This window comes from Ursus americanus, chromosome 14, assembly GCF_024610735.1.
Source record: "Ursus americanus isolate L20-20 chromosome 14, mUrsAme1.1.p, whole genome shotgun sequence".
In the NCBI taxonomy this organism is placed as follows: Eukaryota; Metazoa; Chordata; class Mammalia; order Carnivora; family Ursidae; genus Ursus; species Ursus americanus.
The window spans coordinates 59,954,842-60,087,821 of NC_142140.1; the positions used below are offsets into that span (position 1 = coordinate 59,954,842).

The following is a 132,980-nucleotide window of genomic DNA, read 5'->3' on the forward strand; positions in this document are numbered from 1 at the left end:
GCCCCCCGCGCGGCGCCCGGGGTCCCCCGCCGCGCGCCCGCCGGACGCCCGCGTCGTGCATCCCGCGTCCCCGAGCAGCCGCCGCTCAGGGCCTGTGGAGGCGAGGTCCCCCCCCTGCCCAGCTCGCGGTGCGGAGGGAGCGCCGAGGGTGACACACAGCCTGAGCGAAGGACGGCTGGGACCCGGGGAGGGGGTGGCCAAGAGGCTGCTCTGAGGACCTGACGTGTCTACTGCAAGCTGAGACTCGCGGAGAAACCCTTTATGGGGCCATCTCGAAGAAGAGCGTCCAGGTGGAGGGCGCTGGCCCGTGCAGAGATCTGGTGGTGGGACTGAGCCAGACCCGTTGGAGGAGCAGTAATAATAGCAGCGCGTTTGCCAAGCGCTGGGCCCGGTCCTGTGGTTGGAGGAGGGCCGGTAAATTTAATCCGCCCCACAGCTCCCGTGGCCACAGTGAGTGAAGGGGCAGCGGAGAGAGCCCGCGGGACGCAGGCTCTGTCCCGAGGGCACTGGGGAGTCATAGCGCAGTTTGGAGCAGGAGAGGGATCAGCCTGTTTATTTTTGTGAAGGCCCTTCTCGCTGCCAGGTGGGGAGTAGATTAAGGACAGCAAAGAGGGGAGGCTTGGAGGCTGAGAAGAGGACCCCCAGGGACAGGGTGGAGACTGCACCAGGCTAAGAGGCAGGTGGATTCTGGACAGATCTTGAAAGGGGAACCAACAGGACTGCCACCACCAGATGGGGTGTGGGATGACAGGTATTAGAGTCCCCCTGTCTCCTGGGGAGCCCCCGGAAGGACATGCTGACACAGACAGGGTTGGAGGGATGACAAGGGTGACACTGGGTGGACATGTGGATACCCACGTTGGGGTTCAGTGTGAGGCCCAGCCTGGGCTAGCAGTGGCGCTCCCCAGCCTGGGGAGACTTGGGCAAGATGATGTGGGCAGCAGGCACAGTCAGCTCAAAGAGGCAACCAAATGCTCTGCTACCGCCCTGGTTCCTTGTAGTCTATCCTGAGTCCTTCATGCTGCAAGTGTCACCAGGTGGACCCCACAGGCTGGGAGTGAGGCAGGACCTGTCCCCACCAACATGCAGACCATGGCCCTGACCTCCCGGGTTCTTACGAGAGCACTAGCCCCTGGCCCTGAACACATATGGGGTCTGAAGTGGGGGGAAGTAGATTCTTCCCTCCACTCAGCAGGTGCTCGATAAAGGGGTGTGTGTGTAGAGGGAAGTAATCTCGAATGAGCCCTGAATGGGGAGGGTCTTCGCCTCTCCCTCTTTGCAGTGGACGTAGACATCTTCACCACTAGCACAGCTTGTGAAGTCACAAGCCGCAAACAAACAGAAGAGCCTCGAAAAGTGTCAGGGGCCCTGGGTTGAGTCCCAGCTCCACACAGCCTGTGTGCCACAGGGTCTGTTTCTTAACCTCTCTGGGCTTACTTCCCCTACCTCCTAGGGCTGCTGGAGGGTTAATGGAGGGAATATACACAAAAGCTTGGAAGAGTGCCCAGCACGCAGGCTCAGGGTTTGGCACTTTTTCCGTAGAGGGCCAGATAGTAAATATTTTCAGCATTGCGGGTCAGACTATCCCTGTCGCAAGGGATCAGCTCTGCCATTGCAGTTTCAAAGCGGCCAGAGGCAGTACCCAAATGCATCCCTGCATCTGTGTGCCAATAAAACTTTGCTTACGAAACGGGTGCCGGGCCAGATTGGGCCCTGCACTAGGTGCCCAGCAAAATCGGGCTGGGGGCGGTTTCATTACTGCCCCTCCACCTCCAAGTCCATGAAGCCGGAATAGATTTCTCCAGCGCCTAGGGTGCTCCAGGCCTGTTGGGTGCCAGAGACGCAGAAGCCTCGTCCCGGGAGATGGGTGTTTTTGCTCTACGAAAGAAATGACGTGAGGTTTGAGGGATTGGTGGTTGCATCTTGTGCAAGAACCAGAGAGAGAGAGGAGCAGAGTGTACTGATGGGGAGGGGCTGATGGCAGCCATGGTCCCCATCCCCATATTCCCGTCCCTTCCCAGCCCTAAACTTCCCAGGGCGCCCGCCTCCCTCAGATCAGAAGCAAAGTCCTCTCAGGGTCCTGAACACGGACTCCAACACCCACAGTCTCAGGAGCACAGGCAGCCACTTCCAGGGGACCAGCCTGGAGGTGGCGCCACAGGAGACGGGGACAAGGGGCAGGGCAGAGATGCTGGGTGGGCATCCCAGGTGGCAGAGGGGGGCAGGCAAGGGCCAGGAGGTGGGCCAGGACTGGGCGTACGGGGGGGGCGGGGGTGGCTAGAGCTGAACTTTCTTCCATCTCCCCTCCTCTCCGCTCAATGCCCTGACGCCCCCAGCCCAGTCTGGGGAGGGGGTCACTGTACCCTCGGCCCACCCCTCCCTGGGCCACGTGCACCCACGGTTTCCATGACGACATTCCTCCCCCCCCTTCCTTGGCCACCTCTGCTCATTCTGGGCGTGGCCACCCCTGGGGCTCCGCCCAGTACCCCCTGCCTTGCCCAGAGCTCCTGTCGCCCCCGGACATCCTCTGGGGTCCCCGGGACTTCAGGGGGCTCTCACCCCCCAAAGTCTCCTCCTCCTTTGTGCCTGAGTCAGAGGCGCGCTCACTTCCCCCAGCTCTGACCCCAGCTCAGGCCTTGTGTCTGCGCCGCCCCGCCCCAAGCCCCGCTGCTTCCTGGGTCTCCCTGCTTCCTGTGCACACGGGGCTTTCAGTAGAGAGCTCTGCTCTAATCTGTCCGCGTCAGACACCTGCTGCGGCTCCCTAGGGCCCTGAAGCCTAGCTCCCAGGTCCAGCTGAGCCCTGCCAAGCCTGGCCCTTCCTTCACCTCCCCCACCCCACATCCAGACACCCTGTGTCAGCACCCGCTGTGCCCGCCTCCAGGAGCACCTCCCCGCTTGTCCATTGTTACTGGGTCTCCCGAGTTCCCTATTTTAAAGCCCTATCCCTTTCCCTGTCCTTCGCTGACCACCCTTTTCCCATTAACACTTCTGGCAGACGATGTCATCCATCTGGTCCACCCAGGCACAGACTTGTCTGTCTTCACAGCACACACAGCAGGTGCTCAATAAACACCCCCAGGATGAGTGGATTCCCAAGGTCCACTTTGAATTTACTGTGGGAAGGAGGGCACCAGTGCCATTTGCAGATGGGCACATGGGGACTCTGCAAGGGGCGCCCCGGGCATTCTGCCCCTTGCTGACCCTTTTCTGACACTCTCAGAGATGCCCCAGAGTCACCCGTTCCCCAGATGTGGGGGTGGCTCTGGGGACCCCAATAGTGTCCAAGCTGCTTCCCCCAATGCCCTCCCCAGGAGGAAACCTGGAGCCGTGAGGGCAGACAAGATGGGCAGAGGTGGTGGGGCTCTGGCCCCCCCCAGCCTCAGTTTACCCACTGGTTCCCTGTGTGTGAGGTGCTCACTCCTGCACACTCCTTCCTCAGCTCTCTGCCAGGCTTCTGGGTGTGGGGCCAGGGGAGAGTCTATGAGAGGCGACAGGCAGGCGCACGGCAGCCACACACTCGCCAGGGCTCGGAGTCCGGAGAGGCGCTGGTGGGATACAGAACGTCTGGGGGGGGGGGGCTGTACTCCTGAGGTGCCCATCGTCCGCTTCAAGAAATGAGAAGTTATTTCCTTGGAACACTTGTTAAATTAAGTGAGAGAAATAAAGTGCATGGGTTAAACAGAACGGCCACCGAGGGAGGCCTGCCGAGGCCGGGCCCTGTTCCGAGCGTCTCCAGATCCCAAGCCTCAGTGCTGCTGTGGGCCCTTCTACCCCTGGCGGCTGCTGAGACGGCCCAGAGCCTCGGTCCACCCCCTTCCGGCTCCCACCGGGACCCCTGCACCCCCACCTGGGCCAGCCCCTCACGAACCCATGGCGCGGTAACTTCAAATGTCACAAGCCCCCTAAAGGGGCTGGGAAGGGGTGAGCCAGAAGCAAGAGGCTCCCCAGCTTCATGGCCCTGAACCACAGGCCCAGCTCAGGTTAGGCCCTGCATGGAGCCGTGTGCCAGGAGCCATGACCTCTACCGTCCTCCCGGCCTGTGCCATGGCCCTTGGAGCCCAAGCCTTCGCAGGTAAGGGACACGGGACCATTCGCAGTCTCACGAAGCCAGCAGCTCTGGCTGAGTCAGCTTTGGGTCCCGTCTGCCCATCATCGGAATCCCAGTGCGCTCCTGGGGAGGTCGCATCCTCTGCACCTGATAGTTGCTTGGAAAAACAAAGTCATCTGACCCTGAGTTGAACTCCTCGACATGTAAAGAGCTCCAACAAGTCAATAAGAAAAGTAAGCGTTCAGTAAAGGGAGCTATCATTGTCACTGCCGCCGTCACCACCATTACTGTGGCTGAGTCGGCTCCGACCGGGAAAGCCTCCCAAATCCTTCATGGAAAGACTCTTCAAGGACCCGAGTCCAGAGTTCCGGGTTGCAGACTCTCTGCTGTGCATCCCAGACAAGTCGGGCTCCCCTCTCTGGGCCTCAGATCTGGGAAATGGAAACGCCGACCCCCAGCCCGCTCTTCAGGGCTTTGGGGAGCTTGGTTGTTCGAGACCAGGAAGGACGGTTATCTGTTTCACAAGCGTTAACCCGATGGGCAGGAAATGGGCCTGGCTGTGGGCAGAACCAGCCTTTCGCAGACACAACAGGGCAGTCTTGAGGCTGCAAGCCCAGCCTCATCATTCCTTTGATGTGTAACCGCGGCCAAGCCACTGACCCTCTCAGTGTATCAATTTCTCCATCGGTCACAGGGATAGAAACAACACTGACATCCCCGGGTGGCTCTGGGACCCCTGCATCTTGGGGAGTGTGGCCTGGGACAGCCCCAGTGGCCCAGAGCAGACAGAGCCCCCAAATGGTCCCCCAAAGAAACATCCCCCGCCAGCAGCAGCTGGGCTCTGGGTGGCCCCACGCAGTCTGACCCGAGCAGAGACAGCTGTCACATGGACCTTGTGGTCTCTTCCTTGCAGGTTCTCCGGGTCGTGGTGGCTCCTCCCACTGCTCTGACCTGTCCCCACGGACCAGCGGCTTAGAATGACATCCACTTATTACCCGGGCCTCACCGTGCTAGAATCGGGAGGTCGGCATGCTGGCTGGGCCGGCTGCCTCCGAGACCGCCTGTTCCACCCGGCTCTGCTGCCGTCAAGGCTCTGGGCCTCCTCTGTAAAATGGGGTTGATAACGCACAGCGATCTAATGAGATATGGAACTAGCGTGGGCTATAGCCCCAAAGACGTCCCCGTCCTGGTCCCGGGACCTGGGACGTGTCTCCTCATGCAGCAGAGGGGACGCTGTCAAGGCCCCGAGGTGGGGGCGACCCTGGGTTCCTGGGGGGCCCGGTGTCCTCACGAGGTCCTCACAAGAGGGAGGCAGAGGGTGGGAGTCCCAGAGACGGCAGACCCCGCGCTGCTGGCGGTGAGGATGGAGGAGGGGCCGCGGACCAGGAAAAGGCAGGAGCCGGGTCTCCCTGGGGCGCCGGGGGTCCAGCCCTGCCTGCCCCTGAGTTTTAGGACTTCCGAGCCCAGAACTGTCAGAGAATCTGTGGTGACGTGTCACACTGGACATGCGCCGGGGGTCCAGCCCTGCCTGCCCCTGAGTTTTAGGACTTCCGAGCCCAGAACTGTCAGAGAATCTGTGGTGACGCGTCACACTGGACATGCCAGGCAAGTGGGAGGCTGGGCAGCATTTGGGGGTGTGGTCACAGGCTCCTCACGCACATGGCCTTGCCCCACAGGGACCCTGGGAGGTGGGATGGTAGGGGGCTGTGAATTGATGCCCCTCTGAGGCCCTTTGTGGCGTCCCTGCAGCTGGTGAGGACATCTTCCTGGCCCTGCTGTCGTGGTCGTGCACCGTGAGGTGGCCAGGTGAGGGGCTGGGGCCAAAGAGGGGCTGGGGTCGGGCTGCAGGTCTGGAGTGCTCCAGCCTTAGTGCCCCAACCCCGCACGCTCCAAAACAGGAACGTCAGTGCCCTCGGTGTGGTGGGGGGTGTTCACACACATACCGGAACCCACTTGGCAGGCTCCCAACACCGCTTTGTGCTGCCCAGCAGGACGGCCACCACCTCCGGCGCCTCAGGGAGGCCAGGCAGGCGGACATGGGAAGGTACCCTGGAGGGAGGGTGCACGAGCCCACTCCTGGAGAGGGGCTCAGGACAAAGTCTGGAGAGCGCGGTGGCGGCCACGTGCTGCGTCCTCAGTGCCGCCATTCCTGCTATTTCCCAGTCTCCCTCCCCCTCGGCCCCCAGGGGTCTCTCCCCACCTCCAGCCCCCCTCAGCTCACCTCTCCATCTGGCCCACACCCTTGCCAGGCTGGACACCCTGCCCCCCGGGTCACAATGTCAGGTGACCGGCTGGCACAGCACCACAGGCCGCCACGATCCCCCAGCAGCGCTGGTGGAGGCCACTGCGCGCATCCATGCTCATCCGGGCCTGGACGCCTGCTGCGCACCTGGCGAGGGGCCATCGCGGGAGACGTGCTCTGCACCTCCGCTGGCCCCAGGGACTGCGAGGCGTGTACAGGGTGAGTCTGGCACCCTGCAGCCCCACCCTCTGGGTGGAAACACCGGTCCCCATGCCTCAGTTCCTCCACCCCAACACCCAGCCACCCCCTTCTGTCCGGTCCTGCACACTGTGCGGACGCCCACACCCACGTCTCCACCTCTGGGTCCCGGGTCATGCTGAGCGGTCCCGATGGGTGAGGCAAAGCCAGAGCTCTGGTCTCAGCAGAGCCTCTGCAAGGCGACGTGTGTCCTGGAGGCTTCCCAAGGCCCTGCCACTCGCATGCTGCCCCTGAGGCCTCAGAAGCCTCTGTCTCGTGGGCCTGAGTGACCCCTGTCCATCTCTGTGTTCTCTGGTCACCAGAACCGAGCTTTAGCCACGGCCCCAGATCTCCAGATCTACACCCCCGACCCTGCAGAATGTGAGCCCCTTGGGGGGGGGGGCTGTGTCACTGTCACCCTCTCACCTCCGGCTCCTGCCCGAGGCTGGTATACAGTAGGCACTCGATAAATGCACCAGAGGCAGCAACAATCACAGGCCCATCTTGTCCTGACAGCCCTGAGGTCTGTGCTGGGGCTGCAGATGGGGGATAGGCAGCGCTGGGCCAGACCCGTCCAGCTAGAGAGCCAGCACCTACACCCCCAGGAGGCAGCCGTGGGCCCTGTGCATGTCAGCTCTGGACTGAGTGCCGCAGGAAGCTCCCTGCACATGGGCAGTGGGCAGATGCTGGGTAAACTGAGGCACAGAGAGGGTACCTGACCATGGGGGTCACAGGGCCGGCAGAGCCAGGCTTTGCCCCGGGCAGGCAGCCCCTGAGCCGCCCGCTCCTCCCCTCACTGCCCTGTTTCCTGGCCTCTTGTGGCAGTGGAGTCATCAGACTTCTCGGAATCAACAGTGCAGAAGTGGGCGTTGCTGGCAGGGCCTGCCTGACCTCCGACCACAGGCCGCAGCCAGGTTCCCCCTTCCCGGGCCGTTGGGTGGAGGGGGGTTCTATGTCCTGCAGAGCTCTGGAGGGAGCTGCCAGCTTGCAACAGCCATGGCTCCTGGGGGGTGGGCACTGGGTCGCCTGCTGCTGACCGTAGCTGTGGTCGTCACGTTGCCGACGAGGCCCGCAGGTGAGAGCCCCCGACCTGTGTGCGGCTCAGCCCTCTGGGTCGCTGCCCCGCTTGTTACTGGGCCTGGAGGCCCGGGTGGAGGCCCAGGCCCAGGTTTTCTGGGGTCCAGACCCCTCCCAGCTCACTCAGGGACCTCCCCTGGGTTCCTCGCCTCCAGCCCACATTGACCTGCTGGCCCGCGCCTGACCTGGCCCCAGCAGGTGCCTGAGCCGTTGTTCCCACCAGCCTCCCTCCTGCCCCATCCTGACGCAGTCCCGCCCTGCCCGCAGGCTCCTGGGGCACCCGGATCATCGGGGGCCACGAGGTGACGCCCCACTCCCGGCCTTACGTGGCGTCTGTGAAGTTCGAGGGCCAGCACCACTGTGGGGGCTTCCTGCTCCGCGCCCGCTGGGTGGTCTCCGCGGCCCACTGCTTCAGCCACAGGTGAGCCCACGCCGGGGGCCGTCCCTGCCGCTGCCACTCAGGCCCCAGCCCCCACCTCCCGGAGGGGGGCGGTTTACCGACAGCAGGTGGGGGTCGGTGTGTGAGGAGCGCGGCCCTGCGTCCATCCCGAGGACCTTGTTGAAGAGCCACGGACATTAATGTTGAAAGTGTCGCAGGTCCCACCACAGCATAGGTGGGAGTTACAGATACAGTGTTCCGTCCGTTCCGAACGCCTTGTTACAATACCGAGTAACGTTCCTGTTCCGACCATCTGGGTGAATATCGTAATCGAAGCGGGAACGGAGATAAACGTGAGCATGGTCGTGGGGCTCTCGTCAGGATCAGATGCGCTGCTGCACCCCCATTTTGCAGACGGGGGAGACCGAGGCCCCCGTCCCGCTCTCAAGCCCCCCTCCGCCCGCAGGGACCCCCGAACGGGCCTGGTGGTGCTGGGGGCTCACGTCCTGCGTGCTCCAGAGCCTACCCAGCAGGTGTTCGGCATCTCAGCTGTCATCAGGCACCCGGACTACCAGCCCGCCACCCACGCCAATGACATCTGTCTGCTGCAGGTGAGCTGGGGGTGGGCACTGGACGCAGGTCTGGCCTGTCCACGGCCACCTCCATGATGGCCTGACTGACATGTTTGAAAAACAGCTGGAAGGATCCCGTGAGCACCCAAGTCAGGTCACGTCCCTTCTCTGCCCTCCATGCCTCCCACACTCTCCCCTCAGCCCCCACTCAGGGCAGACTGAGTCGTCAGCATTCCCAGCATGCTCGAACCCCCGGGCCTTTGCACTGGCTGTGGCTCTCTCCAGGGAATCACGCCCACAGACACTGCATGACTTTCTCCCTCCCTCAACTCTTTCAAGTCTTCTCTCAAATGTCCCCTTTTCAGGAGGCCCCTCTGCCAGCTGCCCCTGCCCCCGCCCCTGCCGTCTCCCCATCCCTTCCCTCTGTCCCACCTTTCTTGGGTCCAGCACCCCTGAAAACATTTACTTCTTCACCATTGTTCACTGCCTCCTCCTTCAGACTGGGAGGACAGGGATTTTTATCTCCTGTGGCCATTTATGGCCCAGAGCAGGCCTCGATGTTCAGAACAGATGAGACCCCAGGGCATCAGATACTCCAATCCCTGCCCCCCAGGCCCTTTGTGGGGTTTCTGGGCAGGAAGCAGCCCCTCCCATAAACGTGAGCTTCCCTCCCTGTCCACACAGGGTACATCCATTTGCACCTCCCATGGCCCCCTCCTGCTTGGGGGCCGCCCCCCACATCTCCCACTCAGGTGCCCCAAATTCAATTCCAGGCACCCCAGGACCTCCGTCTTAAAGGGAAAACACCTCAAACCTGCTCTCTAAATGTGGAGAAAAGTCAAAACAGAGGGACACTCAACATGACAGAAACAGGTCCCTGGGAACAGGAGAGCTTTGCAGTGTTCTCTGGGCAAAATGAGAAGGGGGCAGCGAGTGTCAGCAGCCAAAGCTCGCATGTGGATTTTCCTCATCTGTGAAACCCCAAAACCTGGAACCCTCAGGTCATGCATCCCATTATGCAGCTGGGGAAACCGAGGCTGGGGTATGGCCAGGGGCATGGCCAAGGCTAGGGAGTGAGTACCAAAACCGGGGGCCTGAGTCATTCATTCCATAAACATTGACTGAGCGTCAGCTGTGCGCTGAGCACATGAACAAACAGCCCCAGGGCTGGTCCCCTTAGAGCCTCCAGTCCAACAGGATGGCAGCTGAGTAAAATGGCCCTGACAAGGGCACGTGGGAGCCCAGAGGAGGCTCCATCCTATCCTGGGAGTCTAGGAAGGCTCCCCAGAGGAGGTGACATCTAAGCTGAGACCTGAAGTCTGGAAAGGAAAGGTGTTCCAGCCTGAAGGGGTGGGGGAGTGGGATGGGGGGACCAGGGAATGACAGTAAATGCATTCCGCCTGGTGGGGAGGGCTGAATGGCGAGCCAAGAGATATTGTCCCAAGAACAATGGGGAGCCATGGGAGGACTTACAAGCAGGGGAGATGCTGGTTAGAAGGACACTTCTTTCCAGCAGCTGGGGAGGCCAGAGTCCTGGTCTGAGGGGGTGAGGCCTGATGGGCAGGGCCCTGTGATGGCAAAAGCAGCAGGTCTTCCTGACAGCTGCTACTGATTTCTTTCCATGAGGCCAAGAAGAGACCAGTGTCATGATGGGTAAACTGAGGCAGGAACACTGATGTGTGGTTGGGGGTAAACCTTAACTCAGGGTCTCTCTGCAGCTGAACCGCTCTGCTATCCTGGGTCCAGCAGTGGGGCTGCTGAAGCTGCCACGGACAGGCGCCAGGCCACTCAAGCCTGGGGCACGGTGCCAGGTGGCTGGCTGGGGCTCCGTATCTGACTTTGAAGACCAGCCCCCCGGGCTGATGGAGGCTGAGGTCCGTGTGCTGGGCCTGGACATCTGCAACAGCTCTTGGAGGGGCCAGCTGAGCCCTGCCATGCTCTGCACCCAAAGTGGGGACCATCGGCGGCGTGGCTTCTGCTCCGTAAGATACTGTCTCCACCCCGCCTGCCTACCATATGGGGAAGCTGAGGCCCACAGAGAGGGCTAGAGATGGGCAGAGGCTTGGGAACTAAGTCCCAGCTCAACTTTGAGCATATGAGACCTCACCTGAGACCCTGGAAGGACAAAGAATTTTCCAAGGTCACAGGGCTGTCATGTACAACTGTGCAGGTTGTGCACTGCACAAAGGGCTACAGAGTTGTGTATCTACAATCAGTCTTCGGGAGGGGGGCAGTACACACTTCGATCAAGGAGTTCCTGCTCCTAAGACCGTGTATGCACTAATGCCAGTCCTGGCCCTGGTGCTGAGGGAGAAACAACCTGGAGGATTTTTTGTTCCAGGCAAAAGGTGTAGTGATTCAAAACACAGATTCTGGAGTCCAGCTGCCTGGGTCCAAATCCAGACTGTGCCACTTCCCAGGTGTGTGGCCTTGGAAAAGTCACTTCACTTCTCTGGACCTTTCTCCATCTGTAGAACTGCCACACTAACAGTACCTACTTCATGGGGTCAGAGCTGACTCCAGATTATAGTTGGGGTGACAGGACTGGGGAGGGGAGAAAGCAGGAACTTTAGGGTGAGTATTCAGGGAGGCATCTCTGAGGAGAGCACCGTTTGAGCTGAGATTTGAAGGAGTCTTGAGGAGATCTGAGGGAAGGCATGCCAGGCAGAGAGACCCATCTCAGGGCTGCCATGTACAGCTATGCAGGTCGCCTACTGTACAAAGTACTGGAGCCTTGTATATTTATACCAGCAGTGTTGAATGGGGGCAGCAACAGGTCTCAAGCATATGGAAAAGCCCAGAGACTACAGCAAGCTTGGTTTACTTCCGGAACAGCCCGGAAGGCTGGTGGAGCCAAAACCAAGGCAAGGAGGGCAGACAGGTGGATGAGAGCTAGATGCTCACGGCCCCTGAAGGCTGTAAGTATTGTTTTTGCTGGAAGAGCACTAGGAAGCCATGGAAGGGTTTCGAGGCAGGGAGAGTCCTGGTCAGATTTGCACATAGAAGCTCCTTTGGGGAAAGAGGCCCAGAGATGGACCTCTGACCTTGCCTTTCCCTCCACCCCCAGGCTGACTCTGGGGGGCCCCTGGTGTGCAGGAACCGGGCCCACGGCCTTGTCTCCTTCTCCGGACTCTGGTGCGGCGACCCCAAGACCCCCGATGTGTACACGCAGGTGTCTGCCTTCGTAAGCTGGATATGGGATGTGGTTCGAGGGCCCCGGCCCAGCCCCCTGCCCAGGACCACGGAGTCCCCGCAGGACTCGCGTGAGCCACAACAGCACTGGGTATATAAATGAGATGGCAAACGATTCAAATGGCTCCTCCCCAGGAAATCTCATGGCCGGGGCAGGTCATCCACGGGCCCCCAAAGCCCCGGGGAAGCCTGGCATGTACGGGGAGGGGTGTGGAGTAGGAGAGGGCATCAGTTCCAAACACAAAGGGCCAAAATGACAAATAAAATGTTAACTGAATAAGCAGACAGGATGGTTCATCTCCAGGGTCTATCCACGTTCCTTCGGGATTCTCTTGTGCCTCAGTGTGGCCGAGGGTCTGGCTTTGCCACTGCCTCCCCGAGTGACCATGAGCCACTTACTTCAGGACCCAGGCCCCTCACCAACCTCCCCACACTGACCCACCCCCAACCCACAGCCCACAGTCGGGGCAGTATTCTGGCCTTTGCCCACACAGTGTGCCCCACGGGGCACGCCACTCCTTCAGCCGCCAGCTAACCACACCCACGTATAGGTGGGGAAGCCAAGGCCGGGAGAAGGTGGGGTCTCAGGCTGGCCTGGCTCCACGTGAAGTCTGTTCTCGCCCTCTGAAAAGTGCTTTGAGCAAACGGTGCCCAGCAGGTCACACAGTTTGGGTAAGTCCCAGCTGGTGTTATTGTTGCTGTATTATCATTAACTGTATTATTCCTATTATCACACTCCCAACCCTTCCAGGCCAGGCCTCCGTTTCAGGGGGATTCTTGGGGTGCCCTAAGCCATCTTGATCCCCTCTTCCATCTCTTGCCCTAGAAAGGCTTCCTTTCTCCCCCACCCCACCAGGCTTTGGATATGACCTTCCTCAGCTGTCTCCCTGGCTGCTGCCCACTGCCCAGAGGTGAACACTGAGGCTCAGAGATAGAAGGGGTCTCCCCCCACTCACCATCCTAACAGCACCCCAGGTCCCTGGCTGGTAACCCACTACCAAAGGGGGGCAGCACAGAAGCTCAGAGAGAGACAGAGAGAGAGAGGCAAACCAAGGCTTGGACACTCCAAAGTGGAGTCTTTATTTCTTTGGTGAGACAGAACCCCAGGCTGGGGGAGGTGGCCTTGTCGGGGGGGGGGGGGAGGCTCAGGTGAACCCATTACTCAAGGGCACTTCTCGGGGTCACAATTAAGGCACTTCTGAGGGGCTAGAAGATAAGCACAACTGCCCCTGTGCTCCTCTCCCCAAACTTGGGGAGCTGGGCTCTTGCCCACGTGTGGCCTCAGCCTCTGGTCCACATGCAGACACAGGGCGGGGACACCAAGCAACAGCCCAGACAGAAAGCAGGGACTCCGCCCAAGGCCAGCATTGGCTGGTGTCAAGACTCCTGAGCCGGTCGGTGAGGGGAGTCCAGTTGGGAACTGGGCTTGGAGGCTTGGCCAGGACCAGTCTCATGGGACTGAGGGGTTCTGGTCTGGACCTCACCTGAGGATGGGGCAGCAGGCACTAGGGGCGCTGCTCAGACACGTGGCTCCGGGAGGCAGGGTATGCAGTGGGTCCTGGCACATACACCCCACTGCGGGCCAGTGGGTAAGCAGGAGCTCCTGCGCCCCACCGGGTCCCACCCCAAGTGCACTGGGCACCACTGGACATAATGCCCCGTTCTGGGCTGATGCTGGCCTGAGGCCCGTGTCAGGAGACACAGGTAGTACCCCATCCCCTCAGCCCACTCCAGGAGACAAGCTGGGCTTTTACAGGGGCCACCACAGGACGTACTAGGGAAATGGGGAGAGGGAAGGTAAACCCTGGAGTTCTTGAGCAGGCTGGGGACAGTGGCTGCTTCCTTGGCCTATCGGAGGCCTGGGGAGATTCTGAGGTTCATTCATACACACCCAGGCTGTGGACCCCTTCCTTACTCCCGGTCTGTCGTCTAGAAGGCTGGGGTGCTTCTTCATTAATTGCCGGCAGGGGTGAGTCCCCAGCCCTCTCCGTGGTAGCGATAATTAAGTTAGCCCCTAGAGCAGAAGCAGCATGGGGTCCTCTTGGGCAGCAGGGCGCCTGGGGAGGTGGCCCCACCCACCAGCCACACTCCCAGGCCTCCTTCCCCCAATCCTTCCAAGATATTGTCAGAGGGCTCCCGGGGGGGGGGGGCCCAGGTGGTCCCGGTCCAGGCTCTGGGGAGCGTCCATGGGACATAAATTAGACTCGGCTGTGACAATAAATAAAACGGGGAGGCCTTGAACGCCAGGCCCAAGCCGGCCCCACAGGCTCACACGAAGTTCTCCTCCTCCTCCTCCGACTCCGCGTCTGACGGCTCAGGGGTGCCTGCAGAGTGGGAGGGACGAAGAGAGAAATGGGGGCGCGGAGAGGGGCGGGACGCTTGCGCCCGCCGCTGCTCCCCGCTCCGCGCCGCACCTGCACAGCTGCCGGGATGGCGCACGCCGATAGAGCGGCCCAGGAAGCAGGTGGCCTGGCGCAGGTGGCACGAGGACATGTAGGTGACGTTGTTGTTGCCGCAGAGCTCCTGGCCGGGGCTGGAGGGCGCGGGGCAGGGCGCCGCGCGACACACCACGCAGTGAGCGCTGCCCGTCTGGTCCACCACGCACGACTGCGGCCGCGGGCACAGGACGTGCGCGCACGACTCTGCGGGCGGGGCGCCGGGGCGGGTCAGGGGCGCGGTCCGGCCGTAGGCGAGCCCCTCCCTCAGGCCCCGCCCCGGCCGCGCCGGAAACCACACCCAGGCCCCGCCCCCTGGCTGCACCCGCAAGCCCCGCCCTGAGTCACGCACCCCTATCTCTCACCCCACGTGAGCCCCAGCCCTCCCTTTCCAAAACCCCACCCCGCTTTTCCTCCTTCCGACCCCGCAGATGACCCAATCCAGGGGCGCTCTCTCGGGAGGCTAGCTACGAGGCCCCGCCCCCGCCCGCGGGCCCCGCCCCCACGTACTGCGGCAGCGTCCCGGGTACATGACGCGCAGGTCCGGGTGGCCCCGGCAGCGCGCGGCGCGCAGCTCGCACTCGTCGCGGTAGGTGGCGCCGTCCGAGCCGCAGACCTGCAGGCGCGCCGGGAGTCCCGCGCAGTCGGGCGCGCACTCGCAGCGCGGGCGGCCCCCCTGCATGCGGCACGCCTTGCCGGGGCCGCACTCCACGCCCTCGCACGAATCTGCGGACACAGGGCACGCGCGTGGGGGGGCGTGGCCGAGGCCGGAGGTCCGCGGAGCCCACGGCGCCCCCGCCCCCTGTTCGGAGGCTAGAGGCCGCGCTGAGTAGGGGGCGGTCCGGAGTCGGGGAGCACGGGCGAGGACGACTGCTTCGGAGTCTGGGTGCGGGATCTGTTCGGGACGAGATCAGCCCCAGGCCGGGTGGGCCGGGAGTCGAGGCTGGGGCTCTGTCTGGGGGCGGGGCTCAGGGTGGGCGGGAAGGGGGGTGTCTGCCCGAAATCTGGGGGTTCAGGAACGAGCTTCCAGGGCCCGGGCCCGCGCTCGCTCCCCAGCTGGGCCACTCGCTTGGGCTGGCGTCTGCTCCCTGATCTACGCGCCGTTAAGGGAAGGCCGGCGGGGGGCCCGGCTGCGTCAGCGGAGGGGGCCCCACCCCGTCCATGCGTGGGTATGGGGAGGACGGGCAGCGTCTGTTCCCCGTGCCTGCCAGGACCAACCCGGAGGAGGCGTCGGGGAGGGCGGGGCGTTGGCACAAGGCCCTGAGGCTCATTTCCTGGGGAGGGGGCTTTCCACATCCTGAACCTGCCGAACTAGAGTTGCCCTCCCCTGCCCCCCCAGCCCTATTTCTCAGGCAGGGAAACAGGTCTGGCCAGGGCAATTCTCTCTTTGGGGTCTCCGCCCCCACCCGGCACCCCCCTCCCCCGACCTTCGGAAACGCAGACCAGACCCAGACTCAGACCCAGACCACTAATGGGCTGCTCATCTTACAGGCCCTCCCAGGCTCATTGCAATCTCCCAAACACCGCCCCCCACAAGGTGATGCTGTTTTGTCAGCATTTTACAAAAGGGGGAAACTGAGGCCCCGTTACAGCTGTGAGCGGAGGAGAGCCAGGGCCTCCTCAGCATGAAAACTCCGGGGCAGACCCCAGATGGATCCCCCAGTTCTGTTGCTTGTGGACCTGGAGGGCAGACGCGAGCTCTTGAGTTCAGCCTCAGTTTCCCTGTGTGTAAAGTGAGGCTGACTGGGGGAGCATGAGCATACATGAGCGGGTCACCCCTGCCAGGACATGTGGGCCGCACCTGGGCACCTCCCACACTGCCTGCCCACACACACATCTGGAAACACTCCCCCTGGGTGGCTTCACAAGCAGGAACGGAAGCGGGAGAACTGAGTTGCCTTCCCCAAGGCCAGATGAGATTGGGGGGGGGGGTAACCTGGACCTTATGCCCAGGCCAGGCAATTTTTGAAGTCTGTCCTCCTCCCAGAACCCAGAGGAGGTTCTGGAGGGAGCCAGGGCACATGGCAGTGAGTCCAAGACCACCCAGCCAGACTGATCAGGGATTAATCACATCCTAGTAGCCAGCTGGGCCCTCAGCTTGGCCCTCAGCTCCAGCCTCCTCCCTGCCCTGGCCTCACCCACTAGAGCCTGATACTTTCTCCAGCTGGCAAACTCGTAATGACGCCCCAACACCCTGGTACTAATGCCCACCTCCTTCAAGCCATGCCCCCACACCACCTCTGGGCCCCTGCAGGTTCAGCCCAGACCAGAGAGGCCTGGGAGGGTCCCCAGCCCCCTCTCCAAGGCAGAGAATATGTCTTGGCTCATTCATTCATTCTGCCCTCAAAGAGTTCCTAGTCTGATGAAGGAGGCAGCTGAGAACATTTCTCAGAACACGGTCAGAAGGCACATGCTTGTTAAACATGCATCTGTGGTCCCACCACGGATCCCTAGAATCTGTGCGGTTATGGACAGATTACGTATTTGGAACACTGACTGGGGGGGGGGGGTCACAAACCCAAATGGCTAGCTGGGGAAATCCACCTTCCCTGGAGTTAGGTGTGAGTCTAGTGTACTTCTCCGGGGTGGGGTGCATGTGGGAAAGATGACCCAGGCAGAGCACTCAGCATGAGCAAGGGCCTACAGGCTAGAAACCAAGCTGCGGAGTCCTCAGAGCTTCTTCCCGAATCCTCAACCGATGGAGGCTGAGGCCTGGGATCCTCAGGTCCCCAGCCTCTCTCCGAACCCTGGATTCCCTCCACAAACACTCAACCTCCTGCATACCCCTGAAATGGGGAGCACATTCTCAGTTGTCCCCCAGTGGCCCTGGCCCTGGCTGACGCCCACGGTCTCACCTTTGCAGGGGAGGCAGTGGACAAGGCCCAGGAAACCCAGAAGGCTGATCTTGTTCCCCGGGTGAGTGAAGTTGGACCAAGCGGTGTCAATGTTGCTGGAAGCACAACACTCCGCCTGGCTCACGTCGGTCTTCAGCACCAGGCTGCAGGTGGCCTCTCGGCCCTGCTGGAGCCAGCAGACACCACCTGTGGACAAGGAGGGCAGTTAGTACCACACCAGAGCTGCCCTCCGGTGCCACTCCCAACACCCAGTGCCCGGCCCTGGGGGATGTATACAGTTGGTGCTCAGTAATTACAGAGGATGACTTGCTCCCAACCTGGGAAGGAGGGGCAGAGAGCTGCACAGGTGCTCCCGTCCCAGCTCAGCTCTGGATCCTTTTGCCGTCCTCCTGGGATTCCTGGTCCTCTTGGATCCCCACCCCCCACACAACCCATACTCATGGTGGGAAGCTCTCCCCACCTTCCCTCGCTGCAGGCCCCCAGGCCCAGGCCTGGCATCCTGCCCAACCAGTCAAACACCCAGAGCTGGACGTGTCAGGGTCAGCGGACCCTGGAGACGCCTCTCCGCCTCTGCCCTCTGTCTAGACAGCGCCTGAGGGCACGCAGAGCCCCCCTCGCCTGGCAGCCCCCCCTTGCCTGGCCCGCCTCTTACTCACTCCAACTTGGGAACATTCCCCTTGCATGAGCTCACCATCTCCCTGGGGACACGGCCTTCGGGGAGGGGGCTCAGCTCTCCCCTTCGAGCGGGGTTGAGGTGGGGCTGCCGGGTGGGATAGGCAGGCAGATAGCCCTCAGTTTCTTCACCCTTAGATGGGGGCAGGAGTGGGCACAGCCCCCATTCCAGAGAGCTCACTGGTTCCCAGGCACTGTGCTGAGTGCCTTACAGGGACCAGCTCTGGGAACTGAGCACCTTGGCACCCATCTTACAAAACGAGAAACTGAGGCCAGGAGTGGGGATATTCCCTTGCCTGGCATCCCCCAACAAGTGGCAGGTATGGGATTCCAACAACCCATCTGCCTAAGCCAAACGTGGGGAAGATCTGAGACCTCAGGTGGAGATCCTGGGTCCAGCCACCCAGCCCTGCCTCTATGGGGCTTCAGGACTCACGTGGTTCAGGTTCGAATCCTGAGTTTGCCACCTTACAAGCTGTGTGACCCTGCACCTCAGTTTCCCCATCTGGAAAATGGGCATGACGAGAGTGCAGCATTATTGCGCTATTCTATGGATTCACGGAGGGTTAGACACTAAGCATTCATAAATGTCAGCAGTCATTGTGACTACTACTCTTGACAATTGTGAAAGAGAGCCACATCTGCTCCACTGACCTCCTGGTGACCCTCCTTCAAGCCCTTTGGGGCTGGGGGAGGGGAGCCCAAGCCCTCCCAGATTGAACCTGAGGAAGCCTCCGATCACCAGCTGCCACCGCCGCCGCGCCCCCCAACATCTCCCCCAAGGCCCGCATTCCGGGCAGGCCCACGTGGGTGGCCCACCCCGCCCGCCCCTTCCGGCCGCCCCACTCACCGGGCGCGGGGTCCCCCGAGCCCACGGAGCCCACGAAGCCCACGGCCCAAGCCAAGGCCCCCCAGGGCAGTGGCCACAGTGGCCCCGGCGTCCCGGGACGCATGGCGGACGCAGAGACGGCGGCGGCCCCCGCGTCGGACGCGCGGGCGGGCGGGCGGCTGGGAGGGCGGCGGCACCGACTTCCCAGCGCGCCGCGGCCGGGCGCTCCCTATAAAGGTCCCGCTGGCTGCGGGCGGGGCGGGGCCGGGCCGGGGCGGGGCGCGAGGCAGTGTCGCGCACGGTGTGTGCAGGGGCTGGGCCTGGCCACCCCGAGGGCAGCTGGTGGGGGGCGGGGGTCCGCCCTGGGAGCCCGAGAATTTGGGAAGGTGTCCCTGTGGCCCGCGCGAGAGGGCCAAAGTGGCCGTGGGTGTGAGTTCCAGGGCTCCCCGTGCGTTTGGGGGGGGGGGTCTTCAGCCGGAGGGCTGTGGCTGAGCTAACTGGAGACCCACGGGGTCTCTGCGGATCCGTGTATCACGTCGTGGCTTGCAAGTGGTCGCTCGTGCGGCCCAACTGTGATCTGGGCCCCTAACCTCTTCCCGCCCTACACGCCCACACACTCCCCAGACGCCAGCCTTAGCAACACCCACCCACTCACATCCCCGGCCCCCTTCCCCTGGCCGCTGGAGCCAGTGGGCTCAGCTGGGTGTGAGCAAGTGGGGGTGGGCGGGGGCTGCGTGGCCGCAGAGGCCGAGGGGTGCAGGGTGGGGCAGCAGGAGACCCAGAGCCACAAATGACCCCAGCGTCAGGGACAGCGGTGATCCTTCCTCAAGACTTCCAAAGTGTGGCCCCTGGGTCTGGACTTCGGGAGACGACACCGGCCACACGCGCACCCCCACCCCACCGCCCCCAGACCTTTGCAAACGGTCCTCGCAGGCCACGTGGAAAAGCACTTATGGCTTAGGGTTTTTTCCTCTCTTCAGGTTCTGTGCTCTTTGCCCTTGGCCACCCAGAATCCCAGGCTTCCCACAATTTATGACAGTGGTATCAGACATCAGCATGGCCCTGGAAAGAATTGAACCCCCTGGAGCCTTGGGGCAGCCAGATGCACCTCTTATTTTGGAGTTCATCCCTCCTATCCTTGGGGGTTCCCCCAAACGGTCAGGGCACTCTCCCAATGCTCATGGGTCCTGTACAGCCCCTCTCTGTTTGAGTTTCTTTCTTTCTTTTTTTTTTTTTTAAGATTTTATTTATTTATTTGACAGAGATAGAGACAGCCAGCGAGAGAGGGAACACAAGCAGGGGGAGTGGGAGAGGAAGAAGCAGGCTCATAGCGGAAGAGCCCGATGTGGGGCTCGATCCCATAACGCCGGGATCACGCCCTGAGCCAAAGGCAGACGCTTAACCGCTGTGCCACCCAGGCGCCCCTCTGTTTGAGTTTCTAAGAAATAATGACTGTCTTCTTATGGCAAGGACTGTTGAGGGGTGCTGGGGTACCAGGGCGACCAAGGCTGACCCAGTCTTGTCATCGCCACGCCCACAGTTTGTAGGGGCTGTAGAAACAAAATACATAGATGAACAAATTAATATATAACTTCAAAGAGTGGTAAATGCTTTCAGGAAAATAAAAAAGATTGAGAGCAATGGGGTATCTCATGGGGGGTGATGACGCTATCACATCACCTCCCATTCATCCATCTTCCCCCCGACCCAGGTGTGGAAGCCAAAGACCCCTGCAGCCACACAACACAGACCTTCCATATGCACAAGACCTGTCACCAGAATACGCCGTGCCTAGACCCCTTCCTCCATCATAGCTGCTCCGCCTGGCCCTTGTGCCCCCACCAGTGGCCAAGGGCCACGTTCCTGCCTAGTGGCACTGAGGGAGGACACCCAGCTGTCTTGGCCTGTCCTTGACCTCTGACCATGTGAGGGGATTCTCCCCTGCTTGAGGAATGGGGCAGGGATGGGACCATACAGTCTCATCAAGGGTGTGCAAGAGCTGGACATTGTGACCTTGGCCGAGACCTGACCCTGCTGTGGCTCAGCCGCCCCGGCCTGGGTTGTGCAAACCAAAGGGTTATTGTCAGCCTGGTGTGGGTTCGAAACTGAGGGTGGTTGCCAGCAGCCTCCTGCCACCCCCCCCCCAACCTGTCCTGTCTCCCAGCCCAGAGGCCATGTGCTGGGTGACCTAAAGCAAGTCATTGGCCCTCTCTGGGGAGCCCCTTTTCATGCCCTCCTCTCCACCCTGAACTGGCCTCAGCTTCATCCCCTGCAGCCTTCTTCCTACCTCGGCTGTCTACCATAAGGCTCCTCCCCAGTTCAGACATCCACCATGACTCCCCACGGCCCCAGGCTTCATTCCTCCAGACCCCACAGAAAACAGACCCTGACCATCCAGAGCGATCAGGGTTCTGATGGAGGGTGCTATACCCAATGCAGCCTGGGGAGGTCAAGGCCAACTTCTCGGAGGAGGAGGACATTTAAATTGCATTGGACTGAACAATGATGAGGAAAGGGGTGCAGGAACAGAAGTGGTCGGATGTTTGTGCTAACGGGTAAGGGAAAGCCCACCTCAAACGTTTGGATGGGGAGTTGGTCCTGGATTACACAGGTGGGCCCGGTGGAATCAGAGGGTCATCAAAAGCAGAGACCATTTCCCTCTGTGATAACAGAGGAGCACATGACCTGCCGTCACCCGTGGTGGAGGTGGAGGAAGGCGCCTTGAACGGAGGAAGGTGAGTAGCTTCTAGAAGCTGGAAAACCATAAGCCAGTCAGAGAAAGACAAACAACATATGATCTCACGCATATGTGGAATTTAGGATACAAAACAGATGAACACAGGGGAAGGGAAGAAAAGGGAGAGAGGACACAATCCGTAAAAGACTTTTTTTTTAAAGTAGACTCGGTGCCCATCATGAGGCTTGAACTCACAACCCCAAGACCAAGAGTCACATGCTCTACTGATTGAGCCAGCTCGGCGCCCCTAAGAGACTCTTAACTATAGAGAATAAACTGAGGTTGATGGAGGGAGGTGGTGGGCGATGGGCATTAAGGAGGACACTTGTTGGGACGCCTGGGTGGCTCAGTCGGTTAAGCGGCTGACTTCAGCTCAGGTCATGATCTCGGGGTCCTGGGATCGAACCCCGCGTTGGGCTCCGCACTCAGTGGGGAGTCTGCTTGGGGTTCTTTTTCTCCCTCTCCCTCTGCTCTCCTCCTACTCGTGCCCTCTCATTGTCTCCTTCAAATAAAGAAATAAAATCTTCAAAAAATGTTTAAAAAATAGAAGCTGGAAAAGCAAGAAACAGATTCTCCCCCGCCCCCTGGAGACTCTAGAAGGAATGAGACTGTACCAATACCTCGATTTTAGTTCAGTGAGACCCACGTTGCACTTCTGCCCTCCAGAACTAGAAGAGACAGAGCTGGGTTGTTTTGCGTTGCCAAGTTTGTAGCGATTTGTTACTGCAGCAGTAGGCAGGCCCTGCAGGTTGGGCTTGGTGCCACAGCGATAGGGTCCCTGTCGGCTGGAAACAAACAAAGGAGTGAACACAAGGATGAAGACAGGCGGCAGGACAGAGGCCCTGGGAACAGGAAAGTTGTGGGGTCTCCAAGGAGGTGACCCTGAGGCCTGGAGGGAGGAGACTTCTGGTGGGAGCCCAGTGCAGGATGTGCCACCTCGGCCAGGCCACGTGTGTGACCTTTCTGTGCCCCCTTTTCTCATCTGTAAAATGGGCACAGATCCCAGAACTGTAGATACCAGCCAGGATGCCAGGGACAGTGCCTGGTGCACAGCAGGGGCATGGCATTAATTAGCAGATAGGTGTTTGTCCAGGGAAGATGCATGAGTCTTCTTTGCCACTCACCATGATGCTGTGAGACAGGCACCTGTTTTAGAGAGGGTGGAGGAAGGAAAGTGACTTTCTGGCAGTCACAAAGCCCCACAGTGTTGGGACTGGCATCAGTACCAGATAAGCAAGATTCCAGGACCCATGTGCTGAGCTGTGGGGCAAGGCCCTCCTATTCTGGATTGAACAATGACGGCCAGGCCCCAGATTGTAGCTGGCATCCCCCTGTTCTGGTCCCAGCACCAAATTTTCACCTCCTGTGCTCCCAGCCCAAAGGATCCCAGGAGTGGCACCAACCCAGGCTCAACCAATTAGGATCATCTGGCACTCAACAAACCAGGAGGAGTCACCTCTGAGATTTTTTTCTGGGAAAGAGACACCCACTTCTGGCCTGAGCTGGAGGAGTATGAGCCTGGAGCTGCAGGTGGCTTCTACCAATGGCCAGGGAGAAGCCAGGGCAGTGGGACACTGAGCCAGGAGGGGCAGCAGAAACTCCCTATACTGTTGTTGGAAGTCCTGGATCCAGCTGTGCCTGAATTCCTCCACCCAATAAAATGAAGTCCATTAAGCTGAGTTTCTGTCACTTGCAGTGGACAGACCCAGCTTTCACGAAGCCCGTTTATGTTTTATTCAAGAGGAGCCTTTAGGACCCAGAGCAGCAGGTCTGCAGGGGCTATAGGAATCACAACCCCTGCCTCCAGGATATAACCCCAGAACTCTCAGGGTCACCTCCTCCCGCCTTCCTCAATCGGAACAAGGCTTGTGATGGACTCCACATCAACTTAGGTCTACTGCCCCTGCACTAGGGTCTGAAACCTGCAGGACTGTGGCAAGCGAAGCCCCGTGAGTCCTCTGATAGGGCATGTGATGCTCCCAGACTGCAGACTCGGGCGTGGTGGGTGCTTTGGGAAAACCCTGATCAGAGCCGGGCCTTATAATGCCTTCATGGGATCGCCCTCCCCCTCACACGCCCCCCGTGGCTCCCCATGGCCCCTAGACAAAGTCCTGGCTTTTCAGCCTGGCTTCCAGGCCCTTCCTGCTCAATGCGCGCCCATTCCCGCCGCAACTCCTCCACGCCACTCCCAAGGGCCCCCACCCCAACCCCTTCCCCGCAGAGAGAACGGATTTCGGGCAGTAAGGAGGCCGTATTATTTGCAACTGAGGGGCGGGCCACCCCCCCGAGGCGAATGCTGATAGGTCGAACAGGATTGACGTAATGTCAGCCCCTCCTCTTGCTAGCCATTGGCTTAGGTGCGGCCATGTGACCCAGCTCTGGCCAATGGTCGGAGAGGCAGTCTGCTGGGGTGCGGCAGGGGCGACGCGGCCGGGCTGGCGAGCGTGCATGTGACCCGGCCGAGCTGGAGGTATCAGTTTCCAGTTTGCTGCTCTAACAAGTTAGGGCCGGTGCCACCGCGCAGGCGTGCTCGCTCACGGTGTGGAGATCTGGAGCCCCAGGCGGTCGCGGCGGCCGACAGCAGGTGTGTCGGGGGTCGCAGTGCTCCGCGCCGGCGTGGATGGCCGTCCGTCCGCACGCGCGCTGCTCCGCGCCGCCGTGTCCCCGCTGCGGGCATTCGGGCGACACGCCGCCGCGCGTGGCGTGGACCGGGGGACGGCGGGACCCCCTTCCCGGCCCGGAAGCTGCCACCCTGGGCCTCTGGCGACATGGGGACAGTCGAGGCGTTCCCGCCAAGGTGGCCGGGCACAGTTCGCGGGTGTCGCGTGAGCACAGGTCGTGGCCGCTGCCCATCTCTGGTCATTTACCGGCTGGCCAGCACGGCGAGGTCCCACGGGGTTTGGTCTCCCCGGGGACGTGGCAACGCACCGCCGTCCGCCACGCTGTTCCCCACCGGTGCTTTCTTTCCCCGTTACCGCCAACTCACGGGGCGGGGGACCTGGTCCCTTCCTCCTCTCATTCATGCATCCAGTCATCCTCCTCGCCCACCCTGTGTTTGCTCCGGGGACGGGACTGTGAGTGGGAAGAGGAAGCAGGAGAACTCCGTTGGCCTGATCCGAGCCCGTGCCAGTGTGTCAAGGTCACGGCCAAGGAGTGTCCCAGGGGAAGAACTGACGGTACAGCGGGTGCGGGACCAAGACAAAACCACAGAGCAGCCGGCGCGGCTCAGGCTGCCAGACGGGCCTCGGCTTGGTGTCTCCGGTGCTGATTACCCCATTTGGTGAAGTGCTGTTGGTTCAGGTAAACGAGTAGCCTGTTTCTGGAGATACACCTGGGTGTGTATGAATAAAATGAAAAAATAGAAACAGAAAATACAAACCGACAAATATAAATAAAAACGGAAAAAGACGTAACTCAAAATACACAAATAAAAGATAAAAAACCAAACACGCTTAAGTAGACTGTTCGCCTATAGAAATAATTCCCAGTGGGGTTACCCTCAGTGCCTCAGTCTCTTGCCTGCAACACGGGCAATCGCTGTCTCTGGCCCCAAAGCCCCCCAAGGCCCCTCCCTGAGGCTTGATTTGAACCTGAGTCGGTGAACACATGAGGGCCCACCTGGCCACCTGGGTCAGGAAAGCACACTTAATGCTACCCGCTCACTAAGTTGAATGCACCTTCTATCATAGTTTCCATGGAATTCTCCCACCCGAGAGAAGGTCCTACCACTCAGCTGGAAAAATAAATGAGCTAGAAAAGAACTTTGAACATGGCCACTCTCCCAAAATTGAGACCAAAACACAGTACAAAGCCAGAACAATAGGCTGAACCTGGCAGAGTGTTAGAAGAGGCTTCACCTCCTGAATCTCCCCACCCCCACAGAAGAGAAAGCTATTGTGTCCCCGGGTGACAGGCGAGGAAACCTAGCAAAGCAGGAGTCACCTGCCCAGGGGGGAAGCTCAGATGGGTGTAGACTGTCAGGGCAACTTCCCCTCTGCCCACGAGGCTCCTGACTCAGCATGGTGGCAGCGGAAGGAAAGGATGCTGTAGGCAGAGGGGAAGGCACATGCAAAGGTCTAGTGACTGGACAGCTGCCATTTACAGAGGCAGGCGCCCTGGGAAGCAGGAGGGAGACCCGTTCTACGGATGGAAGACTGTCTCCGAGGGGCTGTCGGTCCTTGTCCTGTAGTGCCTAAGAGGGAAGCACAACCGTGTTGTGGAAGGTCTGAGGGGGGAGGCATGGCCCTGTTCTAGGGGGAATCTGTAGGGGCCAGGTGCCACCCTACCTCCATAATCCACTATCAAAGCCTTTTCAAGGAAATGCTGGGAAACCTACCAGGAGTCACCTGTGCTTCATTGTGCCAGGCAATCAGAGTGCCCTCCCATCTATCCCATCAGTGGCAGCAGCAAGGCAGCCACCGTGCCACGAATGGGTGCCTGAGGGCCCCAGAACCCCAGAGCCACTGGGTTATATGCAGACACCGCCCGAGCACTGGCGAGCCGATGCCACAGTCCCAGGGTGGCCAGCAGGCAAGGGCCCACGCAGAGGACACAGAGGCCCAATGGCCAGGGTTCGAGTCCTGGCCTTGCTGCATGACCTGGTGTGCTCCCTCAGTCTCCCCAACTGTAAAATGGGGGTCTCAATTGTCCTCATATCAGGGTGCTTGTATGAAGACTGAACTTCAGGTCTGGCACATACTGAGCTCTTGGTTTTATAAGATACAAAACCCTGTCTTCTGGTTCCCACTGCATTCCCAGAGCCCTGCCTGGGGCAGGCGCCCAGCAGGGACTCACTAATTACGCATGTATTCAAGAATCTGGGACACTGACTATAGTACTGGCCTCATGTTTTGGGCAATGCCATTGATAACTCCTGGATTTGGGGATGGCTGTAGGAGAAGGAAAGAGGGTGCTGGGCATCAGGGTGCAGGATGGGAGGGGACTCCCTCAGGAAGGGATTGGGGCAGCCTCCAGGGAAGCAGGGAAAGAGAAGAGACAGTGGGAAGGGCACTCCCAGCAGAGGGCATGACCAGACAAGGGTCCTGAGGTCGGCTGTGGCTTGGCTCACCCAAGAGAGCCAGTGAGACTGGGCTGGGGAAGGGTGGGCAAAGGGCAGGCAGCAGGACCCGGTGAGGACCCACGAGGTGCCATGGGTACCCATGTATGCTCCAAGCCTCATCCAGTCCCATAAGACTGGGAGGCAGGTTGTGCCATCTGTACGGAGAATTAGGTGACACACCCGGGGTCACACAGCCCCCAAGACTTGGTGGGACTTGAACACAGGCCTGCTGGTTCTGAGACCTCTCCGGCAATACCTCATAAACTTCTGCAGAATGAATGCATGAAAATGTTTGTGGTGTGAAATGAGCTCAGGGCTGGGCATGAGAGGCCTGGGGCAAACTGCCCCTCCCTGGACCTGGGGTTTCCTGGATTCCCAGTGATGGGACCAGCATGCTCTCCAGTGGTCAGAGCAGGAATGGCTTGGAATCACCCCTGAACCTTGAGGGGGACAAGACTGGCTGTCAGACAAGTCCTTGTCCCTCCTTCTCGACATTCAAGATCCTTTATACATAGGCTCCATTTTTTAATTCCTTGACACTCTGGTTCCAATGTCCCCTTTTGTGGGAAGCCCAGCTCCAACCTACTCCTATTCATTCCTCAAAGCCCTGGCTCAAATGCCCCCTTCCCTAGGAAACCCTGTCTGTCTCTCCAGGCAGAGACAGCACCACTCCAGGGACCCATCCCCTGGCTCAATCTCGTGGGGCTGGGATGTCTCCCTGAGCCACGGAGGCATTTTCACTGCCTGTTGAGTTGTTTTCCACGTTGTGTTCTTGCACCCATCACAAGGTCTGGCATGCAGCAGGTGCTCAATGAACGTTTTGTTGAGTGCATAAATAAATATATGCACAATTGGGTTGGAATTAACCTCAGAATTGATCCTGGCCTGTGCTGGGTGATAATGAATTTTTTGCTGATTAATTTTGTGGGGTGGGGGAGGTTAGGCTTCCTTCGTTCTCAGAAACAAGGCCACACCCAGCGGGGCCTCAAACCCTTTTATCCCATGGGTCACACTGTGGCACGGAGGGCAGTCCTCTGCATTCACTGAACGAGGGTTTATGGAATACCTATGTACCAGGCGCTGTCATGAGCCCAGCTGGGACCGAGATACAAACAGCCCATCTCCTGTGGAGCCGACCCTACAGTTTATTAGGTGGAAATGAGTGCTATTGAGAAGGGCATCGCAGTAGGGGACATATTTGAGCAAAGTCTGGAGAAAAGTGAGGAGGAAAGCCACGCAGGTGTCTGGGGTGCACCCGGCAGGGGCACAGCCAGTGCAAAGGCCCGGAGGTGAGAGTGCGCCCGGCTCCCCGAACCACCGAAAATAGTAAGGGGAGAGAGCGGTGGCACTTGAGGTGGGAGACACAATGAGGGAAGTGGAAGCTTTTGCCTGTTTTGGAGAAGAGGAGGGTCTCGACCCCACCCCAGGCAGGCCCCGCCCCTCGGCCTCCTTGCCGCCTCCGAGCCAGGCCTCGCCCCCAGCCACACCCCCGCTCCCCTATCCGGGTTGCCAAGGAGGCTTGACCCCGCCCCCTAGGCCCCGCCCATCGAGCGCCCAGGCCTGGCTCCGCCCCCTTGCCCGGAGCCCTGCGCGAGAGGCGCCCGCACCCAGTTTGTCCCTCGGCGACCACCGTCGCCCGGGCCGGCGCCTGCCGCGCGCGCCGCCTGCCTCGCTCCCGCGCGCTCTCCACCCCACGCCGTGCGTGCCTTGCGTGCTTTGCGTGAGCGTGCGCGGGCGCGTCGGCCGGCAAGGGAGCAGCAAACGGCCGGCGGCGGGCGCCGCGCGGGGGGCGGGCGGCGCGGAGGAGGCGGCAGTGGCCATGGCCGAGGCGTCGCCGCAGCCCGGACGGTACTTCTGCCACTGCTGCTCGGTCGAGATCGTGCCGCGCCTGCCGGTGAGGCCCGCGCCGGGGCGGCGGGTGGGAGCTCTCTCCCTCGGCCTGAGGCGAGCTGGCTCCGACGGGGAAACTGAGGCCCGGGCGGCGTCGGCCCGGTTGTCTGCGGAGGGCCCCGAGGCGGGGGCCGCCCCCGGGGGCGCAGCGGGGCCGATGACCCCAGATGCGCGCCCCCCCCCCCCCACCGGGAGGCCGCTCGGCCCCCGACGGGGAAACTGAGGCCCGCAGAGGCCGCGTGACCTGCGCTCGGCACGCCGCCCAGCAGCAGAGAGGTGGGGGGACCCGGGGGCCGTTCCCGGAGCGCGTGGTCGGCGCTGCGGGCGCCTGGCTGCGCGCCGCCCGGTGGAGCCCTCCCGCCGCTTTCCCGTGGTCGGGACGAGAAGGCGGTGGACCTGGGCCGGGCCTGACAGCTGCCCCGGGCAGATCTTCGTGACCCGGGCCTGCATTTTTGTGCTCCCCTGGAGTTGGGGGAGGGAGGCGCGGTGAGGCCAGCCTGCGTCCAGGTGTTGCTTTCTGCTCATTTAGGCCCGCGTTTCCCAAACCTCCTGGTGCGGGAGGGGGCTGCTTGTGAAAGGTACAACCTTCCAGGCTCCTCATCCCGGAGGTCCAGGGTGGGACCCGTGTTCCCCTGCTCCAGGCCGGCAGGGAAAGCGGTGGTCTAGTCCGACCCTCTCCTACTTTACAGGTGCAAAATCTGAAGGCTCGGGAAGCTCAGGCCAGCCGTGGCCTTGACATTGCTCACGCGGAGCAGGAAGAGGGAGGGGTGGGATTGGGAACCCTCCCCCCTCGGTGAAGGGGCTGCAGGTGGTGAGGGTTTACTGAGCACCTTGTACGTGCTCCCCTTGTACTTCACCTCCGGCTGGTGTGCTCCTCACTGTCGCCTGGCTGGTGGGTGGTGGTTGGAGGCTGTTCCAATATCAGAGCCAGACTCAGATCTGCCTTTCCAGCTGTGGGGACCCCTGAGAAGAGGGGGCTGGGAGAGGGCCAGGGGAAGGAGACTGTTGGCATCATCCCATCCACAGAGAAGGAAAGTGGGCTAAAGTCAGGGTTTGGAGCAGAGAGCAGTGTCTGGGCCCAGGAGGCCAGGAGAGAGGGAGGTGTGGCTTCCAGAGGCAAGGGGTTCCCTCCTCCTCAGGAGAAGGGAAGAATAAAAGGAAACCTCAGATGTGTGAGCACCTGCTGGGGGAGCTGAGACTTGCCCCACTCCTGCCTCCCGGAAGTCCTGCTTCTGCCTCTTCCGGCTTTCTGCAGCCCCATCTCAGAGTGTTTCTCGACCATGGCAGGAAGGGGCTGGTCCCCTGACAGCTCACCAGCCTAGATTAATTGCATACAGCCCCTTGCAGCTGGTATGAGCCCCACGACAGGCCCTGGGTCTCAGGCTTCCCCCAGAGTGGTCTGCTTTGTGGTAGGGCCAGTTAGTCTGCACAGCTGTCTGCTCTGGGCCTGTCTTCCTGGGGTCAGCATAGGGCCTGGGTCCTGGCCAGGTGTGGCCACTTCCTGGCTGTGTGGCCTTGGACCTGGAGGACACTGACCTCTTGCAGTTGTCACCAGCCTGGTGAGGACCTTCCTAAGCACAGAATCCAGTGGTGTCAAGGTATCCTTGACCTTTGTCCTCATAATTTATAGGCTGGTCAGGGAGCCAATATTGAATAAGTGATTGGCAAATATTTAGTTAGGAATGCTGGTAAGTTCTGTAAAAGCAAATAACGGTAATGACTGTGCCTGCTTGTGGGTTTGGAGTAGGGTTCCACGAGGCGCAGTAGACAGGGTGACTGTTTATCAGTAAGGGGCACACCTGGTGTTCCGGGGCAGGAAATGCACGCTCACTTAACCTGGTAGCGGTGGAAGGTCCCAGCCCACACGATTTTTGTCATCGCTTTGGTCCCTCCGGAGGCCCTGAGACAGTGCTGGCTTTCGGGGGCTGCTCTGCAGGATCGGGCTGAGGCCGCACGCAGCTGTGCCACGTCTCCGCCATGTGGCTCTGGGTGAGGCGCTCAACGTCCCCGGACCGCAGTTTGCTAGCCTGTGAGATAGGTGTGAGGAGCTAACCCGTGCCCCCTCGGTAGGGTCCAGTGGGAGCGTGTGTGTGTGTGTGGGGGGAGCCCAGCACCTGACCCGCAGGATGCACAGGGGGGACAGGCTGGCGGCCTAGCTGGGGCAGGGCATGTGGGAGCAGGAACCAGACAGGCTGGCTGGCTTGAAGGCCTCCAAGGCTGGCGCACAAGCCCAGACTCGATCCTTCCCAGAAAACGGCAGCGCTTGGGGTGCGGTGGGTGTGCTGGTTTGGGTGGCGTGACTGCAGGACTGTGGAAGCAGAGTATCCATGGGCAGAGCCTGGCTGTGCTCGGTGTCCTCAGGGTTTACCAGGAGGTGCAGCGTCCCACCAGGTGGACGGAGCAGGCTGCAGCCCAGGGTCCTCACGCCCTGAGCTCCTTGTTGCAGGTGGCGGCTTAGGTGTCTCGTTGATGGTGACCGCTTTCCTTCTCGGCAATGTCCTGAGTGTGTGGTTGGACTGAGACTGGGCCTGGACGGGTGCTGGGGTGAGGTGGGGAGAGACAGCCTGCTCTCGCTCTCTTCACGCATCCGCTGTCCTTGCCCCTGGAGGGGCCTGGAGTAGTCCCGGCCCTCAGTTTTTAGCAGAATGGGTGGAGTCCTCCCCATGGAGCATCTGGAGTTGGGCCTGCCTCTCGGGCACCATGTGGCCTCCTTCTGGGCCCTCTGGCCACCTGACAGCCCTGTGTGCCATGTGCTGTGCTGGGCCCTGCTTGTGGCAGGGAGCCCCTGCCCCGTGGTGAGCCGTCCATTTGCAGCTACAGAAATCGAGGCCCGGGGGAGGATAACTGTGGAACTGATTTCGGTGGCTCACTGGAAGTGCAGAGCATGGAGTTGAGATCAGGCACTGGGGATGCCTAGGGAGCCCCGATGTGTGGGCTGCCTCCCACCCCACGGAACTTGGACCCCACTCTGCAGCCCGACGCAGTGGGTCTCCTAAGAGGGCTGGTGTTTGCTCAGGGTCTGAAGTCAGCAAGGGCTGAGCCCCAAAGAGGTGGCTGGATGCTGGGCTGAGCCACGCCCTAGGGCACCCCAGGCCTCTGAGCCACGTGGCCGGCTGAAGTGGAGGCTGGAGCGAGGCGGAACCCCCAGCATAGTGGGCTCACGTGTCCTGTCATATGGGGTTCTGGCTGGCAGTGGTGTCAGAAGCACCCAGGGAAGATCGGGAAGGTGGGATCGGGTACCCTGGGTGGAAACGACTGCTGGGCTGTGTGTGTGCACATCGCTGGCTCACAGCGGGCCCCGCACCCTGCCGGGTCGTGGTGTGGTTCTGCACCCCGGTGTGCAGTGGCGTGCGTGATGCTCACGGATGCTCGGGGGACAGATGGGGCGTGAACGTGGGATGTGGTGGCTGCTGCTAAGACCACGAGAAGAAAATGCAGGGGGGCTGGGGAGTGTGGGGGCAGGTCAGCTTTCCCAAGGGGTCTGGGCAGGTCCCTCTGCCCCGTGACAGCTAAGAGCGGCTGTGTGGGGCAGCGGGTGCACTCTGGGGGTCCATGGGCTGGTGGGGCACAGCCTGGGAGCACGGGAGTCCCATGATGTCTGTGTTTGGGCCTGAGTCCGTGTCCCTCCGATGCGTCTGCACTGCACTTGGAGCTCTGCCTCCTCTGGGGGGGCCTGAGGGGCCTAGGCCTACAGAGGCCAGTGTCACCGTGAGCAGACCATCCTGGGGGGCCAGCCACCTCTCTGACTCCCGCCAGAGTTTCCCCAGTTTAACCGTACTTGCCTGGCCGTGGTGTGAAGGAGTGTGTGAATGAGGGCTGGCACCTGTTCCCGAGGGCCGTCCCGGCTGACCTGGCTGACCTGGGCAGGTCACTCCCTTGTCTGCACCCGCGTGTCCTCCCTGTCACTGAGGAGGGGCTGAACGGCACCTCCTAGGCGCATCATGGGGGCTGAGCACGAGGAGCCCGCACTCAGTGAATTTAGTGTTTGTCCGTCCTGTCCTCAGTGCCCTGGCCACCGCTGTTGGTGACGATGCTGGGGTAGCCCCCTCCTCCTAGGGGGAGAGGTAACTAATTCACCGTGAGGAGCCATCGGTTAGAGACAGGCGCTCACAAGTGAGGGCTGGGGGCATGGGGCTGCCACCACCTGGCCCCGGGCTCGGGAGGCAGGCTCTGTCCCGTGGCCGGCAAACACTCCATCCAGGCTCTACTTCCTTGGCTGCAGGTTTCTATTATTGGCTACTCAGGTTTAACAAAAACTTCTGGGGCATGCCCATGGAGGAGGAGAGCACTGGGACACCCCCAGATCTGGGCCCTTCCCCACTGCCTACAAGCAGAGGCTGGAGCCCTGCCTGAAGTCCTAGGTGTCGGGGGATTTGCGGCTCAGACAGGCCAATCTAGATTCAGCCCGTGGAGCTTGCATGGGGATAGAGAGCACGGAGGCAGGGCGCTGACCACGGCCAGCAGTTGAGCCATAGCCCTCTGGTCCTCAGTGGCTGCTGGATTTCAGAGCCCTAGGGTTGAGGCCACCCTCCATTTACAGGTGGGGAGACTGAGGCTTGCAGCCAGGAGGCGACGTTTGAGCAGAGACCCGACTTCCGAGAGGGGGCAAGCCAGGTAGCTATCTGGGAGAGAACACTCCAGCAAAGGGAATGGTGTGCAGGCCCTGAAAAGAGAGGGCAAGTGGAGGTGGCCTGGATGGGGCAGGGAAGCGGGAGTGTCAGGGGTGTTCTGAGCTGACCACAGGGGAGAGTGGAGAGCAGAGAGTGGGACGAGGAGCTTGTGCACCGTGTGAGGTGGGGCTCCCAGGTGGCTCTGAGGAGTGGCCGCAGGCCTCAGGAATGGCCAGAGAGGCTGCCCGTTTCCCAGCAGGTCAGGCTGCAGTTCAGGCTGAGGCCACCTGACACACCAGCCCTGCTCTGGCACCTCCAGGCTGGCCAGGGGGCCGTGGAGGCTGGGGACAGGTGCCATGCTCGGATGAGAGGGAGGGGCAGCTTCTCACATAGGCCCTCCCCAGCCCCGCCACCTTCCGCCTTGGAGAGGGCAGGCGCACGTCTGGTTTCTGTCTCCCCTGTAGAGCAGGTGTGTGTGTGGGGGGTGGGCTCCACCAGGATACAGGGAGAGCCTGGACCTTCCTGCCGACCCTGAGCCAAGGGCAGCCCTGGACAGACTCCCGGTGTTGTCTGTGACACGGCCATGCCAAGGGGTGGTTTGATTCCCAGTGTGCTAATCGAGGCCACCGCAAACGCGTGCAGCCACACGAGCCTGTGTCCTAACCCTCCCTCCCCAGAGGCCCTTCCAGGCAGTGAGAACCCTCGTCCCAGGCACTTCGGGCTGGTCACTCGCTGCACCGCAGAGCTGCCCGTTGCCCCCACGTCCCTACTCGGAGGGGCAAGGAGTGCTGTCCTCGCTGCTCCTTCTGACGGCTTTGTTGAGATACAACCCACCTGTTCACAGCGTGCACTTCAGTGTTTCCTGTACACTCAAGAGTCCTGTACCCGCCACCTCTATCCAGTTCCAGAACATTCTGTCACCTTCAAAGGAAACCCTGGCCCCATCAGCAGTCCCCTCCCCAGCCCCCGGCCCCCACGAGCCCCCTTCCCATCAGTGGAGGAGCCTGTTCAGGACGTGTCACACATGTGGACTCACACGCCGTGGGGCCTTCTGTGTCTGGTTCCCTCCGTGAGCAACGTGGGCTCTGGGTCCGTCCCTGGGGCAGCACGGGTGGGCGCCGCGCTCCTGTTTCTTGCTGAGGGACGCTCTGGTGCGTGGATGGGCCACATTCACCTGTGACGGACGCTGGGGTTGTCGCCACCTTTTGGCTGCTGTGAGTGGTGCCGCTGTGGACGTCCACTTGCGGTTTTGGTGTGACGTGTGTTTTCGTGTCTGTCGGCCGCGTACCCAGCCGTGGAATTGCAGGGTCGTCCGGCGACTCCGTGTGCACCTTTTCGAGGACCTGCGTGACTGTTTCCGAAGAGACTGTCCCGTGTCACGTCCCCACCAGTGTGGTGGACGGTTCTGACGTCTCCACGTCCTCGCCAGCACTTGTCATTGCGTGTTGGAGTCCGGCTGTCCTGGCGGCCGTGAGGTGGTGTCTCATGGGTTCTGGTTTGCATTTCCCTGCCGCCCGACGGTGCTGAGTGTCCTGCCGGCTTACTGCCGTCCGCGTGTCTTTGGAGAACTGTCTGTTTTGGCTCTTTGGCCCTTTTTCACTGGGTTATTTGTGTTTTATTGTTGAATTGTTAGTTGTTTAGATGTCCTGGATGCCAGTTCCTATGACCGTGCAGCTCCCTCCCCTCCTCCCCACTTGGCTCAGACGGTGTCCTTTGGGGCCCGCTTTGCCTTGGCGTGTGGAAAGGTGAGGGGACACAGCCTGTGCTGTGGTGGCGCTCCCACCTGAGCCCGTGGCTCCCCTGGGACTTTCAGCAGCGCCCCCCACCTTCTCTCCCACTCACCAGGCGGGGACCCTTCTTCTGAAAGCCTTGCCTAGAAGCAGACCCTGCGCTGGCGGCCGATCGTGTGGCTCTGGGACCCACGGCTGTGGGCTTTTGCCTGTGGCTCCTCTGTCCCAACTGAAGAGTGGGGGCCGGGGGGGGTGTGGCCACTGGGGATGGGATCACAGGCCCTGTGTGGGGGGCTGCTGGAATGTCCCAGAAATCCCACCGTGGGACACCCACAAGCTGGTCCCTGTGCCTGGGTGGCGCTTCCCACCCTCAGTGGCCCCCTTTCTGGGATTTGAGCTCCTGAGGCTCCATAGTCCTGGGGCTCCACGGTCACTCGTGCAACCCTCCCGGAGCTTGGGGCACGTGGCGGGGGGCAGTGCTCACAGACTGTTCTCTGTCTGCGTAAGTCAGGAACTGCTCGGTGGACCCACGTCAGCTGGCCCATTTGGTACAGGCCTTGTCAGAGCCTTCCACAGCTAATGTGGCTGAGTGGAGACCTCGAAATGACTTCTGTCATCCTGAGGAGCATAGGTTAATGGACTATGGGACTGTGGGATGGTGGGGAGATCACCTGGGAGTTCGGGCCTCACCTGCAGCAGGGGCAGCAGGTCCAGGGGGCTGGTCATTGAGACACAGAGGTTGTAGCTATGGCTGATGGTGTCTGTGTGCGAGCCCCGCCCAGGGCTGCCCTGCGGGGCCTCTGCCAAATCGGACTCTGGGCTTGAGCAGTTTCACGGTGTGCCTGGAGCTGGTCCCCTCTGCTGCCTGCTGCGGCCAGAGGTGGGGGCGTCCCGCTAGCACAGCCCCGGGGCAGGGACCCCAGGATCGCACTCAGCTGCCCTCTCCTCTGCAGGATTACATCTGCCCCAGATGCGAGTCTGGTTTCATTGAGGAGCTTCCAGAGGAGACCAGGTAACGCGGCCCAGGTGCACGCTGGCCGGACCGGCCCCCTTGGGACACGGGGTGCCGCACCAGATGCTGGCTCAGTTCTGTAGGTGGGCAGAGCCTGGATGGGCCACAGGGGTGGGGGTGGAGGGGAGATGGCTCCCCTTCCTGACCCAGGGCACGGGCAGGGCTTCAGAGGGCGACAGCGGCTCTGAGTCCCGGCAGGACCCCCCCACTGCTGACTTGGGCCCATCCTCCCAGGAGTACAGAGAATGGGTCCGCCCCCTCCACAGCCCCCACGGATCAGAGCAGGCCGCCATTCGAGGTGAGTCCGGCCCCAGATGGTGCCTCTTTCCTGCAGGCAGCTGCCCCCACCCCCCCCACCCCCACCTCGCGGGACTGTTCCTCCCGCATGACCCTTGACCGCTGGGCCTCTCTTTCCTCCTTTATCTCACACATGCCAGGGTCCCCCTGGTGTGTTCCCAACCCTCAGAGCCCTGAGCCTAGGACAGCACCCCATGGCGCATGGAGGAAATGTGGGGTGTGGGCAAGGGGCTGGGCTGGGCGGGACCCAGCTGGCAGCTCAGGGCTCCTGCCCCTGCCCCTGCCCGTGTTCACGGCCCTCCTCCCACAGAACGTGGACCAGCACCTGTTCGCACTGCCGCAGGGCTACGGGCAGTTTGCTTTCGGCATCTTTGACGACAGCTTCGAGATCCCCACGTTCCCCCCTGGGGTGCAGGCCGATGAGGGCAGGGACCCCGAGAGCCGGCGGGAGAGAGAGCAACACTCCCGGCACCGGTATGGCGCCCGGCAGCCCCGCGCCCGCCTCACTGCACGGCGGGCCACTGGCCGGCACGAAGGCGTCCCCACGCTGGAAGGGTGAGACAACTGTGGATAGCCGGCGGGTGGGACGCTCGTGGGAGTCTAGCAGCCTGCCCTTCCCGACTCAGGCAGACTGACCATTTGCCTTTCCAGAAGGTTCTGTGGGCACAGAGGGGCGGCCTCTGGGGTGGTTCCCCAGTGCATCCAGGCAGATTTCGCCTGAGCCCATCATGCTTATGGGGTTCTGGGGTGGGGGGGGCCCTAAAATGTGGCTCAAGGGCCTGAGGATGCAGCGGGACCTAGACAGGGCCAGGGGGCCTCTTTGTCCACTCATTGCCCCCTGTCTTTCTGAGAGGGGTCTCTGCCTTTCCCTCGCACCCCCTGCCTGCACGGCCATCTGCTCAGACACAGCTGGTTCACTTGTGGGTCCTTGTCTCCCAAGGCAGCAGGCAGGTGGGGGGGGGTTCTGGCATCCCAGCTCCTCAGCAGAGCCCCGGCTCCCATGGTGGGGTTGGCGCCAGGACAGCACCCTTGTAAGCGGAGGCTTGTTCAGGAGGACTGGGGTAAAAAGGAAACGTTCCTCAGAGGGCCCACCCCCAGAGGAGACAGGGCCAGGCTTGTCTAGCGTCTTCGTAGCTGGAACTTGGCTGTACGCAGAGCAGCGCCTGTGTCACTTGGGATGGGTTTAGACACATGGGGAGCCCCAGTGTGCATGGCTCTGTTCGATTCCAGCCCAGGACACAGCCTGGGTTGCGCTGATGCCCCTGGTGTCCCGTGTCTGTGGGCTGCCCTACAGCGGCTCCCCCAGGCTCAGGCGCTGGCTTCACTATGACCTCAGCTGGCTCAGTTCAGGGCCGCTGCGAACAGCAGGGCTGGGGGCCTCCGGGATGCGCCTCTGGGTTGTAACACAGGGAGCGGGTGTGTTTTGTGTTCACGGGTGCTGTCCAGGCCTCCGGGAGAGCTGGCGCAAAGATCAGCGAGGGACACACACTTTTCTGGGTCTGTCTCATGTCTGATTCTTTGCAAATCTTCTTGGTTAAAAACACAGCCTTTAAATGCTGTGAATTTCAAAGCTGGACACACGTCTTCTCTGCTGCTTTCTCTGGGGGTGCCCAGCCTTGGAGGGCGCTGACCACAGGCCGGGCCTCCCACTCTGTTCCAGGATCATCCAGCAGCTGGTCAATGGCATCATCACTCCTGCCAGCATCCCCAGCCTGGGCCTGGGCCCCTGGTGAGTAGGTGGGCGGGTCCCCTTGCACCCTACCCGGCCCCTCCGCCACTTGAACCCCAGACCTCTCTGCCCAGGGGTGTCCTGCACTCAAACCCGATGGACTACGCCTGGGGGGCCAACGGCCTGGATGCCATCATCACACAGGTACAGAGTGGCCTCCCCGAGGTGGGCACTGGGGTGTTGCCATCTTTCCTTCTGTTGAGGACGAGGAATTTGACGGGCCATGCTCCCAGAGGATGAGAGGGTCCCTGGTGTGGATGCCTTGCTCCCCAGCTCTCCATAACTCCTATCCTGAGGCTGGGGTGCCCCATGTGGACCTCCACATTCTCTTGAGCTGTCCCGGGGACGGGGTGGTCACCATGACCTTGGCAGCCCTTGTGAGGCCTTTCGCTGGTGAGCCTGTGGCATGCTTTGCCATTGCAGGACCCAGCCCTCTGGCTGTAGCTGATAGGAGGCCTCGGGGACAAGCCCCTGGGTGGGACTCTCGGTGTTGGGAGGGGTCGTGCTGTCCCCAGGGCTGCAGCTGCCCTGGGTGCAAGGTGACCCTGACTGGACGTGCAGATGGGTGGGTAGAGCATGGGGCTCAGCCTTGTGGGGAGGTCTGGGGACCAGGAAAAACACAGCCTTGGTGCTTTTGCAGGTAACCCCGCCTTGCATTTCAGAGCCCTCTGGGGCGAGGGGCCGCGCCTGCCTACCGAGCTCCCGGCACTCTGGCCTCTTCTCTTTCAGCTCCTCAATCAGTTTGAAAACACAGGCCCCCCGCCTGCGGACAAAGAGAAAATCCAGGCCCTCCCCACCGTCCCTGTCACCGAGGAACACGTAGGTGTGTGGCTCTCAGCCGCCGGGCTGCTTTCCCTTTCCCGACACTGCCCCCCCCCGCCCCGTGCAGCGTGGGGACTTGGTCCCTGCTTGCCCCAGGGGGTCCCAGGCGGTCACAGACTCCCCGTCCTGCAGGCTCTGGGCTGGAGTGCCCCGTGTGCAAGGACGACTACGGGCTGGGGGAGCGCGTGCGGCAGCTGCCCTGCAGTCACCTCTTCCACGACGGCTGCATCGTACCCTGGTTGCAGCAGGTGAGCCAGCGGGCCGTGGTCCTGGGCGCCCCCGCCCCGCGCTCGGCCTCTGAACCGCCCCACCCTCTGTCCCCACACAGCACGACAGCTGCCCCGTGTGCCGGAAAAGCCTCACGGGACAGAACACAGCCACCAACCCCCCGGGCCTGACCGGCGTGAGCTTCTCGTCCTCCTCGTCGTCGTCCTCCTCCAGCTCGCCGAGCAACGAGAACCCAGCCGGCAATTCCTGAGCCCCCCGCCCCCCTCTGGCTGGCCCCCAGAGTGAGCACAGGAGCTCGCCCGCACCAGGCCCCGCGGGGCGGTGGGGGGGGGCGGTGGGGGGTGCCGCGGAGCTGGAGCCTGGAGGTGCCCCCACCCGCCTCGGCTCCCTCACCACCCCCCGCCACGGGCAGAGACTCGGAGGACCACCACCTCCAGGCTGGAGAAAGCTCCGCCCTCCCCACGGGGCGTCTGGCGCAGGGGCCTGGGCCCACGGCACCCCGGGGCGTCCCCAGCTCCCCCCCCCCCCCGTTTGTCTCTAACCTCACCCTCCACACAGTCAGCGGCGGAAAGGTTTTTATAATTTTAAATTATTACTGCTTTGAAATAAATGGACGTTTTAGCTCACACGCGGCCCTGCATGATCTGTGGAAAGACCGGGTGGAGCTGCTAGGCCGGGGTCTCCGTGACACCTGGACAGGCCACCAGTCCCCAACCCAAGTGCCGGGGGCTCGGGACCACAGGATGACCAGCAAAACAAGAACAAAACTGCTCCGACAGACGTTTTTTAAAGGAAAAAATATGTGTATCTTGAAAGCTATTTAAAAATACACCTACTTAGAAAGAGAAGCAGGTGGTTGGCGTTTTCCTTCTGCGCGGGTGCGGGGGGTGGGCTGAGCGGTGCGACCCGCGAGGTCCTGCTTCTCAGGCCTCAGCCAGCTCTGCGGCCGCAGACCCGACCCGGGAGCACGCCGGCGACTCCCTGCCAGATGTCAGAGCTTCCCTGAGTGGGAAGGCTGCTGCCGGAAAGCCCGTCTGCCGAGCCCCTGCCCACGGGGCCCCTGACCACGTGTGTTTGCATGGCTGCCCGGGACCAGCAACCTCTGGTCTACACACCCGCTCCAGCACCTGTTCTCCAACTTCATTCTCTGTATTTTAAGTGGACGGTGGTTGCCGGGAGGGGTGGGAGCCTACGGCCCGCCCCAGGGCCTGTCACCCTCCCCACCAGAATGTCCCTCCTCGCCCCAGGTTGGACACCTGAGTGGAACCGCCTCGCCCAAGGCTGTAGAACAGGGGTTTGAGCCTAGGCTCCCTCTACCCCTTTTCCTTCTGCGGGGGCTCAGCCCGGCGGTGAGGGCTCAGGGGTGCTGGGAGGGCAGCAGGCATGGCCGCCCCAGGGCCCCCGAGCCCCTGGAGGATGCTGGCACGGAGCCCCCGTGGCCTGCACGTGGCAGCCACTCCCACTCCCAGCCCTGCCCGACCCACGGGAGCGGAGGAGCTCTGACCACGGTTGCCATTCAAGCAGTTTCAGACCCCGTGTGCGTGTGTGTGCGCTCCACGGCCGCTATGACCACTACTCCCTGATTTTCTGACAGTTCTGGGCTCAGAAATATAGACTGGAGGGCTGGTGTCCCCTCCACGTCCAGGACCCCAGGGAGACCCGGCTCCTGCCTCTTCCTGGCCCGCGGCCCCTCCTCCATCCTCACCGCCAGCAGCGCGGGGTCTGCCGTCTCTGGGCCTCCCGCCCTCTGCCTCTCTCTTGTGAGGACGCCGGGCCCCCCGGGAGCCCAGGTTCACCCCCACCTCAGGGCCTTGACAAGATCCCCTCTGCCGCATGAGGGGACACGTCCAAGCTCCGGGGACAAAAATGGGGACCTGTCACCCTGTGGTATGTACATGTCGCCCTCCCCTGGCCCTCAAACCTCGCTCTGCCCCAGCCTCTCCCACCTCCTCCCTGCGTCAACACCCCAGTGGGCTCCCGCCTCAGAGCCCTTGCCTAGGCTGCGTCCCAGCCCTTCTGGTGACCACACAGCCATGTCCTTCAGGCTCCAGCCTGGGTGGGGCCTTTCTGGGGCTTCTGTGCTGCCCCAGCTTGTGACTGGACACCTGTGGCCTCTGTTCAGCTCAGTGTCCACCTCCCCTCCGACTCAGGAGCTCCCTGGGGGTCAGGCCGCGTCTGTGGGGGGTCCTGCAGTGCCCCCAGCCCGGCACACAGCAGACGCTCCATGAATGCTTGGGAAGAGGAGGAGTGACCAGACGAGCTCGGCCACGGCCTGGGCCTCGCCGGCCCCCATCCCGTGGCCATGCAGCTCAGGCATCCTGCGGACGTAGGGACCTCAGGAGACCAGGACAGGCAGGAAGTGGGTGGACAGGTGGTGCCGCTGTGTCCGGCCACCACGCCGCGGGGCCCCCTGCCCATCCAGCGCCAGGAACATGGGCCGACCATGGTGACGCCAGCGGAGCGAGGCGTAGGTGTTGTAGCCGTTCTCCTCGATGCGCTCCTGGAACCTGCAGTGGGCAGTATAGACCCGCTTCGGGGGGTCGGGTGTGTGAGGCAGGCCACCGGACACCCTGCCCCCCCCCAGACACTCACCCGCCCACCGGACAGCCCACACGCCGCACTCACCGACCCGTAGAGGTGGCCCCTGCGGTTCATGGCCACGTAGAAGCCGGTGTGCACAGCCTTGAGGGCCACGACGCCCACGCGGATGGAGCGGATCTCAATGATGCCTGGGGGGGGACGTTGGGGGGCTCAGTTCGGACCTGCAGCCCACCGTCCACTCACCCGTGTGTTCTTGCTGGCTCGTTCATTCAGGTAACATTCACCAAGCACCTACTGTGTGCTTGGCCCTGTGCTGGGTGTGCTGACACAAGGGAGCACCCCAAGAATGGGGGGGTGATGGAGGGGCAGGAAGGACACTCAAGCCAGTGTGAAGGCCTGAGGCAGGACGGGCCCTGCCAGGTGGGAGGACGTCAGCGGGGAGGGGCCGGCCTTCTGGGAGCCACAGCCAAGTTGGAAGCTCGGAGCAGGGAGGGCTCTGGGGAGGTCAAGTTGGAGAAAACCAAGCCAGAGCAGGCAGGGGACTGCCTGGGCACCAGCGAGGCGTGTGACAGCCGTAGACCCCATAACAGAGGCAATGCAGGCCGTGCTTGGCCTCCTGCCCTGGCCGTCCTCGGTGACAGGAGACGGAGCTCCAGGTGGGAGCCATGGCCCAGGCAGCAGGGAGAGGCTGGACACGGGGGGAGGCGGGATGCGGGGGGAGGTGGGACAGGGGGCGTGGACAGCACAGAGCCCTTAGCTCCACAATAGTCACCAGCGCTGCTGGAGCCCCAACGGTATGCCAAGCACTGTACCCCACAACCCCAGGTGGGAGGTGCTGACTGTGCCTACTTCCCAGAGAGGGACACTGAGGCCCGGGAAGTGGCAGATGGGTGACCTCAGAGGGCCGGGCCCCACTCTGAGCGGTCCAGGGAGGCAGACCTGGGGCATGAGCAGCCACCCACACCCTCGATCCACCCATGTACCAGGGCCTATTCTGGAGTCGAGGCCTTGCCCTCTGATCTTCGGTCTGGACTTGGATGCCTGAGGTGATGGGGAGCTCACCCCATGTCGCATGGGACCTCTGTAGCTGCTATCTCCCCTATCAGGCACCCAGCTCCTTCTCTCTACATGAGAGTCAACTCAAGCCCACCTCCTTGGAGAGGCCCCAGACCTCTCCGGTAAAGCTGCCCCCCAGTCATCTGTACATCACCCTGTTTTCACTTTCTTTGCACCCTACATGGCCTTCTGTGAAATTACCATATTAGCTGTTCACTTGTTTAACTGCTTTACATTCTGCTGTGAGAGCCCCATGAAGGTGGACTGTCCTGATCACTGCTACGCCCCTTGTGCCCACTACAGCATACAGTAGGTACCCAATTAATAACCACAGAATTAACGAGGGAGAGAAGCGCTCCAAGCCCCTCCCCCCACACATAGCCATCAACCATGTCACCACCATTGCTGCCCAGATGGGGAAACTGAGGCTCAGAGAGAAGCAGTGACTGTCCCAAGCCTTCCAGAAGATCCAGGGCCCACACCCAGCCTGAAGCCACCCTGCCTGCCTGTGCCCACCATCGATGGACTGGCCCAGCCAGTCCCCTTGTCATCGTCCTTGTCCGGTGAGCCTAATGAGAGCCTTGGGAGCCCGATGAAAGCAGCTGGAAGGGCAAGGGGTGATTATCTGCCCTAATGGTGGTGATTCAGGCAGTGGCCAGTGATTAGCCATTCCCCCAGCCTGGGCCTCAGAGCTCTGGGCAGACCAAGACGGGCCCGCAGGGTCACTGAGGCTCTAGGGTCCCCCGTGAGCCCCTGGGCTCCTCCTCCTCTTTTGCCCAAATGCCTCCTCTTGCCTCATACATTCCACACTTATTGAGCGCCTACTGTTTGCTGGGCAGGGAGGGCATCAGGGACAGTGAGTCCAACCTGACAAGGTTCTGGGCATTAAGGGACCCCTGCAACACCCCACCCCCACCTCAGCAGTGTGACCCCGGACAGGTCATTTCCCCTCTCTGTCTCTCATCTACTAAAAGGATGTGTTGGAAGAAATAGTGGGACCTTCGCTCGGGCAGGTTCTGAGTTTGGATTTGCGGGGAGGGGGGGGTCCAGGGTTCAGACCCTGGCTCTGCTTCCACTCTCTTACATAGCCGGGTCCTGCAGTGGGGCAGCTTCCAGGAGCCGGCCCTCTGTGAATGGACTCAGTGACCCCAGCCTCAACTATTCTGCAAAGACCTTTCTCCGGTGCGAGCTAGGCCCAGAGCTGGGAGCTTCCTCTGGGACCCTAACCTCAACTGCCCAACCCTCCCAGCGCGTGCGCTGGCCCACTTCACAGATGAGGAAACTGAGGCCCCAGCCAGGGAGTAACAGAGGACCCGGCTCGTCCCTACTGCCGCTGCCTTCCTGCCGGCCTGCCTGCCCCGCACCCCTTCCCCGGACTCACTGTCGGCGCCGTGGCGCCAGCGGGTGCCCTGCACGCGGCCGCTGGGGTCCACGCGCAGGAAGAAGTGGGTGGAGGAGAAGAGGCGCCGCCAGCGCACGTCGCCCTCCAGGTGTGGGTAGCTGCGCGGTCTCCGCGGACTGCCCGGGGTCCCCGCGGCGCCGGGCGGCCGTGCCAGCAGCAGCCACGCCAGGCCCAGCCACAGGCGGCCGCCCATGGCCGCGCGCCCGGCTCGCCGGCAGCTCTTGCCTCCCCTCGCGCGTCAGCGGCTCGGCCATCGCCGGGGAGGGGGCGGGGCGCCCGTGCAGGGCCGCCCCGCGCGGGCCAATAGGGAGCCTCGGGGGCGGGGCCTGGGCCGCAGGGGGAGGGTCAGGGCCGACGGGGCGGGGCCATGGTCCAGGAGCTGACCGGTGGAGAGGCTGCGGCCCGCCAGTGGGGGCGCTCCGGGGGCGGGGCCAGGGCCTCGGGGGCGGGGCAAAGGGACCACTGGGGCGGGACCAGGATGCGGGGCGGGGCCCGTTCGGGAAAACTCTCCTGCCTCCGCGCGTGTTTGTCTTGCGGGGTGGGGAGGGCAGTGCGTGTCCGTGAGTCACCGGCTTAGCCTTCAGGGGCTGCGGGGGTGTGGATGTGAGAGAGGCGAGCCCGCAGAGACACGGAGGGAGACAGAGACACAGACAGCTACAGGGAGAGACCTATCTGTGAGAGACAGTAAGTTGGACAGAGAGACAGGGAGCAACGGAGCAGCTCAGGGGTCAGAGACTGGGGGGGTAGCTTCTGGTCTGCATGTCTGTGGCAGCCAGGCCTCTGCACGGGGCATGTCCCGGGTGGACTTGTCTGCCCTCCAAACTGGCGCTCCCTAAGAGCCAGGCCCCCGCGGCAGGGTCTTCACTGAGGGGTGGGCATGGGGGGACACGTGGGCAGAGGGAACATCGTCCATACCGGTACTGGGCAGGGGAAGGGATGGGGTGCTGTGGGCAGGAAGGGGGCTGATGGCGGATGGACATGTGCGCATGTCTGTGGCCAGCTGACAGGGGCATGGATGATGACTGGGGCCAGCACCCTGTCCCCAGCGTCGGCCAGAGCTGCATGTCCGGGGAGGGTGGCTCCATTTACACCCATCCCTGCTCATCATTTACAGACACACCCAAGCCCCACTGGGAGCCACCCTGTGCCCTGGATCCTGAGAGGAGCCCAGTGAACCTTACAGACTCAGAGCCGAGAGCAGTCATTGACAGGTGGGGAAACTGAGGCCTGAGTGGGTCAGCACCTTCCCCAAGGCCCCACATAGGACACATCCCAGGGCTCCAGTCCCTGCCCCTCTGCTCCCATAGGCCCAGTCCTACAGCCAGGGCTCCAGGTGGCACCTTTAAATAGCACCCAGGTGAAGACAAGGTGACAGGCCTGGCCCAGTGGAGTGCTGGAGGGGTAACCGGTCTGGCCAGAAGCCGGGATGCCTTCCTGGTGGCTCTGAGGATTCCCTGATCCTTCTTCCTGGTCCCAGGAGGGTCACGTATGGGGTGTGCCTGAGCCACAGGACCCCAGGACTGAGATGGGAGAGGGTGTCCCCACACTTGGAGCCTTGAGGCCAGCACCTGAGGGATCCTGCATGTTTGTGTCACCTCCCCAGGTCTTAGTGCTGCCTCTGGAAAACGGGCGAGGGAGAGAAGCCTGGAAGGCTGGGATGAGGTAATCCACGACCTCGCTGGGCAGAGGGCGCAGTGCACAAACTTGGAATAGCACCCTGATTCCCACCAGCCAGAAGCTTCGTCCTCCCTGGAGTGTCCCCACCCTGCCCCCCAGGAAGACAATCTTCGGGGCTCTGTGTGATGGGGGTGGGACCCACGCCCAGGAAGCTGTCCTGCCTCGGGTGTTGTTGGAGTTTAATAACAGCTTCATTGAAATATAATTCACATACCACACAGTTCACCCATGAAGTGTTCAGCTCAGTGTTTCCAGTACAGAGTTGTCAGCCATCACCTCTGTCTAGTTCCAGAACAGTCCGTCAGCTTAAAAGGAAACCCCATCCCATCAGCCGTCACTCCCCCCTCCCCAGCCCCCGGCCCCTGCGAGCCCCCTTCCCGTCCGTGGAGGAGCCTGTTCTGGATGTGTCACACACGTGGACTCACACGCCGTGGGGCCTTGTGTGTCTGGTTCCCTCCCTGAGCGTCGTGGTCTCAGGGTCCGTCCTCAGGGCAGCGCGTGTGCGCGCCTCGCTCCTGCTCGCGGCCGAGGGAATGCTCCTGTCTGTGGTGGACGCATGGTCTGTATCATTTATGTATCGACAGACACTTGGTCGTTTCTACCTTTTTTTTTTTTAAGATTTTATTTATTTATTTGACACAGAGAGAGGCAGTGAGAAAGGGAGCACAAGCAGGGGGAAGTGGGAGAGGGAGAAGCTGGTTTCCCGCTGAGCAGGGAGCCCAACGCAGGGCTCGATCCCGGAACGCTGGGATCTTGACCTGAGCCAAAGGCAGACGCCCAATGACTGAGCACCCAGGTGCCCCTCATTTCTACCTTTTGGCTGCTGTGGACTGTGTTGCCCTGGACTTGGGTGTGCAGGTCTTCACGTGGACGTGTGTTTTCATTTCTCTCGTATATTTGTATGGGAGTAGAACTGCTGGGTCATGTGATAATTCCATGTTTCACTTTTCCAGGAACTGCCAGACTGTCTTCCACGGCGGCTGCCCTGTCCACCTCCCGCCAGCAGTGCGCACGCGTTCCGATTTCTGCACATTCTTGAGACGCTGTGATTGCCCATAGTTTTGGCTACAGCCATCTTTTTTTTTTTCTTTAAAGATTTTATTTATTTATTTGACAGAGATAGAGACAGCCAGCGAGAGAGGGAACACAAGCAGGGGGAGTGGGAGAGGAAGAAGCAGGCTCCTAGCGGAGGAGCCTGATGTGGGGCTCGATCCCAGAACGCCGGGATCACGCCCTGAGCCGAAGGCAGACGCTTAACCGCTGTGCCACCCAGGCGCCCCTGGCTACAGCCATCTTAACGGGGGCAAAGTGGTGTCTCGTTGTGGGTTTTTGAGACCTCAAGCTTACAGAAACGTTGTAAGAACAGCCCTGTGTGCACACTATTCCTGCGTTCCCGGACTCTATGGAATATTCTTTTTGCTCTCCATCAGCAGGAGGATGGGTAAATACACCGTGGCAAACTTGAACCAGGGAATTCTGTGCCCAGGAAACAACCGTGTGGATGAATCCCAGGCAGGATGTCGAGTAGAAGCAGCCTGACACAGAGGAGGTCCATTTATGTCACAGTCTACAATGGGCAAAACCAACTATGGAGTGAGGCATCAGGATGGGGTATCGCCCTGAGGGCCAGCGATGGGGGGGTGGGAGGGGGTTCCGGGGGCTGGGCGCTTTTTGGGACACCTGTGTGTCAGGTTTGTGAGAACTGAGCTGTATTCTTCACGTGTGCACTGTTGACATCATACCTCAAAAAACGCACACATGTCATCTTTATATGTAAGTGGATGTTGGAGAACAAGCCACAGAGATGGTGCCACTTGGCCTCTAAACCGGTGGACGTATTTCCTGTAGGCAAGGTCTTCGATCATAACCAAGCTGTAATCTGACCCACCGTCCATGCTCGGATGGCCCCTTTGTCCCCACAGCGCCCTAGAATAGCTTTTTCCCCTTGTCACAGACCCAGGGTAGTCTCCGACCAGCTGAATAACGGCCCCCGAAGCTGTGTCCACATTCTCATCCCAGGAACCTGTGAATTCTGCCTCATTTGGAGTCTGGGCAGATACAACTAAATTAAGATCTTCAGATGAGGAACCCATCCTAGCAGGCCCCGAATACTGCCACAAGTGTCCTTACAAGACAGAAACACAGGGAGATCTGACATAGACACAGAGGAGGCCACGTGACCCCGGAGGCAGAGACTGGAGGGGCGCAGCCACACGCGGAGGGATGCCTGGAGGACCCCCCGCCTTGAGCTTCCAGTGGGAGTTCAGCCCTGCAACCCCTTGATTTCAGCCCACAGATACTGATGTTGGCCTCCAGAAATGAGAACACATTTCTGTTGCTGAAAGCACTAGGTGTGTGGCAATTCATTTATTTTTTTTAAAGATTTATTTATTTATTTATTTTTGGAGAGAGCATGAGCAGGGGGAGGAGAGAGAGAGTCTCAAGCAGACTCCCCGCTAAGCACGGAGTCCCGACTCGGGGCTCGAGCCCTCAACCCTGAGATCACGACCTGAGCCGAAACCACTGGTACCACCCAGGCGCCCCAATTTGTGGTAATTTACTACAGAGAGTCCCAGGGATCCGATACCCTCTCCTTCCATCTGGAGCCCCTTGCCTTTCTCGATACGGCAAGGTTCATCTGAACGTCTCATGAAACGAATCAGACAAAACATTCTGGGTGAGAACCCGACATAGGCAAACAGTTTCTGAAACATGGCGTCGCCCAAACTCCAACCTCTGACGCTGTGTTTCCCATTTAGTCAGACCTCCATCCACCAGTCTTATGTGTTATTCCCATTTTTCTTGCTTACGTTTTACAAGGAAAGTTGATCTCACCATCAGGAGTGGAAAACCAGAGCCACATACTGACGTGATGACAATAAGCTGTAACAGGAAACGTTGTGGGGAGAGAACCGTGTGACATCACAGCCAGAGAGCTGAGGTAGGCGCCGGAAACAGGCAGGCATCGGGTGAGACCTCCCATGTTCCAGTGGGAGCAGGAAGAATAACTTTCTCACTGCTGAGTTCCTGGAGCCTGGCTCTTGGGGAAACACTGGTTGAGGGCACCTGATATCCCAAGGAACAGAGCAGGGAATGGAGGCATAAAGAATTCCCAAGTGTTGCCTAGGTTTCTGGCTCTGCCAGACTATGGGGGGCCGAGGGGGTGTCTCTAGGTCTTGCGAGACCAGGTCCAACTGATTCAGCCCCCCAGGGCCAGGAAGGCACTCCCAGGTGTGAGTCAGATCTGAGGCCCCCAGGGCATCTGGGAGTGGGCTGGGGCAGGTTTGAGAGGACGCTGCAGTCTGTTGAAAACATTCCCAGCCGGTGGAATCATAATGCACAGGCCCGCGTGGGCAGCTGCGTCTGGAATGTGCTGTCAAGAGGCCGCCAGGCCCAGGAGGATGGCCCTTCCAGAGCACAGGTCCAGCTTCCACTCTGGGCTAATGGGGTAACCAAGTTTAAGTATCTGCAGGAGGTGGCATCTTGAGCCCAGGCCCCTAAGGCCCGCTGTGGTCGGGCCCAAGAGCCCCTCTAGTCTGTCTGGGCTTCCTCTAACTCTGGCTCGGCCCCAGTTCCTCCAGCTGGCCACACTTGACTCTGCCTCAGGGCCTTTGCACTTGCTGCGAGCACCGCCTGGAACACACTTACCCCACATATTCTTCTCCTCCTTCCCATGCCCCCTGATGCGCCCCTCCCCCGGCGTCAGTTTCCCCAGCGCCTTCCGGGTCTGATTCTAAAGCCGGAGGGGGGTCACCCTGAAGGCCAGGCTGGGTATCCCCAGGCTCCGGGGGTTATCTCACTCCATTCGTCATCAGATCAGCTCCGTAGGCTCGTGTGCTCTAGGCGCCCGCTCTGCTCCTGTCCTTGGGAGCTTGAGAGCTGACTAGTGGGGAAACTGAGACTGGAGGGAGTGGCCAAGGGAGATGTTCCGGAAACGCGACGGCCCAGCTGCCCCTGGTTTTGGGGCACGGCGATCTGCCTACTTTTGGGGATCGACATCTCCCAACCTCGGCTTCCTCCGCGATACCATAGCCCCCGCCCCAAAGTCGACGTCGGAGCAGTGAAAAGCTCAGAGAGGAATCGCTAAATTTCAGAACGCCGTCCTAACTATTTGGCGACCATTCCTTTAAAAGAAAAAAAAAAAAAAAAAAAACCAAAAAAACCCGGCTTCCTGGTCCTCCCAAAGACGGCTTAGAGTCACGCGGTTACCCAAGCAACGGCTCTGTCCCGCCCCTCCTTGACAGCGGGAAGAGCCAATTAGAGGGCTCCTTTGGCGCATGCCTCCGAGCTTCCGGGGCCCCGCTGCTCCCTGGGAATTGTGGTTCCGGTGCCCTCCTCCCTCCGCGCGGTCCCTTCGCAGCTGCCGTAGCCTGTGAGACTACAACTCCCGGCAGGGGCGGGCGGCGCAGGCGCAGTGCGGGCGGCGCGGGCGACGCTGCGGGCAGTGTGCGGCATGTTGGCGCTGCGCTGGGGCCACGGCGTGTCCGGTCTCCGGAGGGCCCTGTGGCCGGCGGGCCGCCCCGGCCCCTTGGCCGAGGAAGGTAACGTAGGGGAGGCCCGGGGGTGACGCCGCGGCCCCTGCCGCCGCTCGCCTCCCCCTGCGGCCGTAGGCCGTCGGGATCCAGCCACTCCCTACCTTTGCCTCTTGTCCCTGTGGGGTTCTGGTTTTGGGGAACCCACTGACTGGACCCCGCTTTCACTCGCCCTTGAGCCACTCTCCGGACGGGAATCGGCAGAGCACTTTGACGTTGAGTCCTGGTTTCTTTTAGAGTCCCCTGATCCCTTATTTGAGATTTAGGGCCCTTGACCTTTGAACTCACTGCACCTTTAGTTCGAGGAACCCGTTATCTTCGGCCCCACAGCCAAATTTTCCTTGCTCTGAGGTCCCCTTCACCTTTGACCTATTGGTTTTTTCCAATGTGAGGCCCGTGACCACCGACGTTTTCCACTGAGCTTAGAGCTCTTTTGCCCCCGGATCCTGCTGTTTCCGCCCATTTGAGGACCTCCCAGCCCCCCCAGGCGCCGGGCCTCCTTCTGCCTCCCGCAGCCTCTCTTCGTCACCCACAGGGGCACTCAGTGGTGTCTGGGGCCACAGAAGGCGCTCCTCTGCCAGCCCTTGTGAGCAAGACCACCGGAAGGACTGGGGCCACGCGGAGCTGCCGGAGGGTGAGCCCAGACCCCCAAGGCTTGGCGCCTGAAGCCCCTCCCCACTGCCCCCTGTGTGGGCCACTCTGCTGGGGTTATGTTCCTGAGAGTGATCCTGTGAGAAGGGATGTCATGCTGTAGAATGGGGTAACTGACATGGTCCCATGAGGATGATGACAGAAGGCCCACTTAGTGTTTCCCCCTTCCCCAAACCCAGCAGGTGCTCCTGCTTTCCAGGTGAGAGAGTTGAGGCCCAAAATTGTGGCTGGGGAGGCTGGGCCAAGGCTACACGCAGCTGCCCATGCAGAGCCAGGATTCGAACCCTGAATTGTCCCATGGGGCCGGGCTTGGCTTCCTGGGCTTGGGCACCTGAAGGGGCCCAGTAAGTGTCCTCCCATCTTCATAACAGCTCAGTCCTGGCACCCCCCAGACCATGTCCAGCACATCCTGCTTCCCTTTCAGCAGCCAGTGGTGGGATGGGAGAGCCTCTGAAAAGGAAAACTTTATTTCAGGAAATTCCGAACATGCAGAAGTGAAGTACCACCATCCTCAACTGCAGCCTTTCCTTTCTTACCCACCACCTAATTATTTTAAAACAAAGCCCAGATACCATTATTCAACTGTAGGAAGGTTCTAGAAGTCTGAATCACATTATGTCACCCTCCAATCTTAAAACTCTCCAACTGTTTCCTCTCGCACAGAATAGACACCCACCCCCACCCCACCCCCACTGAGGGCACAGATTCCTGTGGCCTTTGCTTGCCTTCTCAGCGAGAAGGAGCTGTGGCTGCCAGGTCAGCTCTGATGTTGCCGCCCTGCTCCAGTGTGTGGGCCTCCACGTGTGTATCCAAAGCATGTGTCCTGGGTGTTGGCGCGCTCTAAGGGCCAAGGTCACCCTGTCTTTCCACTTTATTTCAGCAAACCTCTGCTGAGCCCCTGCTGTGTGGGGCCAGCTCTTCTGTCAGCTGAGTCCAGTGGGAGGGGCACAGGCACGGGGCAGATACAGTTGGTCCGCAGTAGTATTTGCAAAGTTGACGCGTAACTCTGAAATCAGTACTCACTCGCTCTCCTAGTTACTTGTAGACATGCACAGCGGCAAACACGAGTGGTGGAACATAGCCGCCCCCAGCTGGTACTGAACCAGGCGACACACTGTCTTCCTGCTTCGGGCATACTGTAAACAGGTGCCGTTTCCGAGGTGCATTTAGTGTCACGTTGTTTTTAGTTTAAATCTGAATTTGTTGGAGAGGCAGGGAGGGGCAGAGAGAGAGAGGATCTCAAGCAGACTTCCTGCTGGGTGCAGAGCCCTGTGACGCAGGACTCAATCTCGCGACCCTGAGATCGTGACCTGAGCCCCGTTGGACTCAGTCGAGTCACCCAGGCACGCTGTTTTTGCATTTTTGTACTTTTGTTGGTGATTTTGCTGTTCAAAGTGGCCCCCAAGCGTAGTGGTGCTTTCTAGTGTTCTAAGCTCACAGCACAAGGCTGTGAGGTGCCTTTTGGGGAAAATATGTTTGTGCAGGTGTGGTTACAGTGTTGTTGGCTGTGGGTTCAGTGTTAGTGAAATAAGGTGTTTCAAGCAGAAGGACATAGAACAAGGTTGTGTGTTGATCTGCTGGGGACCCCCGTGATGTGTAAAGTCATTGTGGCTCAGGGCTAGCAGCTGAACCACCGCTCTGCAGGAAACTCAGCCACTCCTACCCATCAGGAACAGCATGTGCAAAGGCCCTGAGGCCATTGCGGCTGCAGTGGAGTGGGGGGAAGTGAGGGCAGGGGGCATCCAGGCACCTGGGTAGATTTTGAAGACAGAGGCACACCCCTGAGGGTATGCTGACAGACTGGATGTGGATGGAGGAAGAGAGGCCTAGACGACCCTGGGGTTTCCGGCTGAGCACCTGCAAGGACAGCACTGCCAGTGACAGACGTGGAGGAGTAGGTTTTGGGGGGACACCAGGAGCTTGTTGGGGAAGTTGAGTTCGAGAGAGGCTCAGACAGACAGGTGCTGAGCAGGTGGGGTCTGAGCAGGTGGGTAGGGCGTATGTGCCTGAAAATCGGGGGACACGAGGGAGTTGTCGTCAAATACATAAAGCCGAAGCCTCAGGAGCAGGTGAGACCAGAGGGTCTAGGGAGATTGGGGCCTGCGTGGGGGTCCCCCCGACATCCTTGCCCTTTGCCCCCACAGTGCTTGAGGCACGGGTGCGGCAGCTGCAGGCCGAGTGTGTGTCAAAGGCCACGGTGAAGAGGGTCGGCGTGGCTCAACAACTCCAAGCATCTGCCAGTCTCCAGCGCCCCGGGAAGGCCCAGGCAGGGCCTGAGGGCACCGCCGAGGAACTCGGTGGCCGCTGGGCCCAGAAACTGGACCAGGAGAAGTTTGCGATGCAGAAGCGCAAGCAGCGGTTGGAGCTGAAGCTGCAGGTGCGAGCCCAGCAGCTGGCTTGTGAGCACAAGCTGCGGGTGGCGCCCCGCCTGCTGGACGCCCAGCTGGCCAGCCGCCTGCAACACTGGGAGCAGGAGGTCCCCGAGGGCCTCTGGGAGGAGCAGCTGGTGTGGCTGCTGCAGGAGGCCCCACGGAAGCTGAGCCCTGAGGTGGAGCAGGCCCCCAAGGCTGGGAGCGCCTCCATGCAGCGGGAGATCTGGCAGCAGAGGCTCCTGGCCTTCCTCGAGTGCTGCCTGCTCACGGGCCACCTGCCTCTCGCCCACCACGTGCTGGTCACCTACCATGGCCGGTCCCGGCAGCAGCAGCAGCTCACGCTGGCCATGTACAACACCGTCATGCTTGGCTGGGCTCGCAAGGTGAGCCGTGGCTCTGGGACTTGGGGCGGGGGGGGGCGCATCTCGGCGGGAGTCCCTCCCCTGCCTGCTGGTGGCGGGAGTCGAGGCCCAAATGGCGCTTAGATGTGAGCCCTGCTCTTTCTGCTTGTTACCGTCTTAATGATTTTCTCAGGCTCGTCAAGCTTAAATCACCCATGTTTCTCGGCAGAAATTTTGCAAACAACCAAGAAAGGAAGAAATCCAGCTAAAGTTTTAGGGTTTCTTTGGACTACTAGGCTGGGGCTTCTGTACGGTCTGGCGTCCCCCTTCCTCGACACCGTGACTTGGGTGCTTTAGGTCTAGTTCCTGTGGTGGAGGGGTTAGGTTCTGCTGTCACGACCCTTCTTTCTTGAACACGGGCGTTTGTGGCTCTGAACTTCCCTCAGGGCTCTGCTTTAGCTGTTTCCCATGTCTTTCCAAGTATTCTTAATGTCCCCAGCAGTGTCGTCTTTTCTGGTTGTTCAGGAGAGTGTTATGTACGGGGCCTTGCAAGGGGCCAGCTGCCCTGCCTCCTCCCTCCCCTGCGCCTGCAGTCCAGTTTAAGGGCCAGCGGGAACCGCACAGGCCCGCGAAGGAGACGGTCGTGTGAAGACAAAGGTGTGAGCACAGGAGGGTGGGCTCGCGGTGGAGACTGGGCCGCGCCTCCTGCACGGACTGGGCGGCAGGCCCAGGAGCCACTGTCTCGTCCATCTGCGCTGGACTGTGACGTGACGCGAAGATGCCCGGTGTCCGCAGGCGGTTTCTTGCCCGCACTCATCCCTGGGAGGTGCGCTAGATTTAGGGAGTTAGTGAGCACAGAAGGACCGGGTTCTCCCATCCGAGGTCACAAGCCCTCCAGGTCCCCCAGTGGAACATGCCTGCCAGGAGCCTGTGTGTGAGCTTCCTGCGGTCCCTGGGACAAATGACCGAAATCGGGGCGGCTGTAAGTGCTGGGGATTTACTTTCCTTCAGTCCCAGATCCAAGTGTGGCAGGGTCGCGCACACTCCGGGGGCTCTGGGGAGGGCCTTTCCTGCCTCTCCCGGCTCTCGGTGGTGCCTGCGGTCCTTCGCCTGTGGCCCCGTCCCTCCAGGGTCTGCCTCCCTGGTCACACAGACACCTCATAACTAGTTCCATCAGCAAAGATCCTGTTTCCCAGTAGAGACCCTAGTCTGAGGTCTGGGTGGATGTGAATGTGGGGGTGCACCAGCCAGCCTGCTCCAGGCCCCGTTCTGCATCGTACACAGACTTCACAGCCAGCACTGGCTTCGCCAGTCATTGCTTCTGGGCAGTCCACGTATGTGATGGGGCTTGGCTTTTATCCAGACCCATGTTGGAGTCCCGTTTCTGCCACGTGCCCACTGTGTGGCCCGCACTGCTCACGCCTCTCTGAGCCTCAGTTTCCCCATCTGTAAAGCAAGGAACCCTGCTGGATTGTCCAGAAAACGGAGGGACCTTATTCACGGCTTTGACTACCATCTGTGTTTAGGACAAGGGCAAAAGAACACGCGAACTTCAGAAGCGCATGTTGTCATGTTGATGACCTTACTGAGGTTCTGTCCATGTGGGACGGACACACTTATTCTAGGCCAGCGCAGTTGGGTAGAACTTTCCGCGTTGGAAACGTTCCTCGTCTGCACCAGCCATGGCCCCTAAGCCCTTGAAGAACTAAAGATCCGCAGAGCGACTGTGCATGGCTGCTGACTGTGAGGAGGGCAGCCCCTCAGAGCCTGGGTGCCGGGCCCGTGGTCCCCAATGGGACAGCACCGGTCAGATTTGGGCAGCAGGGCCGCGGGTGGGAGAGTGCTGGAGCGCTGCTTTCCTGAAAGGCTCTGCAGCAGCGCTCCTAACCCCTGCACATACAAGGGGAATTAGCCACTTCCTGGACACGGGTGGGGACAGGAAGGTGGCACACCACGTGTCGGGTGCCGGGGAATGAGAGCCACGGCGCCTGCGTGAGAGAGGATCTCAGGACGTGGGAAGTGCCGAGCTCCAAGCAGGTGGACGAAGAGAGAACGGAAAACCGCCAGACGCAGGGCAGGGTCTCCGCAGATCACACCTGGGAGCCTTGTCGTGAGGCTGAAGCTGTGCATGTTCATGAAATAGAAGTGATAACGCGGCTCTCCTCAGGGCGCCAGCCCCCCTCCCCCTGCCCCCGCCCCAGTGTCCTCGCTGGCTGGCGCCGCACTCGGGGGCGCACGGAAATGGCCTGGCCAGTGAGCCTTTTCCTGCCTGATTTGTTGCCTGTAGAGAGGGGTCTCGGCCACCTCCAGACCCTCACCCCCACTTGGTCTCCCCAGGGCTCCTTCAAAGAGCTGGTTTACGTGTTCTTCATGGTGAAAGACGCTGGCCTCACCCCAGACCTGTTGTCCTATGCAGCCGCCCTGCAGTGCATGGGACGGCTGGACCAGGACACCAGCACCATCCAGAGGTGGGTGGGCAGCCCGGCCCTTTCTGGGGGCTGGTCCCCCCCCTCCACAGGCCCCTGCGGCCACCTGGCGCCGAGACCCATCCCTTGGGTGAGTCTGCGCCCGCCGTGTGCCCCCTGCAGGTGTCTGGACCAGATGGCCCGGGACGGGCTGAAGCTGCAGGGGCTCTTCACCAGCGTGCCACTGCGCCCGGAGGAGCAGGCCGTGGTCCTGAGGGCTGTGCGCAAGGCCCAGCCCACCTTTAGCCCGCCGCCCCCGCCACAGCCCCCACCCCAGGTCAACACCTCACCACTGCTCAGGGAGATCTATGCCAAGGTGAGCAGGCCCTGACACCCATAGGTGGGGCCGTGTCGTGTGGGGGACTAGCAGGGACCGCCCTGTCCTTGCTGCAGGGGCCTCGGCCCCTCCTTTTCTCTCTCTCAGAGCCACCTGCCTCAGGAACGCCTTCCTGCTCCTCAGAGGCTGGACAAGCCAGACCTGGCAAGTCCTGGCCCCCAGTGGGGCCCTGACCCTAAAGGCAGGGGCCACAGCCATGCTGGGGTTGGTTTCCCACCTGGAGGCGCAGCTCCAGGCAGAGCCGGCGGTCGGTGTCCTGAGCCCAGGCGGGCAGAGGGGGCTCCGTGCGCTCAGGACTGAGTCACGCTGCTCTCTGCAGACCTGTTCGTGATTCTCCGTGTGTCGGGTGGTGCTGTTTCTAATTGATCTATTTTTGGGCAGGTCACACATTCACACGGTCCCCGGTTTAAAGACAAAACGTGCATCCAGGGCCTCGAACCGTGTCCCCCCAGGCTGTCCTGGCTCCTGCCGAGCAAGGCCAGCCCGTGCTGGGCGCGTGAGCCAGGGCGGCTGTCACATGTTCGGCGCCTTGCTTCCTCCCAGCCTCGTGGACGGGCGGTTTCCGATGCAGCCCTGCGGGGCTGCTGGGTGGGGGTGTGGCAGGGCAGGGTGGCCAGTGGCCCCGGGCCTCACCTCCGGCCCGTCCGCACTGGCAGAGCGGGCCCGTGTCGTACCCAAAGCTGCACCTGCCGCTGCGGACGCTGCAGAAGCTCTTCCAGGAGCAGCTGCGCGTGGAGCTGGCCACCACCGTCGCCGTGGAGTCCGTGGAGAAGGCCCGGGTGCTGACCAAGGAGGTGCTGCAGGCGGTGAGGACCTTGGCTGGGTCACACCCCTGGTCTGGGCGGGCGGGGCGGGCCCCTGCCCACGAGGGGAAGCTCGTGGGGTTGCTGCTGCGTCGCGGCCCCCTCTCCCCGCCTCCGTAGAGCCAGGGTAGGCCGTGTGCCCACCTCCTACCTAGCAGCGTAGGAAGGGCGCGAGGCGGCTACGCGGCTCCGGACGCCCCTTCCAAGGCGCCTGTGAGCTCGGGGTCCCTGCCCCCGAGGGCCTAGAGGGTACGGTGGCGATGCCTGTGTCGGTCCCCCGCAGCGGAACACCCTGAAGCAGCTGCGGGCCGAGTGGGCGGAGGCACTGTGCCTCGGGCTGCAGGAGCTGAAGGCCAGCGAGGCCCGGGCTGCCCACTCCTGCCACTCCACCATCTTCCCGTACCTGTGCGTGCTGAGCGAGAGGGAGCTCGCCGAGCTGCTGCTGCAGGTGGGGCCTGGGGGCGGGGGGCAGGCAGGGCACGCTGGGGGGCTGGGGGTTGAGGGGCCGGGCCTGGGGCTCACGGTGCCGCCCCCAGACCCTGCAGGTGCTGCCCCCGCAGGGAGAATCGCTCCTCTCCCTGGCACAGCAGCTGGGCCTGCGCGTCTTCAACCGGCACACGGTGCAGAGGAAGCTGAGCAGCCAGGTGCAGGCGCTGCGGCAGCGCTACTACCGCTACCTGCAGCTGCTGGCCTCCGACACCCAGGTGAGGCCTGGGACCGTGGGGGGCTGTCCCCGGGTGGGTCGGCGCGGCTGCATTTCCAGGTGGAGAAACCGAGGTCTGGGGCGCTGGTCCCCTGCCCACTGCCCTCCCCAGTGGGGCAGCCGGCTTTGCCCCCAGGCCTTGCCGCCTCCGCTGCCTCTGTCGTCCCGCCCTGGGGGTGGTTGGGGGTGGTCAGCTCTGGGCCTGAGCCCCGGTCCCTGACCCACTCTCCCTCCCCCAGGTGGCGGCGCCCCCCTTGCCACGGCAGTACTGGGAGGCACTGGGGGCACCCGTGGCCCCCCACGAGCAGCCCTGGCCCCTGTCTGTGCTGGTGCAGCTGGGCAAGAAGCTAGCCGAGGTGCTGGTGGAGGTCGTGCGCATGCCCGGCAGCCTGGCCACCCGGCAGGGCTCCTGCACGCTCATCCCCGTGCTCTACCACGTGTACTCCTTCCGCAGCTTCCGCCAGGTGGGCGGCCTCAGGAGGCCTTGGGCACCTGAGAGGCGAGGCTGGGGGCTCTGGGTGCTGTGGGGATGCTAGGCCCCGCTGGGGTCCTCTGCCCACTCGTGGTGGGTCTTTCGGGGTGGTCGGCCCCTGGAGCCATTTTTGCCTGCCTCGCCCCCAGATCGGGATCCTGAAGCCACACCCGGCTTTCACCGAGCTGCTGGCGGTGGCCGCAGAGCACACGTTGACTTTCGAGGCGGCCGAGGTGCCCATGCTGTGCCCGCCACTGCCCTGGACGTCGCCGCACACGGGTGCCTTCCTGCTGAGCCCCACCAAGCTCATGCGCTCGCTGGAGGGCACCATGCAGCACCAGCGTCTGCTGGACAGCTGCCCGCCCGCCGAGCTGCACGGTGCCCTGGACGCCCTCACGCAGCTGGGCAACTGCGCCTGGCGCGTCAACGGGCGCGTGCTGGACCTGGTCCTGGAGCTCTTCACGGCCAAGGGCTGCCCCCGCCTGGGTGTGCCGGCCCCGCCCTCTGAGGCACCCCGGCCGCCCGATGGCCGCCTGCCGCCCAGTGCCTCATCCGCCCAGAAGGCCGAGGTGCGGCGGGAGGTGGCCCGCTGCCTGAAGGTGGCGCGGGAGATGCACAGCCTGCGCTCGGACGCTCTGTACCGCCTCTCGCTGGCCCAGCACCTCCGGGACCGCGTCTTCTGGCTGCCTCACAACATGGACTTCCGCGGCCGCACCTACCCCTGCCCGCCCCACTTCAACCACCTGGGCAGCGACCTGGCGCGTGCCCTGCTCGAGTTTGCCCAGGGTCGCCCGCTGGGCCCCCGCGGCCTTGACTGGCTCAAGATCCACTTGGTCAACCTCACGGGGCTCAAGAAGCACGAGCCCCTGCGGGCGCGCCTGGTCTTCGCAGATGAGGTCATGGACGAGATCCTGGACTCTGCCGACCGGCCCATGACGGTAGGGGTGCGGAGGGCGCTGGCGGGGCCCTCGTGCCTCGCCTCTCCGTCTCCCCCAGCCTGTGCCCTGTGCCGGCTACCCCGGGCCCTCCCTCCGAGGCCTCCCTCCAAGCCCTCCCTCCGAGCCCTCCCTCCGAGCCCCCCAGCGTCTGCCCCTGGGCACGGGCTCCTGGCCTTGTCCGTTCTGTCCCCTTCCCTCTGCAGCCCTGTCACCTCCCTGTCCAGGCCAGTCCTTCCTCCAGACCCTTCCCCGTCCCGTGGCTGCTCGTGCAGGGCTACTCCCATGTCTCCCTCCCTGCCCGTCGCTCCTGTCGCCCCCACCCTGCCTGCCCAGGCTGGCCTGAGCCCCACTCTGCTGTCAGGGCCGGAAGTGGTGGATGGAGGTGGATGAGCCCTGGCAAGCCCTGGCTTGCTGCATGGAGATCGCTCGAGCCGTGCGCGCCCCCGACCCCACGGCCTACGTCTCTCACTTCCCGGTTCACCAGGTGACCTGCCGGGGACCCTGGTGTAGGGGTGTGCCTGGCCCTGGGGGTGGGGTGCTTGCAGTCCCTGCAGATCCCACTTGCAGGTTGGCTGGTGTCCCCGTGTGGGGGCCAGCCCCAGTAGGTATGGCCAGCCTTGCGGTGTGACCTCATATGGGCACGTTTCCCTGCCTCCTCACTGGGGTCCCACAAGCTGGTGCTGTGAGCAGTGCACTGGGGTATCTTGGAGCTGTGGCTCGTTCCCCGGGGTCACTCCCGCCGGCCCCGCTCGGACCCTCCCTCTCCCGTCGGCCCCAGGACGGCTCCTGTAATGGCCTGCAGCACTACGCCGCCCTGGGCCGGGACAGCGTGGGGGCCGCCTCCGTCAACCTGCTGCCCTCGGACCTGCCCCAGGATGTGTACAGCGGGGTGGCCGCACAGGTGGGCGCCGCGGCCCTCCCACCCGTCCTCCTCAAGCCCACGCAGGGTCTGCATCTTAACGAACACCTGCATTTGCAGGTCCCGTGGTCTCTGACGCGTCCTCCGTGACGGGACTGGGCAGTCAGGGTGGGCTTCCTGGGGAAGGTGTCAGAAAAGGGAACTGGGGGGGGCTTCCTGGTGGGGCTGCTGGGCGGGATGGGTGGGGTGGAGACTGAGGGTCCGTGGGCCCGCCCGCTGACCCCCAGCGCCTGCCAGGTGGAGGTGTTCCGCAGGCAGGATGCTGAACGGGGTGTGCGGGTAGCCCAAGTGCTTGAGGGGTTCATCAGCCGCAAGGTGGTCAAGCAGACGGTGATGACCGTGGTGTACGGGGTGACCCGCTACGGGGGCCGCCTGCAGATCGAGAGGCGCCTGCGGGAGCTCAGCAACTTCCCCCAGGTGCGCCGTCACGTGCGCTGGGTGTCCCTGCGCTGCGAGGGAGGGACGGTCCCCCTGGTCCTGCCTGCGCCCCTGGCCCCCCCAAACCCCTGGCTGCTGGACGGCAAGCAGCCTTGGGGGACCCCAAAGAGGAAGTCAGTTCCACTGCCCCTCCAGGTCCCTGGGCGCAGTGGGGAGGCCACCCTGGCTTTGACCGCCACCCCGCACCCCTCCAGGAGTTCGTGTGGGAGGCCTCTCACTACCTGGTGCGCCAGGTGTTCAACAGCCTGCAAGAGATGTTCTCGGGCACCCGGGCCATCCAGGTGTGTCTCCGTTCCCTCCCCGGGCCTGGCAGGCTGCCCCTGACCGGGCCCTGCCCTGAGCCCCGTGCCCTGTGTCCACAGCACTGGCTGACCGAGAGCGCCCGGCTCATCTCGCACTCGGGCTCAGCCGTAGAGTGGGTCACACCCCTGGGCATCCCTGTCATCCAGCCCTACCACCAGGACTCCAAGGTGTTGGTATGTGCACGCCCCCCCCCAGCGCCCCCTGGCTGTGTGTGTGTGTGTGGGGGGGACTCATGACCCTCCCTTCCCCAACCCTGCAGATCAGTGGCGGCATCCAGAGCCTCACCTTCAGCCAGAGTGGGGACACCACCCAGTGAGTGCGGTGGGGGTCCTGGGCTGGGTGGGGGGTGTGCCTGGGCCGAGGGAGGGCATGGGCCAGGGACTGCCCCCAGGTCAGGCCAGGGTGGAGGCGCCTGAACCCTTCCCCTCCCCAGAAAGCCCAACACACTGAAGCAGAAGAATGGCTTCCCCCCCAACTTCATCCACTCGCTGGACTCTTCGCACATGATGCTGACAGCCCTGCACTGCTACAGGTGGGCCCTGCATACTGCACCCAGCTCTGTTCGTCATCTGGTGCATGCAGGCCCCATCCAGGGGGTTGGGGACGCAGGGGGGGACCCACAGAGTGGCAGAGGCAGGTTGGGAGGCCAGGTCGGACAGGGTCGGGGCCAGGGCAGAGGCCTACAGCAGGTGAGGACCCCAGCCATGTGGGTGGTCGGACCTGCTGCCCAGAAAAGGACTGTGTGAGCATGTGTAAAGGTCCTGAGGCAGTGAGGTGTGAGTGATGGTGAAGCAGCTAGCTGGGCCTGGGAGGGAGGGGTGGTTGCTCTGAGTGACAGGTGCCTGTGGTCCCATCCAGGTGAGTGCTGGCCGCACACCGTGTAGCCAGTTCTGACAGAACTGGTGAGGGGGCCCTGCTAGGGGGAGGCATAGGTGTCTGGGTTTCTGAGCCCCTTAGGGGCAGCCGAGCAGGACAGCAGGGCAGGTGTGTGGATAGTTCGTTAGAGAGGAGCCAGGGTTCGGGGACGCATTCTGTTTCCATCTGTCTGGAGGCACGGGAGCCCTGTAGTGGGGGTGAGGGGGACGGTATCAGCAGTGGCAACTGGGGGTAGGGGTGGGGGGGGAATGACGGGGGGCGAAGAGTTTCCTTCCTAAGAGAACTGTCCACCCATGTGCCGAGCATGACACACAGCGGCTGGGACGCACACAGGTGGGGGGTGTGAGCATGCTAGCCGAGTGGTGGGGGGCTTGAGGTGAGGAGGGAAGGAGCAGGAAGGGGGAAGGGACCACGAAGGGCAGCCCCCTCCTCACAGGAGACCCTTATCCTGTGGCAGGAAAGGCCTGACCTTTGTCTCCGTGCACGACTGCTTCTGGACCCACGCGGCTGACGTCGAGGTCATGAACCAGGTGCTGCCCACCCTGTACCCACCCCCAGATGGCAGCAGGCACCCTTGATCCCGTGGCCCTTGCCTTGTGGCACTTGTCAGCCTCGGTCCGGCCATCAGCTCAGGGTTGGGCAGGGGAGTGGTGACCCTGCCTGCCCTCGGCGGCCCAGTCCCGCTCGCCCCAGCCCCTCGCTCCCCCTCCCCCGCCCCCAGGTGTGCCGGGAGCAGTTTGTCCGTCTGCACAGCCAGCCCATCCTGCACAACCTGTCCAGGTTTCTGGTGAAGCGATTCTGTTCAGGCGCCAGGTGAAGTACCCCAACCCCGTGCGGCCGGGCCCACGCCTCCCTGCCGGCTTGGCCTCACCCTCACCCTCCCCTCGTCTTCAGGTCCCCCAGGCACTCCAAGAACGTGTGGTTTGGCAAGCTGCAGGACACGCTGAAGTCCGTGCCCAAGACAGGTGGGAGTGAGGGCCTCCTGCGTGCTCGCTGGGCGTGGGGTCCTGCGGCGGGCCGCCCCACAGCGTCTGCTCTGCTCCGCAGGGGCCTTCGACCTGGAGCAGGTGAAGCACTCCACTTACTTCTTCAGCTGAGGCCGCGGTCCCCAGCGGTGGTCCCCAGCCACCGTCCCCAGCCAGGCGCCGCGCGGGCAGCCCGTCCTGTACCATAGTGTAAAATAAAGCCGCGTTGTCACCCACGGGAGCCAGTGTCTTCTGCCGGTCTCGGGGCGCCTGACCTCCTGGGACCTGGCGCCGAGCAATCAGAGGCTGGCAGGCTGGACGCCAATGCTGTCGTTTATTGCGCGGAATGGGGGTGTGGGGGTTAGGGGCGTGGAGCGCGGTGGGGGCGCTGCTGCCTCGGCTCTTCAGTACATTCATCACGACGGCGGCCCGGCCTTACCCCCGCGCCCTGGCGCAGCCGGGACTGCCAGCCCCTGGGCGCCGGGCGCTGGAGGGGGCTGGGTGTGCCCACTCCGGGGAGGTCACCACGGGACGCGCGTGGACGGGGGCCAGACCGGTTATTGCGTGAGCGCGATGGGGGCAGCAGGAAGCCGGCGGGCCAAGTATTGCACTTAAAAAACAGAATCCTCATCGGACGGGCCACCTACGAGGGTGGGGGCGGGCAGGACTCCACAGCCATCTCCTTTCGGCCACGGGGCCATCCCCGTCCCCGTTTCACAGTTGGGGGAACTGAGGCACCGAGGTGAAGGGAGCCCCCTCGCTCGCACGCGCGCAGGCGAGGCCGCCGCCGGGGGTGGGGGGGCGGGGGCGATGTGGGTGGGCGCAGGGCGATGGGGGGCACGGCGGGGCTTGGAGGGGGCTGCCCCGCCGCCCCGGCCCGCCCGTCCGACTACAACTACCTAGGACTCCTCTATGGCTTCTGGGGCGGGCGGCCAACGGCCGGGGCAGCGCGCAATGGCATGGCTTTGGTGTGGATGACGGCCCCGCCCCTGGCCCGCCCGGGCCCGCGGGGCGGCGTGGCGAAGGTCACAAGTTGGACGAGAGGCGCGAGCGCGCGGAGTCCAGCGGGTCGAGGCCGCCGGCGGCGCCGGGCGAGGCCGAGTCCCTGCGGTCCGGGCTGGGCGCTGCGGCCCGGGCGGCGGGCGCGGGCCCCAAGCGTGGCGTGGAGCTGCTGGCCGGGCGCGGCGAGGCCGCGGGGCCCGGGCCGGGCGCGCCGTGGGGCAGCGAGGGCTGTGACGCCGAAAGCGGGCGCGAGGCGCGGCTCAGACGGCGCGCGGGCAGCGCGGGTCCGGCGCGAGGTGCGGCGGGGGAGCCGGGCGTGCCGCCGTAGGGCGAGGTCCGCGGCGCCCGGGGGCTGGCGGGCGCGCCCGGGGGGCTGGCGGCGGAGGGCGCGGGCCCCGGAGAGGCGGCGGTGGAGGGCGCGGGCGCGGGCCCCGGGGGCGGGCGGCGCACGAGGCGCGGCGAGCCGAGCGCCAGCGGCCCCACGAGCGGGCGCGCCACCTGCGGGCAGAAGCTCATGGCCACGGCTTGCTGCAGCGTGGCGATGGCCGAGGTGACCTGCGGCGGCGGCGGCGGCGGGAAGAGGCCCACGCGCTGGCCCAGCTCCGCCTGCTGCACCATCTCGCGGTCGTACTTGACGATCTCCTGGATGATGGCGTTCTCCTGGTTGTTGAACACGCCCGAGTTGAGGTCGTGCTGCACTTTGTGCAGCAGGATCGAGTTCTTCTTGCCTGGGGGGCGGGGCAGGGGCGTCAGCGCGGGCTGCGCGCCGGGGGCGTACCTGGGAGGCCACGTGCGGTTGGCTGCGTGCGGCGAGGGCAGCGGCGCCCGGAGTGCACAGCGCGCGTGCGTGGGAGCTCCCCCTACATGCAGCCGGCAGCGAGGAGTGTGCCGTGTACAGCGCATGTTATCAAGCGCCGGCTGTATACAGCAGGAACATTTTTATATACTGCAAGCATAGGTGGAGCGCCTCCTGCACACATCCAGCAGGTGCTGGGCATCCACTCTATACATCCAGTGCACATACCACTGCGTGTACTGAGTGCCTGCTGGATACAGCAAGAGGGCATCAGCACCTTCTCCGTAGGCCGGTGTGCACAGAGTACCTCTGGCATGCCGCAGGCCGTAGTACCAAGTACCTGCTGGCACCAGACACACACCCGTCGTAGATAATAAACATGCGCGGAGCACCTGCTGTATACAGCAAGCACGTGGAGACTGTGCCCGTGGAGAGTGAGCAGGTGTTGGGCACTTCTGTATGCTAGCACACATAGCTCAAGAAACTGCTGCTCCACGTAAGCACTCCCTGTATACAGCGAGCGTGCATGGAGCCCCTTCTGCCTACAGCTAACAGATACCAACCGTCTGCTACCAAGCAAAACTGAGCACCTACTGTATGTAGTAAGCATGCATGACCTGCTGCCATATATATACAGCAAGCAGGCATCGAGTACCTGCTGTATACAGCAAGCATTAATCCAGTACTTGTGTGTAGTAAGCATAGAGCACCTACTGCATATGTGAAGCAGGCATGAGACACCTACTGTATACGGCCAGTATGCATGGAACACTTCTTGTATGTAGGAGACATGTACTGTGCTGCCACAGTATACAGCAAGCACAGGAAGTGCCCATGGCGAGCGCGCAGTGTACCCCGTGTGCAGTCGTGCGTGTACCAAGTACCTCAGTGGGCACCGAGCACACACCGAGAGCATGCGCCAGTGCGCAGCCAGAGGGCCGAGTGCCCGCGACACGCACAGCAAGCGCGTGCCGAGAGCCTCCTGTACGCGGCCGATGTATCTAAGCACCTGCCACTCGCAAATACATTGAGCACCTACTGTATAGAGCGAACTGCTGAGTGCCCGTTGCACATAAACATGAATGGAATGCTTCCTGGATACTGGGAAGTCTTTCCTCTACCACCTCTGCACTCCCCCAGTTCTTCTTTTCCAGGTGTCTCTATTCCCACAACCGCACCAAGGGCCACCATCTGCCTGACTCATACATCTAGTCATCAGCAAGTCCCGAGGGCTCCACCTCCCAACCATTGCTGAGATTACCCTCGGCCTCTCCCGACACCCGAGGCCACCCTGCTCAAGGCCAGGCCCCTGTCTCCCTCCTGTATACTACCCGCCCTTGTACCGTGCAAATCCTATCAGGTCCTTCCCTGCCTAGAACCATCCATGGCTCCCTACTGCTCCCGATTTACAGTCCAAACTCCCGCATCCACAGCCTAGTAGGACCCGTGCGCCCGGTCCCTCCATGCCTCCCCCACCTCCTCCCAGCTTCTCCAGCTCTCAGACCCTGGGCCTTGCACGTGCTGTGTCCACTCCTGGAACATGCCTCGTCCCTTTCTACCTGGCAACAGCTACTCATCTTGGCCTCCACTCAACATCACGAGGAAGCCCCGCCACCCCCACACCCCGTCCTCTGTGACGTAAGCCCGAGGGTGGCCTCTTGGTCCACCATCCACACCTCCTGGCACACTGTAGGGGCTCAACAAACATTTGCCGGGTGAGCAGAAGTTCTGCAACTGCGAACACTCCACAATTCCTCTTCCCTGGGAAACCAGGGCCACGTTTGGCCACGGGACAAAGCAGGTGAGAGAATCCAGTCTGGGACTGGAAGGGCCCTGGAGGGTCAGCCGGGCCACGCCGCCTCACCTCGGGCTGATGCCCCCCGGAGACCAGCCTACTCACCAATGCGGTCCAGGCGGTCGATGGCGACAGTCTCGAAGGCCCGCCGCATCATGGGGTACTCCTCCAGCACCTCATTGAAGTTGTCCACACTCAGGGAGTAGAGGCGGCAGTAGGTGTCGGCACGCACGCTCGCCGTGCGCCGGCCCCGCGTCAGCAGGCAGATCTCTGCGTGTGGCCAAGGGCGGCAACCCTATCAGGCCCTCAGCCGCGGGGCCGCACCTCCTTGCCCCCATCCGACCCCGGGGCCCTCCCACTTGCTATGATCACAGTCTAGCCTCCTCACCTCTGCTAGTGTGGCCCTTCCCGACACCCATGCCGGCATTCCTGCAGGCTCCCTGCCTTGCCCTCCACCCCCGGGAAGGGTCCGGCTCTGTCCCCAGCCCCTGGCCCCCACAGACACTCACCCCCGAAATAGGAGCCATCGGACAGCTTCATCTCCTTGTTGCCCTTGGTGAGCACGCTGACCACACCGTGCTGGATGAAATACATCTTCTTGCCGATGGTGCCCTCGCGAATGATGTAGTCACCTGGCTGGAAGACCTCGAATTTGAGTTTGGTCAGCATGGCTGTGACAAAGTTGGGGTCAGCATTGGCAAACAGTGGCATCGAGGCCACCAGCTTCCGGCAGTTAAAGTTGACAATTTCCTGTAGGGGCGGAAAGCAGGGGTGACACAGGGCACAAGTCCTTGTTTCCATCTCGCCCTTCCTTTGGGGCTGTCTCCTCCCTCAGACCCTCAGTTTCCTCATCTACCAAAGAAGTTTAACACTGTAGCCCGAAAGCCGGCAGCTCACTGGGCAGACCCCCGGAGCTTTTACCGCCAAAGACAGGAGCAAGAAAAGAGGTGCGCTGATTTCTTGCCAGTTAACTCTGTTAGCAATGCTGGCCACTGCAATTAGGCAGGAAAAAGCCATCAGACATAAGAACTGGGAAGGGAAAAGTGATGCTAAATCTCTTTACTATCTTTTTTAATATGATGACCTGGGAAACCCAAAAGAATCCATGGGAAACTACAACAGTCAGAGAGGTCTGTCAAAATAGCAAGCGATAAAACAGAAAATCAGCACAGAAGCCCAAGAACGGTAAAGGACTCAGTTGTGGCAGAGATCAGGGTGAAGGCGGAAACGTTTCACATCCAACCTGAGCGTTGGTTATGTGAGGGCCTCACGCTCACCCATCGAGTGTGCACTCTTCAGTAAGATACATTTCGATCAAAGGGGGAGCTGAACGTTGAAAATCAACAGCCCTTTCGTATACAAACAAGCCACTCGGAAGAGGCCCCAGTAGATGAGAAGACCCTGTTTACACCAGCGGAGAGCTGAGTAAGGCAGCACGGCAGGACCCGTCTGAGGAGAGCATGGAGACACCCCGAAAGGCACAGTGGGACGCCGGGACACGCTCCATGGTTAGGCAGAACTCCTCACCACCATAAAGACGAGAGACGTCCTTTCTCCCCATTCATCTACACGTGTCCCAGGACCCCAACGGAAATACCATCACGCCGGCTTTGGAATTGCTGAAACCAGGCGAGGTCAGTTAGAACAAATGAGCAAAAGTAGCAGGAAAGCCTGCTAGTGAAAAAGAAGAGCAGAAGGTGGGACGAGCCCTCCAACACACGGAAACTGCCGTTCAGCCTCCGTAAATTTGACCTCGGAATTGCGTAAACGCTTAAATAATTACCAAATGTGGCTTGTGAGGGGCTGGGGGAGTGGACGTGGCTAGCAGCCACCAGTGTCCTTCCGAGGGCCGAGGGTTCTGTGCATTTAGACGGTGGTAATGGCTATGCTATAAGCTACTGGACCGCGGGGCGCCCGGCCGGCTCAGCCTGTGGAGTGTGGGACTCTTGATCTCAGGGTCGTGAGTTCGAGCCCCACACTGGGTGTAGAGATGACTTAAAATTAATAAATAGTTTTAAAAACCCCACGAACTACCGGATTGTATGGATTTGATGGTCTTTGGGGTGTCTCTATGAACGAATGAATGCATGAAGCATCCGGTACAATTAAACATATTCAGGGAGGTTAAGCACAGTGCCTGCCTCCTGGGAGGCAACGGTACCCACCCTCAGAAGAAATCCCAGTCCCCCACGACCCTGCTGCCAGCGCCCAGGCCCCATCCCACTGGCCCTCCTCATCCTCACCCTCAGGACGCGCGTCATCTTTCCCTCCTCAGGGCCTTTGCCCTGGCTGTGCCCGCCCCCTGGGACGCCCGCAGGCTCGCCTGGCCTCACTCAGACGTCACCTCCCCACCTCCCGCATCCTTCCCAGAGCTGCTCCTGCATCATTGCGGGCGCTGTGATGGTCCCTCGGCCCCACCTCCCTGACGGCACAGCGCAGGACTCACAGTAGCCACCCAACGACTGTCTGGTGAGGGCTGTGGGCTCAGTCGTGTCCCCCCAAAACATGTGTTCGAGTCCTGAGCCCTGGTACCTGTGAACAGGACCTTACTTGGAAATAGGGTCTTGCAGGTGTAATTAGTTAACACGAGGTTGTACTGGAGTAGGGTGGCCCTGTATCCAGTGACAGGTGTCCTTACGAGAGGAACAAAGACACAGAGGGGAAGAGGCCACGTAATGGCAGAGGCAGCAATGGGGGGGGGGCACATGCCAAGGTACACCAGGAGCTGGGAGAGGCAGGAAGGACCCTGTCCTAGAGCCTCTGGGGGAGGGTGGCCCCAGGACACCTGGGTCGGGGATTTATAGGCTCCAGAACGTGACAGAATCAGTCTCTGCTGTTTTAAGCCACCCTGCTGGTGGGAACTGATCGCCTGAGGCCACACAGGCCGTGAGGGGCAGCGCTCACGCCTCAGGCTGGTGCTCGGCAGGGTCCCAGCGCTCAGTCGAGGCCGACCAGCACCCCAGGCCGGCCCGCTCCAGTCTGCCTGTCCTCTGTGTCCCCCTCTGTCCAGCAAGGGGCCCCAGACGGGGTAGATGCAGTCAGCAGAGGCTGTCGGGGGGACCCGTGGGGCATCGCGGGGGGCGAGAGCGTGTGGCCGTGTCGGGGCGACCCCTCACCCCCGGCACGGGAGCCCCGGGAGGGCGGCCTCACCTCCCGCAGCGGCCCGCTGAGCTCGCCCAGGATGCTGTCCTCGTCGAACATCTTGCCCTGGTAGCGGTGCTCGTAGTACTCGTGGATCTTCTGCCGGAAGTCGGCGGGCAGCTTGTGGAAGGACATGTACTGCTCCACCTGCTTGTACTGCACAACGGGGCGGGCACGATCAGCGGGGGACCCCCGCCGCCAGGCACCCCGCTTCGGCCCAGGCAGCGCTGCCCACTGTGACAACGGCCACAAACACAGGGGCCCCGTTAAATCTGAATGTCAAACAAACAGCGAAAGCAGTGATGGGTGCCCTGTGCAGGGTCTGGGACGGGCTTGTCCTGACAAGAGTTATTATTCCCCGGGTCCTAAATTTCACCCGGCAGCCCTACCCCTGAGAAAGGGGTGGACGGCTTGACTTTAGGCTGGACTAGACTCCCCAGTCCCCCAAGATCCTTGGCCCCATCCCAGAGGCTCCCAACTCTGTTGGTGGCCCTGGCTCCCCTCCCAAAGATCTTTCCAGAAACTACCAGCTCAGCCCCTCCTGAGCAGGGCGGGGGTGTGGGCACCAGGCGGGGGTGCCAGGCCCTGCTGTCCCCAGGACGGTGGTCCCAGGGGTGCCCCAGCCTTGTTTCCGCCCTGGCTCCGCCTGGACACAGCTGCCCTGAGCTCAGCGGAACCCGTGATGCCGGGCGGGTGGCAGCACCAGCTCATGTCTGGGTGTGAGGCCCGTGGCTTCCGGACAGCCGGGGTGCCTGGCACCAGGCCCAGCTGACCCGGCTGACCCAGCTGGCACTGCTGGGTGCAGCGGCGGCAGGGGGGGGGCGGCATTTGCAGCTGCCCAGCCAGGACCGGCCACTAGGTAGTAATGCAGGCCAGATGGGGTGGCATCCAGGAGGGCCGGCACCTGGGGCCATGGCCCCCTCCGCCCTTCCCAGCCCCCCAGCCTTAGGACTGGCCCTGTGCAGGCTGCCCCCACCCAGAGGCCAGGTCTGAGGGGCCAGACCGCCTTCCTCCCCAAGAGGGCTCCTCTGTGGGCCCAGTCACTGAGCATGTCCTCAAGCGACCCCAGAACTTTTAGACTCTTCCCTGTGCCTTCCCTGACCTAGCCCCTCCAAATATGGCCCAGAGACCCCGGGGGGAGCCCCGCCCCCTTGACAGCCCCCCTCCAGCTTCCCCAGCCCCCGTGTTGATCTCTGATGTCCCATGGACTGGCTTTGCTCTGTTTGGACCCCCTGGCTCCCACCCTCTCCTCAGCTTGTGTCCCCCTCGACCTGCCCCACCGTGTCCCCCTGCAGGATCCAGACTTCCCTCCCTCCCTCCCTGCCCATCCTGGGGACCTTCCAGCTCCTGCTAATCACAGCCACAGACCTCTGTAGGGTCCTCAGCCCCCACGGTCCCCGCCAGCCCTGCCCTAAGCACAGCACAGGAAGCCGGGGGACGGCGGAGTGGGCCCCCAGACCTCCAGAGCGTGCCTTCCCCTCAGACCTTCTCCTGGTACTGGCGCCGGGAGGAGTCCAGGGACTGGATGAGCGCCGTGGCGTGGCCGATGAACATGGCGTAGCAGGTGGCGCCCACAATCATGCTGAGCATGGTGAGCCAGATGTCCGTCATGCTCTCGGGGGCCTGCCGCCCGTAGCCGATGCACAGCATGTGGCTCATGGCCTTGAAGAGTGCGAAGGAGTACAGCTCGCTCCACGAGTGGTTCTGCAAGGCCACGGGGGCAGGCGGTGGGAGGGGGCTCACGGCCCCCAGGGAGTCCCTGGGCCCGGCCCGGTCCCCCACACCTGTGATCGTCTAGACCTGAGTCCGGCGCCCCAGACTCGCCCTGTCCACAGGCAGCGACTCCTCAGCAACAGGTCCTCCCTCCGTGGTTTTGATTCTTACGGCCCTGCTTTCCCATCTCAGGGTTTGGACCGAGTAAAGTAAATGCCTTTTAAATACACGTATGGAAATAAACCACGGCATCACTCGGAAGAGGAAGAGCACTGCAAGCAGACGACCTCACGCCAGGGTGGCGGGAGCTGAGGTTGTCACACCCGTGCAGCAAAAGGGGGGTGGGAAAGGCTGCAAGTCCCAGAGCACCACCGACGGGCGCTGAGTGGGGACCGCGGGGACCGCGCAGCCCGGCCTCGCTCCCCGCCGCGCGGGCCCCGACTCACCACCATGCCGTTGATGGAGACCCAGCAGTTGCGCGGGAAGTCCTGCAGCATGGGCACCAGGAACTGCAGGCAGCCGTCCCAGTGGCACAGCAGCAGCATCATGCTAATGAGGTTGCAGATGCGCATGACCGCGCTCGCCAGGTCGTAGGTCATGTGGAAGATCTGCGGGGCGGGCCAGGGCGTGAGGGTCCCCGGCCGCCGCTTCTCCGCTGCGGGGGCAGGAGGTGCAGGGGCAGGACGAGCGAGCGCCCGGGCGGGACCCGCGCGCCGCGACAGAGGCCGCGGGCGCCCCAGCCGCCCCCGCTGCCCTTGAGGTTAGCAAAATACCATAGACGAGCGCTTGTGGCCCCGGTCGGCCGCCCGCTCCTCCCTGCCAGGCCCGCCGCCTCTTCTCCAGGCCCTGTCCCCACCCGCCTCCGCCCTCGGAGCCTTGTGGCAGCCCTGGAAACGGGGTAGGGGGCAATGTGGCTGCCCCCCCCCCCCGCCCCTGGAGGACACAGGCGGCAGGAGTCCGGTCCTGACTTCGACTTCGGGAAGAGGGGCGTGATGTCGCTCCTCTGAGCCGAGGGGGCCGCGGTTCCTCCTCTTACAGGGCACAATGAAGCGAGGGGGCGTGAATGCGTGAAGGGACGCGCCCCGCATGACTCCGCGCCTGTCTCCCCCGCCCCGCGTGGCTCTGCCCCTGGGCCCTCGCCCTCCGCGCCGCTCGCACCCGCCGGCACCTGGCGCCCTCCGCCCCGCCCCGCCCCGCCCCGCCCCGCCCCGCCCCGCCCCGCGCGCACCCGCCCGCCCCTGGCGCCCTCCGCCCCGCCCCGCGCGCACCCGCCCGCACCTGTCGCCCTCCGCCCCGCCCCGCGCCGCGCCGCGCCGCGCGCACCTCCTCCCACTGGTGGATGTAGCGGATGAGCCGCGACAGGCGCAGCAGCCGCAGCAGGCTGAGGATCTTGGTGAAGCGCACGATACGCAGCGCCCGCGCCGTCTTGTAGACCTCAGAGTCGATGCCCTTCTCCACGATGAGGAAGATGTAGTCCACGGGGATGGAGGACACGAAGTCCACCACGAACCACGTGCGCAGGTACTTCTTCTTGATCTTCTCGGGGTCCAGGATGATCTCCGTGTTGTCCTCAATCACGATGCCCGTGCGGAAGTTCAGCACCAGGTCCATGAGGAAGAACGTGTCCGAGACCACGTTGAACACGATCCACGGGGCCGTGGTCTCGTCCTTGAAGAAGGTGATGCCCACAGGTATGATGATGAGGTTTCCCACCATGAACAGCAACATGGTGAAGTCCCAATAGAACCTGGGGACGAGGCGCGGGCTGTCACGCCTCCAGGCCTTCGCGCACGCCCAGCCCTCTGCCAGGCGTGACATCCCCACCTCAAATCTGCGCCTGCAAGGACCGGCCCGGAGGACCCCGCCTCCTCCAGCAAAGCCAACACTTTGCCCTTGAGTCACAGCTAGTGTGTACCCTGCCTCCAGGAAGCCCTCCCACCCCCAAACAACACCCCACTGCCGGCTGGGCTCCCCCAGCCCAGGTCCCTCCTGCTGGCCCAGCAACCACCTTGCCTCCTGGAAGAAGCAAGAGACCTGGCAGAGCCCAAGAGATGACCCCCAATTGGTTACATGTTTCCCATGACCAAAAAGGCCCAATGTGTGAGACACAGGGTTAACGTCCCAAAAAATACTCTGGATGAGAAAGGAGAGGGAGACAAGTGAGGAGGAGGGGGGAGCCGGGGTGGCCAGGAGTGGGGGTGGCGGGGCAGGGGCTGGGGTGGTGGGGCAGGCAGGATCAGCAGTACTCCAACACTGCCTGGAGCAGCTGGGCTCCTGCGTGAGGGCAGAGAAGGGGGGACCCTTGGGGGCCGGAGGCAGCAAGGAAGAGGCCAAGCCCACCACTCCCCCCAGCCCCCTGCCCCAGGCGGCAGGGCTGCCTGGGACGGCAGAAGGAGCTGACGGCATTTCACGGACATTTTCACCTGAAAACGTGAAGACTGGTTGATCCCACCCCCAAATACCCCCAAGGCAGATGCGAGTCCCTGGGGTCAATTCATAAGTCCACCTGGGAAGTGCTCTCAGAGAAAGGCCTGTCTCTGCAAGGGGCATCTGTCGGCCGGTGCTCTGAATAGAGCATGAGGACCTGCGGGGGTCGGACAGATGCCCAGCACGGCAGCCATGCAGAAAACGCAAATCAAAACTACTCCGAGGAGAAACTGTCTGTTGGTTCCTCAAAAATGTAAACAGAGGGGCGTCTGGGGGACTCAGCCGGTGAAGCGTCTGCCTTCAGCTCGGGTCATGACCCCGAGGTCCTGGGATCGAGTCTGCTTCTCCCTCTGTCCCTCCTGCGGCTCACGCTCTCTTGCTCTCAAATAAATACATAAAATCTTTTAAAAATGTAAACAGAATTAGTGTCTGACCCAGCAATTCCACCCCCAGGTATGAACTCCAAGAACTCGGAACGCACAGCACGTTCACAGGTGCACAGCTCACAACAGCCGAAGGCGGGAGCTTCTGTGGGTCCGTGGATACACACACGGTCCCCCACGCACAGGAGCGTCCCTCGGCCGCGAGCAGGAGCGCGGCGCCCACACGCGCTGCCCGGGGACGGACCCCGAGCCCCCGACGCTCAGGGAGGGAACCAGACAGAGGGCCCCGCGGCGTGTGTGACACGTCCAGAACAGGCTCCTCCACGGAGGGGGAGGGGGCTCGTGGGGCCGGGGGCTGGGGGGCAGGGAGGGGGAAGAAGGCAGGGGGATGGAGAATTTTTGGTTGGGAGGATGAGAGTGTTCCAGACACGGATGCGGGTGATGGTTGCACGACATTGTGATTGTACGTAATGCCGTTCAGTTGTACATTTTTAAATGATTAAATGATTAACATATCGACACTATAAAAAGGCACACAAGGAAAACTCTGAGACCACGGGGTGGGGGGGTCTCAGTGACGAGCAAATGCCCCAGCTCTGGGGTCCAAGCCCACTCACCCTGTCTAGATTCAGGTAAAGGAGGGTCTCAAATTTTGAACAGAGTCATTCATTTTATTTTGCCCTTACTTAACACGGCAGGGAGCGACCCCAACCCCCAGAGCATGTCAGCCCTGCTAGCTCTCACCAGGTCTTCAAGCCCCCGCCCCCGCCCCACCACAGGCAGGTGTGTGCAGGGCTCTCCTGTGGGCCCCGTGCCCTCCCTGTCATGGCTGGAGGCCCCACATGCATTTAGAGAGGACTCGATCACACACGGCCAGGACCCTCACAAGCTTCCACTCCCTGGCCGCTCCTCCCAGATGGATAGAAGAGCAGCCCGAGGTTTCCGGGGGCCTGGGGGAGTTGCCCAAATTAGCACGAATAGGTAAGAAGCCTTAAGATCCAGCCCTGGCTTGGCCACAGTGAGCACCCTGTCCTGGGAGTCCCTGGAAGCAGGCTCCTTTGTGGACAGCACTGCAAGGGAGGGCTATTGACACCACGCCTGCAGGGTGACCCAGGCATTCCACTTCAGGGAAGTGATCCCAAGGAAACTGTCCAAGAGGAAGAGAAAAAAATTAAAAACCAATTTGTACCAAGATGTTCACAGTAGCTCAGTCTTCGAGAGCCAAAGCTGGAAGGCATCCAGTGTCTGACACCTTGGTGGCAACAACCAGACCTGGGTTGACACCAGGTTCTCCTGCCTGCTGGCAGGTGCCACCCTGGGCAAGTCCCACCACCCCGGGGGCCCACACTCTGCTCTCCATCAGGGAGGAGTCAGGAGTGGCAGCCTTTGAGGGTCCTCCTGGGGCCCGACCCACCCACACCTGGTGGGTGGAGCCTTCTCTGAGTGGATGTGAGGACCCCGACAGTGATGGGAGGGCAGTGACCTCACGGGAGAGCCCGGGGTTCCAATGAACACCTCCAGGGAGCTAAATGGACTGACATCATCCGGGGGCGGGTATGAAGGGCAGAATGCAATAAGTGCTCAAAGCGCAAGGCCTTCCCTTGCTTGAATCGAGACACGGAGTGGGATCTGGGGTTAAGGAGCTCCAACTGCCTGCTCCCCATTCTCAACCCCCAGCATCTCCATGGCGGTAGAGACCCTAACCCACCCCACACCCTCTGTGAACTGAGACCTGCCCCACCCTCCTCCCCAACTTCTGGGCACATGCCCTGGGACAAAGCAAGCAGGAAAAAGTAACTGAGAAGGCCAGAGGGCCTAGAAACCATGGGTGTGGGGGACTAGAAACCACCAGGGGGCCTAGAAACCATGGGGTGTGGGGGACTAGAAACCACCAGGGGGCCTAGAAACAATGTATATGGCTGGAGTGTGAGGGCCTCCTTCACAGACATTCTCTCCCTTTATTCTTTTATTTTTAAAAGAGGTTCTGTGTTTTATTTTTATTTTTCATTTTTTAAAGATTTAATTTATTTATTTGACAGAGAGAGAAACAGCACAAGCAGGGGAAGCAGCAGAGGGAGAAGCAGGCTCCCCGCTCAGGAAGGAGCCCCATGCGAGACACGATCCCAGGACCCCGGGATCATGACCTGAGCCGAAGGCAGACACTTCACCGACGGAGCCCCCCAGGCGCCCCCCCTTTATTCTTGGGGTGGGGGTAGGGGTGGGCATCACACGTCTGCACCCACAGACCAGAGAGGTGACCCAGCCAGGGAGTGGAGGCAAAGAGCTGAGACCCAAGCCTGCCACTCCCAGGACCTGTCCTCTGTCCTCCTGTTTAGGGTAAGGGTTAGCCTTCCTGCAGGCCTGGAGCCCCGGCTACAGGCCCTGGTCCCTGGGGAGTGACCGCTGGCCCTGCCCCTTGGAGCAGCCTGTCTTCCCAGGCTGGGTGGTGTCCTCTGGGTTTACGAGGAGACAGAGAAGAATCAGGGGGCTGGAGAGGGGCTCTGAGGCAGAAAGGCCCAACCCCTGGGCCATCACTAGGGTGACCCACCCAGAGTCCTGACCCTTGTCCCCTCCAGCCCTCCAGTCCCCCTGGAAGGGGGCAGGAGGAGGAAGAGGGACCCCCCACCCCCGCACACACCTACGGAGGGGCACCTGAGGACTGGGACAAAGGATCCAGGCAGGGGACAGAGGAACGCCCCTCCCCCGACGCAGGACCACACTCCTGGCCTGGGACTCATCCTCAGTGCCTCCTCTGCCCCGTCCTGGCAGCCCCTCCTCATTGCCATCCCAGTATGACTGGGTGCAGGGACCACAGGGACCAGCAGGTGCGTGGTGCACAGTCAGCTTTCAGCTCCCTGGGGCCTTCAGTGACTATAATTCAATCCCATATTTTAAAATCTTTCCTGACAAATAACAGTGAGGCCCCAGTGGGGTCCCCGCTTCTGTGGGAACACCCAGATCCCCACCGTTGTGTCTCCAGTGCAGCCCCGGGAGGGCAGCGGCCTCGTTCACTGAGAAAGACAGACTTGGCCCCAGACAGAGGCCGCTGGGACGATGGAGGGTCTCCCAGGGAGTGCAGGGCCCTGCAGCTGGGAGAGGGTCCCAGGGCCCCGTCCCAGGCACACCCCCACACACCCACATGGGCACGGGCCTTCAGCAGGGGTCCCGGCACTGCCACCGCCCGGGCCCAGTTCCTGCTGGAGCAGTTGCCCTTCCTTTCTCTCAGCTCAGATGGAGAAACCGAGGCACGGTGAGAGCTGAGCAAGAGAAGCCAGGTGTCCAGACTTCTCCAGGCCAGAGATGACGGCCCCTGCCTGCAGCTGACAAGTGGCCTCCACCAGAACCAAGCCCAGATGAGGGCTGGCAAGCAAAGACAGCCCCTCCCCACCCTTCCCCACCCTGGTGGATCCGAGCTCCAGGAATTACAGATCCGGCAAATCTGAGGGGATTAGGGCTGGAGGTCGGTGATTAAGGGCGAGCAGGGGTTGGAGGATTAGAGGGCTGAGCCTTCCGGTGAGGAGTTACAGAGCGTCAGGGATTAGGAAAGGAATCTGCCCAGATTCCCCGTGAGTCCGAGACAGGGCAGGCTGTGGGGGCAGAGGGTATGCCAGGTGCGAGGACCCTTGGCGACCACACAGTCCAGCTCTGCCCTGGTGCCCCAGCCCAGAATGCGGGAGACAGGCTTTCCACACAAACAGATAAATGAACAGGATGCTTTGGAGGGTCACTCTGCAGCCAGAGTGGGTGCGGGAGGCTTCTCAGAGGGTGTGGTACTAGGGCCGATGATGGAGAAGTAGCTGTTTGGCAGAGTTTAGGGGACATTGTGCCCCAGGTGGAGGAAACAGCAAGTGCAAAGGTCCTGTGGCTGCAGTGGGATGTCCCCCCTCACGGCCGGCCAGGTGGCCTGGTGCTGGAGCAGGTGTGAGAGGAGATGGGTGAGAGCGGGGGTCAGGCTCTGCGGAGGCTGGGGAGGCTTTAAGTGAGAGGGAAAGACAGACAGCTGTGTATCTTGGGATGCCTGTGCTGGCAGTGGGAAGGTCAGGAAGGGGGCAGAAGGCAGGGTCCAGGAGGCAGATGGGGTGGCCTGTGCTGGCTGGATTTGGGGCAGGCTTCTTGATGGGAGAAATGAGGCAGGGTGTGCCCCCCTCCCCCAAGCAGAGCCTTGGTCCTGTTCAGGCCCCATGATGTGAGGCCAGGAGCTTGAAGACATTAAGTTTTTAAAGCAGGGAACAGAAATTCCAGGAAGCCCCTAGAGAGAGGAGGGGGACCTCAGCCACAGCTGACCCCTTCCCCTTTCTTCCTGTGGACCATGGAGCTTCCTTCCTCCCACCAGGTGGGCCCTGGGCCTCAAACCCTCCCCTGGGGAAATGGATTTGTCCCCTGTCCTTACCCCACCCCACGAGCCCCTGTGCTGGGTCTGGAGCCAGGGAAAGCCTCATCCCCCTCCCGTCCCCACTACACCCCAGATAATGCAGGGTTTATCCCCCTGAGTTAATGCAGGGATTTGCAGAAAGCACTCCACACCGATCTGAGGCGGATCTCCCGGTCCATCTGGGGTGGGAGACAGGGGCCTCCGGTCCTACCAGTTTCTTCAAGCCAGCCCCTCCACTATCCCAGTCCCCCTGGGAACCCCAGGGGATGTGACACAGACATAGGTCAGCGTCCACTGGTCTTGGCTTTGTCTAAACACCACTGAGGGGCAGGAAACGGACCAGCTCATCTCTTTCCCCTCACACCAGGCCTCCCAGTGGTAGGCAGTCGGGGAATATTGAACTGAAAATCAACAGCAACAGGAGAGACTCAAATCAGACCTCAGAGGCACTTACAGACTTAGGAACGGGTTGAAAACCACTCACCCAAACTCTGTCTGGGTCAATGAGGACTCTTGGCCTCTGGGTCAGTGCTGGTCCAGGTGAAGGGAACAGGAATTAACAGCTTAACTTTGGTTCTGTTCTTACTGTTCTGGAGGGGAGGGGAGGGGCGGAGACCCTGCCAAGGCCCTGGGCACTCAGTGAGGTGCTGGCCGTGGCTGTGGCCCTCCACACAGGCCCGTGGCTGCTCCGCCCCCTCGCCCTCTGGTTCTGACACCCGTCCCGACTCAGGCACGGACTGCAGGGTGCCCAGAAGGAACAGCAGGGCTTCTGCGGCGGAGCCATCCCCTGTGTCCCTTGAACTTGGTCTCCCACGAGCTTCCCCCGTAGAAGCAGGGGGAGCATCTCTGCGGCCTTCTCAGTGCCGGCACCACGCTCCCCACAGGCCCAGTTTTCCGAGTGAAGAGACAGCCTCAGAAGGGGCTGGGCTGGTCCAGAGCGGCCCAGGGGTGAGAGTCACCGTCCACCCGGCCCCTGCTCAGGGCCCGTGCATGCCCCTCTGCGAGCCCACAAACACTCCAGACCCCAGGAAGGGACAGGGGCCCTGACAGGCCCTCATGCCCATGGCAGGGGCCGAGAGACAAGCAAGCCACACTGAGTGGAAAAGGCCCCTTCTGACACGAATGGCAGGGTGCACACACGTGAGGGGGAGGGAAAGAGGGCCCAGGGGAGGCGAGGGGCAAGCGGAGAGACCAAGGGTCAGAACTGGGGGGGGAGGGCACGTGAGGGCAAGGGGCAGCCTGTGCAAAGGCTGGTCACTCCAGGGAAGCGGGCAGAGGGGCCGGCGTGGCAGAGAAAGTCAGACACCCCCTTTTGCTCCCACCACCACCTCTCACATTTGGGGAAACCAAGGCAGGGAGGCCCAGAGGGGACTCAAGCGCAGCCATAGGCAGCACAGGGGCTGTCTGCAGACTCTCCACCCGTTCCCACTTGTCAAGAGCTGCCCCTTCTCGAGGCCCCTGCAGACGCCCCTGGCCGCTGGTGGCCCCACGTGGCCTGGGCACAACGAGGCACAGCCAGGTGGTTCCCGTTCACCAGACATTAACTGTCCCGTCGTCAGTGCCAGGTGTGTGCCGGGCCAGTCTGCACGCCAAGGGCTCCACCAGCCAGCCCCAAAGCCGGAGCTCAAGGAGGTGGAGACGCCGCAGCCTGGCGCAGGGAACCTGGGGGCCGGAGGGGGTGCCTCTCTCCCTTTTCAATCCCCTACGGTGTGTGGATACGGGCACCAGAGGGGATGGGTCAGACTTAAAAGGGGGCAAGGGTGGAGAAGTAGGCCCAGAAAGGCCGCTCCCCCCCGCTCTGTGAGAGTTTCTAAAAACTCACTCACACATAGAAACAGAGCGCTGATCCAGGCCCACCCCCGGGTGCCCCAATACCTCAAACAATCCCCAGAACGCCCTTTTCTTCCCACTTCTTCCCGGCGCCGACGGGATGTGGCCAGAGCCTGGGCCGCCTGGCAGTCAAGAGCGCCGACACGGGGGCCAGCCCGCCTAGGCGTAACCACCAGCTCACCCCGACTAGCTGTGCGGTGTTGGTCAGGTGGCTTTTCCTCTCTGTGTTCCCCTCCGTCGTGAGGAACAGCGGCGTCCAGCCCACCACGGACACAAGGGCTGAATCAATACGAGGAAGGTGCTCCCGCAGCACCCGGCCCAGGAGGACCTCAGGGAGCTTGGGGTACCGAAGCAGAAGGGCTCGAAGGGGCACACGGGGGCTGTGGAGGCCCGGCCGCATCCCAGCTTGGGAATACCTTAAGCCTTCAATTTGACAGTGTTGCCCCTCGTCCCAACGACAGGATACACTCACCACTCCCTCTCTCAACCCCATTGTACAGTTGATCTGCTCTGCTCAGACCATGTGGCCTGCCCAGGTTCTCACAGGTGACTCTGCTCAAAATGGCACAAGGACCAGCAAGTCCAGCTCCTCCTGGCACGCCCTCACCCCAGACTGCAAACTGCCCCATTGCTGGGGGGGAGGGGGAGTTGCTGCAGGCAGACGTGCTAGAGAAGACCCAGGGCAATGGCTACGTTCTGCAGCCACCTCCCCCTGCCCACTGCGTCCCTGATGTCGTTTCCCAGTGAGCTGGCCAGGTCACAGGAACGTAAGTGGAGACACTGACCCAAGCACTCCCGCCCGGACAACCTAAAAGGGAATGGCGAGCCCTTGTGCAGGTCAGGACCATCCAGATGCACCCCATTTGGAACACCCCCCGGGTCCCCTTATCCCTGGCCTCTCCACGAAACTCAAGCCACTGGTCAAGGCTGTCTTTACCTCCCAGGGAAGGTCTGAAGGGTAAGGAGATGGAATCCCAGTCTCTGTCTCTGACTTGTGTGTCCCTGGGTCCACAGTTTCCCAAGCTATCGAGCACTGGAGCTGTGGAAGGGCCAGGACAAGGGAGAATCCCACAGCCCCCTTTCTGAGCTCCTGAGATCCCGGAGCAAGTGCGGGGAGGGGCTCAGGCTTGGGGGAACACAGGGCTTGAGGAAACCCAGCTGCGCGGAGGGCCTTCTGGAGCGCTGTCCGTGGTGCTGAAACTGCACCCGCCCTGAGAGCCAGGCTGGGCGGGCCCTGTGTGGAGCCCCTGCACCCCAACTCACCGCCTCCTTCACCGGTACATAACTTAGGCACACACACTGTGCACACGGCTCAGCTCGCACCAACTGCCCGCCAATGTACGCCCACCCCAGGCACACGCACCCCATCTCTCCCCAGCACACCTACCACTCAGACACACCCCTAGGGACCCGCCTGCCCCCCAGATCACTCAGCCCATGGCCCAAGGGCCCACGCCCCCTGCAGTCACATGCTCGTGATCACACACACGGAGCCTGCAGTGATACGCACGGTTCACACTTGCAGGCCACAGGGCGCGCGCCCAGGAACAAGAACCACAAACATACTCGGCCGTGACCCTGCGCTGGGCCTTGCTCGGAGCCTTTCCACGCATCAACCGCCCTAATCCGTATCAACGTCTACACACCCACTGACACATGGGCACGCCACCCAGTGGTTCCGGCTGCTACGGCTCAGAGAAGGCAGCTTGGGAACCCCAGCACGCTCAGCGCCCTGTCCTCGCGCAGTACCCAAGCCCGGGAACCCTGAACGCGCCTCCCTGAGGTGCGGGGCGCAGGTGGAGACGGTGGGAAAGGGCCATGTTCCCTTAACCCCTTCTCCGCCAGCCTCTCTCAGACACGTCCTTCCCGAGCGCCCTTCCTTCCTCCTTCCTTCCGCTCTGCCGCCTTCCCGGCGCCCACGTTCCCCTCTATTCGTCCTCTCCGCCCCTCCGCGCTCAGACCCTGGTCCTGCGGCCCGTGACGCGCGCCCATCCCGCAGGGAGGGAGATGTCAGGGTGCGTGGGAGGGGGCGCGCCGGGGTCACGGCGGGAGCCTGCGCGCGCTTCCCAGTGCCTCTTCAAGGGCGGAGCCTCGCGCGCCCAGGCCATTACGGGGCGGGTCCCGGACGCGCCCGAGGTCACCGAGGGGCCCTGAGGTCACCCACGGGGCGCGCAGCCCCGCCCTCTCCGAGGTGCGCCAAGGACAGCCCCCGCGCGCTTCCGCTCGCGTTGCCCCCTGCGCGCCGGCCGACCCCTCCCGGTGGCTGTACCTGAAGTCGCTGTACGGATGGATGATCCAGGCCCCCGCCGACTTGACGCGCTCCTGCTCGCGCTCCACGGCCTTCTGGCTGCCGAACATCCGCAGCGAGAACTTGTTGACGCCCGGCTGCAGGAGCGCGCCGAACTGGCGCTGCATGAAGCTGGCCTGGCTGCCGCGCGGCTCCCCCGCGGGGCCCGCCTCCTCGCTGCCCGCCTCGTCCGCCGGCCCCGGCCCCGCGCCCGGCCCGGGCGCGGGCCCTGCGGCCGCTCCGCGGCACGAGAACGACACCTTGGCCCCCCGCGCCGGGCCCTCAGGCCCCGCGGGGCTGCACTGCGGCTCGCCGCGCCCGCACTCGCCGTTCGGGCTGCCCTTGGCGGTGCTCGCCGCGCCCGGGGTGCCCGGGCGGCCGCACGAGCTGTCGCGGCTGCGGAGCCGGGCCCGCGGGCCGCCCTCATCCGTCGCCTCCGGGGGCGCCGCCTCGGCCCGGGGCGGCTGCTGGGGGGGCACGGGCCCGGGGCCCGGGGGGGGCGCGGGCGGCGGCGGCGGCGTTGGCTGCTGCTGGGGGGGCGCGGGCGGCGGCGGCGGCGGCGGCCCCGGCGCGGGGGTCGCGCCCGGGCTCTCCCCGGGCCGCCCGCCGCCCCCGCGCGCGTCCATGGCGAGGCGGCGCCGGGCAGTGCGGAGCGGAGCCGCCGCCGCCGCCGCCGGCCCGAGCCCGAGGGAGGGGGGGGAGGCGGGGCCGGGGCCGGGGCGGAGCCGCGGGGGGCGGGGCCGGGGCTGTGGGGGGAGGGGCGGGGCGGGGGCCCCGCCTCTACCGGAGACCCCTCCCGGCTCACCGCGCCCAGACCCCGCGCCGGGGAAACTGAGGCCGCTGAGTCGGGGACGGACCAAGGTCACGCGGCCCGAGGCCTTGGAGATCCGCTCAGACCTCGTCCCAGAAAGGGAAACTGAGGCCCGCGAAGCGGAAGGACACGCGCAAGGTCACTGAGGCCAGCCACGGGGCCAGAGCTGTGCTTCACCTGAGCAAGGGGCCTTCTGCGCGCCTCACGGCTCACCGGTCCGGAGGGCGCAGCTGGGCGCAGGGAAGTGAGACCGCCGGGTGCCAGCCTCTTTCCTTTCTATAGGTTTGAGAATTTCCTTTCCGTAATAAAAGGGTGTTTTTAAAGGCCGAAAGAGCCCTTGCTTTGTAATTTGAAGGCCCCGGACAAAGACCCGTGGGAATGTGTTGTGTGTGGAGGGGCAAAATGGGGTCCATGCAGCCAGTCTTCAGGTCCCAGACACCCCTTCTTTCCCACCTCCTGCATGTGAGGAAAACTGGGGCCAACAGGAAGAGCCACCCGATGGTGCTGGTGGCCACCCCCATCCTCAAACAGTGCCCTGAAGTTCAGTGGGGGCTGGGGTCTCCTCTGAGGCTGGTGGTCTTTAAAATGGGGAAGTTCCCAGGGTCATGGTGGGGGGGACCCAGACTCCCTCACCCACACAGAAGTCCCACCCGACTGCCTCATTTCTCTGCCTCTCAGGCTCAGGCCCCAGCTGGCCGCTCAGCCCCCAGCTCTGGGAAGACAGCCGAGGCTCTCGGGCTGGGGTTGGGGGGTTATTTGGTGTTAGGTGGCATGGGGGCACAGGCCCAGGCCCCCATCCCAGCTCAACCAGAGGGTGGGGGGAGGTGTCCTGAGAGGCAGGTAATGGAGGGAGACAGAGGAGAAGAGGAGGAGCGTCCGGGACTCCTGGGAGCCTCCCGCCTTCACAGCACTTTTCCGTGGGTGCAACTACGGGCTGGTGTGTCTGGCCGCGGAAGCAGAGATGTAACTTGTCTCTGCACACAGCAGGCACTCATGGGTGACTGAGGGATGGACTGAGCCGGGCCATCGTGAGCCCCCCCCCCCCAGGCTGCCTCAAGCCCTGGGACCCCCTGTGCTTCTGCGAAGCAGGTCGAGTGTCCCAGGGGGCCACTGCCACCATGCCTTGGGCCAGGCCAGACCTGCAGCCACGGGGGGGGGGGGCAGGGTTGCTCCGCATCCTGAGGTGAGGGAGAAGCTGGGCGGGCAGCAGAGTCGGCAGTGCCAGGCTGCAGCCCGCCCCACGCAGATGTGTTCCAGCTGAAGGGGGACCTTTCATGCTCATCCTGGGAGCATGTCAGTCTGGGCAGGCCGCCAGAGCCCCAGGGCTCATGGCTGCGAGCAGAGCAGTGAGGAGGCGGACCCACGGCCCAGCCTGAGGACCCACCACGCTTGGAAGTAAGAGAGGCAGGCCTGAACTCTGAGTCACCTAGGGGGGGCCCAGCCCCTCTCTGAGCCTTGGGAACCCTGTCCCCAGGTCCTGACACCTCTATCCCACAGCCTCCCCGTCTCTCCCACATCCTCTAGCCCAGGGCAGAGTGCCCTTCGCATTCATTCCACAAATGTTAATTAAGCACCTGATTCGGGGGCTGGGATTCAGACCACCAGCACCCTGCTGACCGTGGAGCCGAAGGGACAATCAACACAGTAAACATTACGTTTAATAGATATTCTGTTGTCCATCAGAAGGTGGTCAGTGCCACACAACTCAGAGCCAGGAAAGGGATGAGAAAGGTGCTGGGGTGATGTCTGAGGGAAGATCTGAAGGAAGGGAGGGCTGGTGTCACGAGTGCATGTGTGGGAAGAGTGTCTGGGAGGTGACATGTCCTGTGCAAAGGCCCTGAGACAGGATGGTGCCTGGCTTGTGGGAGGAAGAGGATCTCAAGGCCCCAGGGGTGGGTGAAGGCGAGGACGCTCAGACATGGCAATTCCTGTGCAGACAGGTATCAAACCCAGAGTCAGTTCACAACAAACAGTCTGTTGCCTAAAACTGCTCTTGACCCCCCACTGCCTTTGGAAAGAAACCCCAATCCCTCCCCACCATCCGGTTTGCCCCCCATTCTTTCTCACCATTCCTGGGCCCCAGAATAGGCTCTGGGGAGCACCTTCTGACCCTCCAGCCACCCCACTCCACAGCCGCTCTCGGCACCCACGAGCCTGCTTCCTCTCCAGTCGGGGCAAGTTCAGGTCGAAAGCCCCAAAGCCCACAGAGTTTGGGGACCCTCTAGTGAAAAACAGACCGGGAAGACAAAACAAGGCCAGGGCCTTGTGACGGGTCCCAGCGTTCAGCCTCAAGGGCGGCGTAGCAAGCCCCCTGCCAGACTCAGGAAACACGGAACGTCTCATGAACGATGGTGGCAGGGTCACCGGCTTAGGTCTGGGAGCCACCATGGTGCAGGGCCAGCCCTGGCGTCGCGCCCAGAGTGGCAAGTGACCGCAGGCAGAGCACCCCGCCACCTCGGTTTCCCACTGTCTGCACCACCAGGTTGGGGGCCCAGCTCTGCTGACCTAGCATTCGCACGGATTTTCCTTTCCTTACAGGGATCACTGTCCCCGGTAGGTGCAAGGATGGCGTGGGAGGACCAAACTCCGATGACCCCCCCAACATGTCTGTCTTCTGCTGCTGGGTGAGGCCCTCACTGTAAGGGGGAGGTGCTCTGGGGGCTCCCGGCCCGGGACGGGGGCCCAGGGATGCCGGCGGGGCACTTCCAAGCAGCATCAGGACCTTGTTTCCCTTGTTTGTCGGATGGACACCCCAGCCCTGCCCCTCTGCCCCCCACAGGTTGGGATCCCCAGATGCCTGTTCCAGAGCCTCCAAGCACTAAAGATGATCTCACGACTTCTCCATCCCACTCTGGGGAAACCGAGGCAGGCGTCGCAGACTGACCAGATCACCCCCGTGGCAGAGGGCCACACACCGCTGCACTCGCTACAGACAGATGGACAGATGAATGGACAAAGCTGCTTGTGAGGGACCCCGCTTTGGCTGACTGTGTCCACGTGAGGGGCATCCCTCATGCTCCACGACACCCTCTGGTGCCCGGGGCTCCGCCTGGCAGAAGCTCCCATACTTCCTGTCTGGATTGAGCCCCAAGCCCTCTGCTCGGCACTGGGGGTGCAGCAGGAAGCAGGAACACAGCCACAGCCTCCCAGGGGACACACGCCCCAGCGACCCGATGCCCACCTCTTCTGACTTCGGGGAAGGTGGGGGGTTGCACCTGTAACCTGGTGCACCAGCAGCACCCCAGCGAGGAGCCAGCTCACCACCACCTCCTCCCCCACTGGACCGCGGCCCGTCCGTGGCGGATCCCCCAGCCCCAGCCAGGCCAGGAGTGCCCCACCAATACTGCTGAGTAAACCATCCCCCAGTGCACGCGGTTGGTGCCCCGGGAGCCCCAGGGCTCAGGGAGGTTGGCCCAGGCACGTCCAGCTGGAGCGGTCCGCAGGGCCAGGCAGCTGCAACCCCAAGAGCCTCTGTAGAGGGGCTCCCTTGGCTCCTGCACCCTGCTCAGTGGCATGCGCACGGCTCCCTCTGGTGACAGCTGGAGGGAAGGCCGGGCCGCAGCTCCCCCCAGCCCTGGGGCCTCGCAGGTTCGGTCCTCCGTGACACGGGGTGGGGGGGACAGCCCCCTAGGCTGTGGTGTGCAGGGCCTCCGTAAAGGACTCCGTTCTGCCCAGGGAAACCGCCTGCAGCTATATACCGCCACCCTGGGGGCCTTGGTGAAGCCGCCCAGAGGGGCCGAGCCTCCCATTTCAGAGCCTGGAGTCAAGCTGGTTGCTTGTGGGCCGAGCCCGTCTTCAGTATTTGTGGCATTGTTATGCTGGACTTTTTGCCAACATCAGATTTCACATCCAAACCCTGATTTCTGGCTATCTCCTCTGGACCTGCTGAAAGTCTGGGCTCATGTCCAGAGGGGAGGCGGAGGGTAAACAGTCCCTCGGTGGGCAGCAGGGTCTCCCTGAACGAGCCCTTTCCCTTCCCCCTGGGGTAGTTTCCCCTTCAGCACCAGGTGGGAGGCCTAGATGGCACCTGCTAGAGCCCCCAAGTTTGGAAAGGCCCTGCCTCCTCCGACCTGCTCCCCTAGAGCATGACCCAGACCTTCAACCCCGTCCATGTCACCCAGCTTGCTCCAGCCATCAGGGACCCCCTTCTCCTGGGGGCCAGGCTCAGGAGGGCCGCCTCTGCAGCTTTCTGGGCCTCAGCCAAGCCCTCTTGGGCTGGAGCAAAGTCCCAAGGGGCTGGCTCAGCTGGGGACACCCGCTGGCCCCTTGCGGTCCTCTGCACCCCCTGGCCCCCCCTTCACCCTGGGAACAAAGCTCCTGGCCAGTCGGCCCTGCCCCACCCCCAAGCACCTAAACGGCATGCAGGACTCAGCAGCCCGTGGTGCTCCCGCCCCGGCGAGCTCTCCTGGAAGGCCGGCAGCACACACAGGAGCCCGAGAAGGAAGCATGGGTTGGCCTTTCTTTATTGGTGAGCAGACAGGTGGTGGGCGAGTCAGGACGGCGGGGAGCAGCTGGGGAGGGGGGTCTGCAGCTGCCGTCACAGCAATCCTGCAGCTGGGCGCGTGGACAGCAGAAGCAGGGAGGGCCAGGGAGGGCCAGGCGGGGCCCACCAGCAGCCACATGTTCATAGCAGTCCTGACGCACGACACAGACCTGAGGCACCCCGCCAGCACAGACTTCAGACGGGCAGGACACTTGCACGGTGCACGACCTGTGACTTTCCACAAAGGGTCCCAACACGCCCAGCAGCCTCAGGAGGTAGAGCCCCAGAAAAAGGCCAACCTGCCCTTCACAACCCCCACTACGGGCTAGGAGGCTAAATGCCCAAGGGACAGTGAGGGGACGGGTTGTGGGGACAGGAGGGACAGGTGGGGGATAGTGGGGAGACAGTGACGGGACAGGCGGGCAGGGGCAGCTGAGGGGACGGGCAGAGGACACGAGTCTCGCAGGAAGCTCACGGCTCCCCAGAGGCACTCACAAAATGTTTAAAAAGGAAAAACAAAACCCCTAAGGAACGGAATTCTATGTGTAGAAAACCCTAGTTGAGTTTAAAAAGGGAAAGAAACGTGTGATCTGACCCACGGTGTGGTCTGCTTTCGTGGGGCAGGTCTCCTTTGAGAGGAAAGAACGTGGAATCTGCAAACACCAGACGCTGAGCTGCTCTAGATGGAGGCGGCACGCCTGTGCAGGGCAGGGGGGCGCTCAGACTCCAGCCTGAGCCCCGCAGGGCGGGCCCCGCACCTCCCCTCCTCCCGCTCACCTCACCTCAGTTGGCGTTCCTCTGACGCACGTTCTTGCCCTTGTCATTCACGTGCCCGCTGCTCTTCCTGGGGACACGAGGGCGGGTTCTGGACGCTCAGGAGGACGAAACAGTGGCCCCGCTCCCACCCGCCAGGTGCACAGTGGATGCTGTCCAGGCCGGCAGTCCTCCAAGCCCTGCCCAGGGGACACCGCCCACCCACCCTCCAACCCAGCAAGGCCAGGACTTACAGAGGAGCGGAGCCCGTGTCCTCATCTGTGCAGACGCGCAGCCACATGCAAGGAGAGGACAGGCCATCAGGAGCAGTCCCTGGACCAGGCCCGTTGCAGGGTGGCACCAGTCCCGTGGGGCCCTGCCCTCAGTGTCTCTGACTGTAAATGCAGGCAGCCAGCCCTGCCCCCAGGTCATGCACCCTCCGAACGAGCCGTCTGTGGTCACGGCCCAGAGTGGCACCTGGGAGCCCTGCCCACAAGCGCCAGGCAGGTGGGCAAGCTCAGGCTTCCTGAGCTCCGTCTGCACAAAGTCAAGCGCTGCTTGGCCCCTTGGGCCCAAGCAGCTGCCACAGATGGGGCAGAGCAGCAGAGGACACTCACTTCACCCACCTACAGCCAAGTAAGGGAGGACAGTGGGGCAGAGGAGGCCTCGGGCGGGCAGCCCCCTGGCCGAGGACCCTCCACCCCACAGCACCCTCTTCTGTCCTGCGCTCCTGGCCAGTGCCCCCCAACCGAACAGCGAGCAAAGGGCAGGTGGGCTCACCGTCCAGGACCTCGTCCGGCTTCCGCCGCTTCTCGTAGATGAAGATGACAGTGACGAGCACCAGCACCTCGGCCACGATGCCCAGGAAAGGCCAGAGGGCGGCAAAGCGGTTTCGCACACGCAGCACGATGATGGCCTGGCTGGTGCCCTCCGAGTTGGTGCCATTGCACACGTACTTGCCAGGGTCTACCTCCAGGTCCAGGTTCGAGATGTGCAGCTCCGTCTTGGTCTCCGAGGATATCACCAAGTACTTGCTATGGGAGCTGTTGCTGATGACCTGGGGGCAGGCGGACCTTGTAGGGACTGAGGCCGAGGCCAAAGCCAGCTCCTCCCCGGGTGGACATGGGTCTCACCTGGTCCCCAGAGGTTTCCATCTTGTACCACACCCATTCGCTGACCGGGGGGAAGGAGTCCGACTTGCAGCCCAGCACGACAGTCTCCCGCTCAGTGGCATGCTCTGACCTCTTCACAGCCTTGATGTTGGGGGGCCCTACAGGGGAGACCAAGCAAGGCACTCTCTGCCGGTTCCTAGGCTGTGGCCTTGCTGGGTTGGCAGGTGGGCGGGCGGTGTCCCCCGCCCCCTCCCTAGTGTGCCCAAGGGCCTGCCGAGCTCACCCTGCAGCTTGATGCTGGTCCTGCCCGCAAGCTCTGGGAGGAAGATGCACGAGTACTCCCCGGAGCGCTCGTCCAAGTCCACCCTGCAAGAAGACGCCCGGCAGTGAGCGGGGTCGCAGCAGGAGCTCAGTTCAAACGACGGCACTGCAGGTGATTCCCACTGGAGCCAGAGCCAGGACTGGCCAGGGGGCTGCAGTCAGGAGGGACGACGAGGTGCGGAGACAGCACGCGGAACCCCCCCCCCAGCCAGGGGGCCTGCATCAATGAGCCTCTGTGCCCAGCCACCCTTGAAACGAGGAACAGGACTGCTTCTGGAGCTGGCTCAGGAACCAACTAAAGCAAGGGTTCAGAGCAGGGCAGCCGAGAGTGCCTGAGACCTCAGTGAGCCACGGACTTAGGCCGGGGAGAACCCAAGTCTGTCCGCCCACCCGAACCAGCACCCCGGAGAGAGAAGGGAAGGTCTCAGAGGCCGGCCTTCCTTTCCGCAGTCACCAGCCCCTCGCTGGATCCCAGGCCTTGGCCATCTCACAACGGGGGTGTGTGAGCAGAGCTCCTGTCTACTGTCTGTCCAGAGCGAGCCCCCCGACTACAACCTTCGTTCCGACTGACCACAGAGGCCGTTGGCAGCGACATGTCAGAGCAAGCGGGGCACAGGGAGGGGCCTGGGGGTGACACCCGCAGGCTGAAATGGGGGTCTGGCATCTCTGCAGGCCCTGGGGCAGGCTGGAGCACCCTCCTCTGGGCCTCACTCACTCATACTCCGTTTTCAGGTCAGGCAGTGCGTCTTCCTTGAGCACCTTGCCCCCCTTCACCCAGCGGTGGCCGACGATCTCAGTGGCGCTGTAGTTCAGGGTACAGGTAAGGCGTGTTTTGGAGCCAATATCGTCTACAGAAGTCCAGATCCCGCTCCCTGGGGGGCACACGACAGGATGTGAGCAAAGGGATCAGGGCCAGAAAGGACCCAAACCCAGGGCCCCAAGCCACCTGCCCATGTGACCCTAACCTGAAATTCCTCTTTTAAAAGATAAATCTAGGGGCGCCTGGGTGGCCCAGTCGGTGAAGTGTCTATCTTTGGCTCAGGTCATGATCCCGGGGTCCTGGGATCGAGTCCTGTGTCGGGCTCCTTGCTCAGCAAGGAGTCTGCTTGTCCCTCTGCCCCTCCCCTGCTTGCGCTCCCTCTCTCTCAAAAAACAAACAAAAATCTTAAAAAAAAAAAAAAAAAAAAAAAAAAAGGTAAATCTGCCACTGCCCAGGCCACCATTTCCTCACTGGAGGCTCCTACCGACCCCCTCCCCCCATCAGAGCAAGGCCATGCGAGGTGGGGGCCAGGGGGCTCCAGCTGCCCCTCTGCTGGGTGGCACCCCTTCTGGAAGGTCAAGGGCTCCACTCCTACTTGCCACAAAGCCACTACAGAGATGGCCCAGACGCCACTGGTGGACCCTCAATGGCCCTTCCATCAACTTCCAACTAGGCCAACTTCCCCACTGGTTTGAGATGTTCTCTTTAGGAAGCGAAATGTGACAATCACTTTGAACCAGAAGGTGAGCAGCCTGCTGAGGCAGGAGGGACCAGAGTTCTGGGGGGTGGAGCTGTGAGAATGAACCAGGAGGACCCCCCTCGCCAGAGGCTGAGCAGCAAGCCCACCTGTGTCCACATCAGAGCCCGGTCCCAGGGCTCACAGCACGTGTCGTGGGGACACTCCTGGACGGCGGGGACTTAGAAGGCAGGCTCGCAGACAGAGTCGTCTCAGGGCAATTGTGACAATTGTGACTCGACTCAGTGCCGTCTGTCACCCAAATTCATGGGCCCCAGAGGCGTCCCTTCTAGACCGTGCCCAGAGGACTCGAGCACAGCCACAGCCACCCCAGGGCTGTGAGAGCAATAAGCTCTTTCCCCTTCAGTCTCTAGGGAGACGCCTACAGCATAGAGTTGGGTGAAAACTCAGGAGACCGAAGTACCAACAAGAAACAGGCTCTGTCGTCAACACCCAGTCAGTCACTAAGAAAATTTAACCTGAAGGGGCTCCTGGGCAGCTCAGTCGGTGAAGCGTCTGCCTTCAGCTCGGGTCATGACCCGGGATCCTGGGATCGAGCCCCACATTGGGCTCCCTGCTCAGCGGGGAGCCTGCTTCTCCTCCCCCCCCCCCCCCCCCGCGTGCTCTCTCTCAAAAAAATAAAATCCTAAAAAAAGAGAGAAAAGAAAGAAAATGTAATCTGAAAACCCCAAAGGGCAGCAGGCAACCTCTACTGGAGGGGTATCACAGCGGGGCAGCTTTCTCGAGTGACTCATGGGCAGAATGCGCCTGTCTCCTCCTCACACAGTCCCTGGCACTTGAGTCCTCAGTGGGCTGACAGCTCCCCTCCCCTGTCCCGCTAGGAACTGAACACACGCAGGCCCCAGCTCCCCCAGATGCACTTCCAGTCTGGGGGAGGGGTGGCGGCAGCCTCTCTGTGTGAAGAGCTGGGACCCAAGGCCAGCGCTGGACGGGACACAGGTCTCAGACCTCTGGCAGGCAGGGGAAGAGGCGGTCAGGAACTGCACGGAGCCCCTCCCACCGCTGCAGGCAAGTGAATACAGACGTGTACACACACATGCAAACACACACCCAGCACACGCCTACGGCCACGCACTGCGTACCCACGTGTGCACGCACGCAGCTCACACGCAGACACACGCACACGGTCACAGCTTTGGGCTGTGTAGGAGAGCACAGGCTGCCGGCCACAAGGCCTCCAAGCCTTCAGGCTTTCTGCTCTGGGGCAAGGTGGTCCATGCCCCAAGGTCCTGGGGACAGGCGGACCCTCCTGTCCACCCTCCGGGGGTAGCCCAAAGCCATTCGCAGGACTCAACTACAAGCAGACAGAGACGTGAAGCTCGAAGAGGACTGAAACCCTTCAGTGGCAGCGCCATTTCTACAAAAGGATCACCTCCCAGTAAGCTGCATTTCTCAGGAATCACGATTTCCCAAGACTGCAAAACCAACAGCTCCGTGCAGAGCTGGGAGTGGTGAGTCAGGGCAGGAAGTGAGGCCAGAGACGGCCCTCCGCCCAGACCGGCCCGCCTCTCTAAAACCTCAGGCCCGGTGTCTGCACCCTTGTCCCCTCACCTGGAGCTGCGAGAATGGTCAGCTCTGTCCCAGCTGCACCCTGCTCCCCGGGAGACAAACAAGTGGCCCAAACACCACAGGCTCGAGGGCTACACCCACGGGGAGTAGGGGGGTGTAGGGGACTCAGCCCTCAGGCAAGGCACCCCCCCACACACCGTCACCCCTGCCCTGCCTGAGGGTCATACGCAGCAGGGAACCGAGGCACACCACCCCTGGCCCCAGAGATGGGAGGGATACACCGGGAATTCACAGGGACCCTCGAAAGCACAGGGCAGGAGGGAGGAACAAGGGAGAGACCCGGAAAAGTAAAAACTCAGTTTTGGCCACGTGACTGTGAGCCATGTTCTCAAGTCAAGTCACCTTCATCTAAAAACAGCCACCCCTCCTCCACGCCCTTAGGCAGCCGGGCAGGGCACCGGGCCAGGCAGGCCTTATGGTAAACAGCCCAGGAGCAGGGATGAGGCTGCCAGCACCCACCCTCCTCCCCACCCACCTCAGCAGCCCCGCTCAGGTAGGAGGAGCAAGAGAACATTTCTGGGACGCCAGCCACAGGCTCTGGGCCTCTCCGCCCTCCCCGCCCATTCCCTCCATCTCACCAGGCGGCTGTGCTCTCTTCACCTGGGGCTCAGAGAGGCCACACCAGAGCCTGCAGGACCTAGCCAGCAAACTAGTGCCCCCTAGTGCCCTCCCAACCAGGCCAGCCAGGGCGATGGGACCCGGGGCAATCCCAGGCAGAGTCCTGTCCTGCGGCCTCAGCCGACACGGGTGCCAACCTGGCAGGCACTGGTGCTTAAGCTGAGGAACCCCACTGCTGGCAGGGTCCTCTGAAGAAAGTTTCTGGGAAGCTGACCCAGGCAGGGGAGGCAAACACTGTCAGTAATTCACTTGTCCCAGGAAAAAAAGGATGCATGGTATTTCTGAGAGGCCCCGGAGCTGTGGAATTGTCAAAGGGGAGGAAGAAGAGGGCGCCCGGGTGGCTCAGTGGGTGAGCGTCTACCTTCAGCTCCGGTCATGATTTTGGGGTCCTGGAGTCGAGTCCCGCATGGGGCTCCTGGCTCAGCAGGGAGTCTGCTCCTCCCTCTGCCTGCCCCCACCCCTGCTCATGCTCTCTCTCTGTTCGATATCAAATAAATAAAATCTTAGAAAGAAAGAAAGAAAGAAAGAAAGAAAGAAAGAAAGAAAGAAAGAAAGCACAGACGCAGGTCCCAGGTGGATTCAGACACCGTGCAGACAAACGGAGTCCCCCCTCACCACACACCCTACATGGTGTGCGAGAGGCCAGGAACAGCCCAAGCCCCGGTGGTAGGGGTCCTTTCAGCCTCCTGGCTGGAGCCGCAGTAACTGAACCCAGGAATGACGTGGAGAAGTGCTTCCACCCTCTGATGAGGGGGGCAAGCTCAGGCGCTGTGCTACCCAGCAGAGGGAAACCAAGAGTCCTCCTTCACCCCCATGGCTGTCCGTGACCACGTCCAGCCACGGAGAGCTATTTCCAAAGGCTCAAGCTGCCAGAAAGAGCAGCCTGTCTTCCACAATCATCTTGCCTGCGGGCTCCTATCTGAGTCGTCCAGAGGTCCGCTGGCAGGCAAACAGCGAGCAGTGTGCCTGCCAGGGGCCAAGGCCCTCGCCCAAAGGCATTCAATAAACTGCCGTCTTGATTATACAGAAGAGGAGAGAGGCCAACTGAGATCTTCAACTGGGTCAGGAGTGAACGGGTGAAGCTTCTACCAGAGGCCCGCGTGCTGCTGCCTCCCACGAGAGCCCCAGACCCTTCCTGCACTTTGTTCCCTACGTGCCCATCACTAGAAATCTTTAACCAAGAACAAAACAGGGAAAAGATCTCCATCAGGCAAAGAGAGGCTGTTCTGCTTTCCCCTGAAAAATACGCTTTAATCCCTTCTTCAAACCGCAACATCTGTCCACCCCCAAAACATTGCCCACTCCTGTGAAGCGCTCGGGAAAACAGATGCTGTTTAAGGCTAAAAACCACCCTCTCCACACTTCCTGCTCCGAAATGGGCTGCCAACGCGACCTCACGGCGACCTTGGCACATGTCCCCTCCCGACCTGGGCCTCAGTTTCCACTCCTGTAAAAGGAGAGGGCGGACGAGACGCCATCTCCGTCTGTGCCCTGAAATCGAACACAATCAAAGCAAGCGGAGCGCGCTGGCTTCCCTACAAGGGTTTCGGTGTTGGGGCCAACACCAGGGGGCAGGTGCCTACCCGGGGCACGACACGGAACCTCAATCCTGCCAAGAATGACAATCCCTTCCAGGTCCGGCGAGCCCACGGCCGCAGGGGCATTAGCGCGCTGGCCAGCGGAGAGCCCCGGGCCTGGGCGGGCGGGCACCGCTCCAGGCCGCACAGGCTTCGCCGGGGCCGCGCGGGGGTCCCGGGGCCCTCTCCGCCGCGCCCCTCTCCCTAGCACACCCGGCGCGGGGACTGGGGGGACGGCGACGGTGCCCTCGTCCAGGGGTCGGGCCAGCTCCCGGGTCCCCTGGCGCGCCCGGGCTGCGGGGGTTCAGGGACCCCCACCCCCACTGTCGCCGCCCCCAGCTCTCGGCCCCGCTCCGCCCCCACCCGCCCGGGCGGGACGCTCACCTGCCCCGGAGCACACCTCGGCGCACAGCAGCGCCAGCGCCAGCACCAAGAGCCGCAGAGCCGCCATGTCGCCACCGTCCGCGCCGTCCCCACCGCCAACCGCCGCCCGCGGCGCTATAAGAACCGGAGGGAGGGCCGGGCGCGCGCGCGCAGGGCGACGCCGTGGGGCGGCGACGCGCACGGCACGCCGGCCGCCCCCCTGCGCACGCGCGTGGACGCACGTACGCACGCGCTTGAGCGAGCGAGCGCCCGCAGAGGCCCCACATGACCCTGGCGGCCACGCCCCGCGGCCTGGGGGCGTGGTTGGTTGCTAGGAAACAGGGGCGGGACCCGCGAGGACGGCCCGGGGCCCCTCCTCCCTTTCTTCAGCCTCTCCGAGTGTGACGTCAGAAGTGTACCCTCCCAGGTGGTCGAGATGCTTGCTGTGCATCATGTGTGTTTTGTCGCAATAAGGAAGAGAAGAAACGCGTGAAGGGGGGGGTGGCGATCCCTGTGACAGGTGGGACGGGTGCTGGGCTGGGGCGGGGCCGCCTTCAGAGGGAAACGAGGTACCTCCGATCGCAGGTGTCCCGTGCAGTGCCTGGACATCGTCACGCCGGGAAAGCTGTTTATCTGAAAGTCACATTAACGGGCTGGACAACTTACCCTGAGGTCCCCGTGCTTTACAACAAATGCCCGTTTACTTACTTTTTACTTTATTAAGTAAACTCCTGCCTTCCACAGGTGCCCTTCCTCACTCCGTCCCCCACCCCTGGCCTCTGAGGCCGGCTCCCTCCCTGGGAGGTGCCCAGATTCCAGATCTGGACGTCTTCCTCAGACCGAATGACAAGGAGACAGCTCTCCTCTTTGGCCTGTCTCTCCAGCTTTGTTCTGGGGATGACTATTTATTTTATTTATTTTTTTAAAGATTTTATTTATTCATTTGACAGAGAGAGAGACAGCCAGCGAGAGAGGTAACACAAGCAGGGGGAGTGGGAGAGGGAGAAGCAGGCTCCCAGCGGAGGAGCCCGATGTGGGGCTCGATCCCAGAATGCTGGGATCACACCCTGAGCCGAAGGCAGACGCTTAACCGCTGTGCCACCCAGGCGCCCCAAGATTTTATTTTTAATACTAGTAGTCATCTCTATAACCAACGTGGGGCTCGAACTCAGAAGCCTGAGATCAAAAGTTGTGTGCTCTACCAACCCAGCCAGCCGGGCACCGCTACCACAAATACTTTTTTGAATGGCAAAATAATTTCAAACAAAAACAAGGGAGTGTCATCTTCATGACCTTGGGTTAGGCACTGGTTTCTTATATATGACACCAAAAGCATGAGCAACAATAAAAACACAAATAGGACGTCATCAAAATTAAAAACTTTGTGCTTCAAAGAACACCAGGAAGGCAGTGAAGAAACAACCGACAGAATGGGAGAAAATATTGGTAAGTCACATAGCTGATGAGGGACTTCCATCTAGAACATATGAAGGACACTTACAACTTGATTTAAAACAAGGACAAATAACCCAATTTAAAATGGACGGAGGATCTGAATGCAACACTTCCCCAAGGAAGGTGTACAAACAGCACTCGGGCCGTGAGGTGACGCTCGCCATCACGTCATGGGTGAAGGCAAGTCGCAGCCGCCAGGACAGCAGTGATCAAGCAGAAACCCCTAGGTGTTGGCAGGGGAGGACCAAACCCTCGGGCACGGGGGTAGGAGGGGAAATGGGTGCAGCCACCGTGGAAGACGCCCCAGCAGGTCCTCAAAACGTGGAACACACAGCTACGGTGGGACCCAGCAATCCCACTCTTGCGTGTGTGCCCGCGAGAACGGACGGCCTACGTCCACATGGACCCGCAGGCCGACAGCCCCCGATGTGCCCTGTGGGGTTGCTCTAACCGGTTATTTTTAAGAACTGCGGGGAAGCCCTGAAGAATTGAGAAGTTACCCTTTTGCGAGAGACATTTACGCGTACGAGGGAAAGCCCCTTTGACCCCGGCGCCAGGAACAGGGGTCAGGCAATCTCCCGAAACCCGCATGGGTGCAGCGGGCGGGCATCTGAATGTGCAGCCTTACCCTGTCTACCCCCCATACCAAACTCCTCACCCCTAGCATCTGCTCTTGGCGTTAGCTGAAGGTGGCATTTAAGGGGCTGGCTTTGGTTATTTCAGGGTGTTTCTCTGTTTTCCTGCATGTCTCCCATGTAGTGTACGTGTTATTAAACTTGTTTTTCTCCTGCTCATCTGTTTTATGTCAATTTAATGACTAGACCCACCAAAGCCCCTAGAAGGGAGAAGGGGAGGTGTCCTGCCCCTCTGTGGGTGAGGCAGGGCTGCTTTAGAACCCTGCCAGGCAGTTTCCTGAGGCTGTGATGTTTGGAGTGGCCGCAGCCCCGTGGGGAGGTGAGGGCAAGTCCGAGGAGAGCCAGGCAGGAGGAGGGAGGCTGGGCAGAGCCCAGGTGGCCTACGGTGAGTGTTGGAGGACATAGGGGCCAGGACCTGCTGATGAAGGGGCTCTGTTCCTTGGAGACTCACTCTCAGCACCTGGGAGCCTCAGAACGGCCAGAAGCCCCAGCCTGGGGCGCTCAGAAGGGGGCCGAGAGCTACGTGCAGAACGACAAGGAAAGCAGCCAGCTGGCTTCAAAGTCCCTCCGGCCTGGGTGGAATTCCACAGCCCCCTCTCCTGCCCTCCCTGGGCTGGGCTGAGGACAGATCTCATGGGAGATATTAGGGCCGCCAGGCGGTCTTTGCTCTTGTTTACAAAATCAAGCTGTGCTCCCCCAAGACCCTGTGTTCTGACCCCGCTCCGGAAAGTCTTCCCTGTCCCCTCCCACCGTTCAGATCCCTGTCCTGTTCCGTCCAGGCCCCACCCTGGGGCAGGAGAAGCCTTCCAGGATCACTCCAGCAAGGGTGGCCAGATTTAGCAAATAAAAACGCAGGACACCCAGTTACAGTTGAATTTCAGATTAAAAAATATATAATCTGTGATTTTTTAAAGTGTAAGTCTATCTCATGCAGTATCTGGGGTAGACTTATACTAAAATTTACCTGTTCCGTATATGAAACTCAAACGTAACTGAGTGTCCTGTCTTCCATCTGGCGTCTCTGACCGGCTCAAAGCAGCCCAGTTCCATCACCTGTTGTAAATTCCCTCACTGCACTGGTCACTCTCTGACCTCGTGTCCAGCCTGTGCTCCTTGCTTGCTGCCCGCCCGCCCATGCACGAGGGCAGGGGCAGCCACTCCTGCCTTCCACAGGTGCCCTTCCTCACTCCGTCCCCCACCCCTGGCCTCTGAGGCTGGCTCCCTCCCTGGGAGGTGCCCAGATTCCAGATCTGGACGTCTTCCTCAGACAGAATGGCAAGGAGACAGCTCTCCTCTTTGGCCTGTCTCTCCAGCTTTGTTCTGGGGACGACTAGAAGTCAGGGAGCCCTTCCTCCGTCCCAGCAGTTCTGCCGACAAAGCCATGTGGCTCCTAGCAGCTCCCAGGCCCAGCCCTGCTGACCCTCAGGACTGGGCACCCGGGGCTTTTGGCTCAGCCTCCCTGGCCGTGTCCTGCCTTGGAGTCCCGGCTGGGCGGTGCCAGGCTGTGTGGTAAGGCTGGTTCCCTCCTCGCCCCACACTGGTTGCCTCTGGGCAGAGGCCTCTCCTGGCCAGCCTGTCTCTGGCACCATACACCCCGGACGCCATCCCCGCCAGGACAGAGCATTTGCTTTGGTTCATTGCCTTCTACTTTTTCTTAGAAAACCTCTCAAAGTCACAGACAAGGAGAGAGATGATGACGTCAGATTTTCATTCTGTTACACCCATCTGTCCACTGCTAAAATGTCTCAGCTTAGTTTTTTACGTGCATTTTTCCGAAAGGGGGAGCTTTGAAATCCAACCCTCCCCAGGCAGTGACTGAGGGAGCATAGTGGGGATTTTATGCCTGGAAAGGGTTTGGGCAAGGAGGGGAGAGGGGCCTGGGAGGGTCAGCAGTGGAAGTGGGCGGGGGACAGGGTGGTCATTGTGTTGAGCGGTGCCCCCCAGAACCTGTGAGTGGGACCTCATTTGGAAAAAGGGTCTTGAGATGAGCTCATCCCGGATGAAGGTGGCCCTGAATCCAATGACTAGTGTCCCTCTAAGAAATGCAAGATGAGAGACACAGACATACAGGGGAGCCAGCCTGGTAAGAGGGAGGCAGACATGGGAGGGATGCGGCCACAAGTCCAGGGAGGAGGCCTGGAGCCCCCAGGAGCTGGAAGAGGCCAAAGGACCCTCCCCAGAGCCTACAGCAAGAGCACAGCCCAGCCCACCTCGATCGTGGACTTCTGGCCCCAGAACCGTAGGAACATGATTTCCGTTGGCTCGTGCTGTCCAGTTTGCTGTTACCGCCGCCCCAGGAGCTGGTGCAGATCCCACACCGCCGTTAGCGCTGAATTGACAGAAGTGGGGGTGGTGCCGGGCCGCCCAGGGTGCACACCTGGTGGTGAGCTGGGGAGGCTCCCTGTGGGTGGGCACCCAGGCCTGGCACCTGCCTGACGGGCGGGCATGCCCAGCGAGCGCAGCTGGCCGCGGCCCGCGAACGGTTCAGCCTCTCACCCCCATGGGCTCTTCATCATTCAACAAATGTTCTCCCCAGAAAGATGGCAGCTGCTGGCTCTCAAGGAACTGGCGGCACCCCCCGTTCCCCATCGAGACTTCCCGGTGGTCCACGGGCTCCTCTCCCCGTTTGCCCATGTCTTTGCCATGGTGGGGTCTCAGGAGGGCTCTTTCTTGTTCAGCCAGTCTTCGACCTACAGCGTCATGGGGATGGTGCCCCCCAGCCCCATGCCTGCTCCCTCCCCCATTTGTCTTCTAGAGCTGTTGGCAGTGAGCTGCAGGCACCCACCTTCAACCCTAAGATGGGGGAGAAAGGGTCTGATTTGAGAAGCTTAGCGCTGGGGCAGATTAATCCTGCATCCACGCTCCAGTCAGATCTCCCTGGGGGGCCCGACTTCAGCCTCTGGGCAGCCGTCCTCCAGACCCAGGGCCAGTGCAGGCCCCACGCTGCAGACGGCCAAGGTCCCTGGGACCGACCTCAGGCTGGCTAGGCTCCGCATGGGGCTCGTGTTTCCTGAGCATCCTGCTGGGGTGCCTAGGCGCACGTCCCCACACTGTCCCACCCCCCCCATCTCCCCCGGGACACGTAGCTTTGTCCCCAGAGCCAGACAGCTAGGATGAGGACGACCTTCCCATCACAGGGCACTGGGGCAAGTGAGCTGGTGTTTGCAGCAGGGTGGCAAGTGTCCGTGTCTGTGCCGGGGTGAATGGTGCCATGGCCATGGTGCCCCAGGCCATGTCCAGAGGAACCTCAGAATGGGCCCTTCCTTTGGGGTAGAGTAGTTGCAGATATAACCAGGTTGAAACGAGGTCACACTGGAGCACAGGAGGCCCTATCCTATGGCTGACATCCTCATAAAAGGGGAATTCTGACACAGACACAGAGCAGAGGCCATGTGACCATGGAGGCAGACACGGGAGTGACATGGCCAGAGGCTGAGGGGCGCCAGGAAGGGCCCTCCCCTGGAGCCTCTGGAGGGAGGGCAGTCCTGCCCACCTTGATCTCTGACTTCAAGCCAGAGTGTGGGAGGATAGGGTGCCATTGTCCTGCTCTGCGGCTTTGTCTCGGCCCCAGGACCTCCCTCGGAGGCAGGAGCATCACACTCTCCACGGAACCCTTCAGAGAACAGAGGGAGGCCATTTTACCCTGTTAGAGACGGCCCTGAGCAGCGCTCTGAGTCCCCAGGCAGGGTGGGGCACCTTCCCATTCCTGCTGGTGGCCTCTTGCTCACCTGGGGACCCATGGGGGGCCCCCCACTGGGCCAGGAAGGAACAGCTGGGATGGGGAGATAAGCCTTCCCCCTCCACACCCTGCCCTGATCTGCAGCCAATGGAGCCAAGCCAGGACCCCTGACAAGGCCCGAGGCTTCCTTCCGGGCCTCCCTGCCTCTAAAGGTGGGCCTCCCTTGAGGATGTCACAGAACAATAAACTCGTGGCTTCCTGCAAAGCAAGTACAAGGGCCACGGTGCTGGTGGGGGCGGGCAGCAGGCCAGCGCTTCTCCACAGGAAAGCAGCGGCCAGAGTGAAAGGCCACGGATGTTCACAACAGCCAAGTCGAGACACAGCCCCAAATACCCACGGGCAGGTGGATGGAACACATGGTCCACCACGCACTGGCGCGTCCCTGGGCCGCGAGCAGGAGCGCGGCTCCCACACGCGCTGTCCGGGGACGGACCCCGAGCCCACGACGCTCAGGGGGAACCACAGAAGGCCCCATGGCGTGTGAGTCCACGTGTGTGACACGTCCAGAACAGGCTCCTCCACGGACGGGAGGGGGGCCCGTGGGGGCCGGGGGGTGACGGCTGATGGGATGGGGTTTCTGTTAAGGTGATGGAATGTTCTAGAAGTGCAAGTGGCACAGCCCTGGGTCACTAACACCCACTGAGTTATGCACGTCTGCAGCATGAGAACGGTATCTCAGTAAAGATGTTACCAAAAAACAGGAAGATGATACTGGAATATCTTTGTTCAGTGTCTCCGCACCCCACGGCCCAGCGCCCCGCCTCACCGCGGGCAGGCACAGCACAGCTGCCGCCTCGGCACAAGGCTGCAGCTCCTGGCGCCAGCCGACACCGCCTCTGCCCCGGCCTCGGGGGCCCTCAGCCCGGAGCCTGTCCTGGGAGAAGCTGGCCCTTGACTTTGGCTGGATTCCACAAACAGCCTTAAAAGTGCAACCTGCCTCATTGGTAGGGAAACTGTGGCCTGTCCATGGCCACATGGACCGTGTGGAACAGAAGTGGGGTCAGAGTCCGCACAGGTCCCCCCTCCCCCTCCCCAATTCTGCAGGGGAGGGTTCTGCCAAGCAAGGGAGTAGGGTCCTCCCTGGGGTGTCCGGTCTGAGGCTGGCGCCACAGCGGCTGGTGGTCTCACTGAAAGAGGACACGAGAGACTGTAGCAGGGGCGTGGGAGGTTTGACCCTAGAGCCAAAGGACAGGATTCTAGCCAGCTCACCTCGCTGTACACCAGGGGCCCCCTGAGTCCCCTGCCAGAGGCTACAGAACACAGGGTCACCCCGTGCCGCTGGAGGGGCCCTGACTCCGGGGCACAGAGCCGGCCCCCACGGCCACATGGGCCTGTCCCACGACTCCCCACATCCTTCCTTCATGTCCTTCTGATGTGCTGTCCTGCTCCTTCCTGTTCCAGGGCCTTTGCACATGCTGCATCCATGCCCTGATCACTGGTACTAGAGTTCAAACCCCAGCTTCGCCACTGCCTATACTTAACCTCTCTGTGCCTCAGTTTCTGCATTTGAGAAATGGGCTAATGCTAGTGACAAACTCCAGGACTACCCAGAGAAGGAAAAATAGGGGGCTTGTCCGATGGCCCCTGCCACGGGCTGATGCCCCACTGCCAGGCCAGGCTGCCCCAGCCCCCCCACTGGTGCTCCTGGTCACACCTTGCCAGGCCAGAAGCAAGCCTTGCTTCATGCCTGCATGTCCAGCATCTGTAGGTCCAGCTCCCGAAGCAGCCTGGTCAGGGCGGGTCAGCCCCCAGCCTGCCATGCAGCACCGTTGGCGCTGCCACCAGAGCCAGGCCAGGAGCCGGTGGTCCTGCTATAGGTGATGGGAAGGGGTTGGTGAGTGGCGGGGTGCAGGGAGGGGAGCAGTGGAGGACGGGAAGGCTGGGGGGATGCGGGCCTGGGGTGCAAGCTACTACCCCTCCCAGCTGCCCCCAGCACCCTGAGTGTCGGGAGGTTTTTCTCCAGACTAGGGGCCAGCTTACGTGCTGGACACCGGGCAGCTGCCGAGGAAGAGCCCCCTCACCAGCCTCAGCGGCTATGTGCTGTGGGCAGTGGGGTCAGGGTGTGGGCGGCGGCCCCTCCCCCGGCTCCTCTCTGGCCAGTCCTCCCCTGTTCCCACCACTGCCCCAGACTCCAGAACATGTGTCCGAAAGTGCCAACCCCGTGGCTGGAGCCCCTGCAGTCCAGTGCCTGGCTCAGAGGTTGACACGTGACCTAGGCTGGGCCTGTCTGTACTGACCCTCGTTACTGCAGAGAAGCAAGCTCTTGCCATGGGACCCGGGGTGCCCGCACTTCCAGAACGGGACAAAGTCTTCCTGACCGTGTGGCTAAGGGGCAAGACGACGGAGCCGAGAGGCAGGCGGGCTCCTTAGGGCCTCACATGAGCACCTGAATCGGGCTGTGCCTGGAACTTCTCAGCTACATGATCCCTTCGGGTCACCTCAGCCAGCTTCATCTGGACCTTTATGGCCGGCCAGCTCCAGGATGGGTTTAGCTGGTGGCTTCACCAAGGCATCAAGGACAGGGTTCCTGCTGGTGAGGTTCCGTGCACCCTCGTGGGCCAGCTCTAGCCCTGTGGCCAGGGGTCACAAGAGACCCAGCTGTGTCCGGCGGAAAGGCACTTTGTCCTAGCCGGTAGCCCTTCTCCAGGGATCCCCGCAGCCTCCCACGACCCCATGACTGGCTTACATCTCTAAGGACCCACCCACTTGGGGTTACAGAGGGAGCAGAGCAGGGCGGGGTCCCTCACAGCTGAGCGAGGTAGCCATCAGCACCCACTGTGGTGTACAAGGCCTGCACCCTCAGCCCTGCACAGGTGCAGGAGACCACATGTGGGCAAGGAGTAGGGGCGGCCAAGCTTATGACCCCGTGATGTGAATCTCAAGTGTGTCGCCTCCTGGGGAGAGAGCCAGGTTAGGGCTGGGTGTCCCGCTCCCCGCCATGACCTTCCTGCTGCACCTGTGAGGCCCCGGACCCCCGGCATGACCACCCCAGCAGTCCCCTCCCCCCACTGCACTTCCTGAGAGGTCTGGGTTGACAGGAGAGGACAATCCCCATCGTGCTCTGTTCCCCAAGGGCCGGCAGAGGGGATGTGGGGTCCCCATGGTGCTCAGGGGGTCTGACCTCTTCCACGGAGCTTTTCCAAAGCAGCTCTCACTCCGCTGGACATGGAGCAATTAGGGCGTCCGCCTGGCTGGTCCCAAGGAAAGAGGAGCCCCCTGAGGAAGAGGGTCACTCGGAGAAGGCTGAGCCGTGCAGCTTTCCTGGGTCAGCAACTTAGTGCACATTCAGAGCCTGAGACCACACAAGCTCGTTCTTTCACAGCGCTGGGGCCAGGAGGCAACGGGCCTCAGGCGGCTGAAGTCCAACTGTGGGCGGGCTGGCTCCCCCGGGGCAGACCCACTTCCTCGCTTTTCCTAATTTTCAGACGCAGATCCTGGGCATGGACATCTCTGGAGCTGTCATTCTGCTGACTGCAGGCCAGGGGACAGTCTGGACAGAACCGGTGCCTGGATCCAGCTGTGCCTAAAACCCGTAGCGTTTCACTCACAGAAGCCAGGGAAATCCCTTCGGCCTGAGTCAGTCGGAGTTGGGCATTTTGTCCTTTGCCACTGACGGAGTCATTATAAGGAAGAGGTGGCTAAAAACAGTGGCTCACAACAGACCGATGAACTCTCCCAGGCACGGGGACTCTGGAAACACGTTACCGCCAATTTCTCGCTTGGTGGCGTCTGGCAAGGGAGGCCAGGAGGCCTGTCTTCCCCCAGGAGGGTGTGTCAGGCCAGGGGTGAGCTCAAGAGAAGCTAGTATTTATAGGGTGTGTTCACAAGTCCATCTAGTTTAACTGCAACCAGCCCAGGAAGTAGGCCCTGACCTAGACAGAGGGTGCCTGGAGTCGACGGCGAGATGCTTTCTGCGTACGGAGAGTACGTCCCAAACACTTCACAGGGAACACACGTACCGCGCCATGTATCTCGAGTAACAGCAATTTAGCTGAAATTTATACCTAACTGGACAGCCCTGTCTCTCTCCTGCCGCTGCCAAAGCTGAGGTCCTCACAGTTGACACCACTTGTCCACAGATCTGTCACAGGACGAGCTGAGCCCTCAGACACCACAGTCAGATCTGGGTGTGCAAAAGCTTCCTTGGCAGACGTGTGCGGGACGGTCCGAGGGGGAACACGACTCCCAGCAAGAGGTGGGGTCGGGTCCCCTCCTCTTGGGTCTGGCTGGGCTCACGCACGCCTGTGTCTGATCCCTTGCAGAAATGGCGTGTGTGGAAATGGCCTTGCTTGCAACCCCACATCCTGGAGCCCGGGCCACCACGCCATGAGGAAGCCCAAGCGGCAGGGGAAGCCGCCCATGGGCGCAGGGTCCACAGAGCCTGGGGGAGGATGCGGAAGATGCTTCCGGGCCACTCAGACACAGCGGGGCAGGGAAAAGCCACCCGGTCCCCGCCCCGCTGTGCCCATCCCCTTCTTGACCGGTACCAGGGGCTCCGAGCACAGGGTGCCAGCCACGTGAGGGGTTCACGGGAAACCCAGCCCCAGCCCAGGAAGCACCTCCAGGCGGGAAGAAGTGAAGGGTCTCCGCACCTGCAGAGTACTTAGAGAGGGCCACACACCCAGGCCCCCACTCAGGAGTCTGGACCCCCTCCCCTGGGTGCCCTGAGGCCTGAATCAGGAGGAGGAGGGAACAGGTGTGGCTGTCAGAGGCCAGACTACTCACGTCAGCTGAGAACACCAGCTGCGAGTCCCATCCTGAGGGGCCCCTCGCTGCTCCAGCACTTCCAGCCCTCTGGGTTTAAGAAAAGCCAGAAACTAAGATGAGTGGGTGGAACCTTCCACGTTAGAAAGCCACCAGACCACGGAGACTCATGGAGAGCTGCGCTCACAGGGCTGAGGGCACACTAGTGGGGCAGGGGAGAGGCCCTGGTGTGCAGGCTGCTGTGGGGTCTGACCGGGTTCACACTGGAGGTCCCGGCCCCTTCTGCCCATCCCTCTCCTGCGTGGGGTCAGCCAGGCCCAGCAATGGTGACCCGTCTGACCCGTGGGGGACCTCGTCCCGATGATGCCATCTGATCCCGAATCTGGGCCACTCTGGACTTGTCAGTTACATGGAAATGAAGCTCCAAGGCCTGGGTGACAGCAGCATGATGCAGGACCCCTTGGGGGTGCCGTGGCCGTAGAGGGGCCGCCTGGGGGCCGAGGCTCAGCACGGAGACTTCTCCCACTCCAAGGCCCTGTGCGGTGGGCATGGGCCAGCAACAGGTGTCCCACCCCAGGCCACCAGAGCATCAGTTTACACAACGGCTTCCTTCTGCCCAGACTCCAGATCCCTGCAGTGCCCTCACCACATCTCCCCGGGCGCTTCCAGGCACCCCACCGCTTGCACCTGGCACGAAGGGTCCCAGGCACGCGGGCACTGCGGGCATCCAGGGGCCTGGTGACAAACGGTTCTCTGCAGTCCTCTGGGGAGGCCAAGGAGAGCTTGGTTCTCTAGCTTCTCATCAAGTCGTTTTATTTAGATTCCAAACAAACCAAAGCAGAGAGAAGAGGTGACCACAAGTGGATCCGTCCACACACGAGCTGGGAGCCCAAGTCTCTGGCTCCAGCCAGCAGGAGCCACGGACAGGTGGGGTCCGGGTCCCTCAGGCCCCTGCCGCCCAGGCCCGCCCCACCTGGTGGGCTCCGAGGGAGGACGAGGCAGGCGGCCCTCCCCTCAGAAGCAGAGGACCCAGGACACACGCAGGAAAGGAGGGCGACACCCGAGAGGAGACCACCCAAGGGGCCAGGCAGCACCCCTCCCGCGAGGCAGTCTCGGCGCCACACAGTCCGGGCCTGCTGAGGTAAGATCTGTAAGTTTATTCTCAGGGTCGCGGTGTCAGGACTCCTCGTTGCCGGAGTCGTCCTCGTCGTCCCCGAAGCAGCTGCCGGCCTCGGCCTCGGGCTCGCCGTCCTCGTAGTAGTCATCGTAGAAGAGGTCTGAGCCCTCGTCGGGCGCCGGGGCCTTGGTCTTCACACAGTACTCGGCCAGCGTGGTGGGCACCTTCACGCCGTCCCGCTCCGCGTCCACCTTGGTCCCCAGGACCTGCTTCCTGGGGGAGAGACGGGCCTGTGGGTTACGGCTCTGTCCCTGTCGGAGTCCCACGGCAGGAGCCCAGCCCGCAGGAGCTCGGATGCCACAGGGAAGGGCCAGGCAGAGCAGGGCCCACGGCACACTGGGGACCCTGGGCCCGCGGAGACGAGCGGTTCTGTAAGACGGTCAGCACACCACGGGAGGCGTGTGGCCACGCTGGCGCGGGACACGGTCACCAGGCGATTCAGCCAGAACTTCCCGCTCCTATGTTCAGTGCCTGGGCCTGCGTGGCACTCACCACACACGGAGGGATGGAGGGACGAAGGGACAGGCGGACGGGGTGGCGGGGTGGGACAGACAAGGAGGGCCAACACTAGGAGGAAAACGGGGCTGCAGGACGCAACCGGCACAGCGCACTGGCTCTCCGGGGACTCACACACAGCACAGCACCGCTCCCGAGACGGGAGTGCTCCCGCCTAGAGCCCAGCATCCCCGCACGAACCACATCCGAAACGGACACTCTGCAGGACCACAGACAACGCACCCGCAGGCAGAGCACGTGGGAACGCGGCTTGGCGGGGAGGGCGGGGGGCGGGAGGCAGAAGCACGCATCACAGCCTCCCTCACGCGGGCGCATGTGAGCGGGCCCACAGGGAGTCTGAAGGGATAAAAACAGTCTGGTTTTAATTTTGGCGCCACGTGGGAGGTGGCTGGGAAAAGAACTGGGACGAGGAGCGGGCCGCGTGGGCAGGACGCTCCCCAGGTGCTGAGTCCCCCAGGGAGGGCCCTGCAGGGCAGCCCCCCGAGGCTCACAGAGCGCCGCCCCGGACAGCAGGGGACCGGCATCCCCTGCAGCAACAGCTAACACTCATTTCCACAAACCAGCTTTCCTGGGACAATGGGGAGGGGCGGGGCAAAGACATGTGGGAAGGGGCCACCCTACAGGCGCAGGGGTCACCTTGGGGCCCTACGTGTGTGGCGTTGGGGGGTAAAACGCACTCGGATCACACGAGCAATACTGCAGAAACTGTTCACAGATTCTGCTCATACGAACCACCACAGAACCAGGAAAAAGGGCCAGATCCATGAGAGAAAGCGGACGCGGTTTCCTCTGAGGGAAGAGAACTAAAATCAGCAGAAAGGGCGACGGCAGGGCAGACGGGGCCCGAAGCGACACGGGGCGTGTGGAGCACAGGGAACAGGGAGGTCGCGGCCCACGGGGAGCCCTGCCGCGCGGGGGGAGCAGCGTGCGTGAGGCCCGCCCGTGTGGATGGGCCTCCAAGGTCAGGCAGAGCAGCAGCGCGGAAGGCCAGGCCGCGAGGAGGTCTCCGGGGCGGTGCTGTGTGCGGGTGTCTGCAGGGCCGCACAAAACGCTACGTGTTAGGTGACCTATTAAGATCACAGGGCTCCCTTTTCGTTTCTACTCGAACACACGTTTCTCTGTCACGAGCGCGTCGCCTCCTCACCCCACGTGAGCTTCTGTAGCTCCGTCTGCGTGAACTGTATCAACCTGAAGTGCACAGCGGTGAGTTCTGACCCACAGGTCCCATGACCCCGCCCCCAGGCTCAGCTGTGCCTCTGAAGTCCTGCCTCCCTGACAGCCACGGGCCTGCACGCTCACTTGGCCGACAGGCCACGGCGGGCCCCGTCCTCGTCTGCAGACGTACACCAGGGTTGTTGGCAGTTTGGCAAACTGAAGCCATCGTGAACATTCATGTGGACGCTGGTGTGGGCGCTGCCCCCACTTCTCTGCAGTAAATACTTAGACCTCGAATGGCGGGGTTGTAGTGCAGCCATGCACACCCCTCACTCATCTTTCCAGGTAAAAGATAAACGACAATGAGTTTTTGGAAAAAACCTAAGGAAGGGTTAAGTTTGTCACGAACAAGTCTGTGAAGCGCATTAGGGAGTAACAATGGACAATGAACACAGAGCAGCTCCCACAATGCAACAAAACAAGGGAGAGAGAAAAGGAGGTCAAGCAGCTCCGGGGCCTGGGCACACAGCCTGTCTGCCCCGGGCCCTAAAGCACGTGCCCACCCTGGTCTGGCACCTGCAGGGCACAGTGTCCATTCTGTAAAAGGGCTTCTTTCCAGTGATGGTCACCTATTTATTCCTAAGGGGAGATCATTGCAAACGACCCAGACGAGACACGGAGGGTTAGTTCTGGCCAATCCCTACATAACACGCTGCTTGTAAATCCAGGAAAAAATCCATTTTCTAGAAAAGAAAGTGATTTTCTAAATACACTAGTATCGCGATCATTTTCTGTCTTTAGAAAATGATTCCAAGTTTCAAAATTACAACACAAATGATGTTCACAGCAAGAGATCACAACGTGGAAAACATACAACGTGATACGTGAAAAATACGTCTCCCCCAAAAGAGAAAATGAAGAAAACGAAGCCGAGGGGGAGCTGGTCCCGGAAGGTCTGGTTATGGAGCGCCTCGATCAGCAGGCCAACCAGCCTCCATCCGCTGGACATGCGTCACGGGGTGAGCAGGAGGCCAGGCTGCCCGGGGCGGGGGAAGACCGCGAGCATCGCCGTGTTCCGGCTGCGAAGCGGCGGCACCGCGGTACGACTGTGCTCAAGTCTGGTGTGGACACTCGGGGGTTCGTGCACGTGCACGCCATCGGGCCTGACCACGTGTGCTCTGAAGGCACAGATACTGTGTCACGCGGCTCAGACGTGGTAAGCTACACATACGTGGCAGACACACGGACCATGTGCTTGCATGACCGGGGTACCTCATGATGCGACAAACAGACAGAACACCTGTTTTCTTAACAAAAGTGGGGTGAAGGGCACAGTGAACAAAGGGAAAGACGGAAGAGCCAGCGCACTGGCCTGAGCCTGGCTGGCCACTCCCAGTGACCGAGTCTCCCTCCTGGGACCACTGCCTGTGGGCAAACCCCAGGCGCGCGGGCCTCACCTGATGATGTCTGTGTACTCCCGGTCCTTGCCTTTGCTCTCTTTCCATTTCCTGTACATCACAGAGGCATCCACGTTGGCCGGTGAGAAGGTGTTAGGTTCGTTGAGGAGCGAGATCACGCTCAGCAGGATGGTCCTGGGGGAGCACGGAGTCAGCAGGTACAGGGCGCTCTCTGACCCCCCCCCCCAAGCCAGAGCATTTGTGGAGACACCCAGAGCCTGGCTCTCAAGCTACTCCTAGGCCCATGTGTCACTGGGAAGCTCCCAGACACCCTGAGGCCAATGCCCCCCTTGGCCCCCAACCCTGCAGGCGACAATTGGTGCTATTAGTTTGTGTCTCAAGCCCCAAGGACAGCAGGGGCTGACTCCTAGCCCATCTTCCCTGCCTGCCGGCACAGGCCCTGGGACAAAACATGTGTGGGCAGCTAAAGCTAGGACCACCTTCGTTCCACATGTCCCCGTTCCAAGACATCCTGCAGGCAAGTGAGTCCCTCCATGCCACCAACTTCTTTATGGTTTGGGCTGGACTAAAGACGTGCAGGCCAGGAGGCAGAGAGGCCAGGCTACTCAGAGTGAGCAGCTCAGCCCTGAGATGGAGGTGCCTGGGCTCTGTGGGGGGACCGAGGAAGGAGGGGAGACCCCAGGGATAGGCGGAGGGATTGTGGGAGAGAAAATATGGACTCGAGAAACCCCAGCGGCTGTTTCCAATGGTGGATGGGGCATGTGGCATTAGGAAATGAGAGGAGAGGACAGCAGAGCTGGCCCAGGGGTCTTTGGGGCCCTCAGCATTGTGGCAGGAGGCCAGTCTGGACAGATTTCACAGTACTGCAGGGAGTCGTGGCCCTGAGAGCGACAGACATGTGTCCTCCCAGATCTGTGTCCCCAGGGCTGGCCAGGCCTGAGGAAGCCCCACAGAAGCAAAGTCGGGGATGCTGCTGGGGGACAGAGGTCCGTCTGTTGAGCAGCCCCTCAAACAAGGCCTGGTCCAGTCTCACCTGACATTCTGGGTGGGGTTCCACCGCTCTGAAGGCAGCTCCCCGCTCTGAGGGTCATCGACGGGGGGGTGGAGGATGGAAATGCATACGTCCCCTGTCTGTGTGGGGACAGGAAGAGGGGTCAGTGCCCACACCACTCACCACTCTCATCAGGCAGTGCAGCGTCTCCCCGATCCCAATACAGAGAGGCTGGGAGGGGCACGCCTGGTGGACTCACCTCATAGATGTTGGGGTGCCACATCTTGGTCAGGAACCGGAAAGCCGGTGGGGAGTACGGATAGTCGATGGGGAACTTGAGGCGTGCCTGGGGAGGGGCAGAGAGCAGAAGGGCTCAGCCAGTGCTGGCCACTGCTTAGGAACTGTGCCCACAAACACGCAAACAAGGATGTCAGCCAGGACAGACGCTCCCACCACAAGAGGGCCGTCTGGACCCTGCCTGTCACCCACGCCCTCCAAGGTCTCCTAGGACTATTCGGAGTCACCTGAGCTTATCTGGGCCCCGACCCTGCTGCTGAAGAGCAACTCTAAGGCCATTCTCAGCCCAGGCCTGTGGGAGGGACCAGGGGCCGGGCCCCAGGGAGCATGGCGGGTTTGTGCCAGCACACAGCTCCCAGCACAGTGGTGGACTCCTGGGCCTCAGTTTCCAGGTTGTGGGGAAGATTAAAATAGATGTGTGTTCACTCAGCAATCACTCCCGACACCTCCGTGGGCCGGGCCCTGTGGGAGGAGATGAGTCAGCGCTGGACGGACAGGCTCTCTGCCCACAAGTGTCCATCACGGGGGGCCAGGAAGGCAGACAGGCAGGTCATGGGGCAGACTGGGGAGAGCCACCTGCCCAGGTGACAGAGCTGCTCACGCCTCAGCAGGTAAAGAAGCTTCGTTTGTTTGTTTAAGCCCCAGTTCCAGACATCCGGATGCCTGGCCTAGGATCCAGGCTCTCAGGGGCGAGCCAGTGTGCTGGGAGCCAAAGCTGGGCACCTGTGCCGCAACTCCCCCAGGCCCATCTTTGGAAAGTCACCCTCCTGGACAGGGGGCACTCAGGGCATTTAGGGGAAGTCCCTCTGTTCTGGGATGACCATGCTGAGGGTTAGGAGGCAGGTAACTTACTGATGACTGCAGAGCAAACCTGGAACTCGGAGCCTGCCCTACAGGTTTCTAAGTGATGGCTCTGAGGGCAGGTGAGGCCTGCTGAGGCCTCCCTGGCACCAAACACCAACCAAATCCCACTGCAGACTGTTTCAAGCATCCCCGGAGAGGACTTTGCCACTGAGCAAACTGAGGCTCAGAGATGTAGAGCACCTTGCCCAAGGACACACAGCAAGTAAGTGGGGAGCCCCTCTCTGGCACCCCCTTCTGTGCACTGCACTGCCCAAAGGCTCACTATGGCTTACGAGGCCAGGCTGGCAAGGAAGACGCTGCGAGAAGTGGTTGGGAAGTGATGCTGGCCCTCAGGTGCCTCCCAGCCCTGCACTTCCACACCTCCTCTTCCCTCCCAGTCACACCTAGACAGCAGGACCACAGTGGGTGGCAAAACCACCCCAGGGCCCACACTGGCTCCCTGGAGGACAGGACCTATGGCAGATGTGTTTGAAATCTGGCAGTGCCCCATCCCCAGTCTTCTTCTCTAGAAAAATGGGATGATCTCCCCCAACGCCAACCTGGAGGATCTACCCACAATCCTCTGCAACCAGTTAGTTAGTGGGCAAAAGTCAGAAATCCACATCTTTTCTTTCCAGACCTACAACCTCACTTAAGAGTACTGGCCTGCCTGGTCTGATGGTGGGACTCCACTACCCTGGCTGTGAGCGGAGCCCTTCTCCTTACAGCGTGAAGCAGACAAAAGAGACTGGGAGAGAGCCCTAGTTAAACTGTTAGGTGATCAACCCCAAATCCATTGCCTGCGTGTCAGAGGAGGCTGGGTTCCCGATGTGGAAGCCAGCCCAGGGCTGTCCACACTCATCCGCCCATCCCACCCTAGCACCAAGGGAACCTCAACTCAGGAATCACCCCCAACTGACCAGGCTGCTCCCTCACGGCCACTGAGCAGGCTCAACTAAAACATTAGCCAAAAATGCAAACACAGACATCTGTCCTGGGAGCACCACCGCCCCTCCCCCACAGCCTAGTCTAGCTGCCGTTTCTGCTCCCCACCCAGGCCTCAGCCAGGGAGAACCTGGCAGGGCTGTACAGCCTTTTGGCAGGCAGGCAGGGGTGGGGGTGTTCCTAGGCCGAGGGCTCATTCCCCACCTCTCATGCACCGAGACCCCCTGCCCTACGACTCTGGCTCAAAGAGCAAAGCCCTGCAATCTGAGAAGAGTCCTCCCAAGGCCACGTCTGGGCTCCAATGGTGAGGTCAAGAAAGCTGCCTGGGTCCTGGCTTCGGTCCTTTGTCACACTAGTCGGAAACACAGCCAGTCCCGAGGACAGCACCCCCTCCCTGCTCCCAGCAACAACAAAAGAAAACTGCTCCGGACCAAACTACTAGAGAACAGAAAAAACGACTCAGAGGGTGAGATCTGAGCCCCAAGCGGCCACCTGCTTGGCGGTGGAACCGGAGAAAAGCCAGTTGTGGCGAGAGAGGGGCCCAGGGTCCACCAGGGCGGTCTCTGCGGTGTGGCTCCCAGGACAAAGTGGACGGTGGCCGTGACAAGTCCAGCTTCAACCTTCCCGAGAGAACAGGTTACATAAAGCTCGGGATGAAGCCAAGAGGGCCTGGCCCGCTGCTATCGGCAAGGGTGGCCGCGTTCCAAGCAGGCCCCAGCTGGCAAGGCCCCATATGGGCCTTTGTTGGAACCCCAGCAAGCGGCGGAGCAGGCCCCCCCGCCCCGGCTGGCCTCCCTCCCTCTCGCCCCCAACCCCGCGCTCCCCAACAATAGGGCTTGCTGGGGCTGGGGAGGCTCTTTGTCTCCTCCGGGCAAGGGGCGGGGAAGGCAGCTGAGGGCACGGGTCGGCCAGGGGCTGAGGCAAACAAGAGCCCCACACCCGAACCAACAGGCAGCGCCCCCAGGGCTCCTCTCTGGGGGGTCTCGGAGACTGGCTGGGAAAGCGGGGCCCTGCAGCTGCTTTCAGGGGCCGGACGGACAGAGAGGGGGACCGCCCGAGGGGAGAGGGGCCTGATGGGAACCAGGACCGCGAGCCGCGGGCTCACCTTGAAGTAGCCGCCCTCGTAGTAGGTGTTGGGGGGCCCGAAGATGGCCACCTCCCAGTTGTACAGGTCACCCTCGTCCACCAGAGTCACCCGGAAGCCCTCCACTGGCTCCTCCTGCAGCCCCTTGAGCTCGAGCAGCAGCGCCTTCTGCGAACTGGGCACCAGCGGCCGGGCCATGGCGGCGGCGGCGGCGGGGCCCGGGGTCGGGGGCGCGCTGGGCCGCGGGGCCGCCGCGGAGACGCGGGACGGGCCGGGCCGCGCGCCGGCCGGGGGGGCGCCGGGGCCGGGGCCGCCGCCGCCGCCTTCCTCCTCTACGCCGCCGCCGCCGCCGCTCGGGACCCCTGGGCGCTCCACTCGCTCTGGCGCCGCCGCCCGCCCGGCGCTCGCCTCGGCCTGGCCCGCGCGCCCCGCCCCGCGCTGCGCCTGCGCCCCGCTGCCGGCCCCCGCCCGCGCCTGCGCGCCGCGGCGGGGCCCGGATTGAGCCTGCGCGCCCGCCCGCGGGGCACGCCGGGAAGTGGAGTCCCCGCCCCCGGCCTCCCGAGCGCGCAGGCGCGACCGCCGGGAGGGAGGGGGCCGAGCGCGCAGGCGCCTTGGCGCTTCCGACCCCCGGGAGGCCGCCGCCGCCCCCCGCTCGGACGAGCACCCCGGATACCTGTGCGCGGGGAGGCGGGCAGGGCTGGGCTGCGTCGCCCCGGCACGGGCCGCTGGGCTTTTGGGGTCTTTTTTATGACGTCCCAGCGCGGGGTGGGGCCGGGGGCGGGGAATTGGGGAGCCGGGCCGGGGGCGGGTCGGGGCGGGGTCCTATGGCCCGGGCGGGGCGGATGCGGGCGGATTCCCTGCTCCGGTGGATCTGGGCGAGCGGAAAGGGAGGGTAGGTGGGCAGTGGGGAGGCGGGAGGTCGGGCTGCGACCCCGGCGCCTGGCGTCCGCACACCGGGTCCTCGACGGGCAGTGCCTCTGTTTCCCGTCCGAGGAGCTGAGAGTAGGGCCTGGGGCGCGGTGCGAAGGCCCCGCGAGCTTAGTGCGGGACCCGAGGCGGAGGCGAGGAGTAACCGCCCTGTTGGATTCAGCCCGACGAGACGCCCTCCGCAGAGAAGCTGGGGAGATTCGCGTACCCGCGTTTAGCTTTCGTTCGGCAGCAGTGATCCGCACCCGTCCCGCCGAACCCCAGACTGAGTCCCACCCTCGGACGAGCCCTAGTCTCCCCGGCTCTCCCTTCCCCCCCCCCGACGGCGCCTGGGCTCAGACCTGCCTGGTGCTCGGCCTAGACACACGTCCCCCTTGCCAGGACCCTTGGGCGTGAGAGTTGAGCGTGGCGCCCCGGCCTCCGCCCTCCACATCTTGGGGGGACAGCTCCCTGTGAGGGTGGGCGCTAGTGGCGTGGTGCTGTTCCGGCCGGCGTCAGGGCAGCCCACAGCTGCAGCGCCTTGGGTTGTGCCCAGGGGACCCCCTCCTCCAGGTGCCCCAACACCTGCCACCTGGTCGTGGCCCAGCTGAGGACGGGTCGGTAAACCTGTCTGGGGCAAGGAAAGCAACATTTTGACTAGGGTAGAGGGATGGAGGGCTCTGAGGAAGAGCCCTGGGCGGAGCAGCGGCTTCCAATGGCTGCCCCAAGGCTGGGCCCCTGACTTTCTCACCTCTGCCCTGCACCTTTGGGACCCGGAGCAGGCCCCTCAACTGTAAAAAGGACTGTGTGCCCTTTCCCAAGTGTTTCCAGGTGTCCTGACCCTGTCTGGCTAGAGCCCCAACGTCAGCAGTGGCATGTGGCAGCTTGTCGGCAAATAGCAATTAGAACTAATCATGGTTCTTCCAGAGAGGTTTCCCAGGATCCCCCTCTATCAGCCCCACATCGCCACAAAGCCCTGGGTGGGTGGGCTGGTTATGGAAAGGTAAAGGGAGGCACTGGCTTGTGGCTGCTCCAGCAGGAGCCGCATGGGGCCTCATCCCCCAGGAAAGCCGGAAATAATCCTGGAGTGCTGGTCCTCTAGGCCTTCTGCCTGCCTGTTTTCTGCCCGCAGCACCTCCGTTTTCTCTTGGGGGCTTCGCATCTCAGTCTAAGGTTCAAATTGGACTGACCTGCAAACCCTGGCTGGAGGGATGGGTCACCTGGTCAGAGCACTCCACGCCCCCTGCTGCCAGGGGTGGGTTTAGGAACAGCATGTGGCTCAGCCCCGTAATGAGCAGGTCTGGAACTTTGAGAACACGGGGCTCAGGTGGCTGAGCTGGGAGGACCTGGGCCTGGAGTAATGGGACCATCTCATCACCACGAGCCCTACGAACCAAGCTGGCACTCAGGCAACCTGAGTCGATGCACGAGGAAGTGCCGATGACCCTGTGTGCGCTCCTGGATCCAGCCAGGCTGACCTCCCCTGAATGCTCCAAAGGTGCAAACCGATCAGTTCTTTGTGTTCTTATGAAGCTAGTTTGACCTTCCATCCTTGGCCTTCTGTCACACGTCACCAAAGAGCCCTGCATTCAGATCTAAGTTCTGCCACCACCTTGGAAATGGTCCTTGAATGCTAAGCCGGGACAGTTTCTGTATCTGTAAGATGAGTTACAGGAGAGGATACTCGAAAAGTTCTTAGATGTCATGGAGAGGTACACAATACCGTGTGGCTGCAATTATGCTGGTTGAGAAGGAAGACATGATTTCAGGAGGCAGGGGCTGCAGGAGTCAAGTAAAAGGGTGCACAGGGCACAATGTGGCCCTTGAGGGCAGGGGGACCTGGAGGCCAAACACAAAGTCTTCGGGCCTAGTGTGCTCTGGATGCAGTAGAACTGGCTTCAAGAACTGGCTGTACCATCTTGGGCCGGGTACTGTGGTAGAGAATAATGCCCCCCATAGCCGTCCACATCCTAATCTCAGCCTGTGAATATGTTACTTTACAGGACAAAACGGACTTTGCAGATGAGATTAAGAATCTTGAGATGGGAAGGGATACCTGGCTGGCTCAGTCCGTAGAGCGTGCAACTCTTTTTATGTTTTAAAAAAAGATTTTATTTATTTGAGAGAGAGAGATTGAGAGAGTGGCACAGGGAGAGGGTGAAGCAGTCTCCCCACTGGGCAGGGACCCTGGGATCATGACCTCAGCTGAACTCAGACCTTAATCGACTGAGCCACCCACGTGCCCCGAGCATGCAACTCTTGATCTCAGGGTCCTGAGTTCAGGCCCCACGTTGGGTATAGAGCTAACACCAATCAATCAATCAATAAATAAATAAATAAATAACTTTTAAGAAATCTTGAGATAGGGAGATTATTTTGGGTGATGCAGGTGGGCCCTGTGCAATCCACCTGACTCGTGGTCAGAATCAGAGAGATGGGCAGACCCTGTACTGCTGGTGGTGAGGATGGAGGGGGGGCCCACGAGCCAGGGATCAGCACCTCTGGAAGCAGGGTGAGGGGCAGGAGCCGGGTCTCCCGGGGCCCCGGGGGGAACCAGCCCTGCCCACACCCGGGTTTTAGGACTTCGGACCCCAGAGCTGTCAGGGGTTCAGTGTGTGTGGTTTAAGCCACTGTTTTGTTACAATAGCCATAGGAATTGAATACACTTACGTTTATGACCTTCAGATTCTTCCACTGGAAAATTGATTGATTTGTGACCTTCTATGCACAAATGAGCCGGTGGGGATGCAGCAGTGAACACAGCTAGCAAAAACCCCTCACCCCTGGGAACTAGGGAGAGAGGTCATAAACAAGCAGGTCAATGTAAGTAGCAACCATAGCTGGGAAGACAATGCACGGTGAGCATTAGCAGTGGGGGGTGGGCGTTGGAGCCTCATTTTGGATCGTGGTACGCGGGGTGTCTCTCAGGAGGGGGCATTTGAGCAGAAGTCAGAGTGGAGTAAGGAAGCGAGCCCCGTGGGTCTTGAGGAACAGTGTGACAGAAAGAGGGAATCCCATGTACAAAGGCCCTGCGGTTGGAGACCAGTGTGCCTGAGGCAGGGTGAGGGGAAAAGAAGCTGGGACGTCTCCTGGGTCCGCTTTCTTGAGTGCTGGCTTTGTTCACAGGACTTGTGATGATCAAATTCAGGCCCAGGGCCTCCCAGGTCAGGCACCTTAGAAGAAAATCCCAGGGCTGCCCCTCATTGGCCATGCGGGAGTCATCTTGAGGACAGGGTGCCTGGAGCACTCGGATTGGCTGGTGGGTCAGCCAGGTGGGCTGGACCAGTGTGCAGGAAGCGTGCATAGGATGAAGCTGTGAAGGGTAACCAACAGGATGCTGAAAAGGGCCCGCTGAGGGGGCAGGAGGAGGCATCTGGCCAGCCCTCCAGACCTGGGTGGCCTGGGAGCTTCTGGGGAGGCTACAAACTCCAGGGGAGCCCCGGGTTTGGGAGGCTGACTGGAGGGTTGGTCCTGGATATGGCAGGTTTGGGATGTCCTTGGGACGTCCCCAGAAGACAGCCGGCCCGCGGTTGGCTCTTGAGGGCAGGGCAAGGGGCCCAAACTGTGAATTTGAGAATCCTTGGCGTCCAGGCAGTAATTGAAGCCATGGGCTGGTGAGGTGCCGAGTGAGGAGGACGCATGAGGAGAGAGGAGAGCCGGGAGACCATGTTCCCCCAGGGAAGCTGAGATAGGAGGAGCTTTCCGGGGCATGTGGGGAAACCACTGTGGGACAGGTGCATTTGGAGAGCGGGGAAGAGGGTGCTGCCAGAAGGGGGAGGTTTGTAGTGTTTCATGGTCCACACTGCTGAGGGGTCAGTGTCGGGTAAGGAGGTCATGTAGCTTCCCAGGACTCTGTTGGCTGACAGAAGTCAAGCCAGGATCATGACAAACGGAACTTCTGGACCCAAGACCAAGCAGCCAGGCGACCCAGGGAGGCTGTGGGAGGAAGCTGGGTGAAGCAGGGGAAGTGTTCCTGACTGGGGTTGGCCTCAGACTGACCCCGGGGGCCCTGGAACATGAGCTGCCCTACAGTTACTTCCATCTGGGGTGAGGGGGCTGGCTTCTATACGCCCCGGTCAGTCCTCACTCCTTGGCAGCCCCTGCCCCACAAGGAGGGGCAGAGCCTCCCGGCCTGTGTGCCTCCCCGCCGCCGGGCAGCCCCGGAGACACCCGCTGCGCATGGCCCACCCTGGCTTCCTGTGAGGAGGAGGGAGTGACCACCCCAGGAACCGCGGAGCTGACCAGAGGTGGCCTTGGCCCCTGAGTCCCCTGGGAGCTGCCTGCCTGTGTCCCTGTCTTGGCTTCCGGGACAGTTGTGCACGTGACACAGATGGTACCCCTGTCTGCAGGCCCCGCGTGGGCAGGCCCGCCCCCCACATGCTCCCCGCTGCGGTCCGGCCCCGTGGCAGCCACGCTGCATGCACGTCTGGTGCATCTCCTGTGTGGGGCCCACGACAGACTAGAATTGTGACAGCCACTACGTGGTGAGCTCTTTGTGGCTGAAAACAATAATTTGTTTAGTTCATGAGTCTGCAAAGCAGGAGCTGCCCGTCACCTGGTCTTCCTCGCAACATGGCTGCTGGGTGAGTCAGTGAGCACCTGGTGGCAGTGGCATGTGCCACCTTTTGTGACCTCGCCATGGAAATCATGTAATGTCACAAAAGCCACTCAAGTTCAAGGAAAGGGAATGCAGGTTCCAGGTCTTCCAAGGGGGAGTGCGGAAAGTTCTGGAAGACCGTGTGGGAACAGAAACATTGCTGTGGTTGTTCTTGGAAAACAGTCAGCAGCCACAGCTCCCCGGTTCCGATTGCCTGGCCTGTGCTGGGAGTAGTAGGTACTGGGAAATGGGGAGAAAGAGGGTCCCTGCCAGCCGTAGCTTGTAAAGGGTTTAAACTCTCCTTCCACAGGGTCTCCCTCCCTCAGAACCGCGGCTGTCCTGGGTCCCCTTTACCGGAGCTGGAGGCAGAGCCGGGAGAGAGAAGTCACTGGCCAATAATCATTGTGAGCTGGGAAGCTGAGCCTGGACTCCCTCCTCCTGCTTCCAGTGGGATTCCTTGTGGAAGAGGCAACCCCCTTGGAGGGGAGGAGGGAGGCCCAGTGGGTGCCCAGTGAAGAGTGCCTGGACCAAGGTCACAGGTGCGAGTGCATTCAGGGTGGGCCGATGGCAGGTGCTGGAAATGGTGTGGTGTGTGGGTTCCGGAGCAGGCCCCTTGCTGGTAGGCGGACCCTTCACCTCTCTGGGCCTCGATTTCCCCGTCTGCCAAACTTGGGTAGTCATTTACCTTCCTCAGAGGGTACGTAAGACCTCTCAGGGCTCAAGTGTTGGCTGTTTCCACTGTCACGGTCGTGATTACCTACCCCGCTGATCTCTTCCTTTGACAGCTGGGGCACCTGAGGCCCAGGGTGGAAGTACTTGGTGGGGCACTTGTGGAGGGCAGGGCTTCCTGGGCCTCAGGGCTGTGGGTCCAGGGCATCTCACTGGGCACCCAGGCGCCCTCCGCTTCCATAAAGCGGAGTCCTGGGGCGCCCTGGCATTTCCAGGCAGCAAGCCTTGCCCCCGAGAAGCACTGGGACGTGCTGGGCTGGCCTGCTGAGGCTGGAGCAGAGAAGCATTTCTGCAGACACGGGGACGAGGGTAGGGGAGCACACAGGCACTCCAGGTCAGCCTGGAGAACAGACTTTATTACTGCTGAGAAGGGCCTTTGCGGGGGTGTGGGGAGGGGGTGCCCACTCCCTGGGACCCTTGGCCTCCCCTCTGAAGGGGCTGGGGCATGATTCCAGGTTGGAAGGTGGGTGTGGGGAGGACTCCCTGCACCCCCCCTGCATGCAGGGTCCCTCCAGTCCCCGTCCCGGACCCGTGTTCTGCCCAGGAGCAGGTGGCTACGACCTTGCAGTACCTCGGGCTGTGTGTGTGGAGGAGGGGGCCGGTCAGGTGTGCGGGGGGCTCAGGCCACTGGCTTGACCTTGGCGATGAAGAGGGCAGCAGCCTTTTCCAGGAACTCCTCCCGGGTCATTGGGGAGCTGGGCCGCCGAGCCACCAGGGCACGGTCCATGGCCAGTGCCAGACTGTCGGGGCCCAGGCGCGAGCCAGCCTCCAGGAAGCGGGCAGGCACAGCAGCGGCGTCACTGGCCTGCAGGGCCCCCTCCAGGGTGTCCAGCACAGCCTGGCCCACGCGTCGGTCAGCCACCGCCAGGGCAGGGTCCTCCAGCAGCTGGTAGAGGGCGCTGGCCCGTGCCACGAACTCCAGCAGCACAAAGCAGGTGAGCATGCCGGCGCGGAAGACGTCCAGCGGCACGGCCTCGTGGTCCCGGCACTGGATCTTGTGCAGAAGGGGCGCCACGACCTCCTCAGGGGCCTCCCCGTCCCGGCAGATGCGTTTGAGCAGCTCACTGTAGGTTCGCCCGTCCAGCCCGGGCTTCTTCTTGCGCCCACTGGCGCTCAGGCACTCGTAGGCCACGCTGACGTTGTTGTTGAAGGCTGTCCTGTAGGAGGATGGGGGCGTTGGGCCAGCCAGACGGAGCCCAGCACAGCCCCTGGCCCCCTCACCCACCTGCCAGCCCCAACCTCCCGTCCCCTTCTGTCCTCCTCCAACACACCAGGCCTGGTGGGGCCCCAGGGCCTTTGTACAGGCTGTGTCCTTTGCCTGGAGTGCCCTTCCCCCAGGTCTCTCCATGGCTCCTCCAGCTCCTCTGAGTCTTTGCTCAAGTGTCACCTTTTCAGTGCCCTCCAGCCCCCCAACTCCTGCCTCCTCTACTTTTCTTCGTGGCAGTTACCACCATCTGACTTAGTGTAAGATGTCCTCAGGATGAGTTTCATGTCTTCCGGAATGTCAGCCCGGGAGCCCACGTCCGGGAGTCTACCTGTCAGTCACACACAGCCCCTAGTGCCCAGAACACTGCCTGGCACCCAGCAGGGGGTGTGTAACACCTGCTGAGTCTGCCGATGGGCATTGCCCTGTGGGGCTCTCCCACTGCCCCCCCAGCAATGCCGCTTACACTTACAGGGTGGTCACTCCTGACATTTAATGTGCATTCACTTATTTCACACTCCCACAGCCCCACTGGCCGGGAGTCAGCAAACTACACCCATGGGTCGTATCTGGCTCACCGCCTAGTTTGTAAATAAAGTTTTATTGGCACATGGCCTCATCCATCCATTGACTTGCCGCCAGTGGTTGCTTTCTTGCTGCAAAGGCAGAGCTGAATGGTTGTAACAGGGATTGACCCACAAAACTGAAAATACGACCTGTTCTTGTGCGGGAAAGTCTGCCGACCCTGCTGTCTGCTAGGAGGCGGGCACGATTCTTTGCCCCACGAGGAGCCCGAGAGGCTCTACCACATGGCCTGTCTGTGCTGCGAGCTTCATGAGCAGATTCAGGGAGCATGGCGGTGAAGCGTGGGCTGCAGGGCGAGCCTGGGTGGCTGGCTAACCCCCGTCTCACTCCCTCACTGGACTGGCAGCCTAGTGCTAGTGCGTAGCTGGCGGCCCTTTAGCATTTCCACCATGACCATTAGGCAGCGAGGCTCAGTGGGGGCTCACAGTCGGGCCAAGGGTCCCAGAGAGGAGGGGGCAAGCCAACCCTTCCTGGGAGCTTGGCCCCACGGTGAGGGGAGAAACACATTGTGGCTCCAATCACCTGTGTGACCCGGGCACACTGTCTCACCTTTCTGTGGGCCAGCACGCCGCAGGTGCCCAGTACCCGCTGGCCATCGCTGCTGCCCAGCGCGGGGCTCATGGGTGCACGTGCTGACCCAGTGAGCTCTGTGGATCGGAGGAGGAAACCGCGGCCCAGACGTACAGGAACAGTAACCTGGGGGGGGGGGTCTCCCTCCCAGCTGGGACTCAAGTCTCGGTCTGTCCGGCTATAAAACCCTTTTTCTTCTCATGCGTTGGGCCCCCACGATGTGCTGGGACTTGTGGTCAGTGAGACCACCACAGTGAAGCGCTCTCGCTCCGTAAGCACTCACTCCTGTTACCCCCACCGCCACCCACGTTAGCTGGCTGATGCCTCAAACCAACTCTGCGGGAGCTTTGAACCTTACTTCCCTTCAGCAGGAGGGTGGGAGGTCTGCTGTGGACAAATGTGGTGGCCACCAATGCCTCTCTCAGCTACCCACCCCTGCGTAACAATCACCCCAAACCCAGCAGCTGAAAATGGTGCAGACCTTTAGAGTATCACAGGCTCTGTGGGTCAGAACTCGGTGGTGGCTCAGGGTCTGCCCATCTACTAAAGGCTCACATGCCTGGGCCTCAGTCCCCCAGCCCGTGGCATCTCCAGAGCCCTCCCCACATGATGGCCGTGCCCCAGCATGGGAGACAGAGGCCGCTGCCCGCCACGCTGCCATGCCCGATGGGGGTGCAGGCCGGCCCCATGTGTTGTGGGAGGTGAGGACTGGGAGGCCTCCTCAAGGCTGGCCACCCCTCTGAAGTGAAGATGAGCCACAGGACTTGGTTCCACCAAGAGATGGGCGTGGAAGCCACATGTGGTCCACTTCCGAGGCAAGTTTTGAGAGCTGCAGCAAGTCCCCGGGGTCCACTCCCCATTGCCATGCTTGGGTAAACTCCCAGCCCCTTGTGGCCTCTGCCTCCCGCTGTGGGAAGCAGCCCTTTGTGTCAGGGCCGCGGAAGTCTCGGAGCTGTTTGTTACTGCCACATAACGCGGCATGTCCTGACTGGTGCGAACACGACCCACGATGCCTCTTCTCCAGCAACCTGGTCAGCCCGCCAGGTGAGCGAATTCCCTCCTCCCTAGAGGCTGGAGCCTGGCGGGCAGGACCCTGGTGCTGTTTGGTTCCCGTGTTCACTGGCGCTCTGTCCCTGGCTCCCATCCGGACCTGCACTTGGGTGCTGGTCACTGGAGAGTGAGGGTCCCAATCCTTGCCTCTCAGGGTTCTCAGGAGGACGGAAGGATGGAAGTCACGCCAAGTACTTAAAACAGGGCCTGGCACATGGGAGGGGTCCCTCCTGCACTCAGCGTTAGCTGTGACCCGGGTGGGACTCAGCGGGCTGCCCACATGCCATTTGTCTCACAGTCCTGGCCTCATGGGACAGGAAGACATGGAGAGGGGTCATCACAGCCCTGAGAGATCGGGGCTGACGGGAAAGATGCTGAGGAAGGTGATACCTGACCCCTAGGCCGCTGGCCACGTGTCTGCAGCTACCTGGGGACTCCCAGGCAGCTCCCGGCGGCCACCACAGGGCACCCACGCTGTCTGCTGGGTGGTTGGGCTCTGGGACTCGGCTTCCCCGTTTGTGACACAGGGACTGGGCTCGCACCGAGGGCTCCACCGTACCAGCTCCGACCCAGAGCACTAGCGTTGGGCATTTGCTTAAGTAATACCTACGTGAGTGTGTATAGAATATTTCCAGAACGAGACATGGAAACTTTTCACTTTAGACCAGGGGTTCTCCGTGGGGTTATTCTGTCCCTGGGTGACTCTTGGTGAGATCTGGGGACACTTTTGGGTGTCATCACTGGGTGGGTGGAGGCCAGGGAGGCTGCTCGGCACCCTGCAGTGCCCGGGATGGCCTGAGCCAGAGAGCGCGCTGAGGAGGGGCACTCTGGCTGTTACTACTAGCAATGTGGTGGCTCAGAGGCCTTGGGGGTGGGGGGCCACGCTGTCCAAACTGGACTCTGGCTCTGCGCTTAGTGGCCATGCAGCCCTCAGCAAGTCTCATAAACATGGTTTTTATGCCCTCGGGGCCTTGAGGCTGGACCCCACGGCCACCATCTCCAGTCCCGGAGGCCAACACTTCTGATCCACACGACGGAGGAAAAGGGGATTTTGGATGACTTCTCCCCAAATCTTTCATGCTGATGAGGCCCTCAAGAACAGCTCCACGATGGCCCAGTCAGCCACTCAACGTCGGAGGGGGCACCTGCTTCCCACACTGGGACTTGCCTGGCCTGGCTTCTGCTTTTGGCCCGTCAGCCTGGGTTCAGGGCTCCTGACGGGGACCCTGTCTTCTGAGCTAGCCACTGGCTCCATGTCTGGGGACAGCAGGTGAGCCCAGGGGCTCAGGTATGTCTGCCACGAGCGCCCACCACTCCCCACGTTCACTCTACCCTCTGCGCCCCTGCAGCTCCGAAGTGCCTCCAGCCAACGGGTCCAACACCCCTGCAGTGCAGTGATCCGAGTCCCCCCAAGATGCATGTCAATCTGGAACCTGTGAGGGTGACCTTATTTGGAAATAGGGTCTTTGCAGATGTAATTAGTTCAGGATCTGGGGATGAGATGAGGTAGCCCTAAATCCAAGAAGAGAAAGAAAAAGACACAGAGACACAGAGGAGGACACTGGAGCCATGCGGCCACATGCCAAGGGACACGTGGAGCCCCCAGGAGCTGGGAGAGCTGGAGAGCTGGGAGGGACCCTCCCCTGGAGTCTCCAGGGGGAGCGCAGCCCTGCGACACCTTGATCTCAGATTTCTCTCTCCTTTTTTTTTTTTTTTAAGATTTTAAGTAATCTCTACACCCAACATAGGGCTTGAACTTACAACCCGGAGATCAAGAGTCACATGCTCTTCCAACTCAGTCAGCCGAGCGCCCCAAATTTCTGTTATTTTAAGCCACCAAGTTCGTGGTAATCAGCCACAGGACATGAATACAGGTCTCCTGGCCCTAAATCCAACAGACACTTGGCAGCCCTCATCTATGGGCCATTGGACACGGGACTGCCGCCAGCCCACAGGGTGCCTCTGTGTGAATTAGGAAACAACTCTGCAAAAAGCCTTCACAGGCATATCCTCGTTTGGGACTGTCTATAGGTGAGTGGCTCGTGAGGACAACCGTACATGGTGGCCCGGCCACTGACGACTTTTCCCCTTCGGAAGATGTCCCACGATGCCATTTTCTTCCAGTTCCCTCCTTCATGTCTGGTTGGCCTGATCATGCTTTTTCGTGGCTTCTCCAAGGCTGGGGCTCCTCAGGGTTGAGTCCTCAGCTCTTCTTGGTTCTCCTGAAGCCTTCACAACCCCTCCCAGCTGACAGCCTCCTGTCCCACTTGCAGACCCACCTGTCCACCCTTCAGCTGCAAGGTTCTACCAGCCGCCCGACTTAACAGTACCCAAGCAACCCTGGAAACTTGCCCCAAATCAGCAACCTCCCGTCTCAGTGGATGGCCCCATGGACGACCTAGGACCGTCTCTGCATACTTCCTTCCCACCCTTGCCCCTGCAAACCCAGCAGCTCGACTTTCAGAGCACATGGATGTTCTGCTCAGATGCCCACCCTCCACACCCCTTCCTATACCTGGGATCCCTCCCCAGCTTCCCAGTGCTGTCCTGTGGCTCTCTTGGGAGGGCTGCCCAAAGGTGGGCAGGTGCTGGAAGCACAGGGGAGAATCCCCTGAGGATCACGCTGGAATGTTCTCTTTCTTGGTTTCCTCTCCCTTCCTGGGTTCTCCCAGGAGCACTCCCTTATAACATTACCCACACGTGAATGCCGGCTTCAGGTTCTGCTTCTAGCGACCCCTCCCCACCAGCCAAGACCCAGCCCACCCACATCCAGTCACGACCTCACCTGGTTGATGTTGCATGTCAAAAAGGTGTTCAATCCATCTGATGTGGACCATTCATTCAATACATATTCCTCAACCACTTTCCGTGGGCTCAGAACTGTTGGGGTGGGGGCACGAGTAGGGGGCAGGCGCCATCCCCACCCCTCAACCATGCTTCAGCCTTCCCGTGGCTGTGGGTCCCACACCAAAGCTCTACGGCCCCCAGGCCAGTGCACCTGCCCGCCTCTGCCTGCAGCCCCTTTCCCTGGGCGTGAAGCAGGCCTCTTTTTGGACACCCCTCCTGCCCGCTTGAAGTTGCCTCCGGGGGTACGGGCGTTCTCTATTTTCACGGCCGGGCCCTGTAAATATCCACTTTCTGGCTTAACGGATGGGGATGCAACGACGCTAGTAACAAGGCATTTAGAAAAAACCGAGTTTGGAAGGACCCGGCTCGGAGGTCTAGCTCGGTGACTTTGGGTCCTCTCTGGGCTCCGTGATTTTTAAAAGTGGGGTGGGCTGCAAGGGGAAACTCAGCACCTGCAGAAAGGCATCACTACAGACAGAGCCGGCCAGAACTGCAGGGGCCAGCGCCCCGCGGTCCGGGTCCACCCCGCGCCCGGATGCGTGCGGACTACAGTGCCCAGCATGCCCGCGGGCAGCACGCTGGGGCTGCAGGTCCGCCGCTGCCCTGTCCCGCCCCAGCCCGGCCCCGCACCTCTGGGAGTGGTGAGCCAAGCGAAGGTGCCACAGCGCACGGCCCAGGCGCTGCTGCTGCAGCAGGAGCTGGCCCGGGGGCTCCCCGGCGCCGCCGTTTGTAGGCGAGCGCAGGCCCATGTTCTCGAAGTAGTGCGCCAGGAAGGCGATCGGCTCCTCAGGCCGCGCCTCCAGCACCTTCAGCAGGGCCGCGCGCAGCATCTCCGTCACGCCGACCTGCCGCAGGAAGTCCTCCTCACTCTCGGCCGTTGCTGCTGCTCGGGACACCGCCGGCCGGCTGCTGTCGGCGAAACTGGCCGCCGGAGCCACGGCCGGCCGACGCTTCTCCACTGCCGCCATCTTCGTTGAGGGCAGCGGGACCGGAAGCGCCGCCGGATTCCACAGTGCGCTGGCGCCTCGGTGGCGGCCATCTTGGTTAAGGGCAGAGGGCGCCCTGATCCCGCCGGAAGATCTGGCAAATAACTAGATCAAGCCCCTTAAATCCCCCCACCCCGCCACCCCCGGGTTCTAATTGGCGCTCTTCCTCCGGGTTCCTCTTTGCGTGTGCTGGTCAGCTTTCCGGGCTTAGGCCCGGAACCTAGACTTTGCCAGACTCCAAAATGGCACTCTAGGAAGGGCATGGTGTTTGGCCTGAAGCCGGATTGCCTGCCATCTTGGTAGTGGGCTAGTTCTTCATTAGCATAGTCTCCTAGCAACTAGGCTCCTCGGTTATATGGGAGGCCCGGCGGAGCATGTGCGGGGTTTGTTCCTGCGGCGGGACAGAGCGCCGACCCCGCCCCGCTGTCAGATTTTCCTCTGAGCCTTTGTGCTCTGTCTGCCTTTCAGCCTGGCGCAGTCTCCGTCGGAGTTTATGGCTCACCCCGGAGAGAAAGGTCTCCTCTCCCTCGCCATCCACGCGCCAGGCTGAGTTGGGGGTTCTGCTCTGTGCTCTCACGGCTCCCGGAATGAGTGGACCCCCCAAGGTTCCCAGTTCCCGGTCCCATGCTGTTACCCATCCTCACCACCAGAGGGGTCTTTCTCACACCACAGCCTCCGCAGCTCTGAACTCTTCCATAGCTCCCCTGTGCCCGCAGGTGGAATCCCCAGCATCTACCGCCTTTCGTCTGCCGATCTGATTCCCAGCTCATCCTCGCCTCTCCCCCACCCGACCGACTTAGCCCTCAAGCTAACCCCAAGAGAAAATTTCCTTTAACAAGCCGCTTCTGTGTCTTTTGCCCACACTGTCTGCCCCCCTTCCCCACTTCTTTTGAGGACTTGTATTTGTGTTCTCCCCGCCCCACGCAGAACCCACGCTCCCTGTTGCTCCCTTTCCCCCAGCCCTGGCCAAGTGTGTGTGTGTGTGGGGGGGGGCTGTCCATCCTCATCTCTCAGGGGAGTCGCCCAGTGCAGAGGGTAGGTGGAGCTGTGTAGAAGATTCCAGCATCCTTGTAACACCACAGAAACCGCTGAGGTCAGACCAGATGCTCTTTATTCTCCAGCTGTGGACCACTGGGGGGGGGGGTTCTCAGGGGTCCCATTGAGGGGAAACTCAGATGCTGGCCATCAGGGTAAGGGGCTTATGGTCAGCTCTCAACCATGTAAGTCCAGAACCCTGCAATTGTCCTCCGGTTGCAACTGCGTGGAAGGAAAAGCAGGCCATTTCAGGAGAGGCCCTGCCAGTCCCCCTCAGTCCAGTCCAGGTGGGGCTGGGGGCCCAGAGGAGCTGGTGGGCTTGGTCATCACTGGGCGGGCCTGCAGCGTTTCCACAGGCGATAGGTGAGGAATGCCAAGAAGAGCAGCCCCAGCACCAAGGTGCCGGTCCACAGGGCTGGGGGCGTTGTCTGGGAGCCTGGAGAAGGAAGCGTCAGGAGCCGGTTTGGCTCTTTGCAGGTTTGGGGGAGAAGTTCCACGGAATCTGCTAGGGGCTTCCACATTTACTGAGTTCCCTGAGATTTTACAGAGGACGTCATGGTTTAGAGTGTCTTTTGAAGTGCTCAAAGGACTCAAGCGGACCTTTTGAAAGGTACATTGGACCTTATGGTTGGAAGTGAGTTGGCCGCCCACCATGCCTGTGTTTGAAATATGGCTAGTCTGAATGCAACAGGCTCAGTGTAAATTACACACCACATCTTGAAGATTTAGTTTAAAAAAAAAAAGAAAAGAATGTAAAATGTCTCATTTATACTTCTGAATGTGGCTACTGGAAAATTTGAAATTACCTAAGTGGCTCTATTCTCTATCTTACAGGCTGTTGTGGGCTACAAAGGGTAGAGCTTACGGACTGCTGTGAAATCTAGTCCCTGAAATTTGCAGTCCTCGCAGGGCCAAGTAACTGCAATCTTCCACCGTTAGGGAAGCCCACTGGACAACGGGGGAGACTGAAGCTGGGCAGGCCCATTCCTTGTCTGAGGTCTTGACGACAGGCTTCCCTCCCTCTGAGGCTCCCCCAGACCCATCCCTAGAACTCACAGATTTCCGGGACCAGGTACAGGCTGGCCATCTGTCCCCCTGGCTCCAGGCGACACTGAAACCAGCCTTCAGGGCTGCAGCCGGCCCAAGGCACGCTCAGCCAAGCCTTGGCCCCAGCCTCCCACCTCTGGTAGGCTTCCAGACCCCCGGGGGCCTGGGTCCAGCCCACTGCCACACCAGGGCCACAGGCTGCCTCACACCATAGGTCCAGACCCCCTGCTGTTGGTGACTGGTGGATCTCAGGTTGGCAGGGCCTGGTGGAGCTGTTCATGGGTGGGGGTCCAGGACTCCTGGAGCTGCGGGTGGAGCTCAGCTCTGGGGTGGCCTCGGGAGAGGTCGTGACAGGGGGCTCCGGGGAGGTCAGGCTGTGAAGGACTAGAAAACAGGGTGATGGTTTTCTCTCCCACCCTAGGCTCCCTCTCCTGCCCATCTCTCCGTTTAGACCCCAGGGTTGGACGAGAACTGCTGAAGCCCCATCCTGGGCCACCTGGGCAAATCGAAGGGTATCCCAGTGGGCAGGAGCAGGGTCAGGGTCTGTCTTGGTCCCTTCCTCACTCTGAGTGAGCTTCTGAACGTCCGCGTCTCAGTTTCCTCAACTGTAAAGGGGGTGAGAGCCACCCATCCCGGGGGCTGCCATGGAGAGTGATCAGAGTGACCCTTTAGACAGGTCAGGAGAAGCCTCACTGGGAAGGTAAGTGAGGGAGCAATGGACAGAGCTGGGGGAAGAGCATTCCCAGTGGAGGGTGGAGCATATGTAAAGATCCTGGGGCAGGACCATGCCTGGCCCACTGGAGGAGCAGCTGGGAAGCTCATGTGGCTGGGAGAGAGAGGAGGTGAGGGCAGGTGGTTCAGGGCCCTGTGCGCATAGGAGGATTTGGGTTTTTACCCGGAGGAATGTAGGAACCCTGGAGGGCTGTGGGCAAACAGGACAGGATCTCAGGGGTTCGGCACAGGGTAGGTGCTCAGTTAACCTGTTGAACGGCTGAGTAACCTTGAGAGGAGTATCACGCTGGAGGCATTCAGGGGATTCCCCCCTGCCGTGGGTATTGTGATCCACTGGGATGGGACACGGCAGGTGAGGGGCAGAGCCAGGATTCCAGAAGAGCCCCTGGACACCACTCATCAAGGCTCATAGGAGCTGGGTGGGGGGACTTCAGCTGCTTCCTGGGGATGCTGAGTGCAGGCTGGCCAGAACCCTGAAGACTCACCTGGAATGGCCCGGTGGCGGCTCAGCTTCAGGCCGGGAAGTTTCATGGTTGCCTCGCAATGGAGGGTGAGCGGGGTGTGGGTCTCCAGCGGGGGCAGCAGCCAGCGCTCTGTTACTCGAAACAGCAGGTCCTCACCCTGCTGGGGCTCCTCCTCCACATCCCAGCCCAGGGCCTGCACCCCCTCCAGCTCCTGGTCCCCCAGGAGCAGGGACAAGGAGAGGGCCTCGGGGCTGGCAGGTGTGACGTTATGGGCAGTGCAGGCCACCTCTTGGTCCTGCTGGGTCACCAGGGCTACTGGGGAGACAGTCAGCTGGTCTGGGAATGCTGTGGACAGAGGGTGTGAGCAGGGTGGGCCAAGCCCACAGGGTCAGTATTGGGCCCTGAGGAGGGTGCTTGGGGGTGGGGCCAAGGGGTGAGCAGGGACTGCTGGTGCCTCGGGTCAGGAGAAGACCCAGCGGCCACAGCTTGTGTGTCTAGAATGTCAAGTACTGGAGAGGGGTCCAGAGCAAAAAGGGTGGAGGTCAGGTAGGGGGAGAGGGATGGTGAAAGGAGGGAATGGATTGCAGAGGGACTCAGGGGGCGCTGCCGCAGCCTTTGAGCTGAGGGCAGGGTGGGCAACCTGGGAAGGCTCCCAGAAAAGGTGGTCTTGGTACGGAGGTAAGGCAGGGCTGCTGGGTGGCCGGACGGGCACAGGCGGCAGGGAGGGGTGGGAGCTCACCAAACACCAGGAGCTGCACGGTCCGCTGGAAGGTGTGGGTCCCGCAGGAGCCCACGCACACGCGGGTGCCCGCCGCGGACAGGGAGGCGTTGTGCACGGAGAGGACGCTGCTGCCTGCGTCCGACCGCACGGCGCCCAGGCTGGTGTCCAGGCCCCGCCACTGCACCGAGGGGGTCCTGTGGCCGGCGCAGGCCAGCCGGCAGGTGAGCTGCTGCGACCCACCCAAGGACACTGCCACCACGGGGTCTGGGGGCTCCACCTCCAAGGATCCACCTGCGGGCGGACGGCGCTCTCAGCCCCGCCCCCAGACGCGGGCCCCCGCCTCAGACCCCAGCTTCAGACCCCCAGCCTGAGCTCCCCCACTGCCCTCCCGCCGGCCTCCTCCAAGACCCCCGCCCGCAGGGTCCTCCACACCTTCCGCGAGCCTCCGCGCCGCTCCGCTGCGAGCCCGCCTTCTGTGCCAGCCCTCCCCTCTCTTCTAAACGCACTGTCCTAACAGAGCCCTTACCTTGCTCACCCTGACCTCGCTGGAGGAGCCCCAGGAAGACGGGAAACAGGAGGGCGAGACCCTGCTCCATGCTCGCTCCCGGCTCTGTCCTTCCCCCGCCGGGGACGTGCCTTAAATAGTGGTGCCCCCCCTCCTTCCCGCCGCCCGGTCCTCCAGCTGCTCCCCGGGGCTTTCCCGGGGGGGTTTCCCGCCCTGACCCCTGACCCCCGACCCTGGAGGCGACAGAGAGGTAGGGGCTGGGGCCGGGGTTGGCTGGGACCCCGCAGCCAAGGTGGGAACAGACGGGGCGGGAAGGTCTGAACGGACTCCACTCTGAGAGATGGGAAGATTGGAAGGTGGAGGTGGAGGGGGGGTGGCGGTCCCAGTCAACCGAAAGGGAAATCGTAACCAGGCCCGGGTTGGCGCCACCTCTGGCTGCCCCGACGGCCGTACAACCTCAGCCTCCACCGCCTTGAGCGCGGCGACAGAGAGCAGCCTTCCTTCCGATCGGAAGTGCGGAGCTGGGGCGGGGCACGTTCTCCTGGGGTGGGGCAAGTTCTCCTGGGGTGGGGCCTCCTGCGGGTGAGGGTCCTCTGGGGTGGGGGTCACCTGGGGATGAGGGCTTCTGGGGGAGAGGGTCCTCTGGGGTGTGGGGAGGTCACCTGGGGATGGGGGCTTCTGGGGGAGAGGGTCCTCTGGGGTGTGGGGAGGTCACCTGGGGTTGGGGGTT

General features: G+C 61.9%; 10 protein-coding genes and 1 long non-coding RNA gene across 17 annotated transcripts; 3 read left to right on the top strand and 8 right to left on the bottom strand.

The window, feature by feature from the left end:
* Positions 1-7,402: 7,402 nt before the first annotated feature.
* PRSS57 (serine protease 57) lies at positions 7,403-12,023 on the top strand. Its single transcript, XM_045800053.2, has 5 exons — positions 7,403-7,602; positions 7,872-8,025; positions 8,450-8,594; positions 10,274-10,537; positions 11,623-12,023. The coding sequence occupies exons 1-5, from the start codon at positions 7,524-7,526 to the stop codon at positions 11,848-11,850; spliced, it is 870 nt and encodes a 289-aa protein (XP_045656009.2). The 5' UTR covers positions 7,403-7,523; the 3' UTR covers positions 11,851-12,023.
* A 775-nt stretch (positions 12,024-12,798) lies between these two features.
* Positions 12,799-18,754, bottom strand: FSTL3 (follistatin like 3). Of its 3 annotated transcripts, XM_045800269.2 has the most exons (5): positions 18,560-18,754; positions 17,038-17,223; positions 14,693-14,908; positions 14,162-14,389; positions 12,799-14,071 (listed from the first exon to the last, which is right to left on the bottom strand). In XM_045800269.2, the coding sequence occupies exons 1-5, from the start codon at positions 18,660-18,662 to the stop codon at positions 14,016-14,018; spliced, it is 789 nt and encodes a 262-aa protein (XP_045656225.1). In that variant the 5' UTR covers positions 18,663-18,754; the 3' UTR covers positions 12,799-14,015. The 3 variants fall into 3 exon arrangements, with proteins under 3 accessions (XP_045656225.1, XP_045656223.1, XP_045656224.1); XM_045800267.2 differs by having other exon boundaries at positions 12,799-14,389; XM_045800268.2 differs by lacking the exon at positions 18,560-18,754 and adding an exon at positions 18,146-18,260 and having other exon boundaries at positions 12,799-14,389.
* Positions 18,755-19,769: 1,015 nt separating this feature from the next.
* On the bottom strand, positions 19,770-22,100 carry LOC123793955 (uncharacterized). Its single transcript, XR_006780113.2, has 3 exons — positions 21,896-22,100; positions 21,110-21,291; positions 19,770-20,088 (listed from the first exon to the last, which is right to left on the bottom strand). It is a non-coding gene; the product is annotated as an uncharacterized LOC123793955 (long non-coding RNA).
* A 5,947-nt stretch (positions 22,101-28,047) lies between these two features.
* RNF126 (ring finger protein 126) lies at positions 28,048-39,500 on the top strand. 3 transcript variants are annotated; one of them, XM_045800271.2, is made up of 9 exons: positions 28,048-28,228; positions 35,518-35,576; positions 35,814-35,874; positions 36,184-36,428; positions 37,534-37,602; positions 37,677-37,746; positions 38,332-38,425; positions 38,557-38,672; positions 38,753-39,500. In XM_045800271.2, the coding sequence occupies exons 1-9, from the start codon at positions 28,154-28,156 to the stop codon at positions 38,900-38,902; spliced, it is 939 nt and encodes a 312-aa protein (XP_045656227.1). In that variant the 5' UTR covers positions 28,048-28,153; the 3' UTR covers positions 38,903-39,500. The 3 variants fall into 3 exon arrangements, with proteins under 3 accessions (XP_045656227.1, XP_045656226.1, XP_045656229.1); XM_045800270.2 differs by having other exon boundaries at positions 28,049-28,228; positions 35,811-35,874; XM_045800273.2 differs by lacking the exon at positions 28,048-28,228 and having other exon boundaries at positions 35,541-35,659; positions 35,811-35,874.
* On the bottom strand, positions 39,494-43,891 carry FGF22 (fibroblast growth factor 22). Of its 2 annotated transcripts, none has more exons than XM_045800274.2 (3): positions 43,631-43,891; positions 41,278-41,381; positions 39,494-41,159 (listed from the first exon to the last, which is right to left on the bottom strand). In XM_045800274.2, exons 1-3 carry the CDS (start codon positions 43,842-43,844, stop codon positions 40,962-40,964), a joined length of 516 nt encoding a protein of 171 aa, XP_045656230.1. In that variant the 5' UTR covers positions 43,845-43,891; the 3' UTR covers positions 39,494-40,961. The 2 variants fall into 2 exon arrangements, with proteins under 2 accessions (XP_045656230.1, XP_045656231.1); XM_045800275.2 differs by having other exon boundaries at positions 39,494-41,182.
* Positions 43,892-49,730: 5,839 nt separating this feature from the next.
* On the top strand, positions 49,731-62,679 carry POLRMT (RNA polymerase mitochondrial). Its single transcript, XM_045800276.2, has 21 exons — positions 49,731-49,869; positions 50,396-50,494; positions 52,656-53,266; positions 55,562-55,692; positions 55,813-56,005; positions 56,683-56,832; positions 57,113-57,277; positions 57,366-57,533; positions 57,772-57,996; positions 58,154-58,942; positions 59,304-59,426; positions 59,721-59,843; positions 60,099-60,278; positions 60,494-60,580; positions 60,662-60,775; positions 60,862-60,914; positions 61,036-61,134; positions 61,936-62,008; positions 62,200-62,291; positions 62,373-62,443; positions 62,526-62,679. Exons 1-21 carry the CDS (start codon positions 49,782-49,784, stop codon positions 62,573-62,575), a joined length of 3,684 nt encoding a protein of 1,227 aa, XP_045656232.2. The 5' UTR covers positions 49,731-49,781; the 3' UTR covers positions 62,576-62,679.
* Positions 62,680-62,758: 79 nt separating this feature from the next.
* On the bottom strand, positions 62,759-82,815 carry HCN2 (hyperpolarization activated cyclic nucleotide gated potassium and sodium channel 2). The gene is made up of 8 exons (XM_045800277.2): positions 82,172-82,815; positions 72,214-72,637; positions 71,337-71,498; positions 70,663-70,881; positions 69,187-69,333; positions 66,546-66,786; positions 66,142-66,306; positions 62,759-64,173 (listed from the first exon to the last, which is right to left on the bottom strand). The coding sequence occupies exons 1-8, from the start codon at positions 82,813-82,815 to the stop codon at positions 63,470-63,472; spliced, it is 2,706 nt and encodes a 901-aa protein (XP_045656233.1). The 3' UTR covers positions 62,759-63,469.
* Positions 82,816-87,445: 4,630 nt separating this feature from the next.
* Positions 87,446-95,416, bottom strand: BSG (basigin (Ok blood group)). Of its 2 annotated transcripts, none has more exons than XM_045800278.2 (8): positions 95,335-95,416; positions 90,385-90,541; positions 89,632-89,714; positions 89,370-89,506; positions 89,017-89,293; positions 88,491-88,515; positions 88,266-88,327; positions 87,446-88,181 (listed from the first exon to the last, which is right to left on the bottom strand). In XM_045800278.2, the coding sequence occupies exons 1-7, from the start codon at positions 95,399-95,401 to the stop codon at positions 88,267-88,269; spliced, it is 807 nt and encodes a 268-aa protein (XP_045656234.2). In that variant the 5' UTR covers positions 95,402-95,416; the 3' UTR covers positions 87,446-88,181; position 88,266. The 2 variants fall into 2 exon arrangements, with proteins under 2 accessions (XP_045656234.2, XP_045656235.2); XM_045800279.2 differs by having other exon boundaries at positions 88,261-88,327.
* An 11,226-nt stretch (positions 95,417-106,642) lies between these two features.
* Positions 106,643-114,673, bottom strand: CDC34 (cell division cycle 34, ubiquitin conjugating enzyme). The gene is made up of 5 exons (XM_045800280.2): positions 114,294-114,673; positions 111,363-111,449; positions 111,146-111,243; positions 110,152-110,286; positions 106,643-107,236 (listed from the first exon to the last, which is right to left on the bottom strand). The coding sequence occupies exons 1-5, from the start codon at positions 114,468-114,470 to the stop codon at positions 107,023-107,025; spliced, it is 711 nt and encodes a 236-aa protein (XP_045656236.1). The 5' UTR covers positions 114,471-114,673; the 3' UTR covers positions 106,643-107,022.
* Positions 114,674-120,839: 6,166 nt separating this feature from the next.
* TPGS1 (tubulin polyglutamylase complex subunit 1) lies at positions 120,840-127,755 on the bottom strand. The gene is made up of 2 exons (XM_045800282.2): positions 127,391-127,755; positions 120,840-121,661 (listed from the first exon to the last, which is right to left on the bottom strand). Exons 1-2 carry the CDS (start codon positions 127,726-127,728, stop codon positions 121,124-121,126), a joined length of 876 nt encoding a protein of 291 aa, XP_045656238.1. The 5' UTR covers positions 127,729-127,755; the 3' UTR covers positions 120,840-121,123.
* Positions 127,756-128,845: 1,090 nt separating this feature from the next.
* Positions 128,846-132,710, bottom strand: MADCAM1 (mucosal vascular addressin cell adhesion molecule 1). Its single transcript, XM_045800281.2, has 5 exons — positions 132,272-132,710; positions 131,764-132,036; positions 131,046-131,369; positions 129,838-130,212; positions 128,846-129,217 (listed from the first exon to the last, which is right to left on the bottom strand). The coding sequence occupies exons 1-5, from the start codon at positions 132,339-132,341 to the stop codon at positions 129,108-129,110; spliced, it is 1,152 nt and encodes a 383-aa protein (XP_045656237.1). The 5' UTR covers positions 132,342-132,710; the 3' UTR covers positions 128,846-129,107.
* Positions 132,711-132,980: the final 270 nt, after the last annotated feature.

Excerpts from the sequence above, each read along its gene's own strand:
- PRSS57 (XM_045800053.2), top strand. The coding sequence starts at position 7,524 with ATGGCTCCTGGGGGGTGGGCACTGGGTCGCCTGCTGCTGACCGTAGCT. Across the intron at positions 8,026-8,449 it reads GCCCACTGCTTCAGCCACAG|GGACCCCCGAACGGGCCTGG; the intron begins GTGAGCCCACGC and ends CTCCGCCCGCAG. Across the intron at positions 10,538-11,622 it reads GGCGGCGTGGCTTCTGCTCC|GCTGACTCTGGGGGGCCCCT; the intron begins GTAAGATACTGT and ends CTCCACCCCCAG.
- FSTL3 (XM_045800267.2), bottom strand. The coding sequence starts at position 18,662 with ATGCGTCCCGGGACGCCGGGGCCACTGTGGCCACTGCCCTGGGGGGCC. Across the intron at positions 17,224-18,559 it reads CTCGGGGGACCCCGCGCCCG|GTGGTGTCTGCTGGCTCCAG; the intron begins GTGAGTGGGGCG and ends CCTTGTCCACAG. Across the intron at positions 14,909-17,037 it reads CCACTGCCTCCCCTGCAAAG|ATTCGTGCGAGGGCGTGGAG; the intron begins GTGAGACCGTGG and ends CTGTGTCCGCAG.
- RNF126 (XM_045800270.2), top strand. The coding sequence starts at position 28,154 with ATGGCCGAGGCGTCGCCGCAGCCCGGACGGTACTTCTGCCACTGCTGC. Across the intron at positions 35,875-36,183 it reads AGAGCAGGCCGCCATTCGAG|AACGTGGACCAGCACCTGTT; the intron begins GTGAGTCCGGCC and ends CTCCTCCCACAG. Across the intron at positions 37,747-38,331 it reads TGGATGCCATCATCACACAG|CTCCTCAATCAGTTTGAAAA; the intron begins GTACAGAGTGGC and ends CTTCTCTTTCAG.
- FGF22 (XM_045800274.2), bottom strand. The coding sequence starts at position 43,844 with ATGGGCGGCCGCCTGTGGCTGGGCCTGGCGTGGCTGCTGCTGGCACGG. Across the intron at positions 41,382-43,630 it reads CTGGCGCCACGGCGCCGACA|GCATCATTGAGATCCGCTCC; the intron begins GTGAGTCCGGGG and ends GTCCCCCCCCAG. Across the intron at positions 41,160-41,277 it reads GGGGCCACCTCTACGGGTCG|GTTCCAGGAGCGCATCGAGG; the intron begins GTGAGTGCGGCG and ends TGCCCACTGCAG.
- POLRMT (XM_045800276.2), top strand. The coding sequence starts at position 49,782 with ATGTTGGCGCTGCGCTGGGGCCACGGCGTGTCCGGTCTCCGGAGGGCC. Across the intron at positions 60,279-60,493 it reads AGCTCAGCAACTTCCCCCAG|GAGTTCGTGTGGGAGGCCTC; the intron begins GTGCGCCGTCAC and ends GCACCCCTCCAG. Across the intron at positions 60,776-60,861 it reads ACCAGGACTCCAAGGTGTTG|ATCAGTGGCGGCATCCAGAG; the intron begins GTATGTGCACGC and ends CCAACCCTGCAG.
- HCN2 (XM_045800277.2), bottom strand. The coding sequence starts at position 82,815 with ATGGACGCGCGCGGGGGCGGCGGGCGGCCCGGGGAGAGCCCGGGCGCG. Across the intron at positions 70,882-71,336 it reads TCTCCATCAACGGCATGGTG|AACCACTCGTGGAGCGAGCT; the intron begins GTGAGTCGGGGC and ends GTGGCCTTGCAG. Across the intron at positions 66,787-69,186 it reads TCAGCGGGCCGCTGCGGGAG|GAAATTGTCAACTTTAACTG; the intron begins GTGAGGCCGCCC and ends CCGCCCCTACAG.
- BSG (XM_045800278.2), bottom strand. The coding sequence starts at position 95,401 with ATGGCGGCTCTGCGGCTCTTGGTGCTGGCGCTGGCGCTGCTGTGCGCC. Across the intron at positions 89,294-89,369 it reads TGGAAACCTCTGGGGACCAG|GTCATCAGCAACAGCTCCCA; the intron begins GTGAGACCCATG and ends GCCTGCCCCCAG. Across the intron at positions 88,328-88,490 it reads GACACGGGCTCCGCTCCTCT|GAAGAGCAGCGGGCACGTGA; the intron begins GTAAGTCCTGGC and ends TCGTGTCCCCAG.
- CDC34 (XM_045800280.2), bottom strand. The coding sequence starts at position 114,470 with ATGGCCCGGCCGCTGGTGCCCAGTTCGCAGAAGGCGCTGCTGCTCGAG. Across the intron at positions 110,287-111,145 it reads AACCCCACCCAGAATGTCAG|GACCATCCTGCTGAGCGTGA; the intron begins GTGAGACTGGAC and ends GTGCTCCCCCAG. Across the intron at positions 107,237-110,151 it reads GAGTACACAGACATCATCAG|GAAGCAGGTCCTGGGGACCA; the intron begins GTGAGGCCCGCG and ends TCTCTCCCCCAG.
- TPGS1 (XM_045800282.2), bottom strand. The coding sequence starts at position 127,728 with ATGGCGGCAGTGGAGAAGCGTCGGCCGGCCGTGGCTCCGGCGGCCAGT. Across the intron at positions 121,662-127,390 it reads TTGGCTCACCACTCCCAGAG|GACAGCCTTCAACAACAACG; the intron begins GTGCGGGGCCGG and ends ATCCTCCTACAG.
- MADCAM1 (XM_045800281.2), bottom strand. The coding sequence starts at position 132,341 with ATGGAGCAGGGTCTCGCCCTCCTGTTTCCCGTCTTCCTGGGGCTCCTC. Across the intron at positions 132,037-132,271 it reads GCGAGGTCAGGGTGAGCAAG|GTGGATCCTTGGAGGTGGAG; the intron begins GTAAGGGCTCTG and ends GTCCGCCCGCAG. Across the intron at positions 131,370-131,763 it reads CGTGCAGCTCCTGGTGTTTG|CATTCCCAGACCAGCTGACT; the intron begins GTGAGCTCCCAC and ends CTCTGTCCACAG.